This window comes from Stegodyphus dumicola, chromosome 6 (assembly GCF_044657685.1).
Source record: "Stegodyphus dumicola isolate Sdum_Otavi_A_Nest chromosome 6, ASM4465768v1".
Lineage (NCBI taxonomy): Eukaryota > Metazoa > Arthropoda > Arachnida > Araneae > Eresidae > Stegodyphus > Stegodyphus dumicola.
In genome coordinates, this window is record NC_140773.1 from 32,014,941 (window position 1) to 32,152,122 (window position 137,182).

General features: G+C 32.2%; 2 protein-coding genes and 1 long non-coding RNA gene across 7 annotated transcripts in view; 1 reads left to right on the top strand and 2 right to left on the bottom strand.

The window, feature by feature from the left end:
* LOC146996690 (uncharacterized) overlaps positions 1–6,470 on the top strand; it is an 8,824-nt gene extending 2,354 nt beyond the window's left edge. The window contains exon 2 of the long non-coding RNA XR_015041585.1: positions 3,083–6,470. This is a non-coding gene — a long non-coding RNA (uncharacterized LOC146996690). The remainder of the gene's footprint in view (positions 1–3,082) is intronic.
* A 41,800-nt stretch (positions 6,471–48,270) lies between these two features.
* LOC118188687 (adenosine receptor A2b-like) lies at positions 48,271–48,942 on the bottom strand. The gene has a single exon (XM_085819649.1). The coding sequence runs from the start codon at positions 48,940–48,942 to the stop codon at positions 48,271–48,273; it is 672 nt and encodes a 223-aa protein (XP_085675775.1).
* Positions 48,943–64,495: 15,553 nt separating this feature from the next.
* Positions 64,496–120,957, bottom strand: LOC118189512 (transmembrane protein 220-like). Of its 5 annotated transcripts, XR_004758285.2 has the most exons (9): positions 120,685–120,957; positions 90,782–90,914; positions 89,883–89,912; positions 89,600–89,660; positions 87,285–87,429; positions 77,938–78,003; positions 76,460–76,580; positions 70,273–70,339; positions 66,952–67,090 (listed from the first exon to the last, which is right to left on the bottom strand). XR_004758285.2 is itself a non-coding variant. In XM_035360135.2 (8 exons), exons 1-7 carry the CDS (start codon positions 120,741–120,743, stop codon positions 76,460–76,462), a joined length of 615 nt encoding a protein of 204 aa, XP_035216026.1. In that variant the 5' UTR covers positions 120,744–120,957; the 3' UTR covers positions 66,956–67,090. The 5 variants fall into 5 exon arrangements, 4 of the variants coding, with proteins under 4 accessions (XP_035216023.1, XP_035216025.1, XP_035216024.1 ...); XM_035360135.2 differs by lacking the exon at positions 70,273–70,339 and having other exon boundaries at positions 66,956–67,090; XM_035360132.2 differs by lacking the exons at positions 70,273–70,339; positions 76,460–76,580 and having other exon boundaries at positions 64,496–67,090.
* Between the last annotated feature and the right edge of the window lie 16,225 nt (positions 120,958–137,182).

Sequence of the window (137,182 nt, forward strand, 5' to 3'; positions counted from 1 at the left end):
TTGGAGAAATTGAGAATGCATTTTTTCATATTGATGTTTACTCTTCATTTTTAAAATTATTTTTTATTTAGCATGTAACTAATTTCTTTATATTTAAAATTATATCTGATATTTCTCAGAGTATATGTTGCAATGTGTTGTAAAATTTTGATTTTATTCTATAGCTTTGTAATTATAAAGATATTAAAACCTTTTTTTTTAGCTTAATATCCACTAAATAACTTTTTTTTCTTTAAATTGCATTGCAAGTGGATTGCATTGCAAGAAATATTTGTGTCACTAATAATATTGCATTATTAATTATTTTTGTAAAGCATAGCTACTGGGGAAAATTCAATGAATAGGGTTTAAATATTGCATGAAAGAGATTAAATGCTCGATTTGATTAGATACAATGTTCATTTTTATAACTCCTTGCATTTTTCTGATTGTAACAATAATTTTAAATGGATTAATTGCTCTACTGGTCAGATCTTTTTAAACTCTGAAAATGAAAGTTATATTCTAAGCAAGGTATTAAGGTAAATCTTAGCAGAGGAAATGTTTAATAAGAATTAACTGCTAAGAAGAAATTTTATTTTAACATTAAAAATTAATTGAAATAATGATGAGTTAATTTTTAAAAATTTCATTAAAGTAGGTATCTTAATATAAAAATTTTAATATTTTTTTTCTTATTTCTGAGGAAAATTATTAGAAAATAAGAAAAATCCAAAAGTTTAACATGTGAATGTTCATGCTTATTTTTTGTTAACTAATAGCAGATTCATGTAACATTTAACTGTTCTGTTAAGAACTCAAATTCTGTGTGTGAATTTTAAGTATTGCATTTCAATTTTTGTTTGATTAACAGTGAAGAAAACATATACATGGTTTTTCTCAGGAATTATCACTGCATTAAATGAAACATTATCATTAAGTTATTATGTTATCATTAAGTGAAACTCAATTAATTTAGTATAACCAACAAAAAACAAACAAACCAAAAATATATTGGATTGCAGTCATTCTATAAATGTAAGTCAAAATTGTTTGTATGCTTACTGGAATATTTAATTGTTAATTTATATTTCTAATTTAATTTAGATCATTATGTATTTATATAATAATTTGTATATTACTATGTTAATCAATCATATTTGAAAGATGTTACTTAGTAATTTAAATATTTAATTATTCATTTTGATTTTTAATTATATGTTTTTAGAATTTTGTCTGATATATTTGAAGTATTTATTACATGTTTTTTTCTTTTTTTTTTTTTTTTTCTGATTTATTTGAGAAATATTACATGTTATGTTTTATACTAAAATTTTCCTATGTAAATATCTTAATTATGTACGATTGAAGTTATAACTATTAATTAATATAATAAGCATAATGGTATAATGACAAGAATTTTCTATATTTCAGTCCTAGAAATAGAAATGAAAAATTATTTTAATTAATACTAAAACTCATTTTCAAAATAAAAACATTTTACAAGCTACCTATATAACAAGTGTTTATATTATAAATTATAGTTTAAAGTAATATCTTTTTATCTTTATCTTTGGTACTTTGCTTTGAAAAGCCATAGCAAACTTCGTATTTCAAAGTGTCTCTTCTGTTCCATTTTTATAGAAATTTATGTCTGTTGATTTACTGATTTATTATATTTTTCATATTTGTTTATATGTATTTTTTATTTATATTTTAGGTAGAATAATGTTTGAATATATTCTTAAAGAATTTGTGTTATAAAACTTATTGTTTTCATATTTTAATAATTTCCTTAATTTTTTTCTCTGAAGGTTTTTTTTTAAGCTAGTGATTTAATTCCTCAGAAAAGTATGCATAAATTACAATGTAGTTTAGTTATCATTTGTAAGTTTTGTTTTAAATTGTTGAATTATTCGGGCTTATATATCCTTCATGATAGCAGTCAATAACACTGAATAGGAAATATAAGTTAATCAAATAAAAAAATTCAGCTTTATAATATATGTGTATTATAAATGTTATTGCTGTTAGTTTCTATAAAATATTTGTGTTATAGAAAAATGGAAAACTTAAACTTTTTAGTATTGGAATCATAGAAAAATGAAAGTTTTCTTAATCTTAGATTTTAAAATATGCATACATTTCTTCTTAGGTTAAACGTCTTTTTAAGTTACGCTTTCTATTTTTATTAGTAATAAGTTAATGATACCTCAGACTTCACTTGCATCAAACATACTTTATTAAAAAAGGAATCCAGCTTCAATACTTTTTTATTCCTACTTTGCTACCTACTTTTGTATAGTTAATTTATTTTAATTTTATTTGAGCTTTATTTGTGTTAAATATTATACAATACTTTTATTTATCCAAAAACTTAAAATTAGTTTTATATGTTTACAAGTTAAGGAATCCAGCTTCAATATTTTTTTATACCTGCTTTGCTACCTACTTTTTTATAGTTAATTTATTTTTATTTTATTTGAGCTTTATTTGTGTTAAATATTATACAATACTTTATTTATCCAAAAACTTAAATTAGTTTTATATGTTTGCAAGTTATTTGTGTCATAACCTACTGCATCTATTTCCCACCTTCTATATGCTTCTATATGCTTATATTTATATTAAAGTAATCATTTTTGTTTTGAAATTAGTTTCTGATTTCTTAGCTCTTGAAAATATTTGAAATTTCGTTCTGATTGTTAAATTTCCTCATTCTTAAAAAAAATATCTTTTTTTTTTTTTAAATTTTGTATTTATGTTGTTTAATATTTTATACTGCACTCATTGATTTATTACAGTGTAAAGTATTTAATTAATTATAAAAGTAAGTGAATTTATTAATTTACTTATTCCTTGTCATCACTATGAAATTAAAAAATAATTAATTAAGTTTCGTAAATCACAGTGTCATAAAAAATAGGTTTAAAGGATTAGTTTTAATGTAAGAATTTATTTAAATAAGTAGTTATTTAATATATTTTAGTAATTTTTAATCTAATAAAATATATTTTGCTTCTGATCTAAGAATGTTGCTTTAAAATAATTGTTTTGCTGTTTATTAGATTACATTCAGATATTGATTGATAACATTTTGTAGGTGATCTTAATAAAGCTGTCAAAAATAAAGATGTGCTATTTTACCGTATATCAAATACTGGCTCGCAACATGGCTCTGTGTTTGTATGCAGTGTGTGTTCGTATAGTGCAGCAAATAGAGCTACCCTCAAGAGACATGTTAGAATTCATACTGGAGAAAGACCATTCATGTGCTATTTCTGTGGAAATACTTTTCGCCTGAAGCACCATCTCAAACAGCATATGATAGTTCATCAAAAATTGCTTTAATTGCTATATTTGATGCTAAATGATGCTTAAATTATTGTTAATTGTAAATTGTATATGGCAGTTTGATACAACAGCAGAAGTTGAAATCAGGCATTGTGAAATTGATGCCATTATAATAAAAATAGATTAAATTGATTGAATTAAAAATTTTTTATTCAGTAATATAATATGCAATGCAGTCTATGCAATAAAAATTAATCTATGCAAGTCTTTTAATTGAATATAAAATCAAAAAATATTTAAAAAATTCAGATTTTACGTTTTCTATGCATTAAATAAACTGTTAAATTACACCATTTATTTTATTTATTGAAAAGAAATTAACTTTAATAATTTTCCATATAGTGTACAAAAAATATAGTTTTTAGAATAGCCAAATTATTGCTGCATTCATTGCTGCATTTTGTGTTTTGATCATAAGACATTTTTTTCTACTTGGTTGATCATTAGGAAACTTTTAAAATACTGCTTACTAAAAATGAAATATTGTTGATTTTTTTTTTTTTTTTTTTTTTTTTTTTTTTTTTTTTCCTGTAGAGGTTGAATTGTTCCCCCTCACTTTTAGTGTTGCTTAAGCCAACACTTGCCCAACTGTCTCTGTTAAGCACTTTTAGTGTATTCAAGTTTTTGCCATATCAAATGAACATAAAAGAACATAAGTTGCATACACATAAGTTATAGTATGTAAATAATGCAGCTGAATTGAAATGTAAATGAAATACATATTTCAAATTCACAAACAATGTGTATTAAAAATTAGATTTTGAAAAACCGTTAAATAGATAAAATCATGTTGAATGAATAAATACGTTGAAAATAACAGGCTGAGTGAGCTTTTTGTTCATTGCATATCTTTTGAAATATTAGAATTAAATTGGACTTCATATCCTATTGCACATTTTTTTTCATGATGTTTGCTTTTTATTGGTACAATTGTTAGTAACCCAGTTGTATAACCACAAGATAGCTAAGATTTTTTCTGCATAGCAGTAAGTTCAGATGGTAAGTTAAATGTGTACAGACTTGCTGATGTTATCATCTAAAAAGTATTTTTTATGCTAGTTGATAAACTGTTAGGTGTTTTTCAAAAACAGTTGGTGATTTATACTTGTTCGTTAACTCTTTTTGTTTATCCTATGTGGCTATTAATTTCTCACAGTTTTACCTTTTAAAATTTTAATTATCCAAAGATTTAAAAAACATGAAATTACATACAGTTGTTAGTTTACTTATTGATGCATATACCATACAATCTACTACATAAAGTTTATATATCTAAGATATGATTTGATTAATTAATGTTTCTTGAATAAACTGCTAAGAATCATTTTGATAAAATGCTGGAATATTTCATAACAATCTGTTAAGTCCATTATGTCAGCATCAGTGCTATTAGTGCATAGTTTGGGAATAACTGGTTTAAGTGAATCTTAAATTTTTCCTTCTCATTTCTGTTTTAATAAACATATTGAATGAAACTTATTCTGCATGTATTTTATCACACAAAACTTAATTTTATGTAAATTTTATTTATAAAAATATTTTGACAGGCTTAATTTTTAATATACAGTGAGATCTCTCAAATGGTAGTTTATTTTTTGTTTCACCTCTCATGCAGATTTATATTTTGTCGATATTTATATTTGCAGTTTTTGCCAAATCTGTTTTCATCTACTAATGGCTGATTTTGTAAAATTGTTTGAAAATTATTGCACTTTTATTTTTATTTTTAAAAATACGATATGTATGTATTCATCATTTATGCTGGAATATTTTATTAAATGTTTTGAATTAGTAATGATAATAATGCTTTAAATAATTTTAATGCATATAAATAATTCTCTTGCTGTTCCCAGCACTTTGCTTTCAAAGTGTATTCTGTTGTCATTTTAAGAGTAAGATTTTGTTGAAGGATTCCTTGTTGTTTTTGATGAAAATTAACATTAAGAATTTTAAAATATAAACTATCATATGTATAGATTTTTTTAAAATTTATTATCTGAATATTCCATGTAATGGATCACTTTTATTTTTTAAGTATTCTCAGTGGCTCAGAAGAGTGCATTTATGTATATAAAAATAATAGGAATATTGCAATGAAAAAATTTAATTAAAATTTCCCTGTGCTGTGTAAAATGTTTGTACAGTTGTACTTTATCCTCTGAGGGAAAATTAAAAATTTTCCAAACTGATGCTTTGAATATTATTTAGGTATTAATTTTTTCTTTAAAAAGGACTTGGTGGAAGTATGGTTTTTACTTCACTGGCGTAGATTTTGTATACTTAAATTTGTCTTATTTTGCATTGTTTATGTTTTGATTTTCATTATTTATGTTACATTGCATTGTTACACTAGCTTCTCAATGAGCATTTTAAAGAAGTATGTTTTGTTTCAGTTATCTCAGGCAAATTTTGAAGTCATTTAAATTCTGATTATAATTTATATTTAATACATTGTACTTTAAAAAGCAGTCCTTTCTAAGATATTAATTTTCTTATATATCTCTTTAATTAAGCAATTATTCCCTTAATGTTTAAAACATGTACATATTTTGCATTTATAACTTGGCTTTCATTTACTTCTAATTTATGATTTTCAGTCATTTATTTACATGCATCTTAATGCATATGCATTTGTAACACGTGAAAAAGTTTTCGACAATATACAAAGGACTTTTGAATATAATGAGTATTTAAACTGAAGTTGTTAAATGCTCAGATACTGTAAAATTTGATTCATCTAATTGCCTACTGGAAGGCATTCATAATTCTTATTTTTGAAATATGATGTACATTGTTATTATTTCTGATAAGTAATGCAGGATCTAATATGCAGGATTGAGAATTTTAAGTTATTTATTTTCTATTTTGGGAATAAAATGCACTTCTGTCTGATGTGCAGTAAAATTCAGTTAAAAAAGGTTCTATATTAATGTGCAATACTGATTATTGTAATGCATTTTATTACCAATTTAAATAGATATTTGGAACTCTCCTATTATTTTAAAGTCATTAAAATATTTTCTCATATGTCTTTTACAAAGAAAATACTAAAAGAGAGGATGTTTCTAGTAATATACAAGCGATTTGTAGGTATTTATGTATGGTAAAAGATATGCAAATAAAAATTATAACTTTAATTTGCACTACTCCCTTAACTTCAAATTTTAATTGCATTATTTCCATTCTAAAAACAGAAACTGTTAATAATAAACCTGTTTAAAGTGTGTCATTTCAGTATTAATCCATCTCATATGACTTTTATATAATGCTTATTATACAGGCACTTTACATAATGCTTCAGCCAATAATGATTTTAAATAATTATTGGCCAAAACTTAGAATTACCCAATAGGGACAAATCTAAGCTAAAACTGAAACATTCTGATCTGAACTTTCATCTTGGATACATGGCATTCTTTTTCTCGCTTTGCTGCTACCAATTTGCTAATACTGCTGCTCTCTTTGTGTACAAATATATTTTTAAATACTGTAAGGAGCACAGGTATTCTTAAACAACAGGTGCATTTTTTTATGCCAAGTTTTATTTGAGACTGCATGTGTCAACAATAAAAAAACTGAAACTGTCTGCTTTCCTAACACACTGTGGCTATCTGCATCATGTACCTACTGTGCTTTTGTATATTATAGATCGCTAGTTTCATTGTACATGACTAGTTACAGACATTGTGCTTTGTGTAAAGTGCCATCAGGTGGCATTAATTCCATATGGCATAAATGTGCGAGTCAGCATCCTTCTCATTGGTGAAAGAAACAAAAAGTATATATGAATGTGAATCATTCTTCAGATGACAGTAATTTTTAATCAAGTGCGTAAAAATTGTAAGTTCTTAAATAATAATAAAGAATTGGAGTTTAAATGGGTGCCATTTTTAATTTAAGGCTTTTTAACAACTATCAAAGCAGCATTTAGATGGAAAGTTTCTGTAAATGGTACGGTGGTTAGCAAATGTTCGTTTTTAACATCATGTGCTTAGGTTTGAATCCCTGATTAGATATGTGCATTTCTGATTTCTTTTCTGTTTTATTAGATATCTATTGTCTTCTTTGGTTTATCTTAGGGAATTTTATTGGTTGTGAGACAACAAAATGAACTTCTTTTAAAAGCCACAACATGCTTAGCCACTAGAGAGGGTAAGAGTAAATAAAAGAAAGCTTTAAAATTAGGTAGCATTTAACCTTAAATTTACATATTTTTTATTATATGAATGTTCCAAAAAATTGTTTTCATAGAAATTGTGTATGCATTGTGAAGGAACTTTTAAAAATTGTATTATTAACTAATTTCTTAAATTTTTTATTTATTAATATTATTTTTAAATTATTATAAAAAATTCAAAACTTCATTATCATGTACTCTTGTTACACCTTTCATTTATATCTGGACTCGCATGTGCAATATACAGGCAATTTAGAAAGTGAAAGCAATCTAAAACAGGGATTGTTAAATAAAGAATGTAACTAATAAAAATAAGTGAATCATGCAAATAATATATAAATTATTGCATTAATTTATTTAAAAGTATTTTCTGTTTTATATAGTTTAGTTTTTCTTAAGTAGTTCCAATAAATTTTTAAAGAATCAAATTGCTTCAAGAACAGATAGTTTAGAAAATGTATCTGGCTCTTTAATATATATATTCAGTATACATTCATTGCTTTAATATACATATATTTTTCATATTTATATTTAGTATATTCCAGTATTTTTCGTCGTCATTTTCTAGTTTGAAAATTTGGAAAATTTTTTTAAATGGATATGAAAATTAAATTATATTTCTGAAAAATTTTATGAACTTACAATTTTGTTTCTTATAGTAATATTATTCTTTAAATTTCATATTATTAATTTTCAATTAATTTGTTATGATAGATCCTTAAATAGATAAAATATGTTCCTTAAAACAAAATTTAAATATAACCATGATTAAGTTTTAATATACAAGTAATCAAATTTTCTTCAAAAAGGTTTTGCTCACATATTTTCTCTTCTTTTGTCACTTATTTTATTGCTTGAAAATTGTTAAGGTAATATTATGTATGTGCCATTATTGAGAATATACATTAAAGAACAAATGTGGAAAATTAAAAAGCTCATATGCATAGGTATACTAATATTATTATATCATACATACTACTATTGTTTTCTGTACTATTTTTACTTCCATGCTGTGCATTGCTATCATTTCATACCTTGTATGCTACTACCAGAAGTCTGAAGTTTCTGAATCATGTGCTATGGTGAAGGATATGAAGTGAAATTAGCTAGAAAGAATTGAAAAATTGTGATAGAATTTGAGCTCATCCTTGAAGGAAAGACTCAGAAAAATCAGCATTCTTACTTTTTGCACAGCAGCATAGTCATGTAGGAGGTGAATTTTAAATCACATCAGAGGTAACCTGCATCCAATTTGAAAATATTTTGCAACTTGTTTATCGCTTTGGCTTTTTGAAATAATATTTGTAATCAACTTTGTATACTCTTTTGATATCTTTGCCGTTCAGTAAATTTATGATTGAAATAGGAAATTCATATGTAATTAATAAATTGGGCTAAACAAAAACCGTATTCTAAAAAATGTCATTTTCTTTTTATTGAAAAATCTCACTTTTCTAATGCTATAAATTTGTGCAGTTAATTATTTGCCAACAATAAAAAAGAATTCCAAATTCTCTCATTTTTAATAGATAAGTTAACTGTCTTTTTTCCCTTATATAATCATACATTAAAAAAAAAAATAAATAAATAAAAAATAAATAAATAAATAAATAAATAAAATGACTTGTAAAACAGTTGTGATTCAATCAGTTTTGAGGCTTACAGTGTTTCACAAAATTAAGTTGTTAAGAAGTATCTGAACGTATAAATTTAGCAAGAAGGCATTTTATCTAATCATCTGAGGTTCATCTGGATGGTTATCTATTACATACATGATATGAATAATAATACTGTTTAACAGTAGTCCCGTGCTATAATTTTGTACTGGTCTTTGTCAAATTCAAGAAAGTCACATTAGATTGATAACTAAATGGGTCCAATTATTATTTATTGATTGTCACTTTTAACTAAAAGATGTTTAGTAAATTCATATGATTGATAGCATGCTAATTTAATTTGATTTGTGGTATAATTATATACACAAGTCACCAAATCAAATCCATCACATTATTTGCTGCGGTATGTGAATATTTAATTTTCATCTCATTAATTCTTTAATTTTTCATTCTTGCATTATGTTATTTATAGTTTTGGTTTGCAGTACGTTGAAAAGTTTTTTTATTTAAAAGTATTTTTGTTAAATGAGTTAGCTTTTCAAACAGTTAAGAGAATTATTTTTTTGACAAAATAAACCTGAATATAGCTACTTAATTGTGTTTTTTAATGTGAGTATGGAGCTTATATTATTTCATTTTATACCAAAGTTGAATATAAGCAGTTATTAATAAATTACATTAATATTCATTTTAGCTTAATGAAAATTTAATTTTCCTGACAGTGAAAATCAGTAAAATCACATTTTTAATTCCTGAAATATGCCTCAGATTTTCTTTATGGAATCTTTATGCTATTTGTTATTTTAAATTCCAAAATATTTCCCCATTTTCTCTCTGTTTCTATTCCTGGAATGAAAATAATAATAATAACTAAAATAATATAAAATAAAATTTCAAATAAGACTGTTGTAGAAATTTATCTTTTAAATGAGAAAATTGTGTTGTTGAAATAACTAAAACTAAAATGGTTTTAGGTACTGTAATAATGCATTGTTTAGTCTTTAAAATTTGAATTTCTATTATAATTAAGCTAAAAGCCTATCAAGAATGAGAGCATTCTTGATAAGTAAAAATATTTAAACATATTTAGAAATAAGTGCAAAAATTGTTTCTTTATAATTTTCATTTGAATGTGAACTTAAAAAAAATAACTGCATATTTTTATGTCAAATCATATGTAATAGTAAATTGAGCTTGTGTGTGAGGAAATATATGATACATAAATATGTGTAAGAAATTAAACACCTTGAAATAAAACAGGGCATTTTTTTCATATTATTTAAATGAATACATGTTTAATGATATTAATCATGGGTAACTGCATAAAGGGAACAAAATTATATTTATTCTTCTTTCATATTTTTTAAATATTCAGTTTGCAAGTTATTATATATGAAAATGTTTTCTTTTGGAAGTTTAAACACTTTTCTTTTGGAAGCTAAATTAAAAGCTACATTTTTATGTAGCTTTTTATCTCTGCTAATAATTCATCTTGGAGTAAAGCATCATCATTTTTACCTGATTTCAAGGTCCAAAAGTCAGCCATTATCATTACTTAAAAGAATCTCTGAGCATTTATAATAGTATTAAAAATGTTTTTAAGGAATATGCAAAAAAATATTACTGTCCATGAAAACACATATCAGTGTGCACCATGTTAATACAATAATCATGACTTGGGAAAAAATAATGTGCTAGCATTAAATTCTATTTTGAGATTAAGTAACATTTAAAAATAATATATAAAGAGTAATATTTGTTATTTTGTTATATTTTTATATGTGTAGGCTGCCTTAGATAAATATTAAGTTAATAAATCTTGTTCTGTTGCAAAGGCTTTCGGTAAATTCACAAATTATGTAAAAAAAGATTTTATAGCTTTCAAATTAATGGTAATAAGATTGACATCTAAAAAATGCTATTTCTTTCACTGACTCCATTGATTTCCATTTTGGGAAAACGTCTTTAAAAATTCTGTACTAATTCAAAATGAAATGATGTATGCATGAAACAAGTTCTAATTTATTTTTTAATTTGTTTTATTGGAATAGTTTCGTATAACTTTTATTAATATTTCTTTAAAAACAGCTGTAATTAGGCATATGTTTAAGATGATTAAATCATTTCTAGCTATTTTAAAATTTTTTATGTATTTATTCATTTTTAATTATAAAAGTAGAATCTGCTTGTTTTGAATGCAGTTTTTCTTTTTCACAGTACTAATATTAAATTTTTGTTATTAATTCTCAATCATGTTTGTTAAGATATTGCATTATCTTTATATAACATATAAATTTTGAAAGCTGTTTTTCAAGATTTAAAACATTTTTCTAAAACATCTAAATCATCAGAAAATAATTCATCAGTGAAATATGGTTAGTTCTTATATATTTCTCCAAAATCATTACTAAAATAAATACATTTAAAAAAGTGCAAAGGAATTTTTTTTATTAATCATATGCCTTGTTTAGTCATTTTAAACTAATTTTACTTTTTGGTGTAAAATAGATAATATGTAAGAAACCTTTTTTATGTTACTGTTAGTTTTCTACTATTTCTTTTTACAACATGCATTTGAAAACATTTATTTATGTAAAAAATTTGATTGCCTGTTGTATCATGAAACCTATTACTTATTGAAATAAGACTTAACATATTTCCATTTTGATGAATTTACTCTAGAGTTGTATTTTTAACATTTATCTGTAACTATTGACAAATTGTAAGCATTTTTAATGAATTTTCTACATTCCTATGCAGCAAATATATTTTTTAAAGAAGAAAAAAGTGATATTTTTATTTGTTTTGTTAATGTTTACATGAGGTGTGTTCAAAGTTCCAGGAACTGAGCTCTAGTTCAATATAGGCAATGTTATTAGTCACAGAAAAGTCTTGGCATGTTTATGCAGCTGTCCCTTGCAGTATTATTTAGCCCGATTCAGAGTTGTTTGACTGATACAGGCACATTATTGTAGCACTGTTTTTGCAATCATAGCAATATTCTGTTCACACATTTTGAAAAACTTTTACAGGGTGTATTCAAGAGGCTCCAAAAAAGTTCTTTGAGGACAGCTAAAAAAAATTGGTTTTTCTATGGGATAAATGCATTCACTTAAATAGAGATTATGTATAAAAACTATATTGTAATATTAATGAAAATTGGCAAAATAAAAAAAATTGTGTTTTCTCAGTATAGCTAAAACATCTTAGAGCTAATAATTAAAAAAATGAAGCATAACAAACACCAATTTATTAATGAAGTAACACACATACACACAGTAATAAAAGTGAAGGTTTTTTAAGCTACATTGCTCATGTGAAGAGTGTTTCAGCCTGCCTGTTTCGCTCTGCTCGCTACTCGTAAGAAGCTTCTCCTCTAGGGTTGCCACACTTATCGGAGGGCACAAGGCGCGCTCCTTATCGCCATCACCACAAATCACATGACCTGTAAAAAGGAAATGAATTTTTATATTGCGTGAATCATGCATCACGTGTAGAAACGTGTCTGACAAAGAGTAGGTGCTCTATTTGAAGAATGACTCGCACCATCTGGTACAGTCTTCTTCTCAAGCTAAGTTGTCCCCAATTTACGGATTGCACTTGGTGGCTGCTTTCTGGTAAGGGCAGCTTGTTCATCAGATTCAGGGGCTTGGATGACCTCTTCCTCAAATCAGGAGTAAAGGATTGAGTCTTGCCCTTCGTATGGCCTAAGGGCAGATACATAAGAGTCACCTATGGAAGAAAAAGGATCATCAAAGCAGAGATTAATAAAATTGTTTCATGCACTTGACGGCACATTTTTCTACAATTAAGACCATTCTCTTTTCATTTCTCTTTGGTAGAGGTCCAAATACATCTATTGAAGAAGATTCATGTGATTGATTATAAATTGATGTTTGCAACAGTCTAAATGGCTTCTGGTTTCTGCATTTCTAACGATTAAATCATAGCAGTTCTTGATATAATCAGTAATATGTCTTCACATACTAATCCATTAGTACTGCCTTTCAATTTTGTCATATGTTCCTGTGATTTTGTAATGTTCAGCTGATGCCCATTTTGCCCATTTAGTACTCTTTCTCATTCATGAAACAGAACTACTAATTGGGCTTCCCCTCTATCTGCCTTGGCTGAATATCAGTATAAAAAAGCTTAGTTCATGAGATAACCTTGACCACTCCAATCAGCAAAATTCTGATCTCTATCAGTACTTTCCAGAAATCAAAATTTTTGTAATATTATCATCTTATAATTTCTGTTGTGAATTTCTCTTGTGCTTGGTGCAGATATATCGATAGTAACAGTGCAAATCTTGCACACTCTTCTTTATGTTGAATAAGCAGCGAGGACAACATATCTGCAGGAAAGCTAGCTTTGGGGCAGCCACGAGAAGTATGGCTTATTTTAAGACAGCCATAACATTTACGATCATCTTGTTCCCAATCTCTGAATATATGCAAATGTTTTTCACATATGTAACTCATTTTTATGTTCTTTTTGCAATCTTGGATAATGTGACTAATTCTTCCTCAGTTATAGCATTCGTTGGAATTCATGATCTTACCACTTCTTTCTTTGGTGGAGATATAAGATGCTTTGGAATTACGACAGGGGGCTTGCTACTCATGTTAATATAATGTTCAACTTTGGGAGTCGGTTTCTCCTTTTGTTGAAAGATATCTGAACTGAGCAGATATTTTTCTTCCTTTTCTGTTGACAGAAACATATTAAATTTCGCCTTATATTCTGAACACTCAGATGGTTTGCAAATGTCATTACTAAAACTAAATTTCTGTTTAGGTTTGTCGTGGAAATACAATCTATTATTTGGACAGTCTAAAACAATTCCAGCACTACATAAAAATTCAGTTCCTAAACACGTTCTGTTGTCTTTAGCTGTAGATAACAGCTATAAAGTTATTTTGTACGATCATCCAAACTTCTGTTTTCTTCTGGAGACCATTGGCAAGCGTAACATTTATACTGGTTTTTCCAAATTCTGTTTCTCTCAAAAGCGATAGAATTTTTCTCCTGCTATAGTGTGGCTGACTCCACTCTCGGAATGTACAATTTCGGTTAATCCATTTATTTTTACTTTCAAAGGAGTCATCTGGGGGTCCTCAATAGAGAATGTTTGAAGGTGTATAACACTGAAATCAGCTTCTGCTTGAGAGGAGGGGAGAAAGTAGGGCATGTAGCCTGAATAAAGCTTGACTTCCCACAAACATAGCAACTAACAGGTACTTGATCTCCATTTTTGGCATTATCTCTTGATAAGCGTTTTTAGTATGTTGTGGAATACCTCTAAAATTTTTTGGATTATCTTAATGTTGAAAATTAGGGATTTCCGTACTAACAGTTTTATTTTGTACATGTCTAAGTTCTTCATACGGATCTAATTTGTCAGCAGTCTAAAGTGAGTTGTTCCACTCACTTCAGTTATCGAAAAAATATTCTTTACAATCCAGAGGTCTTTTTTCTCCCTTAATCTAATCTGCCAGTATCAAATTCTTTAATTGCTCAAGCATCGTAACTCTTGATTCTTTAAGCCACTCATCAAAATAGTTTTTTAAGTCATAAATAAAAGTCTCTCCTGGTGTTTTCTGGATTTTTCTAAACAATTGTCGAAATTTCTCACCACTCAGTGTGAAGCACTTAAGTTAAGAGAATTCATTTAATTTTCTGGTAATCCTGAACATCATCAAAAAATTCTTATACAATTAGTTTTGCAACATTGGTTGGCAAAAGACTAACAAGATAGACTACCCATTTTGAAATTGGTACCTTCAGAAGAGTTAATTGCCTCTCAGACAAGTCCAGAAATAAACTTATATTGACTGTTTTCGGATCAAAATTAGGAATTCATTTGTTCAGTCCTAACTTATTCTTTTCTGCATACCATTGCAGACTTCACTCTATTAGCAATAATTCTAGCTTCAAATTTTAATTTCTCCAATTCAAACAACTGTTCATTTTATTTCTCTCACTCAGCACACTATCATTTTATTTCTCTCACTCTCACTCAGTTCTATTTCCATTTGTTTCCTATCATTTATGATGCAGTTCAAACATTCCTTCATAAACTCTACATTGTACGTGGAACTAGTGATTATAGCATTACTTATCTCAGGAATTCTAAAATTTCCCTCTGTCACTACTCCTAGTGTCTCCACTAATTCAATTAAATCTTTTTTTTTTTTTTTTTTTTTTTTGCTAAATAACCTATGTTTAAATGAAAGTTGTAAATTTTCTCAAAATGTATACCTAAAACATTTAGTATGCCAACATACATAAGGGTTTAAATATTTTGATGTGGATTAAGTACACATCAAACATAAATAATCAAAAGCAAAACATAAACAAAATAATATCTCATTTTGCATCACTTTCTTTTGATTTTCTGAAATAACATATAAAATACTGCTCTCTGACCATAAACTGTTATAGAATACATTCAGTAATTTGCATTAGTATAAAATATAGTAACTTGAGAATATATTTTTTATATTTTTTGTGTTCTATTTTCAAATCAAGAGTTCTTTTATTATGTTTTTATTATATTTGACATTTAATTTCACTACTTCATATCAAAACTTCCATAGAACAAAATACTTGAACTTTATGTGAAATATTCATTCAAATATTATTTTTTAAATTGCCAAAGTAGTGGTGCTACCACAAAATTCCTCATTTAAATTTTAGCAATATTTCAAAGTTTATCTTTCGGTACTAAAGCAACAGATCTCATGCAATATGATCAGGGTAATCACACTTCATATAAAAGAATTAAACTTCAACAGAACGTTTAACTGATTTGGATAAGTGAAAATGAAATTAGGTCAATGTGACCAAAATTCTTGTATTTGCTTGATTCTGACGATCAGCAAAAATGCAAATAGGTGAAGGCTACTAGAAATCTTAGCTTTTCCTGTATTTCCAAATTTATTAAACTGGGAATTATCAAACTTAAAGTTTACTGTGCATCTATGGGCTGTCTGTCATCATCACTTTTGGTTTTGACAATCCATATGGGAATTTTTGGCCCCATGTTGGGTGTTAGTTTATGTAGCATATTTCCTCAGTATAACTAAAACATCTCAGAGCTAATAATTAAGACAATGAAGTATGATAAACACCAATTTATCACTGAAGTAATGCATACAAGAAAATGAGAGATATTTAAGCTACATGGGCTCACTTGAAGAGTTCAAGTCCTAACAAAATTTCATTTAGTCACATGACCTATAAAAAGAAAAGGAATGTTTATATTTGGGTGAATAAAGCATTATGTGACCTAGAACAGGAGCTCTGTTTGATGAAGGACTCGCACCATCTATTACATACCTAAATTCTTAGAGCTTTGGAAACACTCCTTGTAATCAATATTGCTTAGTAAACTTTGTATGTAAATTATTGCACTACTGTTTTGTTTATTTTGGTACTTTTCGCATTTGTATGTAAAATGTTTTTTCTTCAGTGTATGTTTCCTGGTTCCCATAAATCACAACAACACAATGTATAATTTGTTATAATTTAGACTGATATCATATTTGATCAAAAATATTTTTGAAAAAATAAATATTTATGAAAATATGATAGATTTATTGTTTTTAATAGAGAATATTTAATATACCATCTAAATAATAAAATTTGATTATAAAACTTATCTGCCCCATACTTACTTTAATTTCTAATTTTTTAACTATGAATTGTATAATTTCTGGTTGAGAAAATTCATAAAAATTTAGTAACTAATTTGTTATCATATAAATGTTTTTAAGCATTTCTTTGTTAAGTAGTATAAATGACCTTAAAATAATATATTTACTAGTATTTATAGTCTTGCAATTTATGATTTAGTTATAAAATATAAAATTTATTTATTTTATGTTAATGCCCCAAAAGCATATTATTTCTTTATTTATTTCAGGCAAAATGTAGTTATGGTAGATTATCACTGCATTTTCCCAGCATACGTGATTCCCATCTCAAAATAGGAAAAATTAATTATATGCTTATTGTCTTTTCTATATTTAATTTATTGTACATATTGAAAAATGTGCTTCTTTAAAATATCTCAATCTCTGTTTCTAAAGGTAAAGTATAGAATGCCTATATAACCCAAAGGCGATGAAAATCAATAAATATGAAACAAAAAAGATAAGCACAATATGAAATCGATAAAATATAACAAAAACTTCATTTAATTTTATTGTGCTTGTATAAAGGAGATTGGATCGCATAAGTTGAAAATGGAGAGAAAGATATTATTGTTTGGATGCAAAATTCTCTTCTATAGAAATATCAGGTAACTTTATTTAGGAGACACCATCTTCTATTTTTTCTTTGTCTCTAAGTGCCAGTACATGATTTATATTATTGCTTAAGTTTATAATATGTTTTTTAATGAGACATGACACTGTCATTGAAAATGCTTATGCTGTAACTTGATGCTGCTTTCTCTGGGTGATATCATTACATGAAAACTTTGCATGGTACTCCATTTTGCACAAATTCTGAAGCTTGTAGAGCTAGATTTCACCCTCCTCTTCTTAAGTCATTTCTGCCACAATTGCCTGTTATAGCTGCTTCAGAACTTGTTGTGCTTCTTCCTTGAGCTGAGTTTACTGTCATCTTAGTAACTTTTGTATGTCTTCATTCTTAATTTCCTAATGTATAGTTTTTACAAACAAACAAAAGATTAAATGTTTAAGTGCTCAGATTCTATGCTTATAAGCCCAGTCTTTGGTCTTGTAAGTCACTTGCTGTTAGGCTTCATTAATGAGAGTTAAGCAATAGAAAATATTAAAATCATGTTTTCTGAAACTCCTGAATTTTAATTATATGACATTATTACTGAGGCTTTTTTGTTCAGGTAATTTGTTCATGAAGTGAGGCATTAGTGATCCAAAGTTAAACTGTAAATGAAATAACAATTAATTATATTAAAGTTCTGCAATAAACTGGATATGTGATAATTTTTTCCCCATTTTTAATGCTGTGTTTCACTACTGTATTACAAGAATATTTATGTACATTTCTGACTGATAATAAAAATTCTAAGCAGTACGGATTTGAAATATTCGAAACATTCTGCATCACTGTGAAAGAAACATATTAATTCGTTATTCCAAAAGTAAGCATCAAATCAGGTAAATTGCATGTATATATGTATTTGTGCTTGGTTATAAACTGTGTCAAAGTTGGTCATAAAATGCAGAGGTATAACAAAGTAAGCATAAGTCAATGACCATAATTTATATGTTGTTCTTATGCAGAATTAACCAACAGTGAATATTAAGGGTAATATGTAAGGAATATCTATGCTTATTTTCTGGTGCTGCTGGTAACTAATTTCTGATGATAATTTTTAATATCTTCATGAATTAATTTTTTTGTTAATTTTCTTCTTATATTAAAACATGCATTCTGATGTTAGACAGTGAAGTATTAAAACTCTACAGATGTATTGTCCCTTGTAACAGAAAGACTGTTCTTGAAAATATTTCTCTAGCACCATAATCATAATATTTGGATGATTTAGTTTCAAAACATTTTAGTGATTACAAACCTAAGATACAACTCTTTTCTTCTAAAAATGTTTGATAAAACTAGTGCACCTGAGAATTATTGCCTTCTTAGAATTGCAGATTTTTCCAAATTTTTAATTATTTAAAAATAATCCTTTTCCCCAAATAACTAATTTAGATAGGAATATTATTGTTATTAATAAATCAAAATAAGTTCCTAAAAGTTTTACAATTAGTATTTGACATTGGTAACTAAATTTTCGTAGAATTAATATTTTTCTCTTTTGGTGGTAGTAAAATTAAGGGGTGCATCTTAGAATTGAAAAAATACAGAACAAGGTGTAACTTTTATCTTTAAATTAAAATTAATCCAATTTTTTATTTTTAGCCTTTTCATTATTTAAAGAATTATTTTCCTGAAATAAAAACATCTTTTTGGAAAAAATGTGATTTGAATTATTACAGAATAACAGGCTGCTGTAGAATAACTACCTTACAATATATTAAAATTTTAATGCTTCTTAATGTGAAATATGTTTTATAAAGGTGAACATATGATTTAATTTTGGTGATTACCTTTCAAAATAGTATTTACTGAGACAAAATTTAATGCATAAATTTCAAATAATAATTTTCAAAATGTGATGCGATTCTTAAAAAGTTTTGATGTTTTTTTTTTTAATAGACAGTTGCAGTTTCTCATGCTCTGGCCAAATTGGGGATGTAAGCAATCTTGAATCTGAAACAGTCCTGAATACTGAAGAAATCTGGAATGAAACCCATAATATTCAGGAACACTATTTCCATGATTCCAGTGTATCCAAGCAATGCTTTTATAAGTGCCCATTGTGTTCCTACAGTACAACTAGAAAACAGAACATTAAAAGGCATAATCTCACACATACTGGTGCAAGACCTTTTCAGTGCAGCATGTGTGGCCAAAGATTCTCTATGAAACAGTCAGTTAAACGACATCTGATTATGGTTCATTCTAATGCCTTCCATACCTCACACTCTGTGCAAGACGATAAATTGTTGTGAAGTTTATTAGAAATTTGTTTATGAATTTTGTTATGTAAGATATTAGTTATTAAAATGTGGTATGTAATTTAGAAATATTCTGAAAATTAATATAAGTAAATGTAAACATTTTTTTCAGAATTTCTTGGAATTTTTTCTTAAAATAAAAGAATTTATTATGTATGTATATTTTCAAGAGAAAAATGAATTACTTAAACAAACATTATTTTAAAAAATTTCAAAGTATTGTTCAGTAATCCAAGTTTTAAAATAATAATTACATTTTTGGAAAACTGACTATTAATTAAACAATTTGTGATAATGATTTAATTTCTAGAATTTTGTATGTTTCTGAAAATTTTATACATTATCATTCAGTACTTATTCTTTTTTAATACGGAAGGTAGGGGCTAGTTGTAACAGGGTAAGTAGTAACATCCATGTTATGCAATGGATTTTAAAAATTTTTTATCAGAATTTTCACTAAATGTGGTTTTTATGACGGGCTATACTATGTAAGCACAGTCAATGCCTTACCAAAACTAGTAGCATGCACATGCTTCATCTTAGCTAGTTAATGGGGTGTGGGAAATATATTTGTAAATTTTGATTTAAAATAATTTATTTTTTAAATGGTTTTGTATGTTTATTTTGCCTATGTATTAAGTTTTAAAATGCTCCTTTAATATTTTTACTAATTGCAGGATTTTTGTATAAATCAACAAAAGTGTCCAAAACCATGTCATGGGGCAAGTTGTAACAAAATCTCATGCAAGTTATGACATTGTACAATTTGACCCAAGATTTTAATTCATATAGTTAAACTTTTGTATTTAAATTTTCACATGCTTATTACTTTTTTCTATTTAGTTTTCTTTCCCAGAACATAAAAACAAATTTTTCACCCTCAAAGATTAAACCTCTCCTAAGGCTTTTGCTTAGAAGCAGTCAAACAGAGGTTGCTGAAAAAGAAAATCTGCCATCCTAACTGACACACCTGAAAAAGAAGCATTGGTAAACAATATGAAAAGTTACTTAATGAGAAATGAAAAGAAGAGAAAGGAAAGGGAAAGGTCTGAAAAAAAAAAAAAAAAATGAAAATGAAGAAATAAAATGTGTGAAGAAAAGGATTTTGAACTCGAATACAGATTATGAAGCTGAAAAGTGATTTTACTTAATTTGTGAAGATGCTTACTGTAACTATGATGAAGTAGAATGGGTGCAATGTATAGTTTGCAAAATGTGGACACACATTAAATGTGTGAGAGGGAATAATCTATCATTTATATGTGTTAACTGAAGTGTTGTGAAGTCTGACTTTTATGGTGATTGACTAAATAATTTTAGCTTTGCTTTGCTGTAAACTACTTAATATCATTCAGTATCATTATATTGAGTAATAATAAATAATCACATTTTTTTTTAAATATGGGCACTTTGTTTTTATAATTTTTCCCCATGTCTATTTTAATTTGCCCTAAATCCTAGGCAAATTGTAATAGACAAATAGCTTTAGTAAAATATGTTTTATGCTAAATAAAATTGCCAAATGTTTGTTTTGGGAATATGGTAAAGGTATAGTTAGGCTATAAAAAACAGCAACTATAATAAAGGACTTCTAGATATGTATTTAAGATTTAAAAATGTAAAAACTTCTCAAAAGATTGTTACAGTTAACCCTTAGCTCCCCTACTAAAATACTAATGATGAAATGCACACTTATTTTAGACAAGCTAAAAAAAAAATCCACCTGTTTTTTTTAAATATGATATTGGATCAGTAGTTCTCATGTTAAATTAATGGGGAAGATGTAGTAGTATTACTTTAAGAAAATAATGTATAATATAATCGGATATCTGGCAAAGTTATTTACTTGATTTAGTATATAATGCATTTGCATTGTTGCCTTACTGTTCCTGCTCATAAACAGGCATTCCTGGCATTGCAAAAAAAGTGCAGAAAGATTTAACCTATCTGTTAATGAAAATAAAACTAAATATATGCCTTGTTTAAAATCTGACTTACCACTTAGTCATTTAGAAATCAGTCTATAGATTTGTAAATCTATAGCTACTGATGTACAGTAGTACTATAGTACTGATGATTACAGTATACATTTCACTTATCTGGGAGTGGAGATGGATTGTAAAAATGAGATAATGTCTGAAATACTTAAAAGGGTCTGTGCTACAAATAGATGCTTTCATGGCTTGAAGAGCTATTCAAAATCCAGCTTTCTCAAGCTAAGAACTAATTACTTCTTTACAAGAGTCTTATATAAGATCTGTCTTGACTTATGAGGATTGCATGAAGATCGGTGTTGTAGGAAAGTCTCTCTGACAAAGCCTAAGGAAACCAGATTTTGGGGTAGACCCCCCAGTGAGATAGATCGATCAAGGGAACCAGACCTTGGGGTAGACCCCCAGTGAGATGGATCGATTGTGTTGAAAATGACCTAAACATTCTTTAAGTCAAAAACTGGAAAACAGTTGTCAAAAGCAGAGATGTCTGGAGAAGGCCAGAACCCACCATGAGTTTTCAATCCAATGAAGAAGTATTTAATGCTGTTTATTCTATAATAAATAAGGGGAAGGGAAGGAATGTATTAATTTTTAAATTAAACATATTAAAAGCACAGTTATAGAATTTGTAAAAAAATAATGAAAAGAAAATTAATTTTAGTTTTGTTGGAATATCTAATCTAACTATGAAATTTATTCTTATTAATGCTCACCATTGTTTGGGTTTGTAAAAACTTTTCAGTGATGTTATTATTTTGGATTTAATTCCCATAAGGTGCATTGAACTGCATTATAAGTTTTTACTTTCTATAAGATTAATGGAAATCAGTGTCTCTAAAGACAGGATCTTTTTTTTTTTTTTTTTTTTTTTTTTTTTCCTTATGCCGAATTAGCTCTTGATTGTTTTGGTGTAATTGAGTATTATTTAATTTTGTGTTCTAAGTTACATGTTTCTTTTAATTTGGTAAAACAGTTTATCTTTAATTCATATTGTGAGTTGAAATACAAGTTTTTAAGAATCAGTATCAAAGTTTACTTAGTTTTTCATTAGTTTTAATTGAAATATTCTATGTTGCACTTCATATTTGCACCTTATTTTATGACTGATTATTCCACATTCAAGTTCACCTCAGAATGCACTGATATGAATGCATACTTTTATATTGACTTGTGTTTATTGAAAGTAAGGTCTGTTTTAATGAAATGTTTTGATGGTGATGTCTTAATTTAGATTTTAAGCAGTAATTAAGATTTATTAAGATTTTAAGAGAATGTCAGCATCATTTATTTATTTTAAATTTCATTAATTAAAATACTAGTAATGTAAAATATAATTTGAAATGTTGTTTGCATTTGGAGCTACATGTTGGTTTATGAATTATTTAATGCTGATTTTATTTTCCACTGTGTGGATGCTTTCTGTTTGATATTTAAGTTAAAAAAAAAAATTAAATAATGTCTGAATGAAAAAAGCTGTAAGTGTTTCTGTGAACTGGAATTAGATGTCTTGTATTCATAAGTTAACTAAATATATGCCTTGTTTAAAATTTGACTTAACACTTAGTAATTAATCCCCCTTTCCTGTATTGCATTTATTTGCTAAGATTTCAAGTAATTTAAAATAAATTTTAGGAAAGTAATAAGATAAATTTTACTTTTTTTTGTGTGTGTGCGTGTGTAAATATAGCATATTTTTTAATAAGTGTGTGAAGAAATAATTGCAGAGTAAATATAAATAAATTTTTAGAGCTAATTTAGAGGGTTATCTAATGAAAAGTGAGCATTGTTATTGATGTTCAGTAAATATGCTTTTTGGGTACTTGTGTATTAATTTAACTACTTAACACAGTTCGGTGATTTGTTCAGAAAAATGCTTTTCCGATTTTGTGATTTTGCTGCAAAATACTGTATTCCTGCAAAAAATTTGCAACTATTTCTTACATTGCAGACAATTTCTGTGAGTAAATTTTAAAATTAACTTTGAGCAAAAATATCATATTCGTCTCTAAAAAACCATTGGAACTTCAAATGCCACGAAAAGAACAAATAAGAAAATGATGACATTGCTGGCTAAAATTGAAGAATTATTATGTGTGTTCTTTTCAGCCTTTGGCAAATTCTGATAAGTGGCAGTTTTTGCATTAATATGTAAGTACTGCTTTTTATCATTAAATTAAATTGTCAGTAAAAGAAAAGAATGCTGGGCTTATTGTGTATTTCTTACAGAAATCTAAAACTTTAAAGTTAACCAGAAAGTACATGTTAAGTTTTAAACTGTTTATGTTGAATTATCATTGTTGTTCTTTAATTTCACTGTTCACATGATAAGCTTACATTTCATATTATTCAAATGAGGGTGCTCCTTAGATACTTGAAATCTGCATTTTATTATTTCATTTAATGTATATTAAATTATTCAGTGAATAAGGAGATATGTTAGTAAAAGTTTGGATGTATAAAAAAAGAAATTTTTTATTTTATAATTTGAAAGCAATAATACCAACATTAATTGTCATAAACAAAAGAAGAAGCTTGAAAGATCTGATTGTGTATCACATGTTTAAGTTTTATTAATATTTAATATAAGCAGTGAGTAAAAAGTAGCATTTTATTCTCATTTTAATTCTAGGTTAAAAATACATTTGTTAAACATTATTAATTATTTCAACAGAAATATCTTTCAGTATATCAAATGATTAATGTAATTTTCTAATATTATTATTTTTTTATTTTAATGTGAGAAAATGTAAAAAATATTTTGACAATTTATTTTACCTAAACTACATTTATAATTCTAGTGTTTATTCAGAAGCGTGTGACAGAATTAAATTTTTTATTTTGCTGCATTCTGAATAATTATGTATATTTAATTTGGAAGATATTCTGAAATATTATATAGCTATGTGAATCATTCTTAGTTCAATAAATCAAAATTTCTATCTTTAAAAAATCTTGTACTTTTCCAGGTTTAATGAAGTAATGACATATATTTCTGTGTGTCATAGTTGCCACCAGGCCAGTTTTCAACTGGACAAACTAGTTTTTAGATTCACAGCTCTGTGAAGTAATGACATATATTTCTGTGTGTCATAGTTGCCACCAGGCCAGTTTTCAACTGGGCAAACTAGTTTTTAGATTCATGGCTCAGATTAATTAAAAATTTTTCAGTTTTCATAGAAATTCTGAAATTATGATGAATTCAGATAAATTTGATAAAATATCTGTAAGTATTTTATTTTAATAGATAATAAATATAACTTCACCCCCACCCATACTCTGATCCCAACATCTAAAGTGAGAAAAAAATATAATTTTGAATTTGTAACCTGCAAATATTGGGTTGTTCGAAAAGCTGTACAGTTTTTCAAGTTGAAGTATGTTTTATTTTAATTATTTTGTTACTGCTTAGAAATAGGGACCTTTATTGAAGCAAATGTTTAAATACAATCTTTTCTGTGTGTTTACATTAGGTAATTCTAGCATGTATTGTAGCATTATTTTTTTCACTCTTGTGCTAAGAATGCAGAACCTAGAAGTTAATTTTTGTCATATGCTCTTTTATTTTAAAAAAAGGAAAACAAAAGTTAGGCAGACTGCTTATAAAATTTGTACTACAAATGACAAAGTGCTGTTTCTGATGACACAGTTCAAAGGTGGTTTGAGTAAGTTCAAATTCAAGAAAGTTTAAGTATGGAAATTTCAGCCTTGAAGATGGTGCCTGCTCTGGACCACCATGCAGTTCAGGAGTTATCAAACAGATTAAATATTTGTAAACAATATATAACATGCCCATTTGAAAAAGATTTGATGAGTAAATTGGTTCAGTGTATGTGTACCTCATATTTTAAAAGAACAGAATAGTCTTGCTCAAGTTTCGTCATGTGATTATTTGCTGCGGGGGAGTTATTTTTTGAAATAGGTCTTTACTGGAGATGAGAAATAAATACTATGTAATAATAGTACAGTACAAAGTCCGTAATCCGGATGTCCATTATCCGGAATAATCTATAATCCGGACCTCAAAGCCACAAACTTACGCATGCGCGTTTGATGCGCGTAAAGCCAGTAAAGCATTTACCCACGCGCGCTTCCGATAGTGAAGAAAGTTATATTGAAAGAAATGTTTAATAAAGTAAACAAATAAATATTACACTTTTTTGTGGTAAATTTTAATACTCTTTATTTCATAAATTACAGTTTCATATTTTTAATTGTAGAATTTCTGCATGCCATCTTACCAGATTTAAATTGATGATCTATAATCCGGAAAAAGCCCTAATCTAGAATGGCTGAGGTCCCGACGAGTCCGAATTACGGACTTTGTTCTGTACAAAGAAAAGGTCATGGGATAAGCCAAAAGAACCTCCTTTAGTAACATTGAGAGGGACATTTTGTATGGTTCAGACTACAAACCAATTTTATACTACGAATTGTTGTCACCAAATTAGACTATAAATTCTGTGAATTATTTTTCCCAAATGGCATTTTTTAAAAGCAGAAATTTAAGCAAAATGGTCAGAACTGCCCACTTGTTGAGGTGTCTTCCAATCATAACAATGCTTGGACTCACATTTCAATGAATGTGTGACAAAGACTTATTGAATATGACTGGGATGTTTTGTGTCACCCTCCCTCATATATTCGCTAGACCTTGTTCCCTTGCATTTTAATTTGTTCAGGTCACTTCAAAATCCTTTAAATTACCTGTAGTTGATTTCTTTATAGAGCAATCAGACTGCACTACCGTAACGTTTTTATGACTAAATTTAATGACTTTTTTAAAAGTTAGGAATATGTATATATATTATTTTATATACAATAAATATATATATTAAAGAAAACAAACAATTAAAGAGGTAAAATTCATACTTTTTGTCTTGTTGCTGTTTTAGTCTGTTTAACTGAGACAGTTGTAATTTTTCTAGTTGAAGTTTTTTTATAAATCAAAAGCCAAAAGCAGTGTATTTATTTTAAAATTAATTAATTCTATATTTTCAAAAGAAAATGAATAAATAAAATAATAAAAATATAATGCATAATAATAATTATAAGTAATAAATATATTAACAATATTTATTTTCTTCTCACTATAAATAAAACAACAATGAAAAAAGGTATTATTATTATTATAATTTATTTATTTTCCTGAACGTCTTAATTTTATAATGTCTGGGTCAAAAATTTTAAAAAGTGGCAACACTGATGTTCATATGTGTGTGTTATCAGGTGAAATATACCACATTTTATTATCTTTGTATTGTAAATTTAAAACAAATTTAATTACCTGTTTCTTTATATTTATAATTTCTTTATATCATAATGTTAGCGATAATCATAAACTGTTAGAAAAGGTATGGTAAATAAAAGTTTTACATATATATACAGTTATGCTTATTTTAAGATTTATGTACAAATCTTTTTATCTTTGCGCTAAAATATTTATGGTTTTTTTTTTTCCCTACATTCTGTGTCTCTATACATATAGGAAGCTAAATAAATATAGATGTATTATTTAGTTTATGTGATTAAATAAATATTTTATAGACTTTTGTGCACTTTCTATTACAGCTTTATTTATTTTGATCATTTGGAAGTAAATTTAAATTTCTAGTTAATTATGCAAGCGTGAGTAGATCATTTTTATTTTTCTATGTTTGATTTGTATCAATTCATTTAGTTGTTTAAAATTTTAGGAAGTAGGTGAAAGGTTTGTTTGAATTATGCATAGTGTTACTCTATTTTCTCTTATGTTTTAGTCTTACATGTAAATCTCTGAGAATAGTAATTATATGATTCATATTTTTGTTATATATTTTTCATTAGTTATGTTTTCAGTTTCCTTAACTTTATGTAATCTAAAATTATATTGGAAACCAATTTTTAATCTAGTTGCTTTCAACTCTGTTTGTAGAAGTCTTTAATTGTCAGTTGTAGCTTATATTTGGTAACTGATTTTGATTGAGAAGATACCAAAAATGTATCTATATTTTCAATCTGCATTATACACATCCTGTTATACAGTTAAATTAAGGATTTTATTCAGCAGCATGTAACATTTTTGACAATACTCTATCTTTTGGCTATTTCCAGTTTCATTGTATTACTGCTTTTACGTTTTTAACACAGATCAAATTTTTATTTTCAAAGTTCAAACTCAGTTAAGTTTATTTTGCATTTTACTTATGAAGAGGCATGAAAGCAGAAGCAGATTTTTGTATCATTTGGTTTTATTATTCATTTTTAATAAGTGCAAGTACTGATTGGAAATAGGTTTTATTTCATATGTTAGAATGTTAAAAATGTTCGTGAATTTCATTTATGGAGTACTTCTATTTCAATCTTTTACATCATTATGAAGAGTCTTCTAAAAGTAAAAAGATTTTAGGTATCATTTTATCCAAATGTAACTAAGAAATATGAAATTTGTAACGTTTACAAGAGGAGCGTATTTTCAGCATGAATATTGTGAATATTTGCTTTTGCTAAATGTATGATTTGCCATCTTAAAAATTTATTTTGTGTATGTAGTGAAACCTCAGTAAGGTACATTATCATACAAATGACTTGTATAAAAGTCATGTAATTATTAATTTATTAAGGAAAACAGGCATTTACAAAAATTGCTTCAAACAGATGAATTTTAATTTTGAAAGAATGGAATTGTAGTGGAGTAATTATGTCTTATAAAAATTTTATAGATTTTTTTTAACATCAAGTTATATAGTGAATCAGCAAATTCTGCATTAGAACTTGTTTGTGGTAAAGCTTATTATTTAATGTAATTAAAAAAGTCTTTAAGAATAGTTTCTTATATTGTTACAAATAAAGTACCTTTAGTAGTTCATAAGATTTTCAAAAAATTTCTTTACCATCTTGATAAAATGAACATATTTTATCCATTGATTTATAAATCATCTTTATGTGTCAGAATGTCAGTTCATCATCTGAGATGTCTATTACATGAGGAATGCTTATGCATCCAAGATACAGTATTAAATTTTAAATTTCTTCTTCGCCTCTAATAATAGCCAAGTCCTTGTTAATTGATTTATAGTACTCATATTCTAAACATACATTTTGTAAATTAATGCCAATCATTTCGACTTATTGAAAAGTATTGCCTAAAGGATATTTTATTTGAAGGAAAGCAAATTTATATTGATTAAGCAGAGAACCATGTTGTAGCATTGCATTAATAAAATTTTTATGCCTAGTGTAGTATATTAAATCAAATGTAGCCATTAAGAAAATCTAATTATTTGGAAAGACTTTATTAATACAAGCATGGTGTGGATTATTCATAATGTTTATATGAAGCTTAACTCGTGTCTTTTATATTTATGCCAATGTAGTAATGTGAAAGTTATTAAAAGCTTTAAGTTATTAAAAGTTATTGATAATGTAACATAATGCTCTTCTGAAATCCAAATAAATTATACTATCATGTAGAATTAAAAATTTTCTAGAATTATAAATTGCATTTATGTGTTTGTCTTGAAATTAGAAAAACCATAATGTTTGATGGAATAGGTTTTTAACTTATTGGTAAAATTTTCTTGTACTATTTTTAGATGCAGATTTTACGCTTGGGAATTCACGTGATATTACCTCGTTTCATAGCAAAAAACAGAAGAGGTATGCATGTACCATCTGTAATTATTCAACTAACTTCAAGGGCAGCCTGCAAAGACACAGCATGATTCATACAGGACAAAGACCTCATCTGTGCCATGTTTGCTTTAAAGGTTTCATTCAAAAAAGTGACCTGCAGATACATTTACTTCGACATGCAGGCCAAAGACCATTTGGATGCGATATCTGTCATAAGAATTATTCTTGCCGTTCAGATCTCAATAGACATTATCGTATGCATTTGTTTAGATAGTATCTTATTTTTAGTGATAATTTTCATGTTTGAATGAGAATGCATTGCAAATCGAAAATGAATATAAAGAAAAATACAAATATAAAGAAATTAATGATAAATAGTTATGTGAATAAAATTTTGTTATTGCTTTATTTAATTTTTTTCCCCAGATAATGAGATCTTGAATTAGCAACTATAAATATTGCTGCAACTGAAACATTATTATCAGTTTAGCTTACAAACAGTACAAAGGCAATACTGACTTTCTGTAATTCATAAAGTAACACTTTTTACAACTTTTTAAGATTCCACAATAAAATGTAATAAATATTTTTATAATCCCGAATAATACACATCTCCCAAAGATTGGGGGGAAAATTAACGTAATTCATTCATGAGCAGTTCATTGACACTGTAAACTGGAAATGTTTGCTATATCAGGATGTTTAAATCAACCATCATTCATATTTAATTGAGTATAATAGGAATGACATTTGCATCAAATTGAAGCCTTATTTTTTGCTTTGTATATATTACAAATCGGTTTTTATGTGTATTATACATAAACACTTAAATAAATGTATAGTTATTTGATAAAATAGATTATTTATTATAGATTGCATATTTTTAATTGGTTATAATAGAATAAATTTAATTTTGACAAATCTTTTTTGTGTTTAAATATATTTTATGTAAAGTGAGTGTATGTACTTGTAATTATTTTCAGAATCGGTGTATATGTATATCATTATGTTATTCTTAGGATATTTAAATATCAAAATGCAGTTTAAATTCTTTTACTGTACTGTCATATCTTTTCTGTTTGTTACTCTTTAAATAGGTAGCAGGGAGATGGGGTATATGGCTGTTAGTTTTGCTATGTTATTGATGCTAAAATTGTGATGATTAAAGTATAGGCTCCATAGATGAATGTACTGTAATTTTTAAAAAATGATTGTCAGATTTAATGTTTGATCTAATTTTTATCCCCCTGTTGTAGCTATTGCCACTTTTAAATTAATGGTCATATTTAAGCTTTGTTTAATTTAAATCCATTGTAGTAACTGTTGTGAAATAAGTAATCAGATTTGATGCTTGTTTTAATATTTTTCTCGTTTAATAATTTATAAAAGTACTTATATAAAAATAAATTTCCTTTGTAATTATGAAGAATGTACCAAAATACTGTACTGCTTGAAGGGGGTTGGTCCATAGCAAAATACTAGATTGACTAGATTGTTGTTTGACTTCTGAATTAGTAGATTGAAAAGTTTTGTTTAAAATGACGAATAGAGAAACTTTTAGTGTCATATTTTGTTTATATATATTTATGTCCACAGAAGTCCTTACCCAGCCTTTATTTTTGCAACTGTTTGATGCAGACATATATTTCATTTTACAAATTTGTGTTAGACGATATAGTAAGTATTCATGTTTTGGCATTTTAAAAGTTACAACATTAATTTCATAAAAAATAACAGAATTGAATTTTTTGTATGTTCCCCTGGTCCCTATATTTATAGTTAGAGAAATTTTGCACTCATTGTGAAAAGTAAAGCCAAAAAATGTAACCGCCCTAAAGATCATATCTAGGGGCCTTACACAAATTGAAGAGTGAAATATATGTATTTGTAGCATAACTAAAAATAAAGTATCGGTTTAAGAAAAAGGTTTCTGTATGTTAAGAGAATTAAATGACAAGCATTTCTATGCAGATTATTGTGAAAAATGTTGATCAATGTAATTTTTTTCATAATACAGTTCTCTTATTCACAGAATCTTATAAAATTTATATTCTAGAAAACGCTAGCAGCTTTAAGTATTGGCACACAGTCAACTCATAATATTATTTATTCATGAAATGAAAAATATTTTTACTTTAATAAATTTTTTGATTATGATTACCAAATTATAATTCTAAAGTAATAAAACTTCATAAGAATAGTAGTAGCATATGTGTAGAAGTATTCTGGAATTTTCTGTAGAAAGAAAACTTTTCTCAACATTGAAAATTTATAAATTACTTGTGTGAAAATTCTTTTGGCATACTACATATATATATATATATATATATATATATATAATTTAAAGACACCTGTAAATCACAAAAGAATGTCATTGAATCGCATTAAGGGAGATAAAATTATCCTCAAATAATTTTAAGTTATTAACCAATCCCTCAAAGCAAATTGAGAGTGACATCAGAATTTGCAGATTTTGAAATTAAATATCTCAATAAATATTTTTTTTACAGTTGTTAGTTTACGATCAGTTTTAACATGGGTTGCAAATTTAAACAGTTTTGACATTTTTTATTTTTTTTTAATTTTCATTATAAGAATTATTATTATTTTATTTTCATTATCATTTTATTATTTTCATTATATTTTATTTTCATTATATTATATTATTTATATTTTCATTTCATTTTTATTATATTATTTTATTATTTATATTATTTTATTTTCATTTCATATTAAGTCAAGAAAGCTCCTGAGGCTCAAAAAGTGATAAGTGAAGTTTGTGGTGTTCATTGCTTAACAGAACATGAGAGTCAGAATTGCCTTAAATTTTGTCCTGGAGATTTTTTCAGGTGACCATTGTTCTGGCTGACCTTCTGAAGTTAATGATGGCAAAATTAAAGCCATAATTGATTAGATTCGTCATATAACTGTGGAAGAGATTGCAAAATGTATCACACACAACAATTAAAAATCATATAGGATATCTTGATCTCTGTAAGAAGCGAAGTATTTAGGTTCTGCATGAGTTGAAAGAAGTTTACTTAACACATTGAATCAGTATTTCCAATACACATTTCAAACATAATGCAGTCGACCCTTTTTATGAAGTGAATTATCACTGGTGATGGAAAATAGATTGTTGAAAAAATTAATCAAAAACATGGTCCAAGCGTAATGGATGAGCACTAATCATATTGAAGGCTAAATTGCATTAGGAAAAGATCGTGCTGTCAATTTGGTGAGATTACTAAGGTGTTATGTATTTTCAGCTATTTCCAAGCAACCAAATGATCAACTCAGATGTTTACGGCCAGCAACTTATGAAATGAGGAATCAATCAAAGAGAAAAAGCCAGAATTGTCAAATCACAAAGGAATCGAGTTCCACCACCACAATGCGAGGCCTCATCTCTAACAACATGTATGAAATTATTGGAGCTTGATTTGGGAAGTGATGTCACATCCTCTGTATAGTCCCAAACTTGCACCATTAGATTATCATTTATTTTGAAGTATAAAAAACTTCTTAAATAGTAAAAGAGTTCATTAATAATGATGACCTCAAATTGCGCTTGGCTGATATTTTTGCTGATAAAGACCAGAAGTTTTATGAGCATGGAATCGCAAAGTTACCAGAAAGATGGCAAAAGGCCATCGAACAGAATGGAAAGCATTTGACTGATTAAAGTTAATATTTTATATAGAAAAAATTGTGTTTTATTTTACACTAAGAAACCGAAATTACTTTCTTGCTAATGTAATGTACATTTTTAACTTTTTAATGGTAAATTTTTCTTCAAAATGTTGAACTATAATCTGGAATTTTCTGATTGTAACTGCAGCTCTAGTATCTTCTTCAAAACTGAGAGTTTCTGTGGACATTTTTGTATTATTTAGGAAGATATGTGCATAGAGACAAATTTTGCTATCACTCATATATTATGTTTTAAAGACTTCTGCTGAAAGTGCCGTGATTTACTTTAGAAAAAATATTTTTATTTATTTTAAAATTTTTTAAAAATTAAAATTAAAAATGTTTTCTCAAGTTTTCTTAACTTAGTAATAAACAAAATAATAGTAAAAAAAAAGGGCATTTAAAAATGTTAGTTTACAAGGAGGATCTTATTTTACAATTTGTTGGATAGGGTGTTGAATCATCCATTCATTGATGTTGAACTTTCTTTCATGATTATGGCATTTAAAGTCGTTAGTTTACAAGGAGGATCTTATTTTACAATTTGTTGGATAGGGTGTTGAATCATGCATTCATTGATGTTGAACTTTCTTTCATGATTATATAGCTGTGTTAAGGTGATTCTGCATGAACTTTCATGATCGTATGGAATTCCTATGTGTATGTATGTATTATGGTGACTTTTCATGAACTTGCTTAAAAAAAAAATATTGTATTTTCTTTCAGCTTTTAATTTTTTTGTGCCATTTATCAGTATTGATCAATATCATGTATTGAATTTTTTTTAACGTCTCTGAAATATTTTTATACCATAACTGTGGTTTGTATCTTATTTTGCATAGCATTCTAAACAGGAATAAATATTTTCTTTTATCAAAATATATAATTACAGGGAAAGTAAGTATGAACTGTTTTTCATTTTCTGTTTCTTTTAATGTGTTTGAAACATTTTTGTACTTTAATTGTGATTTGCTTAGTGTTCTAAACTAAGTGAAATATCTTCTTTTATTGTCTTAAAAAGTATAATTATATTGAAAGTAAGTATATTTGTATCAGTCAAAATTTTGTTTGCTATTACTAATTAAAATTTCAATAGATCTCTATAGACATCTGGACCATAATGATGAATGGAATGAAAGCTGTATAGATAGAGAAGGAACTAATGTTTGTAAACAAAAGATGACTATGTTTTCATGCTCCATGTGTGCATATGTCACACCTCGGAAGCAAAGTATTCAAAGACATTTCCTAGCTCATACTGGAGAACGACCTCATCAGTGTCGACTCTGTGGGCAGAAGTTTTCCATGAAGCATTCTCTGAAACGTCATATAGTTGTTCTTCATCCTGAAGTCATGAAATAATATTTCTGCTAATAATATATCTGCTGAGAGAGATGAAGTACATAAAAACATATTATCCATTAATTTATGTCCATGCTTTTAAATGTGATTTTCTGAAAATCTATTATGTGTTTAAATTTAAAATATTCAGTTTTGAATATTTTTTTTCGAAATGTTTTTTGAAAAAGTTCAGTCTTTAATCCGGATTTTGCACTTTTTAATATTTTATGTAGTAGTATAACAAAGAACTTATTTCATATTTTTATGATAGATTTTTGGTATGATTATTTATCTAAAATTTAGAATTAAGTATTTGTCTCATGTATTGTTATATAATGCATGCAAGCATTTGTATATGAAAATCTTCCATAGTTATATAAAATAGAATTATGTATTATAAATGGCCTTAGTTTTGTAAGTTATATATAGCATTCCTAATTTTCGAATTTTAGTCATTTTACAAATTATTTTTAGAAGTATAATTAAGCTGATAGTTTTAGTACTTATTTAAGAAGAATAAGTAAAATCATGTATTCAGATATATGTTAGAAGTATATTTTCATATAGAATAAATTGTTTGTAGTGTTTATTAAGTATGGTTAAAGTTTGCTGAATTCCCCCCTCTATTGTATATGGATGTATTATGGTTACTTTTGTTCTCATGATTAGTACTGTTCAAAAATTTTCAGTTAAACTTGTAAAGATTTCTTTTATGTATCAATAATGAAAAGAATGAAATTTGTGGTAAAATTTCATTTTCATTTTTAGAATTTTTTTCATGCATATTTTATATATACCAACATAACTGAGTTTGAAATTGATGTCTTTATGTTGCAAAATTTTATACCAGTGCATCCAAAAAAGTTGTGTAATGTGGTTATCTTCTATATCTTTATGTATAAAAACTATGACTTAACTATCATTAGGGTAAAAATTCTCTCAATTAAACACTAATTTGAAATTTTTAATTGCAAAAGCAAATATTCACACAACTCAAAGCACTTATTTGCTCACATACTTTTGATATATGGAAAATGAAGCAAAAAGGGAATAGAAATATGTATGTATATTTCTTTATATTGGCTTGGAAAATTTTTAATTATAAATTTCATCCAAACATCCATCCATTTAACAAAAAACAATACTGCTGTATTCATTCCTTTTTATTTTTGAGGGAAGATAGAATCATTGAATGTCAATTATTAATCATTTCCAGGAGCATTCTTTCTGAATTTAACTTTTTCATTCTTGGCAAATTTAAGAGTTAAAGTTATTTTTCCTTTTAGAACTTTAAAATTTCAATTTCTGATATTAACAGATAATGTGATATATAAAATTCTTGTTGATGGAAATTGTTTATATTTTGATTATAATAATTTTTAATAAACTTTTTATCATTTTTTACTTCCTGGAATTTCCATATCAGTATTAAATTGCATAAATTTGCTATAAATTTAATTTCCTATAGAAGCATTCTAAATTATAATTCTTTTCACTAAATCACTAAAATTGTTTTTCCAAACTTTAAAATTGTATTAAAACATTATATAAGCTAAAACTGGAAAACAGATTAGGTAATTGAATACGTTATATGAGAAAGAATTATATTTACCTTAGAGCTTTGCTTTTTATAATAATTTTTTTTAATCTTAGGGAAATATACAGTATTAAAATAATGGCCATCTATAAAGTATACACATAAACAAGCATTTTCGTATTAAAATAAAGTTATTAAAATCACTAATTTATTTTACTCATATTATAAGATATTACTCTGAAATATCTTTATATTTGAGAATTTCATGTTTTTATATTTGAGACCTGATAAACTGTATAAAATATGGGAAGGTTTGGTTTTATATGACATTAAAAGTTGTAAATGTTATTTATTATGTAGTGACAAGTTTTACAATTTTCACAGTGTTTCGAAGGAATTATCCAATACGATTCTTCGATCGCAGATTCCAGTGTGACAGATGTCCCTATACAACTAATGTGAAGGGTAGTCTTCAGCGCCATATGTTGACTCATACTGGAAATCGGCCGCACCATTGCCCACTGTGTCGAAAAGGATTCATTCAAAAAAGTGATTTAAATATTCATTTGCGAAGGCATACTGGAGAAAAACCATTCAGATGTGATTTATGTTTTAAAACATATTCTCGGCGTTCTGAACTTACAAAACATCGTTTCGTTCATGCTTAACAGTTATTCACTGGAACCTTGTAAATAAATCAGCTTAATTTTTTCATAACTGCCTTATGTTTTGTGAAGTAATTTGTTTACTGAATTTATGTAAAACTTGTATACTTTTCAGTGATAATTTCATTTTGTATATTGCCTTTCTGATTAAAAAATGGGAAAAGTCTTAAAAACTGACTAGAATTTTCATTTAATAATAAATTTAATACTGCTACTAATTGTTGTAATTCAAATGGGTTGTAAATAAACTTTGCAATAAACATAATGATTTTTGTAACTTGCATTCAATTTTCAAACACTGATTTTCAATGTTGATTGATCAAGAATTATGTAACATTAAAAGTCTTATCGAAAATAAAATGCAAAACTGCAAATGAAATTAATACATGATTTTGTTTTAGTTTCGAAAATAGATGAATTGCAATAGTTATAATGCTCATTATCTAAACTAGTTGGTCAGACCTCCCATAACAAGTGATTTGCGTAACAAATGAAACAAAATGTAAACGGATGTTTCACAGAATGAGTGACGTGATGCCGTATGCAGGACCCTGCTTGCATCTTGACTGTCGCTCTAGGTTAACCTTCCAGCACACTCGCTTGGCAATTTTACATAAGCACTCGCGCATTGTATTTTTTATGATATTTGTTGTTTTACCGCTTTTGGCACCAAAACAAAAACTATATAAATGGGTGAATGTTCATAATCAGTTTGTTAAGAAATAAAATATTAACCTTATTATTGCAAAATACAAATGATGTCACATTCAAATGAAAGTAAATTATTTTTAAATACTTATATTAGTCAAGTGGAAAGACAGTTATGTATTTCATTTTACACAATTTTAAATTTATTCTTTAATAACTATATTTTAAACTCCAAGTTAATTTTAATATTCCTCTGTCCTGTATTGATGGTTTATCATCGAATCTAAGACACCTTGTCAGAAATACAAATCTCTTGTAGCTCATCACATCTCTTGTTATTTCAGTTCCAGTGCCATCACTTGAGAACAATTCTTTTACATTTACATTGTCTTTTGTTTACTTCCTTGTACGAAGTAAAAAGGAAGTATTGTGATCGCGAAAAGTTTCAGGCAGCATATTTCAACGAAAATATCCATTTTGACCACTATCGAATGCAATTTAACGATATTTTTGCGTGATATCTGTACGCAAGGACAGAATAAAAGACTCATTTTCTCCAAAATAATTATAAAACTGCTTTAAAATTAATTCTGAAGAGAATTTTTCATGGCGTGTGTACGAATGTTTGTACATACGTATCTCGCATAACTGAAAAACGAGTAGCCTCAAGAACGTTGAAATTTTGTATATAGGACTGCTATAACATGTAGATGTGCACCTCGTATTTTGGTTGCAATCGGCCGCACCAAACGTATATAAATATATTTATATATATATCCACTCTGTTACCCGGCTCAGTGATCTCAGTTTCTTTACTCTTATATGTTTGTAAATTGTACATTTTTTGCTTTAAAAATGATTGAACTATGTTGTTTTTATCTTTCGGTTAAGGTTTTAAAGCCTTTAGTAAATCTCTATGCAATATGTTAGAATTATCAACAATTTTAAAGTTGTTTAAGTGCTGCTAAGCCTTTTTTTTTTATGGCGGCCATTGATTGTTTACATTTGAAACAGCAGACTAGTGGATTTGTTGCCAATCTAGAGAAACTTAGCTTTGCAACAACAAAGATAACGATTCTGTCTGTATATCTTCTGTACAGGTCCAAAAACAAGGGTTGGCTGACGCATTTTTACAGATTAGATCAATGAACTATTTGATCCATCTGTAAAAAAAAATTGCATGAGATGAATTTGCCACTCCGTGTCAAGCATGTTGTGGACAATGCTCCTGCACATCCTCCAGGCCTAGAAGATAACCTTGAAGAATTTAAATTTATCAAGATCCCAGCACTACACCAGTTCTTGCCTCCCAACACCACTTCTTTACTCCAGCCCATGGACTAGCAGTCATTTCAAATCTTAAAATGCTGCATACTGAAAAGCTTTTTGAGTATGGTTTTCAAGTAACTGAAGGAAACAGTCTTATCCTCAGAGAGTTTTGGAAAGACCATTTTCGCATCTTTGCCTGCTTCAGATGATCGGCAAAGCATGGGAGGGAGTTACCAAGAAAACTCTTGATTTCTGCATGGAAGAAGCTTTGGCCGGATAATGTCGAACACGACTCTTGGGGGTTTAAGCAAGTGCCTGTGGAGTCTGTAATTGGCGAGATAGTGTGACTGGCCAAGATTATTTGGCTAGAAGTGGATGGCAACGACATCGATGAACTAGTGGAAGAGTGCCAGGAGCTGACCACCGAAGAGCTTATGGAGCTGCATTCTGTGTTAGGACGTGATAACAGCCTCAGTAAAGGGAAATCGTGGAGATGTTGAAAGCATGAGAAATTATTGCATCGTACATTGCTGAGTATCATCAGTGGTTTGGTTTGGTTTGGTTTAGTTGATTATGGCAAAGCACTGCTATCTATCTGCCTAAGAGAAGAAATGCCTTCGCGGGAGATTTTCTAAGGGAAACTGGCTTTTCGTACACGTGGGGAAAACCACAAAAACGCCCGTTCACCTGGAATCGAACCCATGTCGGAATTAGCAGTGTTCAGCGATTTTACCGCCGGGCCGCATCATCTACGAGACAGTAGCTATGCGCGCTTCAGGTTTATTTAATGATAACGCATTGTCTCAATTTCGCCAAATGTTGAGGCATAGGCAAAAACAGATGTCTTAAAAAACTGTCTTGTAACAAAGGATGCTGTGTAAATAGTAAATTACATTATTATAAATTTGATTAAGTCCCCCTACCCTGGAATGGAACACATTATCCTAGTTTACATTGATTTCCATGGAAAAAATTATTTATCATTACAAATAAGATTCTTTTTGTACCTTCTGAATAAAAGTTAGTTGAAGAACTTACACTAGCATAGATCCTAGTTATGCTTTCTGAAAGTACTACCGTATTTCTCCTAAAATAAGACCTAATCAACAAATAAGCCCTACCATGATTTTTCAGGTTACTCCAGACATAAGCCCTAGTTAAGATCGTCAGCCAAACTGTTGCCTTCTTGCGAAAGACCAAGTCTGTATACGAGCCAGTTTTTCTTAGAAAGACCTCCACGAAGGCATCCCTCCCCTTAGGCAGATAGCCCTCGAGGCTTTGCCATAATCACACACACGCCGAAAGACCAAGTGCAGACGCAAAACACAAGCACATTTGAAACAAACGGACGTGGTTGCGAAAAATTAGAATCTTCAGTATTCACTATGTCGCCTTAACAACGGACGTTTAACACTTGATTTAATAATAATTTAAAAGATAATAAATTTTTATGCTCAGATAAAGTGACTGCAAAAAGAAGGAAATATTACATCGAGTACAAAAAAGGAACTGTGATAAATTCCAGGAATAATAATCTTACAACTTTCTTCACATACTAGATGAAGTTGGATCTGCGAATGGTCCAAAAGTGGCCATCAGAGTGCAATAACTTCAGTCAACAAGTCGGTGAGGGAAATGCCAAGAAGCGTAGGTATGGATAGGGTCGATATGAATGGATTGCTGAAAAAAGAGTAACGTGTTTGGTTGTTTGTAGGGCTGATATTAAAGCATTTTCCCTTGCAATGAAACCGCAGCTAGACATACCGCCATATGAATTAATTGTATCACAACACTGAGTGGATGACTTCCTTCAGCGATATGAACTGTTTCTAAAAAGAACACAACACTATTCAAATTGGAAGATACTGGAGTGATTGAACGTACACTTGCATTGATGTGTTTCGATGATGATATCGACTTCTCTTACCAACTCTCGAACATGATTGCTATGGATGAAACTACAGTTCTCAAGGATCTCAAACTCTTCTACTAAAAACTACTTAAGGATCTTAATCTACCATTGATCAGAGGGATCTCTCCACGATATACATTCCTTCCGCTGGTTACTAGTTACATTACAATGTTCTGGAAGAAGACGACATGGCTGTATTAGAACAAACGATTTTGCTCATTTTTGCACGTTTCTTTAACGTGAATAAATGTATTTTTTGAACCTGAAGAAATGTGTTCCTTGAACTTGACCAAATGTGCATGGAAAATAATACCTCCCCTGAAAATAAGCTCTAGCGTGTCAACAATTAATACAAGACCGGGTCTTCTTATCGTGGAAACACGGTATCTAGAGCATCGCAATTGCAAATCGGTATCGTTCAACCTAAATTTTTTTTATTTATTTAAACATTTATCTTTGTTGTTATATCGTTTCCGTTTACGCATTTATGAATTATATATACACTCACTACCAATAAGTGTTTGGACACCTATGCAAATGACGATATCTGCGGTCCTAAGGTATGTCACGGACTACGCCGGTATATATCGTGTAGGAAACAGCATCGGCTTTAGTCGCATGCAAGATGCCTCGCAGTTCGGAGATCTCTGATTTCGAGAAAGGTATAATTATAGGGTATCACAAATGTGGCCGATCCTTAAGGGACATATCTAGCGATCTGAAGTACCCAAAATCGACAGTGGCCTATGTGATTAAGAAGTGGAAGGTGAACGGTGATTATCGGAATGTGCCCCGAGTCGGCAGACCAACGAAACTGGGAGATAGAGATCGACGAGTGCTGTCCAGAAAAATTCGGAAGAACCGCACCCAACCGAAGGCCCTCATCCGCAAGGAGTTTCAACAGGCATCCGGGAGTATTATTTCAATGAATACCATTCGTAAGGAAGCACGTCTGCTTGGTTTTCATGGTCGTGCTGCTGCCCATAAACTTTTGATCACAAAGTCCAACCGCGCTGCTCGGTTAATGTGGTGCAAAGCACATCGAAATTGGACCGTAGATCAGTGGAAACGGGTTCTTTTTTGTGACGAATCAAGGTTCACCCTTTACCCTTCGAATGGCAGGGTCTGGGTCTGGCGTCTACCTGGAGAACGTCTCCTGCCAGAATGCATTGTGCCAACAGTCAAGTTCGGCGGAGGTGGAATTATGGTCGGGGTGTTTCTCCTGGTATGGGTTGGGACTCTTGATCCCCATTCATGGTAAGCTCAACTCCGATGACTAATACACTGTTTCGGATGACAATGTACTTCCTACGTTGTGGCAGTTTTACGGCTTGGACCCCTGTTACTTTCAGGACGACAATGCCAGTTGTCATGTTTCGACGTTAACCAAGCCTTGGTGTGGAGCCAATGGAGTTCATCGAATGGACTGGCCTGCCCAGAGTCCAGACCTGAACCCTATCGAGAACCTCTGGGACGAGTTGCATCGCCGAATTCAGGGGTGCACTACCCGTGCAAAATCGGTGAAGGAGCTCCTATGTCTTCCCCAAGCCGAGTGGAAGAAAATACCACTAGCTGTCATACAAAGACTTGTGGAAAGTATGCCCCGGCGGGTCCACGCTGTAATTACCTCTCATGGAGGCTCTACCAACTATTGATTTTGAATAAAGTTAGTTTTTCTTTTCTATCACAGGTGTCCAAATACTTATTGGTAGTCAGTGTATAAATTTATAATTCAACTCCTATTTAGTTCGCTTCTATCGCTCTGTAAAGTAATGGACATGCGTTTTAAATAAAATAATAAATTGTACATTCGTTGGTGAAATGAAATTTCTGTTCGCAGTTAGCATGCTTTAAATGATTATAATCTACCGAGGGTGTTTACATAGTTTTAGAATGATTTCGGGGTTAATATTTCGGATATACATTCGTTTATGTATCTAATAAAATTTTGCGGTGAAATTTAGAGAGAACTGCTGTTAAACTGGTTATTATAAACTGGTGTTCCATTGTGTTCATTATTTGTTGAAAATCAAGATTTTAAAAGAAGAGAATTGAAGAGATTTTAAAAGATTAAGAATTAAGATTTTAAAATTCTTTTTTAAATAAAGATAGGGGTTTCAAATTTTTTTACATATTTATTGTTATATGTTTGATGAGACTTGAAATAGAATTAATATTAACATTAGAGTTATTTAAAAACATTATTTAAATTTAAGGTAACTAGGTAGAATATGTCGATTTTCGCTATGCATGACATCAAAAAGCTCTTTTTTATATCTAATAAAAGAAGCCTGAAAATTCCATGCCCAATTTTATGAAGCGAATTTATATTATTCTTTAATATATATATATATATATATATTTGTAATAATAAAATTCCATAGTCAAGAATACACTTAAAGTTCTAACTGTATGTGTTCTTTTCATTTTTAATGGCGACGTTCTCTTATTTGAAAGTACATGGAATTAAATCCACAGCCCCGTAGTCAAGTTGTTTTTACCGCCTTTTCTGCACGTACAGTTATAGAATGTTCTGGAAGTATTTAAAGTGAACTGGATTGGCTGACGAGGCTGACGTCATTTCTTGGAAGCTTCGCCTTTCCAGAGGCTATAAAAAGACTCGCAAAAGGAATATCGGGTCTTTTTCTTAAATGTCACGATGCAGTAAACTTCATACAAAAAGTTATTAGTAATTCTTTTTATTTACTCCGGATATCTGATTTTGTAACTGCTATTTCTCCTGAATAAATGGATCCTGTTGTTTTTCTTTTAAAACTTATCGTCTGATAATTTAAGCTACGATGATACATAAATGCTGGTACATCACATATATAATAATAATTAGAATAAAAATATTAAAATTTTTAAAGGAGTAATAAATTTAAAAAAAATTATATTTTAAAACAGCTTTAAATTTTACGTAAATAAGCTGATTAATAATACATTTTCAAGTTCTATTTGTAATTTATTGCTAAATTATAGTTAAGTGCACCTGTAATTGTAACTATAAAACTAAAAATGAAAAAAAAAAAAAAAAAATTGAAAGAGTAACTGACTTTTTCAGGTTAATAACGAAGAACATCAAAGTGTTATTGAATATACGTTATGTACATATATAATCATTTCCATAACTTTAAGGACAATTAGGAAATTCCCAATTAAAAAAAACAGTTTTGTTGACACGTTTGCCATTAAATCTGCTGAGGTAAATAAAGACGTGATGCAAAAGTTATGGAATGATATCATGTGATGTTAATCGCTGCTTCATGCTGTTGTTGTAGAAAAGCGTGAAGTAACAATTTTCGAAAGAAATTTATGTATTGTAAACGTTAGAAAACTCGAAATTGCCAATTTGCAAGAAAGAATGATACTTAACCAAATTAAGATCTCCAGTGAGATGTTATTGACCAATAAGTTTCACCAACTTATTCGGTATTCAGAAGTTTGAACGAAGAAATCAAGAGCAACGATGACTACTGATGATTTGCACAGGCGAGTAGAACAAGCACTTCGACGCAACTCTATTTCGTTTTTGCCGCTCTAAACTAACCATCGTGTCAGATTCTACTGCGCATAGAAGACTTTATGAAGAAGATCTTTTATTATACGGTGAGTAATATGCGCACTTTTTAGAGTTCGTCTCAGGGTAGAGTAGCTAGCCACGTGAACAGATCTGAAGATCGGTAAACTTCCTCACGCATTAGGTTCGAAAATTACAAGTTTTAGGAGAAAGAGGTATTTGTTATAATTCCAATCGTAATTCGAAAATATGTAAAGAAATGGCATTTGCTTGTGGTGGGATTCCATCAGGCAGACATAGAAAACTCTACATGCTGAGCAACGAGGCTGAATACTAATAGATGAAGTTGAGATAGAATCTTTGAACATCATGATTTTCATACAAGAGCGCTGATGATGCACTCATCTTACAAGATAACAAACGCTCATCTTCATTAATTGGAAAAGTAATACTCAGATAGGAAAGAAATATTGGAATGGTCAGAACAATCTTCTGACCTAGATCCCATGAAGCATGCAGAAGACTATCTGGGAAGAGTTATATCGATGCCAACTGCTAGCTATCTACTTAAAAATATAAATTTTCATAGTTCGGATAATCGCCCACAGACTTTATTATAAAAAATAACTTGCTTTCAAGCTTGTATTTCTGTCATGGTATGCATATGTTACCGTGAAAGACCGAAATTGGAGAATGTCGACTTTCACCGGAGAATGTCAACATTCACCAAATACGTCGGTGAAAGATCGAATATTTCTTTACATTCTTGTACATTCGGACACTCACCAGTGTATGTCGACAATCACAAATATGCTCTGGTGTAAGAGAGGAGTATATGTACACGCTGCCATTCCAAAAGGAAGTGTTTCACAAATAAATGCAGTTGTAAAAGCAAGGGCCTCTTGTGCAATTCAAAGTGTCATAATAGTTTAAGTTGTTGCAATAAATAAGATTTGAATCACATAATTTGGTAAGTTTATAACTTACCAAATTTATATTTTCCTTTCTCATTTTGAATGTACTGTGTGTTTTAAGTTCTTATGTTCTTAAGTTCTTATTCTGAGTCTCAAGTGCGTTTTTTTGCGAATGAATTACGGAGAAGGAAATATAATATTCTTATATGTTCAACATTCACCATTAGTACATGGTGAATGACGACATTCACTGGTGTAAGTCAGGAATAAGGGTATTTGGAAAATATTTCGGACATACACCAAGCGACTATGTGAATGTTGACATTCACCGGTGAAAGTCGACATTCTCCAGATTTCGGTGTTTCACCTTAACACCTTAACACCTCACAGTGATCCGTTGACCCTTTTGCGTTCAGGTAATTTTTATAAATTTTGGAAGCTTAAAGTTTTTATAAATTTCGGACAACTGAAGTATTTTATAGTTATCGAATTTTTCTAATTTGTTTTCAATTTGTAGGAACCCGCTATAATTTAATAATATATATTATATTATTCTATAACAACAAAAATAATGCCTTCATTTATTGTTGCGCTATAATTCGCAATAATAAATGAAGGCATTATTTTTGTTGTTGCGAAGCTTAGTCTCTCTAGATTGGCAACAAATCTACAATTCTGCTGTTTCAAATGTAAAAAAATATGTCCGCCATGTTATTTAAAACTTAACCGCACTTAAACAGCTTTTAAATTGTTGATAATTGTACAAATATTGCTTCCAGAATTACGAAAGGCATAAAAACCGGAAGATAAGAACCAGAAGATAAGAACAATATAATTCAATCATTTTTAAAGCAAAAAAATGTACAATTTACAAACATATAAGAGTAAAGAAACTGAGATCACTGTGCCTTTAACAGAGTGGATATATATATAAATATAGTATTTATATACGTTTGGTGCGGCCGATTGCAACCAAAATACGAGGTACACGTCTACATGTTATAGCAGTTCTATATACAAAATTTCAACGTTCTGAGGCTACTCGTTTTCGAGTTATGCGAGATACGTACGTACGCACGCACGTACGTACATACGTTCGTACAGACGCCACGAAAATTTCTCTTCAGAATTTATTTTAAAGCAGTTTTATAATTTTTTTGGAGGAAACGAGTCTTTTATTCTGTCCTTACGTACAGATATCACGCAAAAACATCGTTAAATTGCATTCGAAAGCGGTCAAAATGGATATTTTCGTTGATATTTGCTGGCTGAAACTTTTCGCGATCACAATACTTCCTTTTTACTTCGTACAAGGAAGTAAAAATGGGTGAATTTTATTTGGAATGAACTTAAATTTCGAAATGTGAAAGGAAGAATCAAATAAGTTTAATAAACAAAGAGAGATTAATAAATATATACCAAACTAAATGAACATTGAGGAGCTAATATTTTAAAAACTATTCGTGCGATTTTTACAAAACTTGGTAGTTTGGCGTAATTTTAGTCGTAGAATTGAAATATGGAAAAAACGTGGTACGTTATTTCAGAAAAAGTTCGATTTTGTGTCAAAATACCTATATTAGGAGAACAATGCTATATATAAATCTAATACATATCCTAAGTCGCGCTTTCGGGATATGAAAAACGCAAGTTGAATTTCGTCAATCGGCGCAGTAGGACGGGAGATATAGAACTGTTCCCCCCCCCCCCCGCAGTGTACTTAATTTGTTTCCTGGTGATACAGAGATAATATTCATGTTTCCGAGAAATTTATGCAAAAATTAAAAATTTCAAGAAAAGTTTATGGAAAACTAGAAAATTGGTTCAGTATCAGTATAAATAATTTCTAAATAAATTACATCAATATTTTCTATCAAATCCTTATTCCTAGTTATGTTATACAATCAAGTAATCATTTATAAACTATTCACTACATTATCTGAAAAAGAGCGCTGGACTTTTTTCTTACTTGTGGTAAATCAAAATCGAGTAAAAATGTATCTGTGCAAAACCTGGACACATAAGTAACTACAATATTGATATTTATAAGTGAAAAATGAAACATCATTTCTGCCATGTGTGCAGTAATAGTACCTCTCTATAATGGGACTTCATTCTGAAGTCTAATCGTTTTTAGTTCTGTATGATAGTAGGATCATAACAGCTTACATGACTAGGTAATTGGAAATCACAGCTTTTGGAGCAAAATCTCAACACACTGTTGATCAAGTCATTCTAAAAATCATTAAGCCATTGTTCAAATGGTTTCTCTTGCTCGAAAAAAATATTAAAGTATGACTCATTCTGATATACCTTCAAAATTGCACTATTGCAATTTGAAAGGTGCTTTGTACATGAACGTGGTCAGCCATGCATCGATCCGTCGATTTCCATGTACCACCATTTCATTTTTATTTATTCTTTTCGTTCTTCCATGAAAGAAAACAAAAACCTGCCTTTGTGATTGTAAACTAATTATTTTATACTTGTAGTGCTTTGAGCTTCGAGAAGTCGAACTGAATTTCGAAATCTAGAGTTGAAATAAAATAAATGAATGAAATGTAACTAATGTTAGCTAATTAAAGTAAAAGTTAGCATTAGCTAATTACATTCAAGTAATGAAATTAGCGTTAGCAATTCTCGATACGTTGAACTTTCGATTCTCAAAATTTTCTCTGCTCCTTTCAATTTCGTCGTTTAACTCATGTGTGACGTGTTACCCTCAGAAAGTCCTCCACGAAACCATCCCTCTCCTTAGGCAGATAGCCGTCGAGGCTTTGCCGTAATCACATAGACCAAACCAAACCACTTCAATTTCGAGTTACGAAACTGCAATGAGTCGATAATACAGTTTACACGTTAGAATGTAACGTATTTCAATAAAAATACTAATACGTTATTGCATTACTTAACAGGATAAAATTGCGAAAATGGGAAAATGGTTTCTGATGTCGTAATGCTGAATATGAGTGATAAAACTATTTTAACAACAAAATTAATGCATCCAGGCTTACGTCAAATTATCATTATTTGAAACTTCACAGTTTTTAAAATTTCTTGAAACTAAATTAATTTATCATTTTTTGACAAAAATTTGCTGGATATTTAATACAAAATTGATAACTCAGTTGCTTAACGAAAGGATACATGCACTTACTATATGTTAATAAAGTTAAGCAATATTTAAAATTTAGGCTGTATTATAAACAAAAAAAAAAAAAAAAAAAAAATAATGCGAATAAAATTCATTAAATAAATTAATTTAAAATGAATATAAGGCTTATGTAACATTATTTAAAATCTCTTCACATCATAAATTCTTGCTATGCTATCGAATTTCCCTTCATTTCTAGGATGGTCTTTTGTTCTGAATACAAAGTTACATTAAGCCGAAAGTAAATGATTCAATAATTTTTTCTATCTGTGCACTTTCATGATTTGTTATCAACTCATTAAAACTCTTCTAATCATGACTAGTAAACGTAGATGCTAAGGCCATAATTTCTGTAATCTCCGATCGCCTCCTTACAGACACGATCTTATTTCGCTTATACCTATGGAACATAGCTTTTAAAGATTTCTTAAAACTATCATTTCGCCAAGCAAATATAATAGGCGTGAACATAGGATTGATGAAACTTAACTCATAAGTAACTGAACACAACCATATGGAATTCATAACCACAACTTTGGTGATTATAAGTATCAAAGTGACTAAGAAAGGAACCAATGCGAAAACGCAGCTGAATATTATAATCGCTACTGTAACTGTTGTTTTTGAATCATTGACAAAACTGTGAACATCCTGGCTAGAATTTTGCAAAGTTGCTATTCGACGTAAGTTTTTATGCCTCAAGCAGCAGATTCTTAAATACACGTACAAGATAATTATATTTGTAAGGATGGCTGGAGGTATAATAAAGGACCATATGTAGAATTTTGGCACGACGTTTATGAAGAAGCAGGCAGCTCGAAGTTTCTTGTTCCACGTGATATTATTCCAAAAAACTGGAATGCAACCAGTCATAATTGACGTCAGCCAGATGACTAGGATTACTGCTCTCACTACATTAGGTTTTACAATTTGAGGATATCGCAGTGGATAGAAAACTGCAATATATCTGTCAATGGTCATAGCAGTTAAACTGTACAGAATACCCAGAGCAGGAATTATTATCACTGTGAAGTTCAGCGCACAGCAATAATTGCAGTTTAGTGTCATGCTAGGATATAATGTTATCACTGCACTAAAAGCAACAGAAAATCCATAAAGTAGATTCCCCGTGAACAGACTCAAAAGGAAATTATTAACCGAGCTTCGGATATTCTTATGTGATAACACAATAAGTATCGTCGATAAATTATTAGCCACTATTAAGATCATCCATAGTATTTCCAGGTATAGAAAAGTATTTTTCAGAACAGCCATATCTTCGATTAACGGTTTTTCAATGAAACTTTACTCCAACTCATTGAGGAATAAGTTGCCATAAAGAAAGCACTCTAGTGAGTAAACAGGGAACACATTTTGAAGATCGCTCTTCATTATGAAGTGCGCACATTTTCTCTTCGTCAGCCGTTTATTCACGTTAATCTGTAGTTCGAACAACGTAGTTTTCAAATTCATTCCAACACTGCTGTCAAGAAGGAATTATGATGGGATGTTTCCAGGGAAAAATACATTTTGAACATCATATCAAACAATATACTTGAAGCTGACAGGATAGAAATTAGCAGCTGCACTACAAAATCTATTATATAATAATCATTGGTTTCTTGAAAATTTTTAGAGTGTAAAACACTGAACAGTATATTCTGATAATATCTCACAGTCTGTGTAGCGGTTAGATTAACGTCAAAAATATTTTCTCGATTTTCCTCCTTTTATCGAAACCTCTTCATTTCCTCCTACGCATTAAGTGATAAGATAATTCTTGTTCCTCACCTCCTGTTATCTAGCAAAGTGTTACTAATTAACAAAATAACGTATGGATACAGAGTTTAAGAAGTTTTATTTGTTATTTGGAAAATTTTCATCTCACCCTAAGAATTAAATTCAAGTTATAAAAATCCTACTTCTCAAGAATCCTCACACACTCCTTTTTTGTCATATATCTCAAAATACTGAATTTAGAATAAATAAAATTGAAAATGTTCTGAGTTTTAAAATGTAAGTCTGTTAATTTCTTAAACGGACAGTTTCTGAAACTTATGTTCACGTAGCAGAATTTCTAAAGTATTTACATTTTAAATATATTTCTGAGCTATATACATGATAATGAATGTCCAACACTCTGTCCAACCTTCGCAAATAATTCAACAAATTATTCGTAATAGTTTGGAATCAGGACTTAACAGTACAGCAGCTTTCTGAATGTGCATTTTTTTAAGCTACTATAATGCGTTACCTTATTTATTGTCAATTTCGGATTAAGTGTGTATCTTCTTTCTAAACATTTTTTATTGCAAAACAATTAAAAAAAACTAACACAAACTATTAGTATAAAACAAAACTAGCGATTAAAAATGAAAGAAGGAAGAGAAAGGTACATGGGATAACAACAAAGATAGCAGAAAATACTGTAGAATGGGCAAGGACTATGTGCGTATTTTTTGGCTCCCAAGCTCAATGCTGCCCTTTGGCTCCATAAATGCGATAAGTTCCGACCAAACGATTAGTTCTATTTTTCAAATATATTTGCATTTTAAAACAGAAACCATGTAACGACACATTTCTTTATCGATCAGTAATTTACTTTCTTTAACTGCATTCAATTATGACCAGAATTGTGTAACATATTTCCTAATATCTATCTTGCGTAGTTGTCAGAGTAACAAAGAAAATGGCAAATAATTCCGTTTCTTCCAAGTAATCTCATGGCCATGTTACAAGTAATGACTATTGGGACAGCACAAAAGACAAATAAGAATATCATTAAAAGTGCACTTAAATACTTTTTCTTCAAGTTTTATGATACGTCAGGAAATTTTTAACTTATGATCCTTCTGTACAGTCCCTCGCCTTCTCAACAGTTGCAGTTCAATGTCTCGAAAAAAAAAAATGTACTAAACCTTTTAGAATATTTCTTTATTTAGTCCTTAGATAGCTTGGATGACAGTTTAAGGAACGTTTATAGAGGAAATGTTCGTCTAAGACTTTTATCAATTTGGAGAAGAATTTCAAATCTAGTGTATTCATGGAGAAATTTTATGATGGGGTAAGGTAAAACCTTCCACTCGTACTTGGTCAGCAGATCTGTGACAACTTTCCTGTGTATGGACGCTCATTAGAGTTGTAAGGATTATTTTAATTTTCTAATAGTTATTTTTAATTCTGGAACCTTTTCTTTTAAATTCTTGTTTTTCACTTACAACTTATTACCAGAATGAGTTTTTCAGTATTCCGTTTTATGTAAATGAAGTGGAACCAGTATTTAATGGAAAGTTCAGTCACTTCCGTAGAAGAGCTCAAAATCTTAGTGGAGCGTGTTCTGCCTTCGGACCACTTGATAGCTTTAACCTATCTTACTACGTTCGGCAATAGTCTTAGGTGCAGTTAGTATTCGCCCGTGAGGTTTAATTACAGGCAATTTGGTTAGTTATTTTTCTTCAGATTCGGCTAAAGTTGAGTTAGCCTGAGAGAGGCTGTTTATTAGTATTTCTCTGAGTGAATACAAGGGTATTTTAACCCGTCTTCGGACTTTATCCTTATAGTTGTAAGAAGACCGGCGAACAGTCGCTAGACTCTTCACTGAAGTTCTAGTTGCCAAGGGTTCGTAAATTAACTAGAGTTTTGTAGAATTAAAAATGAACTGTTCATCCTTGAACATGTCAAGTGGTTTTGTGTACAAGCCACTCATTAATATGCTGCAGTCATACGCTTTTAGCATGGAATTTTATCTTCAGTGGTGATTCCTTAGTAATCCTAAATAGAGGTAATTATTTACCTACGGTTATGCAGCTCGAAATTTTTGAAGGGATTAAGATCGATTTCAAATCTTGGTTTAAAGTCTGTAAATCATGTTTTCTCAATATCAAATACTTGAGACAGAAATATTTCACTTTTATTATCAAATCATTGAAAGATCTCTTTTCTTTTTTATCCCTCCACAATTTCACACTTCCTTCATCTATTGAAATTTTCTGGTCTTTGGTTTCCTTGTACCCATTGAAGATTTTAATGAAAGCAAGTAGCCCAGCGGGAAGACTGTAGATCCATTTAGCAGTTTCGCCACGTAAGCATTCAGTTTTAACGTGCGGTTTTTGATTTCCTATAGGCAGAGAACCCGAGATGCCTACAAATTCTACTTAAAATGCTCCTCATTTCATACTTTTAAATACTCAGATGCAAATAATGCAAATACTTACAGCCTGCTCCGCGGTTTAGGCTTATCAGCGATTAATGTAGGACTTCTAATAGAGAATGAGAATCATACCTATCAAGACTGATTGGAAGAACTATAACACTCTCATTAAATTTAAAACTTAGCGAAGTCGAAGCTTTTCAAAGCTAGAAACACGCAAACTCATCTGTCTTCCGACTGCTAACTGCGTTTGCTTCCAGTTGGGCACACGGTAAAAAAGGAAAAAAATTAGATTCTCTCCACTGAAAGAGTTACTAGGAAGACAGAACGCAATCGCCAAATCCAGGTAGTGAAGAATTATCATTTATTTCGGGCGCCACTTGTATAGAGTTACTTTTAATATTTTTTGGAAAAAAAGAGAAAAATCGACTGCGCCCTCACCGAAATTCGAACTCTACCTTCCGACTGTTATCCGGAGGTAAGCGGTAAGGAAGAAGAAACTTCCTTACCGTGGTCCAAAGTCAAACAGTTTTATATAGAAAGGTATTACATTACTTTTGATTATTACATAAGAGAAAACAAATAGAAATACAGGAAAAACGTTATATACAATAATATACGATGAAGATAATTCTTTATTTTTCAACTGATATATGACACTGATAAATGCACTATGTAACAACTAATATGGGATCTGTCAGGTACTTAATTACACTAGACATCTTTCTTCTGTAAGTTCATCTTTCTTCAGTTCTACTTATTCTGTAGTCCACATTTTAAAATTTCTTGGGATCATTTGTTATTATTAATGAAGGTCAATAATTTATCAATGCGCTTTGAAGCGGACTGGATTCCAGAATAATATACAGTGGATGGACAAAAATATGGAAACACCTTGTGAAATGCATGTTTGAAAAGAAAGATTGATTTTAATGAAATATGTAGGTGGCGCTGGCGTTTTTGACTACTGACGCCACCTATACAACTTCGTAAATGTGCTAAACAGTTCAGTTGTTGTCGGAGTACTGTTATGTGAGGTTGTCATTGCATTATGTCAGAGTTAACAGACTTCGAACGTGGGCAAATTGTTGGAGTACGTATGGTAGGTGCTTCCGTAAGCAAGGTAGCCGAGGTGTTTAGTGTTTCAAGAGGTACTGTATCGAAGATTTATTCCGCATATTTGAAAAGCGGAAAAACATCATCTGCTAACTCACAGCGCGGACGAAAGTGTGTCCTGAGTGATCGTGACAGACGATCATTAAGGGCAATTGTGACGAAAAATAAGACCACAGTTGCAAAAGTTACTGCTGAAATGAATGTTGTGTTACCGAACCCTGTGAGTACCAAAACAATTAGAAGGGAGCTTCATAAACAGGGAATTGCTGGGCAATTGAGAAGCCACTCATCAGTGATGCTAATGCCCGTAACAGGAAAAGGTGATGTTTAAGTCATAAAGCCTGGACTATAGAGCAGTGGAAGCGAGTAATATGATGTGACGAGTCTTCTTTCACATTGTTTCCCACTTCTTGCCGAGTTTACGTCTGGAGAACGCCATCTCAAGCCTATAATACAGACTGCTTGTTGCCAAGAGTGAAACATGGCGGGGATTCTGTTATGGTTTGGGCAGCCATATCGTGTTTCTCTGCTTGCCCCATGATAACTGTGTCAGGGCACATGACTGCCAAGACTTACGTGAACATTTTGGCCGATCAAGTTCATCCTATGGTACAAACTTTGTTCCCCGATGGTGATGGTGTCTTCCAAGACGACAAAGCCCCTGTTCACACAGCTCACATTGTCCAGGACTGGTTTTCTGAGCACGAGGATGAGTTGTCCCATCTCCCCTGGCCACCACAGTCACCAGACCTGAATATTATCGAACCTTTGTGGTCTACATTGGAACGGAAAGTGCGTTCTCGTTATCCACCGCCAACATCGTTATCTGAACTTGCCACCGTTTTGCAGGAAGAATGGTATAATATTCCCTTGGCAAACATACAGGAACTGTATTTATCCATTCCGAGAAGACTGCAAGCTGTTTTGGATGCCAACGGATTTCCTACACCATATTAAGCAAAGAAACATGTTTTTTTAAAGGTGTTTCCATATTTTAACATTGGTATCGAACCTATCACTTCGGCATGAGTAATATTTTATTTTAAATCTTCTGTGATAAATTGAAAAATGTCCGTGATTAGAAAAAGATAGCTGTCTTAAATAAAAATTGAAAAAAAGTTTGTGGGTTGAATAATATATGAACATTCCTTCACATTATCAGTGACAGGTCGTCGTTTTTACAGACGAGGGTTAAATATAAAGAAAAATCATAATCCTCTCTAAGACAAAAGCATTGGACCAGTGGTAGTGGTCAGAGATGAAATTCGCTGTTAGTGATTATTTATATTCTCAGAAAGGGTCGTCACTTTCAGAGGGAACCATCCTAGGAAGGTTGTCTTCAAGACCCAGTTTATTGCAGTTTGAATACAAAGATTAATGATATAATTTGAAGAATATTGAGTTCTTTATGGTTAATATGCTTTGATAAATTTATAAAATTGGATAAATAAGGGAAATCAGAATGATCATGAATAAATAATATTTTTAATCCGATGAATGTCATAAAAATTAGTTAAAAATATTTCATCTCAAAAGGCCACAAGACCAGCAAAACAGATTACTTCTTAGTTTGCATATCCTTAATAATGTTAAACATATAGCACAAAATAACAAAAGAAATCTGGGCAATAATCCCATTAAAGATACTTTTAGCATCAAAAGAATGAAATTTACATTCACATATCTCATGACATAGATGTTTATAATAGAGGTATCTTGTACAAATTTGAATTTTGTTAAGTATTGTTACCTATAAATCCTCAAGGGGTGTTATTTTTCTACAACACACTGAATACAAAGACGATTTAAAAAATAAACTCTAATTTTTTATCTAATTGCAATAAATGTTTTTATCGAAATTTGAAGTAAGTAGTCGAAAATATTGCTAAAGGTTTTTTCATTTTTATATCCTTAAACTTTTGTTTGCGTAATTAATATACCTCGAATGAGTAATTAATTTTTAAAATGAAAATAAAAAAGATCGGAAGAGTTTTTTCGCATATGAACTGGTATATCTGTTCTCTATTCTATTTATAAAAAATATGAGTTTGTTTAAATAGCACAGTTCATGACAAAGAAAAGGGGGGAGAGGGAGAAAATTGTTTCCTGATAATAAACGACCATTATAATAAAAAAGGCGATCGAAAAAACATCTTCATTTAATTAAATATAGAAAATTTTATTAATTTGTCCCCAAAGGGCTTTATTTCACTCATGTAAAAGTTTTAAATGCATACAACCAATTCCATTTATCCCATCTTCTCAGAAAAGCTATTTGCTCTATTATTATTGTTGTTATGCTAGTCTGCATTTTTAATTCCTTTATTGTTAGCCATTTGTTTTTTAATATGACACCCAATTATTTTAATGTATACGAAATTCACGCTGTATATTTTTCATTTAAATTATAATCTTGCTTGTTCTTAATCTAGGATTTCATACCTCAAATTCTGCTATTTTTTAACCTCCAAATAAATGCACGTATGCGCATCCAATTAAAATTAGATTATAAAATTAGATATTCCAAAAGGAGGAGAAGACTTGAAGAAAACACAATATTTTTCAAAGCCAGAGTGCAATATTTTTGTACGAAGTGATTCTTCCTGATCCCTTCGATTTCATTTCCTTTAATATATACAGTACCAAAGCTATTTTGATTTATTGGTTGAAGATATTTTGGTATCAAGAAATTTCTTCTTTCTCTTTATATTTGTTAGTTTACGTCTCACGCGAATTCTCAGATTTGAATTAGCATTAATTCGTGAAGGGTGTATAAGTTGATCGCATAAATAAGAAGACATCAGCACTTCGATGCTGATTGGAATGCTGGCGGACGAACTAGCTGCATGAGGGCTTGCATACTTTTCTCCATGTATTAGCCAGTTTACGTACAGTTCTCTACGAAGGCGACCCTTCTTTTAGATAACAGCTTTTGATCTGCTTACTATAATAAACCAAAGAAACATTTTTAGAGGGGAAAAAATCTTTAAAAAAAATTATTGAAAAAATTGATTTGTCTTGCTTAAGGGCAAATAGGCCATATTGTAATGCAGCTTCAGAGGAACTCAGGTTGAGATTTATAGATTAAATACGGCTTTATTATTTTTATAAATATATATATTTTATTTTGTAATGAAAGAACGTAACTGAACGTCTTTTCAGAAGACCGGAGAGAAAACAATATCGTCCATTCTCTCCCTTTCAAATTTATATTACCTTGTTTAACGCCCATTGTTCCGCCTGAGGAAGAGAGAAGAGATTTTTGATTTGTCTTTGGCAAACACAAATTTGTCAGCGATAGAAGAATTTATGATTTCTCAGTTGTTGAAACAAATATCATCATCTGTGTTCTACTCGAAAATATCATGATCTGTGTTCTACTCGAAAATATCATGGTTCCTACCAAGACAGTTCTTAGGAAGGAAATCCGTCTAAGTCGAGAAGTCGAGAATTTATATTTCCTTGAGCACACTTCGACAATTTTCACCGTAGAAAATCAAAACGTAACTTGTTCAGTTAGTAGCTGCACTCTAGTTACGTAAATCATCAACAACTTTCTCCAGACACGCGAAAAATGGCAAATGGCATTCTTGATGTTTCATCAAGAAAGTAATAGATAAAAAAAAAAAAAAAAATCATTTAAAAATCGTTAAATCCCATACGGATATGTGTGGCAGGATAGTGCCTGATATTATCACATTTAAAAGTGTTCAACAGAAAGTGAAAGTTCAACAAAAATCATACTTAAATGTCATTTCAGTAGAAACTCAAAATATACGGACAATTTAGAACAATACAGGTATTCAGAGAATTTGGCTGCTAAGTTATCTTTGTTATTGTATAGACTAAATATTTACTGTGATGTAAAATAAAACTTTTTATTTACTTATTTTTTTGTCTATGTTATTTTAATTAATTTTGATAAGGATTATTTAGTTAAAATCTAATAAACAATTTTTATTTCATAAGACAAAAACAAAATACACATTTCTCGACTAAATTAAACAAAGAATTTGTTTTTTATTTGCCCAAAGACATAGACCATTTTTATTCCAATGAAATTAAGGTAATTAAATATTTTTGCATAGATAAGTTGTGAAACTAACTAAAAAATAAAAACCTATAAGCAGCAGATGATTACTTTGCTGTTGATATTCACCGGACAGTTATTAAAAAATATTGTAGGTGAAGCTACTCGTCTATATTCACCTGAACTAACTAACAGCTTCCCAAAAATATCAAACTTTTTACTAGTTATCCTTTTATATTACAAGGTAACCAAAAAAGACATACAGCTCATGTTACTCAACGTTAGGTTTCGAAGTAAACTCCATCAGCAATCAGCATACTTTGCCAACGTAACTTGCAGTTGTTCATTAGCCTGGCTATAAAACTTGTAGATTTTGGATGCAAAAAGAAAATACGCAGGTCTGCCCCTTTGTTGAAGGATTTCTCAGGTAGGTGGCTGGTAGGGAATAGAAGAGGTGATGATTTGTGAGCGCCAGGTCCGGCACTCATAAGTATGGGTTTGGTTTATTTGATTATAGCACGGCACTAGATGGCTATTTGTCTAAGGGAAGAGATGCCTTCGTGAAGGCAAATTGGCTCGTATACACGTTACACACGGAGAAAAACAAGAAAAGCCTATAAAGCTAACCCGTTCGCCAAGCTTCGAGTCCTGGACCAAACTTTCATTGTTCAGTGACTTTACCCCCTCAGCCCAATGGTGTGGGTACTCAGCGAGCACAGTATCTTCCATCCAAATAAAAAAAAACATGTAAGAACTTATTTAAATTGCTTTTACTAAATTTAGCAAACTGCTTAATTTAAATCAACACAATAATTAAAAATTAAAATAAATTACTGACAACAAGATTGATATTATTTTAGATGAGAAACAACGAATATATCCAGAGGGTGGATTTCTGGATTATTATTAAAGATTTGTTGTACATACTATTTGGAATATTTGAAAACATTTTTGAAGTTAAAACACTTTTTCAAGAAACCAATGTACAATAACGATTCTAAATATAGCAAAGGGCGGAACACAAATAAAATAATTTACAACTTATAATTCACAATAACGATTCTAAATAAGACAAAGAACAAAACGCACGTAACACAGTTTATATATTTTTATTTTTTAATTCATACAACTATGAAACTTCCCGTCTGCTGCTTGAAGAAACTTAAAATGAATCGAAAAGAATGCTATTAATTTTATCAAAGATAGTGGCAACTTGTTATAATCGCATACCAAGAGCAAAATAGGAGTTATTACTCTTACACGAAAAGTACCGATAAGTAACAACAGTCTCTTCATATTTTTATAATTCATTAAAATTTTATTCTAATTATTCTTATTAATAATATTACGGGAAACGTATTTTGAAATGAACCAGCACTTACGTTAACAAATAAGATAATTAAATTTTCAAACGCATTTGATATTAGTTGCTCTGTTTGACTCTGCAAAAAAGTAAATATTTTCAATATGTACTGTAGTACAGAATAAAAAATAGAATATTTTTTTAATTTAATTTATTTATATAGCATGCACAAGAAACTGCATTTGCAAAATAATAAATATATAATCTAACTTCAGCTAATTCTAGTTAAATTGTTTTCCTAAGTTTAAAGTATGAGCTTCCGTTAAAAAAATTATGTTTAATGAGTTCCGCTAATCCTTCTTTAATTTAAACATGAGCAGACGATAATCTACTTTCACTTTTCAGCACTCATTATCCAGTTGCCTCTTTTCGAAGCTTAGGAAATTTACATGTTGTGAGGAGCTTTTGGTTACGTAAAGAGACTAATTGGTAAATAGATAATAAAAATAAATGTCTTTTGATAATATGAAATAAGTTAAAATAAATGCACAAGAAAAATCAATGGATCGTGTGATTAACGTTTCTATTAGATTGACTCCTTACGTCTTGGAATGATAAGTTAACATTACTGAGGTCCTTACAAGCGTCAGTAAAAAATAAATTTGGTAAAGGATGTAAAAAGTCTGTTCAGCTGATAATCAAGAGGGACAATATTAAGCAAAATTTCAAGATTTTTCAGATGTATCAGCAATGAAGAAGAAGCACTCTTACTACCAGCTTTTAAAAAGCATTGCTACTAGTAATTAAGATTGGATTTTCACAATGAAAGACCAAATTAAGAACATGTAGTTATATTGAGGAATTTATATAAAACTTTTTAAATAGTTTGAATTCTAAATATTTGAAAAAATAATTCAAATAATATTACGCTTGCTGTCTTAAAATCACAAATTTTAGAGTATCCACAAAATATCTACCATTGTCTTTCAACAATCACTCACAGGTCTGTAATCTATAATCAAAGAGAACAGCTGTCTTTGTTGCAATTTTTCAGGAGTCCTTAAATACCTATAAGAAGTTAAAATTCATAGCTTTTCGTAATTACGGTGTTTAGGACATTGAAAAAGAACTTCACCTTCCGTTTATAGGTTTTGAAGTTAATAATTCGAAAATTATTATATTATTCAAGTTTCAGATAAAAATCAAAACATAAAATGAATTTTCTTGATTCTGAAATTTTTTACTCTCATCTTTAGATCATATTTCTTTTAAACTATTAATTTTTTTATTTGCTTAAAAGCCAAAGATACATATATTAGAAATTTTTTATTTATCTTATAAACATTACCGTTTTTCTCTCAGCAGCAAACATACACACACACACACAAAAGCTATGCTTCCTCCAGGATTCGAACTAAGGACTTTTCGACTGCTAGTCTGACAGTTAACAGTTACACTACGAGTCCCACACACCAAAGAAGGCAATAATTCTTTACATTTCCCTTGCATAAATGGCAACAGAGTAAAAGAGAATGAGACTCAGCTGACGAAACTCAGGTGACGAATTATCGTCTACTACATTTTAGTCTGGCGCTAGTGCAGAAATATGAGAAATTTTGGAGCGAGAAATTTGAGAAATAAACTTTACTTCATGGAATTCGAACACCGGATCTTCAAGCTGATAGTCGGACGTGCTTCAGTTACATCCCCGACAGCGCGCACTGAGGAAAATAATAATTCTTTACATTCTTCTCCTTAATGAAAGGGGACTGCGAAGAGGGGAAAGTTGGCTCCAAATGCACGTGGTGACGAATTATTATTGACTACACTTTCAGTCGAGTGCCATTGCAGAATTCATTGATTTTTTGGGGCAAAGGACGGAAGAATTCATCTTTTACCTCACGAAGATTTTAACCCTGTATCTTCCGACCGTAAACAAATGTGTTACCAGTTACACTAGGACAGCAAGCGGGGAGAACTCTCTTTATCTTCTTATAATCGCTCTGCCATCTTAGATATTCATTCGAAGAATTTTGATTGTTAAAATCACTACAAAATGATTAACGGATTTAGCTATGGAAAACTGATTAAGGTTTTCAAATCACATTAAATGAAAAATAATTGCAAATAAAAATTTTGTGAGCTTTAAGGGCGGACGAAGCCAGTCAGAGATTAACAGTAGTAAAATTTACGGGTGCCTCTGAGAAAATGTGCGCAGATTTATATGCTAAACGCCTCAAGTGTAATAAAAAATTAAAATGCATAAATACTTTATAGTATTAATATTTCAATAAAACAATGATTTAAAGGAAGAAATAAGAAAATCGGGTTCTTTTATTTTTAAAAATTAAGAAATAAATTAAATGCATTTTATGTACAAAATGTAACAAAGGTATTTAAAAAAAATTATTCAATAATTTACTTTTCTAAGAAAAACATGTAGTACAGTCATATATCTTGATATATGTTGGATTTTCTTTCAACTATTTTCTTCTCTGAATTCTTAATCCTCTTTTTTCCCAGAGTTGAATAGAGAAATCTTAAACACATAGTCTTTAGTTTCATATTTCAAAAGGAAACCCGAATCTTCTTTCTTTCTTGTCCTCCCCCTAAGTCTCTGGATCAAAAGGAGTGTCTGAGATTCTAGCTGCTGCTGATACTGAACATATTACTTACTTCATTATCATAAAATTGTATTCGGGAAAACAATATCGATTGATACAAGAGTCCACCAGCGGCCGAACGGTAAAGTTGCTGAATACTGGTATTTTGACGTACGGTTCGATTCCAAATAAAGGGGCTAGCACAATGGGCGTTTTCGAGATTTTCCTTAGAAATTCCGCCATAAAGGCTCCTCTCCTGTTAGGCAGATAGCACTCTCGCGCTTTGCCATAATCAAGCAAAGTAAATCATTGGTAGATGCATAATCTAGTGAAAACAAAGAAGTCTGGAAAAAATGCCTTCTTCGACAATATCTTTTTTATAATAACTAGTAGAATGCATTCTATTGCACTTTGCAAAAATTTAATACTCTTGTACAATTGCTAATAATGTTTGGTATCATTTTATTCCTTAATGTTTAAATGAAAATCATCATTTCCAAAACGATAAATTCAAATATCATGATTAATATATTTTGTTTTCGACTTGATCAATATCCATGTGGCCAAATTCTCTACATTTCATTATAAATTACCTAAATTTCCCCTAGCCAAAGTTCCATGCATTATTTCTATTTTTATGTAGCCTGACGAGACAAAATAAACATTTCCACCATTATGTTTAAAGAAAAGATAATTCTTTAAAAAATTCCACATAATTCAAAATAAAAAAATATATAAATGCTTAACAATTATTTAAATCAGAATAAAATATTAAATAAATGGAGTTCACTGCTTTAACTTTTTTTAATCGCGCTTTTTTAGAAAAACCCAATGAGTGTTTGGAATTGGGAAAATCGTTAAATCTAAACATTCGGTAAATTTAAATATTTGGGTGTGACGTTTGACCACAAACTAACATGGAAACAATATGTAGAGGACTTGTCCAACTGTGCTACGAAGAGCCTCAGTGTCCTTAAACGCCTTGCTGGGACTGCACTAGACAAATCCTGCTTCAAACTTATCATTCGTTTACCTCCCCCTTCTGACTTACTGCTGTGAACCACTTGTTGTGGCCGCGGAAAATGTACTCCTGAAAAAATCCAAAATCAGTGCTTAAGTATTGTGTCTTGAGCCGTGAAGACCACCCCGATGGGCTTTCTACAGAGAGTTTTTCAGTTAAAAAACTCACTTGGTTTAATTGTATGAACCAAAATTACTTATTTCACTACAAAATCCAATAAATTTGCAATCTTTCATGATTAATCTTGATCTGGATCAAAAAGTAACCAAAAGTAATACGGATTCCTCGCTATCGAAGCATTAAAAATTTTTTACCCTGAACCAGAGTGGCTTCGGGTCTTTACTGATGGATCTCTCCTGTCTGATGGCCCTAATGCAGGTGCCGGAGTTTTCTCCGAAATTTTCTCTTTCTACATTCCTGTGAGCCGAGGTTCTGCGTTTGACGGTGAAATTACTGCGATTTGCACAACTCTGTACCAGCTGCCATGTCACATGGAAAATTCCCAAGAGCTGTTATCCTCAGTGATTCCCGAGCTGTCCTGTTGGCTATTCTTTCAGATAAAATCCCATATCACAGGACATATTGGATTGTCGACATTATCTAAAAAACTTGGCCTCACCTGCCCACTGTGGGGTTCCAGGTAACGAGAAAGCCGACTTCCTGGCAAAAAGTGTGCTTTAATCACGCAGAATATTTCTCGTCCTTTGCCTTTCCATACTGTTAGGGATTTTATTAAAAGATCTTTTAAAGTACGTGCTCAGGAAGATCTGTATCATCGTGTTTCTCATAAGTCGTGGAAGAATGCTATCCCGAATTTGTGTAATGGCCCAAGGCATAAGAGCGGTCGCTGAATTCCGCCTTGCCACCGGACATTGACTGCCTACGATATCATCCCCATAGATTCAAAATTGTTCCTTCTATATCATGCACTCTGTACAGTTCTGGAGAGGAGATGGACGCCGCGCATCTACTCCACTGTCCTGCTCTGCACAGGACTTTTCTCGCCGAGCGTTACTGGGAGACATGTTAGATTAATGGACTCTTATAGCTTTTTTTATATTGTATTACTGTATTCTAAGTTCTTTTTTTTCCCTGTAACTTTTCATAATCTGCCATTGGAAATAAAAAAAATAAACATTCGGTAGATATACAAATTTCAAGAGTGTTTGTGAAAAATCCTTTGAGCAGGTCTCTTTAAGTTGTATACCTCGACAAAAATAGCCTAAAACAAAGGCTTCTGAACTGGAGCCCGTGAACAGTTTTTAAATTTTTTAGTATCAAAATATATGTAGGCGGTATAAAAGAGTATATATAACTCAGTAATTACCTCTCTCCCACAAATGCATTACGAATAATATATACATTTAAATTTGTTGTACACATATTTTTTAAGCTGGCTTATTAAAAAATATTTCAACCATTTTTCAAGTAATAAATTCCATATACAGGTTTCCGTCGCATACGAAAATTTGATATCCTCTGCCTATGTTATAAATTAGCCTATATTATAAAATATAATGGCTAAGTAATTTACAAAAGATTTGCATGTTTTACGCAAAAACGTACTGAAGTATCTATCGCAATTATCTTAAAATATGAATGTCAATGAACAGTGACTTTGTTGTTTTTAATAGTCTTACGTACCTTATGTTTATTTTGAATGAATGCATAAAGTATAGAAAATATTTTTATTTATTTTTAGATACTACAGCTGAATGTGAATTTCGTCAAATGATATAAAAACTCGATATTCGCATAAAAGGTTTTTAGAATTGAAACAAATAAGATAATTATAGTTATACTTATGGATAATTATAGGCTACATTGTCATGGGTTGTTTTGAAGGTTCACGATTCTATATACCTCTAAGCATGGCTTCAATTATACTTATAGTTTTAATGTGTTATCGATTGTGCAGTTTTAGTGTCCTTATATATGGAAATATAATTTCAGATAATTGAATCAAATCATATTCATAATTAAAAGTATTTCTGCGAGATTAATTCAATTGTATATATATGAACGCCACTTGAATATGATTATTGATTATTTCAAATTACACATTAGAAAACCAATATTTCATTCCAATTCGAGATATTCCAAAACAATAAATTTTATTTAATGGATCTTAAATCCAACTTTTTAAATCTTCTCCCACGTTTGAAAAACAACTTTTTTTATGCTTATTATTTCAAATTCTGTTTTCAATAATTATTTTTTATTATTGCCATATAAATAAAAACATTTACCAAATACAATTCTCTTTTAATGTACGAGTATGTTAAAGCAATAAGTGAAAAACACATTCATTTTGAAACTGTTTTATTTCACATTTAATGACAGGTGGACATACATAATGCTTACAAGAAATTTATATTCCATTGAAATTCCACTGATGAATATTCAGATTTAAATTTTTATTGCAATTAAATATTCTGTTAAAATTTTGCGTTAAATTTTATTTTTTGGAAAATATTAAAAAATTTTAAGTTTATTTAAAACATAGTTAACTATAACGGAGAATTTGAATATAACTTGAAGTGTGCATGATTGAAGATAGACTAAATAGAAAATAATAAATAGGAATATAACTGGAAAACAGTTTACGTATTTTTGTGGCTTTGAGAATTCTTCAACATCTTTTGTTCATAAATTTCTTTATTTATATTTTATAAATTCTTCCCAAAATATAATTAAAAATTCCGAGTTTTCTTTCAAAATATCAGATAGAATGTAATTACTTGCTTATGCAACTTACGTTTGAGATTATTGTAAACAATTATTAAAATTCAATAAATCGTTAGAACTTTATTTCGAAATTTCAAAAAGATAAAAATATATCGAATCATAAAAATTTAAAATTTATAAGCCATTAATAATTTAATATGCCTAATTTGAAAGAACTTAAAGATACTAATAATTAGCACCAACTGTTGGCCTGAAAGCAAAAGGTAATATAAGGAAAGCAGATTCTTTTTGGGCTTTGTAGTTTAGAACACATAAATGTTAGCTAGGTTTCGTCATCAGGATCGGTGTAGTGAAACACCTCATATCTAGTGCTTTACATCTATTGGTTTGAGAAGGATAAGGATTAATTTCTCAAAATACATTTTCTTTTAATTTGGGGTCCGAAGTACGTGAAATTGATAAGTTTTAAATTTCTGCCATTTTCGACGTTTGATTATGAAACAATGTCCTTTTAATGAAAAGGTTTCCTATCTATCCTATATACCCTATCTATAAAAGTACTATTTTTTTGCTATTACTAAGCAATGAATACTAAATATAGGATAATGAATATCAATATAACATTTTGAAGTATTGATACACAGAAATAAAGAGAAATATTTGAAGAAGTAAAAATTTATAAAGTCTAGATATTTTAATTTAAACAACTGCAAGAAGAGAAATGTTTAATACACGTGAAATTCTTAGTTAATTTTCTGTATGTTTATCTTAAAAAAGTAATCTTAATTTATAAAATTCATATCGTATTCGAAAAATTTAGAAAATATGATATCATACTTCTTAAAGGTTAAGTTTCGAAATTTGAAAACTCCATGTAGATAAGTTTCTGGTAATTATTCAGTTCGGCATCTAATTCTACACGTACTAATAAATTGCAGTTTAATAAGAAACTTCGGGTGACTTCTAGAATTTATTGAGTAACTTTGAATTTGATTATTAGAAGTGCTAGCAGTATCTTCAAATTTCTCACATAAATGAATTTAATTGTCATCTCATCTCACATATGCTTATAAAAGAAACTACCTTCAGCACTTCACTCATACTGAGCATGATGACGAAACGCATTCAAGTATGAGTAACAGTTAACATTCATGTTAATGTCAGATTAGGTTTTCTAGAAAACTGAATCTCAATTTTTTTCTGGTTCTATAATACAGGGTGATTCATTGAAATCATTTTTCATTCTCTGCTTATTTGAACGATAATAAACCTAGCAGCACTTTTTCATATTGTTACGAAATGTCAAGGCGCGGTGAGATAGCTTCCCCGCAAAGCAGTTTTAGGGTTGCCATAAAATGGCAAAGGAAGGCAGAGTTGTCACATTTAGCGAGAAATCGCTCATTTGGCGACATGCCATGGACTGATGGAGAATCTTCCGGAACGAATTCTTGCCGGTTTAGCCCAGAATGTTTTCGAACAATCCATGGCATATCGCCAATTTTGTCGCCAAATGAGTGATTTATCGCCAAATGTGACAACCCTACCTTTTCTTGCCATTTTATGGCAACCCTAAAACTGTTTTGCGGGGAAGCTATCTCACCGCGCCTTGACATATCGTAAAACTATTAAATATAAATGGGAAATTAACTATTTTTAATGCCTAAAATGTCCCCTTTTCTCTTAACAGTCGCAGCTTAATATGTCTCTGTGATCGTTCTATGCTCTGTCATCTATAATCTTGTTTTTCATTGGAGCATTGCCCCATTAGTACAGTTAGTTTCGTTTATAATGTTCTGTTTCAAATTATCGACCCGTTTCTTAAAGCGTGTAGTATAAAATTTGAAGCAGAATATTGACAACGAAACCATTTGTATTAACATGGATGTATTTAACCAAGAACTAGAAATATGGAACGTTGCGTTCAGCTGTGAATCATCCTATATCTTCTGTTCAACACTGAAAAGTTTTTGATTTAAGCTATCGACTCTTCATTAAATTTCAAGCCTCTTTAAGAATCTTATTTTCTTTCACATTTTTATGGGACTATCTTCAAAAGGAAAATTCATCAACATAAAAGTCACTGCATACAGAAAAATAAGTTGCATTTAACACATTGGAGTAGCATAAAGCCCACAATAACAACGGAAGGAAACTGAAGATGACAATGAAGATTGTAATCGTGCTTTGTCCTTTCTTCTTTCTTGTGGAGGAATCAGATCTGAAAATGAGGTTAATTATTTTTCTCATGATTAGCAACAATAACTACAGTTATGAAATTGTATTCACTTCTATAATCAAAATACTATTTACTGCCATCAAAATTACTTTCTGAAATTAAGTAAATTATCAGTTTGAAGAGAGGAAGGAAAGCATAAATGAAGTTTATTAGCAATGCAATTATGAAGCATATATCTCGTAGATTAGTTTGACAATTAAATATAACAAATTTCTTTTTTATATAACAAAAAAATTCTCTATAAAAATTTATAAATTTAATACTGAGTGAGACATTTTCCTTTGAATCAGACATTTTATAATTAAATTTTTCATAATGGATGCATTTGTTTATTACAGAACCCAAAAATGTTCTTACATCAAAAGAGTTGAGGTAATTTAATAGTGCAGAAATTAATGCTTACATTTTCAATAAAAATTACTTTCTATCAGAACTGACTATTTCAATCCAGCTCACTTACAAAACAAACATTTGCAGTGTACCCGTGTACAAAATTAAAAGAAATTCCGAATTATGTCTATTTTTAGGAAACGTATCGTACCAAAGTTATTAATTATGCCGTTGAAGAGTGCAGCTCAGTGTAATGTCCAGTGTCGTTTCCAGTTTGTGCAAACAGTTTCAGAACACTATATCCATATGAAAAAGATATGGATAAAGTCGACCAAGATCCACAACGATGAATGACGATCGTTATTTGGCTCTTTATCATGGCGAAACAGGACAACTACAACTTCATAGCTCTCATGTGCGCTGTATGCTGCCACTGGAACCCGAGTTTCACGGTCTACAGTTGTCTGAAAGCTTCATGAGATACAGCTGTGTGCCAGAAGACGCAATGTTTCCGTCTTGCTCACTGCAGCACACGAGAAAGCACGTCTAGCATGATGTAGACAAGTTAGCACCACACTAAACGAGTATCTGCAGAGAACCTGGAACACGATACCATCCCTCCCTTATCAAGAAAAAGGATCATTTCAGTAGTGGAGTATAATGGTATGGGTAAGTATTATGTTGAACTGCCGCACACTCCTGCATGCGTTTGACAAAGACTCCTTAACTGCTATGAGGTATAAAGAGGATATCTCAGAGTTTTATGTTCGACTTTTCAAGAGCGCAGTTAGTCCTGGGTTCCTATTAATGAACGACAAAGCTCGTTCACGTAGTGCTTACCCAGTCAATCATTACCTGCAAAATGAAAGTATTTAACGCATTGAATGGCCAGCTAAATCTCTTTAACCCTCTAAAGCAGCGGTTCTTAACCTTTTGACTTAGGCGTACCATCTAAACAAAAGCTTAAAACCTTTAGTACCACCACTACAAAGTACTACTACCACCACCACCCCTCTTGAAAAAAGCTCAGATCGCATAAATTTACGAATGTTAGAGAAAAAACTCAATCAGGATGATGGGATTATAATTTTTGAATTTAACAGTTAAAAATACTTTGCTTCTTTGCGTACCACCTGTTTTTCTCTTGCGTACCACCAATGATACGCGTACCACCGGTTGAGAACCCTTGCTCTAAAGCATGTCTGGGATAGTATTGGGAGAGCATTTCATCTCACCATTCGCCGCCAAGAAACACACTGGATTCGAAACTGCCTTGGGTCAGAAGCGGGATCGACTACCACAGAGATTCCTCAGCTGCCTTCTGCCCAGTACGCTGGCACGCTAGACACCTGTCTGGCTGTGTGAGGAGACCATACCCCATATTTGATTCATTTTCAGTTCATCATCACAACATGGATTTTGTGAGTCTCTGCACTATAAGCTTTGCCGATAATCATGCGTACATAAAATGACTTTTGAATGGTACATGTCTTTCTCGGTTATAAATGCAGTCATACTAAATTACATTAAAATCTATCCATTAGCTTTTCAGAAATTCTTCATAGAGAGCAAATTTTCTTAATTGTACACACGAATTTATTTATTCCCTTATAGTATGGTTTTCAACATTAATTAATCCAGCGTATATCTTCTACTTTCGAATTATTTGTAGTAATATCCATCGTTGACATAAAATCGTCAACAAGCAATTTTGAGAAACAAATTAATAATAAGAAACTTAATTTTAATATGATCATTAATTAGAATTAAACCTTAGTCTGTCGAATTATATTTACGGACTATTTTAAATAACATAGAGAAACTAATTGTAGTATCTTCTGATTGAATATATTTGAATTCAATATATAATTAGAATTTTTTTATCTTGCAAGACACTTTTACTGACAAGTATTTATTAAATTTTATACTATTGTACATAAATTTGTATGTGCATGAAGGAAGAAAATTCTAAAATGCAAATGCATAAAACCTTCTGCTGTATTTATCTCGGGGTATATCTTTCTCCATGGTTTAATAGGAGACAAGCAAAGATATTGGGATTCCTATATGGTCTTTAGATTTTCTTTAGCATCAGTATTTTTCTGCTAAAGAAACATTCTTATTTTCGACTGTTGATAGCATTAAACTGTTAACTGATCTTAGTTGATCTGCTGATCCTGAAATAATTCACTCAAGGAGTCATGAAAGTACTTTCTTTGAGTATACTATGCTTATAGTATTGAATTTCCATGTATGTGAATCTTAGCACATTTTTAACATAACTTTAAGTAACAAGATTTGCTTTACATCCTGTCCTAATAAATAGAAAAGAAAATTATCTTTATTTTTTTAGCGATGAGTATTTCTTTCGTAACATAGCTTTATGTAACTTAAAAAGCTTTCTAATGCCGAGACGATAATATTTTTAATATTTTTATGATAACTCTTCTATTTATGATTCTAAATATTTAGTTCAGATAGTTTTTGGTGATAATTTGTAGGAAATACTTCTTAACAATTTAAGGTCCACCAGAAGCCGAGAGGATGAGAAAGCTGAAAACTGGTAGTTCAAATCCCGACGAACTTCCTAACTGCGTAAAAAGTTTTGTGATTTTTCTTTGTTTAAGGTGAATGTGAACCACAAAGCCCGTTACGAAGACATCCCTCCATTTAGGCAGATAGCCCTAGTGTGCTTTGCATAGGTAGAATGCATAGAATAAATTCGATATTCAACGATTTAAGTATACTGTCTTCCATACATTGCAAAGAAAATTTAAAATACTCCTAAAAATGCTAAACAAACTTTGCAGTACTTCTAAAAGTGCTTATCTTACCAGTTAGATCGAATCCATAGCTTTGCACAAACAATCTGAACATACATTTTAATGTCGAATAGCCTAGCTGAAATAAAAATGGTAACGTAAGATAACGAAATTGCAGCTTCGAAATTAAAAGTAGTGATTCGTTCTGAGTGACAAATAAAAATCTAAATATTAGGAAAAATGAAGAACATGTATAAAGTTTTTATAGGGTTATACCCAGGCAAGACAAGGGATATTTATAGAATGACGACACATTTTTCATATTCTTTTATATTAGACTCTGATGGTCGTATTTAAAAGAATACGACATATTCTTTTAAATTAAGGAAGAGACAAATCAAAATTTTCAAAATTAGGCTTTATTGTGCGTAGCAGTGAGGAAAGTTAAAGTGGAAACCATTTCCATTGCTGAAAAAATACTTAAAAAAAAACCCATTAACAAACTATTAAAACTCACAAATCAAAATAAAAAAATCTGTGATTAAAAAAATTGCTGTTAATGCAATAATATAAAAGATATTTTGCAATAAACTCCGCATTTGTTACGCAAATAATACCTTACATACGTACGTATTAGCGCAGCCACCTCAGCGAACTTTATGATATTTCAAAGAAGAAAAGAAGAGTTGTGGCTTTAATTGAAAAATAAATTATTTATTACGCACTCCTTTTACTTCCTTGTAAGAAGTATATATATATATATCCACTCTGTTACTCGGCTCAATGACCTCAATTATTTTTGTTCTTATATGTGAGTAAATTGTGCATTTTTTACTTTAAAAGTGATTCAATTATGTTGCTATTATGTTCCATATAAGGTTTTTATGCCTTTATTTAATCTGCATGCAAGAGCTGTGGAATAATCCACAATTTAAAAGCTGTTTAAGTGCGACAAAGCCCAGCAGAGCAGCCATTTGTTTACATTTGAAACTTAGCAGAATAGTGAATTAAGTCGGTTTCTGCCTTTTCAGTGTCTTTTTGCCGAGTAGGACCAAAAGTAAACTTTCAATTTTGTGCACCGAGAAATCTGCCTTCTTGCCCGCTGACCGAATTGCTTATTTTTGCGTAGAAACTCTAATTTTAATTCTAAAACCTGTTTATTAAACTGTGTTGACTGTATTCGGTGTTTTATGTTTAGGAAATAAGTTTAAATGAAATGCAGCAAAAATGTGTATAATTTAACAAGTACAAGGAAGTCATGGGGTGTCCACATCAATTTTTTTTATTTTTGAATTAGTGCATCAATTAATAAATCTATTTACACGAGGCTATTCGTTTCTTTTGTTCAGGTGAAAATTTCATGGCGATCGCTTAGTGAATAGATTCAAAGTACTGATTTCTTCAGCGATTTCGTGGCAAAATATGACTTCCTGGAAAAAAAATTCTGCGCTATGACTTCTACTGCTATAAATCCCATAAGGGCAAATTTAAAAATTCAGTTTAAAGCAAAAACTATCACAATTATATATACATAATCATTTGAATTTGGAATTAAAAAAAAAAAAAAAGAACGCATATGAAAATGGTGACGTTGCTTTTTAAAAGCTGAAGAACTCTCATTCGCATGGTTGCCAGATATGGGCGTTTTTTGAAAATTTGATGACTTCTGTTAAGGTGGTTGCGTTAATACATAATTACCCTGTCATTTTCAGTTGGTTAGCTGATTTACGTTCTAAATTTTCAATTAACTCTAATTTAAAAACTTTTTATCTCTCTTGTGAGTTGATACCATTTTATCATCCCAAGACTATTTTTCTCATTCAATAACAATCGAAAATGGCGAGAAAAAACAAACCTAGTCGTCCAAGCATAAGAAGAAAAGTTTTGAAAAAGGAGCATTTTCGGTATCACATTAAAAATATTAATACCTCCCTCATTTAAAGAAACTGGGATAAAATAGATTTTAATATTGAGAGAAGTTGAATAAAAACTTGGAAACACAGAGTGCTCGGCCATTTTTGAACGTTTTTTTAACATTAAGAAAACAATTAATTATGAATCTTATATTTTTAAGTGCTGTCTCTGATGGTCTTTCTTTTAATTACCATTATATGTCTTAAGTTCCATGACAAAAGACATTTATTAATTTTATCATCATTTTTTCCCATTCGTTTTGTGCTGCTTTCCATAGTCCATCAACTGTATTTGGTTCGAAGAGTAGAGAGTGCCTTTTTTAGCAGTGCAAAGTTTGGATAACTATTGATGCTACTTCAAGAGATTTGATTACATGAAAAACAGGGTGCATTTTACATAGATTTAGTTTCCGTTTTTTCTAGGAAATTTGTACTAAATGTTAAATTGTAATTCTTGGCTTTGGTTTTGGAATTCAAATTTTTATGCTTTGTTTTGTGCAAATAAAAAACTGACACAAGCTTCCGATTTTGAGATACCTACTTCGATGAAGTTTACAGATTATTCATGTCCAAGAGAAAAAGAGCGGTTGTCGTTAGGCAAGACCTTGGACTTCGTAAAAATAAAAGTACGATTTTGAGCTCTATCTAAATTTTGATGGAGAACGCTCCGAAGGACGAATCCAAAGTCATCTACTCCTCCTCTACAACAGTGTTTCGAGAGGTCTTTTGGATCGATAGCGATTTAAGTGTTCCCATGCTGTAAAGACAGTACATATTTAGAAACATCCACGTTTTGTACGGGGTTTTGGACCCAGACCCAACGATCTGGCAGTAGGCATTACTAGCCAGCACACCACTCCGGAAAACAGCATTCTTTCAAATGTGAGAATCAAAAAACTGACTGTTACGTAATACATATTTAATACGTAGAACTTATTTTTTAATTCCTTTTGACACTTATTTTATAGGTTTCCACTGCATGGAAAATCCTCTGCTGTCACAAGTCCTTTATTGACAATTTTTCTATAAGTTTTAAAATCTATCTCTCCTTTGTTGTCATAGCAAATTATCTGCTTTTTGTTACACATTTTTAAATCAAGTCCTTTTAATCTATAATCGCAACAAATTTCTATTTTTTAAAAGGTGAATAATTTTTGTGCAGGATTCTACCTCTGATTTTATGCTGCGTTATATGCCTCGGAAGAATGCTAGCATAGTATTTTTGCCTTTTACAAACTTCAGTCTTTCTTTATGACTTTATTCTCAGCAAATATAAGTATTTAAGAACTAATGATATTGCTTGTTGTGTCGTTAAATCATTTTTGAAAGTGTTCGCTTTAATTTTTGAAATATGTAGCGCTTTAGAATGAGCACGAACATTTTATTTTCTATAGAAAGTGATTAACAGTTTGTTTCCGATTATAAAACATTATTGTTCATTGAGCCCTTAGGTCCTTGATTTCAAGATTTATACATAGTTTCTACGCTGAAACTTAACCTACTGAGAATTCTTCTTCGAGAAGTAAAAAAAGAATCTGGGTTTCCATCCGAAATTTATTTGCACGAACCATTTTCGAATTATGAAAATTTTGGCTATAGTAGAAAACAATTTATTCTTCAGTTATTGATAACTGTTTCTTTATATCTGTTAATTTAAATCACTTTCTTTATCCAAATCTCTCAACAAGTGTGCGAAAAACTTGTATATATTCATGCCCATCAAAGAACTCATAGTTAACAAATAATACCTTAATACAAAAGCTTAACTAATATGTTTCTTATTAACTAATTTAGATCTTTTCTTCTCTAAGTAAATTTATCTTTGAAAACTTGTTTAAATATTGAATACCATTGCAACGACGGTCTTTTGAATTTGGATCAAAGTTTAACATTCATGAAGAAACTATTAATATTGCTTTTTCCTTCAGATTTCATTATTTTAAGTCTGCTAAAAGTCATGTTCTGAATTTTTTTTTTTTTTGTTATATTCTTTAGCTATTTATTTCAATGCCGTCTTAGAATTCGTTGCAACATAAAAGATACTGAATTTAAAAGGAAACATTTCTGTGAAGAAAGTAATATATTTCATATACCATTAATATTGGGTTGCAAAAAAAGGTAATCTCGTTTTTTTTTTTTTTAAGCGAGATATAAAACACAATTTTTTCTGTCAAAAAAAAAAATGAACTTTAAACAGCCAAATATTTTACATTCTGTTCAATGACTTCTTTCTGGTAATTTCATAATTCAGCGCTCACAGAACTTCTGGATTTTATCGGCAAGAAATAAAGAAAACGAAAATCAACCAATTCCAATTTGAGGTTAATTTACTTGCCATTTAAGTTGGTACTTTGTTATAAGCGGCTCCCGAGACTGAATCGCCAATCAACTGAGATATCTCGCCAAAATCTGGCTGCGTGCTCTTATACCTCACCACGCGATAGTATATTAGCAGCGGCTACGTGTTCTTATACTTCGCCACATAATCTCGCCCTGTGCAGTGTTGGATTGAGACTTGATGAGGCCCTAAGATTTTTGAGATATGGAGTCCTTAATAAGTCTGTTATACTTTATTTTAATACTATATTTATACTATATTTAAAATTTTTGTCTATTTCAAGCTATAGCTTAAGGCCACAAGAAAGTGGGGGCCCTAAGTCATAACTTGTGTTGCTTATACGTAAATCCTGTACTGGCCCTGTGTGTGAATATGACGTTAACGATCTTTAATTAACTAGAAATGAGGTGGATGCCATATTATTTTTTCATGAAAGAAGTCTTTTACCTGACAAACGAGTATGCAAAAGTGGCCACAACGTGAAACTTTATGTTAACGACAAAATCGTTTGGAGGTGCAATGTTAAAAATCGCAAATTGAAAAAGGGCCTTCGTGTTGGAAATTAGTTCAGCTGTTCCGGAATATCTTTCGTCACTGCCATTAGGTTTATGTATTCTTGAGCAGAGGAGTTGATGTCCATGAAATTGTGTAATTGATTGGAACAACTACATGTGATAAAATAATAATAAAGATAAACTATATTCTTAAGAAACGACATGTACTATTGCTATTATTATATATTGTGCTGTTCATTTTTATATTCGCGCTTCAAGAGCTTGGCGAATAAATTCATTCACTAACTAAAAAAAATGTAAGAAATTATAGCTAATTAAATCTAAAATTGCAAAATTAAATCTAAAATATGGTTCAAGACCGTTATATCGAAGAAGCACCAAGAAGTTTTGCAAACTTCGAAATAAATGACAATCCGATGGTGCATGTTGGGAGCTAAATGGGATATGCGACGTCACTTTCCAGACAAGCTCCAATAATTTCGTACGTGTTGCTAAAGATGTGAAACCTCGCATTGTCGTGGTGGAACACGATTCGTTTATTGGCAGTAAATATCTGAGTTAATTTGGTTGTTTGGAAGCAGCTCAAAATGCAGAATACACTCATAATCCCACCATGGCAGCATAATCTTTATCTGATGCAATTTAGCTTTCGATATAATTTTCTCTGATTCCTCACGCTTGGACCATGATCTTTTTCGAGAAAAGTTATTATAGAGACAATCCACTTTTCATCACCAGTGATAATTCGTTTCAAAACTTGGTCGACTGCATTACGTTTGAAATGCTTATCGCAAATGTTGATTCGTTGGGTTAAGCGATTTTTTTGTAATTCATTAGCAGCCCAAATACCGAGCTTCTTAACGAGTTCAAGACATCTTAAGTGATTTTCAATTGTTGTGTATGATATATTTTTCCTGCACATTTTGATTCGATTTAATTTTGTCATCATTAACTTCAAAAGGTCGGCCAGAACTTTGGTCATCTTCAAATGAAAAATCTCCAGAATGAAATTTTTTAAACTATTTCTGACCCGTACGTTCTGTTAAGCAATCAACACCATAATCTACATATATGTCGTGTTGAGCCTCAGCCGCATTCTTTTTGTCTTTCTGAAAATAAAAATTTTAAATCTATCGAAAGTGTTTATATTTGCACCCCATGTGAAAACTGACCACAAACTAACAGTTGTAAACAACAAACACACAGAATTGGTTTCTATAGCAACCTAAAGTTGTCGGCTGCCCAATCTCAAAAGGAAAAAAAATATGTTACTTTTGATATTCTTCTATCAGTCTCATAACACTATCTTATTTGGGACAACCGAAATTACTTTCTTTCCAACCCAATAACTTTAATTGATAGTAACAGAAACATTGAGTTTAAAGGTTACATTTTTAATTATTTTTATTTGGCACTCAAATAGAAAAGTTTAAATTTATATCAAGAATGTTCAGCAAGAGAAGCATGCTTAAAAGAAAAATAATTCATCCCACCTAAATTTCAGAGGCAGAAGACAGCAAAGAGGATTGGCCCATTTCCATGTAAACAGTAGGAGCATTTGACAGGTTCGGTGGTTTCGATTTGCAACAAATACACCAACGAGGAAATATACACCTATAATTTATAAATTCTACTTTCAGTTTACTTTCACAGAAATCAATATAAAAAAAAACCTGTAAATTTTAGACATCACTCTAGCTTATTAAAGATCTACAGCACCATTTAAATACAGGTTAGGTCATTTGAATATGGCAAAGTCCACAATGGTTATCTGCCTAAGAATGGAGATGTTTTAATGATTTCTTTAGAAAATTCATTATTGTTAATTTGCAACTCATAAGCCGCAAATTATACAAATGTGTAATTTAATAAGTGACCAGTTGGGAATAAATTATAACAAAATATACATTCATTTGTTTGCCAAAGGGGATTAAGCCCTTATGGGAAAAATCTTCGACCGAAGGTATTGAAATTAATTTGCATTTCTATCACCATGAAAGAAAGCACGGATTCACACACGTAGCCAACCATTTTTACCATCTGTATTTGTAGACACTAAAATTACTAAACAGCATTTTTGTATGACTATAAGATGTAAAATTTAAAAAAGGTAGTTGAAGGACACACTGGAGACAGGAAAATTAATGAAAATAATGATATCCATTCTTTTCATATTTAAAATTTCAGCTAATATTGAACTATAATATTAACAATCATAAATAATAAAGTTAGGTAGTTACGGTATTATCTCATCAATCGGCCAAATAGCCGTATTCAACACCAACTATGGATGACCGTGTCCTTTAGAATTCCGCAGTAACGACTAACGACCATTGCCGGAATTTCCGCCAACGGTCCACGGTTAATGCGTAAGTACTTAAAGTTAGTTAATAATAATGCTTACATATTAATTATAAATAATTGTTAAACAAGCATTTTATGATTTGTAAAATTCAGTCTTTATGTGCTTCAAATGGATTGGATTGGATTATTCAGTTATGGAAAAGCACACGAGGGCTATCTGCCTAAGGGGAGGGATGCCTTCGTGGAGGACTTTCTAAGGAAAACTGGCTCGTATACACGTTACACATGAGGAAAACCACGAAAACGCCCATGCAGCCAGCCCGTTCGCGGGATTCGAACCTCGGACCGAACTACCAGTGTTCAGCGTCTTTACCGCTCGGCCGCTGGTGGGCTGTGCTTCAAATGAGATAGCTTTATTATTTCGAAAGGCATCGTTTGTGCAAAAAACCGCGATTTTCATCTTCAAAACCACATTATTCTTTCTTTCGAGGAACAGAAACCACATCTTATCTCTATAACTTATTCATTCAAAACGTAAAATATTAGGAAGTGAAGTTTTAAATATTTTTCATTTCCAGCATTTCAAATAACTACCTAACTTTGAAGGAGGAAATAAATCTTTTATCAAAATTATTGTATTGAACTAAGCAAATCCAATGAAACTTACTTGATCGTAGGGGACTGCTTGCACGTGAAAAGCCATATGGTTGTAATCAGAACTCCAGCCATTTCCCTGAAAATAGAAATGAAATTGTAAATAACGTAATTATGGGGCAGGTTTTAAAATGCTTTTAGGAATGTGATTAAGGAATTACAAGAAAACTCATAAGAGCAATGTTAAAGCATCTGGAAATCAAGACATTCACGTTTTCTTATCTCTTGAAAAAAAAAAAAACTTAATAATGGCAGTCACTGGAATCAAAATCTTTCGAGGAGGGGTCAAGTCTCTCTAATGTTTCACAGTGGTAGAAACACAATAACATAAATTTGAAGGCGAAAGTATAATCGTAGTCGAAGTTTCGATGTTGCAATGGTAAAATACTAAATTGCAGTATAATCTACAAATGTTCAAAAACACAAGATCATCCAAAAAACAGGACCTTGATTTTAAAGAGTTTTATTTAATAAAGGGTACTTACGTATTATCCCGTCGACTGCGAAATTGTCAAAAAGCAGGGCGAGTTGTGCCAGTTATGTAAGCGTAACGTAACAAAATAACTCACAACATCTGAGTATTCGTCTGATGTTACCCCGACTGATCCTCATTAAACCAGTTTTTGTTTTCATGAATAAGAACATAAAATAACTACTCTTGCTTTATTTTTCTTGCATACTAAAAAATAAATGATTAAAATTTAGGACCTGAATTCTACAAAATAGTAAACAGTCGATTATTTTCAAAGTTGTGAGGCCTTACCATTAAAAAAAAAGTGTGCAGTAATAGACACCATGTAGTCAGCTGAATACGGAGGAAAAACAATCATAGATTGAAACAATCATTTGCTGAAAGTTTGTATTAATGGGCGTTAAACAGAGATTCTGGTGAAATCGGAGGGTCTGAAAAAATAGTAGAAACCGAAACATGCCTTTTTATTAAGAGCAAAAACGAAGCATGTCGAATACAGATTCTTATTAAATAAAGAGGCGTCAGTTCTTTCTGAATTCCACAGGAAAGACTGGTGCAAGTTTGGCTCAGGATCTCAGCTAATTTTCATAGTTCGATGGTAAGCAACATTCACGATTAAACGGATAATACGTCCACTAGCGGTCGAGTTGTAAAAGCCCTGAACACTAGTAGTTCGGTCCGGTGTTCCAGTTCCGGCTAATGGGGCTGGCTGCAAGGGCATTTTCGTGGTTTTCTCCGGGTGTAACGTGGATGCGAGTCAGCCTCCCTTAAAAAAAAATCTCCGCGGGGATCCCTCCTTCCGCGTAGTGTTGGATTGGATTGGATTATTGTAATTTGGCACAAAACCTGTCAAGGTTATCTGCGCTAGACAAATGGTAACAATGCAATTAGTCATTTGTAAAAACTTCCAGCTTAGGTAAAAAGAGACAGATTACAATCTATGATAAAAGCTGATATCTTTTAAAAAACAGGTTTAAAGTCTATTATAAAAGCCAATATCTTTTAAAAACAGAAACAAATTAAGATGATGTGTTTTTCCAATTAAATTTCCTAAGTCCAGTTCTGAACAATTAAAATGTTTTTGGCGAAAATAATTAAAACTCTGGCATTCCACCAAGATGTGATGGACTGTCAGATTTGCATTGCAGTTTGGGCAACTGGAATTCTCTTCTCCCTTCAGAAGATACTCATGGGTCAGACGACAATGGCCAATTCTCAGTCGAGTCAAGAGGACATCCTCCCTTCTATTAGCCATACATGGCCAGTATTCAATGGTGGGTTTTACATTTCTCAGCTTGTTATATACTTTGTCATCCCATTGCTTCTGCCATTTGCTGAGAATTTTGCTTTTGACAAACCCTTTGATGTCTGCCAGTGGAATCCGAAGATTGTACATTGTGGTTGCAGTTTTAGCTGCAATATCTGCCAATTCATTCCCCTTAATGGCAACGTGTCAAGGGATCCACGAATAAAGAATCTGGTATCCCCGAATTTTTAACGAATGATTCAGCTTCAGGATTCTGGTTGCAACTGGGTGAGTACATTAAGCGTGATTTTACAATGACATTAAGGCACTCATGGAATCTGTGTAGATAATAAACTTTATGTACTTTTGTTTTGAAAGGTAAGTCAAAGCCAGATGGATTGCAGTAAGCTCAGAAGTAAGCACAGAGCAAACTGTATGTAATCGAACCCCTGTGACGAAAGCGGCACCAACATGATCCTGGGATTTTGATCCGTCTGTATATAGAGGGATATATTTCCTATATTTGTTTCTATGTTAAAAAAAAAAATATGCTTGTAGATGATTTCGTTAGTTTGTGATTTACTCCAGTGTCGAAATGTATCCAGAGAATGGATTCTCCAATCCTCCCAAGGAGGAATCCAAAAAAATCCTCCACCTGTATATCTATATTAGACAAATTATACTCCTCCACCAAAGCACTCATCCGCAAGCCGAAAGATGGGACACATGATGGTCGTGCCTGATATAAACGGGAGTATTGGTCAGTAAGCAATTTTGACCGCGTAGAATTTTCGGTTTGTGATAAGACTTTGAAATAATGCTTAAAACAAAGATTTTCACGTCTTAACCGCAGGGAGGTCTCGTTACTTTCCACATATAAGCTTTCCACTGGAGAAGTTCTAAAGGCGCCAGTGCATATCCAAAGTGCTTGGTGATGTATCGGATCAAGTTTGGCTAATACTGAAGGCCTTGACGACCCATAAATGATTGATCCATAATCTAGTTTCGAACGAATGAGAGCTCTATAATATAAGAAGCATTGAGCCTCGATCAGCACCCCAAGAAGTATTTGATAGTACTTTCAGAATATTCATAGCTTTTAAACATTTCTTTTTTAGATAGGTAATATGGGGAAGGAACGTAAGCTTATGGTCAAATATCATTCCTAGGAATTTTATTTCCTTTTCTACAGGAATCAGCACATCTTGCAGATAAAGTTCGGGGTCTATGTGAGGAATTTTCTTTCGACAGAAAAGGACACACACAGTCTTTTGAGTAAAGAATCTAAAACCATTTTCCTGCGACCATTTAACAATTCTATTGAGAGATGTCTGCAGTTTACACTCAATGTCTTTCAGGTCTTCTCCTTGGCAACTGACTTGCAGTTCATCGACGTAGAGCATACCCTGGACTGCTGGAGGCAGTTGTTTTATAATAGAGTTAATTTTTATGCTAAATAATGTAACACTTAATACACTTCCTTGCGGAACGCCCTCTTCTTGATGGAACATGTCAGAAAGTGTATCGCCTATCTTCACATGAAACTTCCGATCCTGTAGGAAATGTTTGATGAATATCGGCATGTTTCCTCGTAAACCATTACTATATAGGTCACGAAGGATACCGTATCTCCAGGTGGTATCATAGGCTTTCTCTATATCAAAGAAAATGGAAACATAATGATTTCTTCTAACGAACGCTCTACGGATACCTGTTTTTAAGAGTAGGATATTATCGACAGTTGCTCTTCCTTTTCTAAAACCGTTCTGATAAGGGGAGATACAATTATTTGTCTCTAAATAATAGACCAGACAAGTGTTGACCATCTTTTCAAAGAGTTTGCAGAGGCAGCTAGTTAGGGCGATGGGACGGTAATTCGACAGATTAGTAGGGTCTTTTCCCGGTTTAACAATGGGGATGACAAAAGCTGTTTTCCAGGCATTTGGAAAGTCTTGTTCCTTCCATACTCTATTAAAAAGAAAGAGGATGGCTGCCAATGACTTGGAAGGAAGATGTTTCAGCATAGGATAGGCAATATCATTTGGACCAGGACATGAATTTTTTGTCTGCAACAGAGCTCTTTTCAGTTCAAGCACAGTAAAATCCTTATTATATGGTTCAGTATTGGGAGATTTGAAATTAATTAGTTGCTTTTCAATGCATTTTTTTTTTTTTTTTTTTTTTTTTTTTTTTTTTTTTTTTTGCGGAAAGAAATTCAAGAGGGTAGTTACTACTGTGTGAGACGGCTGAGAAACTCTGTCCAATAGCGTTGGCAATTCTTTCCCTACTAGAAACTGCTTCACCACTTGTCTTTAAAATGGAAAGTGTGTGCTCTTTGTAGATACCGAACGCTTTCCGGACTCTCTCCCAGACCTTCTTACTCGAAGTTGAAGAGCTAATCGAAGATACATACGAGATCTCCAAGAATTCTTCTGACTTTTCCTTCGCACCTGCCGAGCTTTTGCTTTAGCCCTTTTGAATATTATGAGATTTGATTCTGAAGGATATCGCCGAAAAATGCTCCAAGCTTTCCTTTGTTTTGTGATGTCATCCTGGCATTCAGGATTCCACCAGGGCTTTGGGTATTTTGGCTGTTTTACCGACGTTTTTGGTATACATATATCAGCTGCTTGAATAATGTTATCTATAATGATCTTCACAGCCTGATCAATGGGCACATTCTTTACTTTTTTCTTCAGTAAAAAGAGCATAATGTAAGAAAGAGTCCCAGTCGGCTTTGTCCAACAAAAAGCGTGGTGTTCTAGGTATAAAAACACTCCTATTTCCTGTAATGCTTATGATAATAGGAAAATGATCGCTATTATATAGATAATTCTCGACATTAAAGAAACAAAATGGCAAAAGCTGTGAAGAAACAATAGCAAGGTCAATGAATGGAAGGTCCTTGTTGGCTGATGAAAACAAGTGCTTTCTGCGTTGTTAAGGATACAGAGACAGTGGTCGTGGAGTAGCTGTTCAATTTGCTTCCCTCGTGGGTTTGTGTCTTTACTACCCCACCAGGGATTGTGTCCATTGAAATCACCGACTAGAATAAACGGAGCTGGTAGTTGGGCAATTAGATCCTCTAAATCTCTTAAATTAATGTTCTCATTAGGCGGGATGTAAATACTGCAAACAGTAGTCAGTGTTCGAATGCTCAACTGTACTGCAACTGCTTGGAGAGGAGTATCCAAAGGGAGAGCACTCGAAGGGCAATTAATTGAGGTAAGTAGACAAACACCACCACTTGCGCGTTCAACTGAATGTCTTATCCTTTCTTATCATCGAGTATTTACGTAGCTTTGCAAAATTACCAGGTTTGAGGAATGTCTCTTGCATCGCTATACAAATAGGTCGCTATTTATTAATAAGTTGCTTAATGCCATCAATACGCTGATAGAAGCCCTGGCAGTTTCACGAAATGAGAGTAGCCATTAGGAATGTTTATTGCTTCAATGCTGTTTCTTTATTTTGTGAGGTAGAACATTTTTCGAGAGATCTCTGCCTCCATCTGTTTCCATTTCAGATTCGATATAGTCTGAAAAGATCCCTTCAATAGAGCTTCGGCTTGAGCTTCTCTTTTCTGAGCTTTTGATTTTCTTTTTTGAACTCTCTGTTTCTTGTGTTTTTATTTCTCGACTGTCTATTGTATGTTTGGGAGGAGGTAGAGGAAAACCTTTTTCTTTGTAATTTGTTTTTGGTTCAGGTGTCTTCTTCTGTGTGCTATGCGATGTTTGTGTACTTATTGACCGATATGATTTAGTGGCTTGTGCATAGGAGACATTTGCTTTTGACTGACCCGTGCTAAAAAGTTTCTTAGCTTCAGGATAGGATATTTTTCTTGTAGTCTTAATATGCTGTATTTCTTTCTCTTCTTTCCACTTAGGGCAGTTTCGTGAGTATGCTGGATGATCGGCATGACAGTTTGCACATTTTGGATCAGTTACACATTCCTGACTCTCGTGACCACCTGCAGAACAGCGAGCACATGCCAGGTTTGTCCGGCATGCGGCCTTCGCATGGCCAAACCGTTGACACTTGAAGCAGCGCAGTGGGTTCGGCACGTAAGGTCTGATGGGGAAATTCAGGTAACCTGCCTTAATGGCTTTCGGTAGCTCTGGAGATGAAAAAGTCAGAATAAGATGTTTTGTGTTAACGAGTTGCCCGCCTCTACGGACTTTTATTCGGCGGACCCCACATACATTTTGCTCGGCGAGTTCTTTTGAAAGTTCATCCTCAGACACTGATATCAAGTCTATTTCCGAAATGACACCTCTTGACGTGTTCAAAGACTTATGTGGGGATACAGTAATAGAATGTTCCTCCATTTTGGTCATTTTTAGGAGAGAGGAAGATTGTGCGTCAGATGTAGTCTCGATGAGCAGAGATCCTGAACGGAACTTTTTTATGCGTTTTGGCTCGCCTGCTGAGGCCACAATATGCTTATGGATGAAGAATGGTGATAAATTTTCTAGCTGACCAGTAATAACTAAGCACTTTGGACATTTGCTTGTGCTAACTAAGGTCGAAGTGAAAATTCTTTTAGCAGCTCCAGAATTTTTCGTATCCATATGGTTAGGAGAAGAAGTTAAAGTTTTCATATTGAAAAGAGAGAAAGTTTCGGGCCCGACCGCCCCACCCACCATGGAGCCCAACAAGGGAACACAGATCCCTGTGTTAGGGCTAGCCTGGCCTACACGCAAACTGAAGCCCCATAGTCGGCTTTCCCGAAAGCGGAGACTTCCGAGAGTTTATCCCCTAGCCACTGACCAATAGGACTAGTGACCAGACGATTGACACTAGCGGGGACAGCTAAGTGCCTCCCGTTTTAAGTAGAAGCAGAGGCCAAACGCAGTGTGTTGGGGACAGTATCTCGCCCCTCAACTACCAGGATCCTTCTTTCCCACCCTACGGGTCACCATGCACGGCAAACGCATAGGCGGTATTCTCATTATGGTGAAACAGAAACCAGAGTAGTAGCTGCATCTCACAGTGAGCCCCAACCTCCAGTAGAGACCCAACCTCCAGTCCACAAGGGAGAGAAATAGGAGAGAAAGAGCTAGACAAGAGGAGAGGAAAGAAAGAGGAGGAAAGGTCACTGGGGCCCCGGGAGTGTGACACCCGATCACCAAGACGGCAATCCCTTGAGGGTTCTTCACCTGCTATGCTTTAGTTGGGCATCCGCGTAGTGTTAAATGGCTGAGTACATAATAAAATAATAGCGGGATAATATGAAAGTACCAAAAAATATTTGAGACAGTATGAGAATTCCTCATAAGTTTGGCCATATGCGTATTAACGTAAACCTGATGTGGGCATTTCCATAAATCCTAGGTGCGTTGTATAGGACAGAATCCTATTTACGGCAGGAACAAATAAGCAGATATAATTCTCATAACTTTAATAGCGTAACGTTTCGTCTGGCTTGCAGCATAACATACTTAAGCCTTCTTCATAGTATCCTCTTGTGATGTTTCTTCCGACTCGGTGTAGCAGAGCAGAGAGGCAAATGGGAGCGCTAGATAAAGCTAAAGTGCGCATACGTGGCGTTTACCATATCATGACAGGTATCATAACAATTTTTATCGTAAAGTAAACAAAAAAATCCCATTTTAATTTTTATAATTAGTCTAAAGGGGCTTTGTCCCTGAAGGACTATTGTTTTCGTTTCGCGATTTCGCGTTAGTTCACTTTAAATGTCCGTTTCACTTTTCAAACTATTGCCACCAAATGTTAGAGACAGCAATGTATCTGAAGAAATTAAATAATGAAAAATCTGCATAAATGTATGTATATTTGTGACAAAACAACGGTACATAGAGTCATCGAATTTTGAATGACGTAATCCTATTGCAAATATGGGTATGTGGAAGCCCAAATTTGAAATTTGGAATTTGTTTTATGATCGATTTCCTATTTTGTAAAACTTTAACGAATTTTTGATTAACAAACTCAACGATTTCAAAGCGAGCACAGAAAAAGTACTTTTATCTTCAGCGCGTGAGACTGAGTATCGGAAATTCTAAAGATAGTATGCTCAATTTAAAACTATTTTGCGATATTGCTCTTGAATTGAATTTTATGGTTTAAGTGCGAAGAACGTGATATTTAATAAATAAAGGTAACAGACACAATGTTAAAAAAACACCCCTTTGGACATAATTTAAAAAATTTAAAATCTGAAATCTTTCAGATTTTTTTATTTATTTATTTTTGCCATATAATTAATAAATTTCGGTGTGAGTTCCTCTTGTTCCTTTGCAGGTATCAAACCGATGTTCTGTTTCCTTCCACGTCATATTTCTGTTGATTGAGGCAAAGAAAGCAACAATCATTTTTCAACAGATGGCTGTATCTCAAGAGTTTCCCAGAAGCTGCTCTGAGAAATTTTAAATTCTGTTCAGTGTTTTAACCTGTGTAATAGCCTGTACTGTTTAAAAAAGACGCCGATATGCAAGTAGAGTTTAGTTTAATGCAAAGCAAATGGTTGAAAATATTGCGTATATAATCTTCCAGTTTATGAGAAAAATTTGTATTTTATATATTTTGTCTCCAGGACTCACACTGGCATTTCTGTCCCTGCATCGCTACACGAAGCAATCAAATGAAGATAGCCGGTATACAGCTTGCAGATTTGCAAGCTAGACGCGGGGGGGGGAACTGCAAACAGCACAGAAGTAGAGTTTAGTGTGTGAAAGAGTTACGTTTGGGTTTGGTTTACTTGATTATGGCAAAGCACACTAGGGCTATCTGCCTAAGGGGATGTATGCCTTCATGGAGGATTTCCGAAGGAAAACTAGGTAGTGTTCACGTCACAAATGGGAAAGACGCCCATGCAGTCAGTCTGCTCGTCTGGAAACGAACCCAAGTCGAAACCATCACAGTTCAGCAATTTTTACCCTCGGCGGTTGGTGAGTCAGTGCGTGAGAGAGAGAGAGCAGCAGTGAGTAATGGTAATATATTTTCTACTTCCCAGCACACGACTCATACATTTAGTATAGTCATACCATAATTCTAAACATGTCATACTTTTCACGGATTGCTTTCTTTAGTATAAGAGGCACAAATTTCGTTTTTTACGTTTACAACTTCAATTTTTCTTTACATATTTTGAATAAAAGTTTGTTTGATGGCACTCTCATTGTTTTTTCAAAATAACCTTTTTAGTTTTGGAAAATGCACCTCTTTTATACATATACTACCTCATAATAACATTTTTTTCTTATTTTACGTAAGTAGCATTAGTTTTTTTTTATAGAATGTCAATTTCTATAGAATATTAGAATACCTAGAACTATGAAGATTGATTTTCTATGAAACACAATACAAGGATTTAAAACTAAGTATGCTTATTTTTCGAAAATGTTTTGCGACACAAAATACTACTAGGGGTACAAGAAGGAAGAATTCTGCGCAGCAACTACTAGCACGATCTAATCATATAAAAGTAATTGTCTATTATTCCAAATCTAACTATTTTATAAGCAATAATAAATGATTAATCAAGAAAAGAAATTTATCAACGCGTATTTTTATTCAGATTTCAGAAAAATAAAAATTATTCTTTATTTCTTTCTAGTACAAAAATTTTGCATTATTATGAAGGAGAATAGGATTTAGCATGAAAACTGTTTTAACTGACCTTCCTTCCTCATAAGTGAGAGGATTGAGTGAACCATCAGATTCCGGGTTTACTGCAGCTATCACCAGTTCCACAAAAGCATAGCAGAACATGCCTAAGCAAAACACGGCATGCAACCAGTACAGAAAACGCCACCGTTTATGACCTAATTTTACGCACAATCAAAATAATAATTTACATAAATTACACTCTGTAAATTAAATAATTACAAACAAATTACACGTAAATGTTTAAAGCACAGGTAGTGTTGTTAATTTAAATAAAAAGTAGCATAAGCAATCATTATATATTAAGCATATAAGACATAAATAATGAAGTAAATAATATATTTATTCGAAAATCAGACACCTATATTTGCTATATTTTTGTTCTATAATTAGTAATGTCCGATTATCGGCTATTTTGACAAATAAAATTGCAGAAAGAGGGATGGAATTCAGTTATCACCCTATACAAAATAATTACAGTATTTAAATACTAAATAACTCGCACAGGTTAATTACTGTATATATAAACGGCATAACTATCACTAATTACAGTAGCTACGTCTAGTTAAGAGATTTCATTTTAAGCCTGCATCCACTATACTGGTTGTTGGTATGCTTGAAAACAAATGGGTAACAAATGCATTATTAGTTTTTCCTTATTTGTTTTCTGTATCATAGTAATATATTGTATTTAATTATGTACTTTGTCTTTCACTCTAATCAGAAACATATGAAGGTACTTGCGTATTAACGACACCGCAGCTGCAGATTTGGCGGTTTTTAAGTGCCGCCTATCTACACCTAATGTTTTTGCGACAAATCATAAATTAAAATACTTTATTTAAAATCAAAATACTTTCAAAAATCAAATTAGTCAATCGAATTTCTGTGGAAAATGGGCCGATATAGAGTTTAACATAGATTCAAAATAGTCTCTATTTTCTTTGACCTGATGCTATCGCCATATGAACTCTGCTAAATAAGATTCTAAATGATGTCTCGCTGTCCCCCTATGTCTCTTGTTCCTCCATTTAGCACTGCTCCACATTCTCTCAACGGTTTGTGTATGAACTCCTGTATTAGGATCAATCAAATTGTATTTATGATTAACTTTAGCATGTTGGAATCCTTCTTTTTCTATTCTATTTGCTTGGTAACCTTTTCAACTGTCAGAATAAATTCTGCTACCATCTGCAATGTTTTCAATAATTTTATTAAGAAGGGTAGAGCCAATTCTATTAGGGACAAAAACAACAAACGAATCTTTTATTTCTCTACATATACCACCAAACACCCACTGTTCGGATAATACTCGACCAAAATTATTTTTATGCTTAGTAAACAAACTTTTATCAATTTCCACAATGCAGTCTGGTCCACCTATCTTGTTGTTTGGTTTATTCTCCGTAGCCAAGACACATAATTCACGCATGTAATTGTTCCAATCTATAACAGTTTTATCCAATCAATAAATCAAGTTGCTTTTCACAAAATTTAATCGACGTCAACACCTCGCACCAGCAGTATATGAATCTCAAAGCTAAACAAAATGGAATTCTGCTTTCTTCAAACCAGTTGTCTTTTCTAAATCCCACTTGCTGATCACACTGTCTCAAATTACATTTCCAAAACGTACGTTTACCAAAATAAAGTTTCATATCATGGCAGTTGGTACATTTTCGTTTTTTTTTTTTTTTTTTTTTTTTTTTTTGGTAAAATATTTTGCTCCCGAAAAAATAAAATTGAATCTTCTTCTGTGTTTGGCAAATCCCAAAGACGCATTTTCGTAGCACTAAAAAATGGTGTCAAAAATCAGCAAACAACAAGGCAAAAACGAATCCAAAAGATAACTGCGTGCGAACAACAAGATTGTTCTTATTGTATTGGATGGTATTGGCGCATCCGCGCAACTTCTGCTGCGGTGGCATTAATACGTAAGTACCCATATGAATCATAAATAGAACTATGTGCTAATCAAATATTCAACTACATTTAATTTCTTAAAATTTATCCTAAATTGTAAGAAAAGTTTTATTCTTGAGTAAATTCGGTAAATGAAATTGAATATTATGCAACTAAGCTGAAGGATAATGAGTTAATTGAGTTCGTACAATAATACGTTTAATCTTTAACAACTTCTGAATAAGCATAAGTTTCTAACGCCAAGCTACAATATGCAGCTCATAAGTAAAAAAAATGCGTAACACGTACTTCCTTTGAGAATATGTCTACTTAAAACATAGATCTGATTCCAGTAAATTTATTTTCCCTACGTGTTTATTTCCCGGAAAAGTACATAATTAAAAAGATATTAATAGATCATCTTACCACTAAGATTAGGTCTGATAGCTATACAAGCCGTCAAGATGGCTGCCGTTCCATATAGAGGCTGTTAAATACAAAATTACTTGAAAAGCTTTAATAAATATGTACAAATCGAAAAAATATTTTAGTTTACGGAACTTTTAAATTCATTTTAGAAATTTATTGTGTGAAACGGATTATTTATCATTTAAAATAATAAATTTACTATTCTTTTAGACTATAAAGATTAATTTTAAAACATTCTTTCTTATAGTTTTATCGAATTTTTTGAAATAATTTTACTTACCACCCACAAAAATGGATCTGGATCGTTGAACTGAAAAGAAATAATATATACGCTCATATACAGTACGAAGTCAATAAAGTTAGACAAAATATTGAAAAACCTTTCCTTTAAAATGGAAAAAACTCAATTTTTAAAATAAATTCTTTATGAGATTTTACGAAATGTTAAGATTAGAAGTGGAAAATTCCAGTAAATCTGTTTATATTATAAATGCTCAGGAGATACACTTCGCCCAAATAATAATAATAATAAAAAAGGACAGTTCTATATCTCCCATTCTACTGGGCCGATTGACAAAATTCAGCTTGCGTTTTTCATGTCTCGAAAGCGCGATTTAGGATATATATTAGATTTATATACAGCATTATTCTAATATAGGTATTTTGACGCAATATCGGACTTTTTCTGAAATGTCATGCCAATTTTTTTCCATATTTCGATTCCACGACTCACATTATGCATAAATATTAAATTTTGTAAAATTTAGTGCGAAATTTATGAAGAAATTAAAAAAATATATCTTGGCGCATTTTCTTCTGCTTGCGCCAAGAATAATTCACTTGGCGAACTTCTTAATATATGGCAACCTATTTTTCCTTTCTAATTTGTAAACTATCTTGCAAGAAAAATTTATTATCTTTTTAAGTATTTTAAGCGTAAAAAGTTACCTAATGTTATTTTATAATTAAGAGATTAATAATAAACGTTTTCAAAGAGGATGCCGCATTTATTGAGCTTCGTTTATATGTTCGTGTAACAGAAAAGGTTATGGCAGTACTTTCTGTGGCTCAGAATTAATTAACTTTATCAGGCAGAATACAAATTTGATATTTTAATGATAAATGTAACACAGAAATATTTGTCGGTCTTCAATAAGTAAAAGAATTCCTAAAGCCTACCTGTACTCCAGATGCCATTATGAAAAATAATGTCATCATGGAGTTCGCGCCTCTCCAAATAATTTTACCACCACTTTCGGATGCCTTTTGTTTTTCTGATTTCTTTGTTACCTCATCCTCCGCTTCTGTATCTCTGAAACGAAAAATAATAATATTAATAATAATACTGTTATTCATAAATGATATAGCAACCTCACTCAGAGCCAGCACTAGAGCAGGTGCAATTGGTGCGCTTGGCTATGCGACAAAATTAGGGACACATCGAGTGGTAGAATTTAGGAACTGCAAACGGACAAAGGAAAACTGCCAGGCCTAGTCTTAGTTTTTAATTATGTACATACTTTATACAGGGTGTTCGGGATAAATTTGACAGTTTCGTAAGGAAACAACAACAACAATATTGGCTTCCCTGCCCCGTGTAACTCAATCACATAACAGGTCCACTTCCCCTTTGGGCACGTCGTGGAGGTTCAACCTCCACTATTACCCTCCAAGGGAGCAGCGCACCACCTGGATAAGACACCAGGCAGCACCGGTCGTCTAATGCTCCTACCAGTCGCTTGGGCGAACCCGTCACAGCGGGACATTACCCAGCGAACCCGGGGGAAAACCCCCGGGCTACTAGTACCACGCCGCGCTAGGACGTGCCAGACTCCGAGGCCGGCCAATAAGTGACCTTTCCCAGAGCCTTCAGAACCACCAAGTTCATGAATTTTATACCCCCGTGGCCGAGACTGCCTAGGTACAGATCCTAGCCAGTAGCTTCGCAGAGTTCTCTATGTCGACCCCCGGGGGGGGGGAAAGAAAATCCGCTTGCATGAGTAGTAGCGAAGGTCTTCATTGGGTGCAAGCTTCATAGTAGAGGCTGCAACATTCATTTCACGTGACAAAGCCCGAATTCCAATGCCAGGGTTCTTCAACACCTGTTCTTGCAGATTTGCGAGGAATTCTGCTGTACGAAAGCAATCAGATCGTCTGCTAGGGATCTTTCGTCTTGCTACATCCTCGTAGTCACAATTGCAAGTCTCTAGTTCATACCTGATTGTTTTTACTGTGTTCAGGGAGCATTGGGTAGCAGTCATAATATCCTTATTTTGATGGCCGGCACGAATCATCATGATGCAACTTATTCTCTTCCGTGATTTAGGTGGGTTCCAGTCATCCATTCTTTCTTACATCTTGTATATGAATGAAGAAGGGTCCAAACTTTTAAATGACGAGTAGTGTGTGTCAATACTCCAACCTACGGGAAAATATAGTCAATTATAAATATGTCAAATTTATTCTGAAAACCCTGTATATTATACCTCATGATTTAAAAAAAATCTGATGAGTACACCACATGACTCCTTGTACGAAATATTAAATTATACACATTTTTCCTGTATTTCATTTAAACTTACTGAATTGAATTAAATCTGCTTCGTCGATAGCGCATAAACCACAATAGAATAAATGCACTCTTTAAAATTCACTATATTTATTTCCCATAGCGACACTCTGGCACTAGGCTCACTTAACAGCTTTACATCTCATTCATTTTATAATTCGGAATGCACAAAAATTATATCATCTGAAGAATTATCTAATCGTTGCCACAGGTTCTATTCAAATACTACAGGTTCAGGTGGAAGTGTAGTGGGACACCCAATGTTTACTATAAGTAATGTAGGTATGTCCCACTACACTTTGGTTTATTTTTAAAATTATTTAAAATAGTACATAATAATATATTGACATTATGATTGATATCATAGCTATTAGATATAATTATAATAGGTATAATAATAGTAGGCCAACAGTCATAATTATAATAGTTCCTTGAGATAAAGTTTATTATATGAATCCGTACCGTCTTCGTTTTCTTTCCCCTTTTTTACTATATCATTATTATTGCATGGATTTGTTTTTAAGATAATTATGTAATTTTGGATGAGTTCCAGCTTCAAAAATGAATTTTGACATTAATTACGTTAGTGCTCAAATAAATTTTTGCCTGTTGAAAATAGATATTTGATTGCATTTTCTATTTTATTTTTTAAATGTTTGTTGTTAATTGCAAAACGAAGGAAGGCATTGCTATTTGAATTAGGCAATTTAATATGAGCTGACTTTGTTAATGGACATTGGGTAACATAATGGGGCTAATCTTTGGAATATGATAACAGGTAGTTTGGAGACATTTTGGTAAGGCGATAAAGGTTACTAGTTAGGAGTTTAGTAGTGTACATGAATAAAGTCAAGAGTGGGCGCAATGCCATTTTTGTGCAATTCTGAGATGTTTTTTTTAAGTGAAAATAGGTCGACTTGTACATGGATGATACCGTGTATGTGCAATTCTTAAAAACGCGGCAAGCAGTTTGCGATTCTGCGCTTTCTCCCAATTTCGCACCTAATCTTCGTCATGATTAAGCACTTTTGTTCCATAAAAGTTCTAGCATAAGCGTAATTCGGCTAGCAGATTGTTGGAAAAAAATGTTGAGTAAAAAAAAAAAAAAAAAAAAAAAACCTTTACTTCGTGAAAACAAAATGGCGTCAAAGCAAAAACTAGCAGGTTGCTGTAGCAGGGTTGGTCGCCAAATTTTCGCCAAAAAATCTTCAAGTTACCATAATTCAAAGATTAACCCATAATGGATTAGATCACCTTTATTCCCACCTACACATTGCTCAGAGTTTGAGATGTTTATTCTGAAGAAGTATGTGGGAAATGGCCCATGTTCAGTTAAAAAGCGGTTTATATAACGACCATTGTACGTGTATCATTTACATGAGGTGCTATTTGATGTAATTGTTTTCCTGTATTTATCGTTGTCCATTCTTCTTCCCACATTTGGAAGCTGATTTTTATGTAGATATTTCTTGAGATATGATTTCGGCGAAGAGATTTTTCTTGAAGGGATATTATTGTTGGTAGTAGCTGATTTGGTTGCTGAATCGGCTTCTTCGTTACCAAGAGCTCCGACGTGAGCCTTTATCCAATAAATGTTTAGTGATATTTGAGGATATTGGATAATTTTATTAAAAATATCTTGAATTATTTCAGATGTATGTTTGGGATTTTGTAGAGCTAATATTACTGATTGACTATCTGAGAAAATATTGATTTTTTGTAAATTGTTATTCGATTGCCATTCGAATTATTTGCCATTCGAATTGCGTGTAGTTCTGCTTGGAAGATACTATTTTCCTTGGCGAGTCGATTTTGAAGAGTTATTTTCTGGATTTGATCTATTTGTATTATACATGCACAGCCAACTCCTAAGTCCATTTTCGATCCATCTGTATATATTATTGGTGGAGATATATGACTGGCTGGAGGTTTTATTGTGCTATATATTTTAGCATTAGAGGCAGGATGTCTTCTGTAGGGGTTGATTGAAGTTTCAAAATTGTTTGGATTAAATATTTTATCATGTAATATGCAGGATTTTTTTAATTTGAGGACCGTGGCTTTTGCATGTTCAGTTACCGCTAATATATGAAGAGGTGCTATTCCTGAAAGTACGCATAGGGCAGCATTTGCTGTTGTTTTATTACATTTTGTAATCCTGAGTAGGAAGTGACGTTGTATTTCTTGCAGTTGTTTTTGTTTCCGAACAGTCATAGGTTGCGACCAAATTTCTGCACCATATAAGACTATTTTTGTTATTACTGTATCGAACAAATATTTTTTGAGTATGAAGATTTAGTCTCCAATTTAGTCCTTGGACATAACGTAAGTTGTTTGCTATTTTGTGTTTTAATTCTGATATATTTGAGATGCTCAATCCAGTTGAGGTTTTTGTCAATGATTATGCCTAGGAATTTAAGTTTTGGAACTACTTTTAATCTGTTATTTTCTATTGAAAGTTTTAGTAGACAAGTGGGTACTTTTCCTTTTCGCCGGCGCAAATCTCGCCAAGCAGACTTTATTGGCGAAAACACATAGTATACACATAAAAAGTGTTGACAAATGTCAGTTCTAAGAATTTTTTATTTTGAAGGTATAAACATTTTAATGTCGTTTAAAATTTTGTAAAAAAGCCAATAAATAAAAGCAATAAATTTGTAAAAAGACATTAATTTAAGAATTTACTATGCTTTCATGGTTCAACGTCCTGATTCGCCGGTTCGTATCACGTGACCCCAAGTGATCTCATCTCACGTAAACTACGCTACAAAACTCGAATTCTCTCAGTAATTATCTACATTAATTTCAAGTTAAATCTTAATTTGGAATACAAGTTTAAATGCAAGAATTATTTAGCTTACTCAGAAATTATGTAAAACCGCAGTGCTTTATTTCGCTAGTGCATTCTCATTAGAATTGATGAATTCAACCCTTGACTTTTCCTTTTCTATATTTTCGGCATCGGGTGAGCGGTGTGATTGCATCCTAATTGACTTAATTACCGCCCGCGAATGGCCTTTGGGCATAAAATTGAACTATCTTGTAAAAATTCTATGTAATTGTATGCCAGTATTGAAAGAAACAATCAATCTGATAAGAAATGGCTGCGACTTGTTTTGAAAATGTAAAAGTTAAAGTAAAAGGTTACCAGCGAGGATATTTCGTTTGGCATCGGTTGTACCATGACTGGCGACTTTATCTCTTGCGCCGGCAAAGCGGAAAAGTACCGACGAGGGATTTTTTTATGGAAAATTATAGTTTTGATTTTTCTTCACTTATTCTCGGTTTCAATTTATTGCATTCAATTTAAAAAAAATGAGTTTCATTTACATTATTTTCCAGAATATTTCTTGTTCTACCAGTGATCAGAAAAGCTGCGTGGCCAGCAAAAACAACACTTTGTGTATGGTTTGGCCATTTGAAATATGTTATTCAGTTAAAAGTAAGGTTCCAAAGGTCAGCACTAAGGCAGGAACTCCGTGGACAACCTCTTTGTTGAGTATATTCTATTATCTTGTAAGGATTTATATTTATTTTAACTAATAATTTAAATTTTTATTTGAAACTTTCCTATAAGCCTTCGTTTCCTTAATTTTCAGTGCCAGAATAGTTAAATGTTGTAGAGCGTGAACGAATGTAAATCTTCTATGTTGAAGGAAGTACAGTAAGACCCCGCTTAACGCTGTTTCGTTTAGCGCTGTTTCGGTTTAGCGCTCTTTTATTTCAACCCGGGGATTCTCCGAAATTGTGCGCAGCGCTAGGTTTCCAAATAACATATCCGAAACAGTGTAGTTGTGTTTCTTGCTTTTTATTATTTGAAACAACATTTGTTGACATTATTGTAAATTTGATATATAATACTATAACGATTAATAATACAGTGACAAATAGTATGTATGATCTTTAGTTTTTATCATGGGTGATAATACGAGTAAAACACAAGAAAAGAAAGCAACCAGAAAAAGCATTTCACTGGAAACTCAAATGCAAGTGATTAGAAGATTAGATTCTGGTCAACGTCAATCTCAAATTAGTGCTGCATTTGATTTTGGCAACTTCAACAATAAGGACAATTCTTAAGAATAAAGAAAAAATACTGTCATCGGCAACTGCAACTACGTCAAGCTCTGCAACTAGAATTACCCGTTCTAGAAATAACATTATAGAGGAAATGGAAAAACGACTGTCTATATGGATTGACGACGAAATTGAACGCAATATGCCATTAAGCCAATCTATCATAATGCCTTCTTGACAAAAAGGCAGAAAATTGGAAACCCAGAATAGACTGAATGATCTGACTGAGAATTTTATTTGTTTTTAAAAGTATATGCGTTTATATTGTTTTTATTTTTGTAAGAAATAAATGTTTGATTTTATTTTTATTAAAAAAACATTATTAAATTTAATGCCTAACCATTTTTTATCCGTCTTCCCCTAACCCCATTATTTACATGTTAAGATAGCCTCGCTTAGCGCTGTTTCGCATTACGCTCTACTTCGAAGGAACGTATCCCCCGCGTTAAGCGGGGTCTTACTGTAGTTAAAAGCTGAGTTTCGGTAGGGGAAAGAGAGAGTTGGGCTCTTACTGCCGTCTCTGCCTTAGGTACGCTTACTTAATGCTGATTCAAGTGGCTTAATTGCATTGCTTTGCTTCCACTAACTTAGAAGGGGCTTGAAGTTTGTAGGCTAGTTTATCACTTGTTAAGCATTTCAACTTTTAATTTCAATTATTTGACTTTCACTTACCGCCCAAGTAGAGGCGAAGTTATTAGCGTCGAGTTGAAGCATTGTAAATTTTAAAGAGTTAATTAAAGGGTTTGAACCCTTCTTCTGTGTAGTTTCCTGCTACTCCAGTATACAGATAGAAGTTAGCCCACCTGGACTCTACAATCTTATTGTTGTATATTACAAAACTTTTTCTTTCACATAAATAATCTCGTAGTAAGTTAAATATATTTTTATATTTTATTTATTTATTTATTTATTTTAGTTTCAAATACTACAATAAATCTAAAACGATGTATAAAAGAAATTAGACAAATAAAAAAGAAACAGTTTCTTACAGACAATTCAGCGCCGCTTACCTAATGCGCATGCGCTACTCGTAAACATTCTCCGCTGTCCGAGACAGACTGGTGGCAATATTTGATGCTAATAACGAAACACTTATTTCCTCGAATTTCGCTAGAGATATATTCCTCATTCAATTAATTCTCTTCTCAGTTCGCGACAAGGTAAAAATACATAAAACCTCAAAATATCATCACTAAAAATTGAAAAATAAAAAAAAACCACCAAGTACAGTTAAAACAATTAAAAAAACAATTTTTGAAATTAAAATTAGAGTTTCTACGTAAAAACAAGCAATTCGGCCAGCAGGCAACAAGGCAGATTTTTTTGGTCCACAAAAATGAGTTTGATGTTGGTCCCACTCGGCAAAACGACACTTTAAGTGCATCACTATAATACTAAGTTTCAAGTGTAAACAAATATGGCTGCTATGGTACCAAAAATTAGGCTCAGCCGCACTTAAACAACTTAAATTATTGATAATTCTACAACTACCGCATACAGATTAACTAAAGGCATAAAAGCCTAAACCGAAAAATAAGAACCTTAACCGGAAGATAATTCAATCATTTTTAAAGCAAAAAATGCGCAATTTACCCACATATAATAATAATAATAATAATAATAATAATAATAATAAAACTGAGCTCGAGGAGCCGGATAATAGAGTGGGTATATATATATATATACTTTTGGTGCGGCCGACTGCAACCAAAAACGGAGACGCACAACTGCATGTTATAACAGTCCTATATGCAAAATTTCAACCTTCTGAGGCTACTTGTTTTTGAGTTATGCGAGATGCACACATACATGCGTACGTACGTACGTATAGACGCCACAAAAAGATCTCTTCTGAATCCATATTAAATCAGTTTTATAATTCCTCTGCGGAAAAAAGAGTCCTATATTCTGTCCTTACGTACAGATGTCACCCAAAAACATCGTTAAATTGCATTCAATAGCCGTCAAAATGGATATTTGAATCCGTTGAAATATAATATCTGGAATTTTTTGTGATTACAGTACTTCGTTTACTTTGTACAAGGAAGTAAAAAAGGAAATATAGTAAATAGAACATATTTTTTTTTAATTTTCCAAGATATTTAATATTATATTTGTAATATTAAATATCTTGAAATCAGAAATGGGCAGCCAAAAAAGAAGTTATATAATAACTTCTTTTTTGGCTGCCCATTTTAGCTTCTTAAATTATTAAGACCTCAGTTGCATTTTAGGAGATCATAACATGGCTTGAAAATAACTTACTGAGTACAGGCATAAGCACATTAATACGTAGGTAAGTCTGAAATTTTTGAGACAGGAGCAGTCAATGTGTGCTAAAAGAAAATTGCTTGTTACACGTGTAAATATGAATTCTTTTATTCCGCAGACGATAATTTGTGGTAATAACTGCAATTTATTTACCATAGAATAAATTTTGAAAGAAGCTCACGCTAGAGAATTATCGCGATATTATTTCCCATGATTTTTAAGTGGGGCTAAATCAAGAAGGATGCTCTAAGCATCTACAGTTAAATATGTGAAAATGAAGCTTCATCTCATCCCAAGGTATTCGGGTAGTTTAAAGAGTTCGTAGACGTCGAAAGATTTCCTGGATGGATAACACACACACGAAGGTCTTTAGTCAGTTGTAGTTCCAAAAGTGTGTTCGCCATATGCAAAATGTTAATCAATGATAGCCGCTCTACTTATCAAATTTAACAGAAGTAATTTAACATTTTATCTGCAGCTGCACATAAAATTATTTTTGTAGAACTTCATATGAAAAAATTAGTTTATTGTTGAGTCCCCTATAAATTAAGAGAACATCAAAATAGAGAGCATGTCAAAATCAGTAAAGAAACCTTAAAAATACCTAATGACGGTGGACACAGCTTTATTTTCTAAAATCTTTGTTAGGGATGGAAACGTGCATACTTTTTTTAGTCCAAAGGGATTTGAGTTCCGAAGGACAATTGCTTTCGTTTTGGCATTTTGCGTCGGACTCATAAATGTCGGTTCACTTTTCAAACTGTTGCCACAAAATGTTAGAGTCCTGCATTATATTTGAAGAAATTAAATAATGAAAAATCTGCATAAATGTATGTATATTTCTCGTATTGTGATAAAACAACGGTACATAGAACAATCGAATTTTGAATAACATAATCCTCCAACGAATATGAGCATGTGGAAGACCAAATTTGAAATTTGGAATTTGTTTTATGATCGATTTCCTATTTTTTAAAACTTTGACGAATTTTTGATTAACAAACTCAAGGATTTCAAAGCGAGCAATGGCAACGTTGTGCAGAAAAAACATTTATATCTCCAGCGCGTGAGTCTCTGTATCGGAAATTCTAAAGATATGCTCGTTTTAAAACTATTTTGCGATATTGCTGTTGCACTGGATCTTATGGTTTAAGTGCGAGGAACATGATATTTAATAAAGAAAGGTAACACACAAAATGTTAAAAAACGCCCCTTTGGACGTAATTTAAAATCTGAAACATTTCAGATTTTATTTTATTTTATTTTTATTTTTTATTTATTTATTAATTTTTTTGGGCGTTCCTATACCTCAAGAAAGAAAAGTATGGGTCTTTGAAGATAATCCCAAGTCAACAAATCATGTAAAGACAACGAGCAATGAAAATAGTAATTTAGTCATGTTCTTCAAGTCTTTCTTTCAAGGGCTCAGAAGCGGTCGATGGTAAAGTCGCTGAACTCTGGTAGTCCGACTTGGGATCGAATCCCGGGGAATGGGATGGCTGCTTGGTTGTTTTTTTGTGGTTTTCACCATGTGTAAAGTGGATACGAGCCAGTTTCCCTTAAACAGTCCTCCACGACGATATCTCTCCCTATAGGCAAATAGCCCTCGTGTTACTTTGCTTTAATCAAATAACCTAACCTAGCTTAATAACTTTTCTTTTTATGGAAGAAATTTTATGGCACTGAGTATACGTAATTGTCAGCTGTCCTACCAGCGATAGGGACAATTGAACATTAGAAGGAACGGAAACGAGAAGGACAAATAAAAATTTTGAAAACTTTCAGATTTTACATTACATCCAAAAGGGCGTTTTTTTAACGTTTTCTGTGTTAACTTTATTTATTAAATATCATGTTCTTCGCACTTAAACCATAAAATTCAATTCAACAGCAATATTACAAAATAATTTTAAAATTAGCATATCCTTAGAATTTACGATACACAGCCTCGCTCGCTAGAGATTTATTTATTTATTTTTATTTTTTTTTTTTTTTCGTACAGTGTTGCCATTGCTCGCTTTGAAATTTTTAATTTTCTTAATCAGAAACTCATAAATGCTTTACAAAATATGAAATAGATAAATAAAACAAATTCTAAATTTTGGCTTCCAGATGCCCATATTCGATGGACATTTACGTTATTCAAAATTTGATTGCTCTAGATACCGTTGTTTTATCACAGTGCGAGAAACATACATACATTTATGCAGATTCTTCATTATTTAATTTCCTTAAATATAACACAGGGCGATAATATTTGGTGGCAATAGTTTGAAAAGTGAATCGACTCAAAATGCTAAAACGAAATTAATAGCCCTTCTGAGCTAACGCTCCTTTGGGTTAAAGAAAAAACAAAACCTGAAAGCTTTCAGATTTTACATTACGCCCAAAATGGCGTTTTTTTAATGTTTTGAGGGTTACCTTTATTTATTAAATATGCAGATATGTTCTTCACACTTAAACCATAAAATTCTGTTCAACAGTAAATCGCACTTAAACAATAAAATTCTGTTCAACAGCAATATCGCAAAATAATTTTAAAATGATCATATCTTGAGAATTTCCGATACGCAGTCTCACGCCTAGAGATATAGTTTTTTTTCCCGTACATTGTTGCCATTGCTCGCTTTGAAATCGTTGACGTTGTTAATCAAAAATTGGTTAAAGTTTTAAAAAATAGATAATAAAACAAATTCCAAATTTGGGCTTCCAGATGCCCATATTCGGGTGGAGACGTACGTTATTCAAAATTTGATGGCTTTAGATACCGCCGTTTTATCACAATGCGAGAAACATACATACATTTACGCAGATTCTTCATTATTTAATTTCTTTAAATATAATACAGGGCTCTTATTTGGTGGCAACAGCTTGAAAAGTGAAGAGGTATTTAAAATTTTCAGCGCAAAATGCAAAAACGAAATTAATAGCCCTCCTGGGATAACGCTCTTTGGCCTAAAAAAAAAAAAAAAAAATGTTATACCAACCCTGAACGCTGCAGCGAGAATTCTAAACGTATAACTGCTATTATTCTTTTTAAATTTTTCTTATTTAGCTGTTTTATTGTATACGGCGTAAGGAAAATGATGCTTAATAATAAAGCTAAACAGACAAAAAACAAGGTAAGTAGGAATGCGTGTAACAGCAGACTAATAGACTGCGAGCCGAGCTCAGCGAGAGCGTAAAAACCTTAGCAAATACTTTTAGGCAACCGTTAAAATCTGAAACCTTTCAGATTTTTCTTTTTGTTATTCATTGGCGTTTTCAAAAATTCCTTTAAGATATACCTTTCAGATTCAGACTGAGGAATTTATTTCTAACTCTTTATTGATTTATCTGTCATTCAACAAAAGGGTATGAGATCAACAAAAGATCAATTTTAAGGAATGCTTTGAGGCTATGGGCTGACGATATTATACTTAGAAAGCCTTAGAATAATCAGAACTATTTACTTTAAGATCTTAGTTACAGTAAATTGAAAAGCCATTTGTTAAAGCGCTAGAGCATTTGTTAGCTGTTAAAGCAGGGTTATTTTAAGATCATAGTTTTTCGAATCAACAGTTTCGCAGATAGAATAGTAACAGAAATTTAATACAAGCTTACATGCATAGCAAATTGAAAAGGCCATTGTGAATATATTTTTCAAATTATTTATGTTCTTAATTTTTAAAGCTTTATATATGCTATATTTATTTATATAAAAAAACTGTGGGCATTCATGAGAGAGGAACATGTTCACCAACGCCGGTTTTCAACCATACGGTGTTAGTGGGAAAAAGTATGAAAATATGCATGCATTTCCCCACTATCGATAAAAACAGTAATGATATTTTTTTTAATTTTAAAAGAAGACCTCATATTCATCACTGCTTCATATAAAATACGGAACTCTATATACAGCTGCATACAAAGCAATGTTCTTGTCTATGAAGTTTATAAATAGTGCTTTTTTTTTACTTTTTATTTTTCATTAGTCCAAAGGGATTTGAATCCCGAAGGACTATTAGTTTCGTTTTGGCATTTTGCGTCGGACTCATAAATGTCGGTTCACTTTTCAAACTGTTGCCACAAAATGTTAGAGTCCTGCATTATATTTGAAGAAATTAAATAATGAAAAATCTGCATAAATGTATGTATATTTCTCGTATTGTGATAAAACAACGGTACGTAGAGTCATCGAATTTTGAATAACGTAATCCTCCAACGAATATGAGCATGTGGAAGACCAAATTTGAAATTTGAAATTTGTTTTATGATCGATTTCCTATTTTTTAAAACTTTGACGAATTTTTGATTAACAAACTCAAGGATTTCAAAGCGAGCAATGGCAACGTTGTGCAGAAAAAACATTTTTATCTCCAGCGCGTGAGTCTCTGTATCGGAAATTCTAAAGATATGCTCGTTTTAAAACTATTTTGCGATATTGCTGTTGCACTGGATCTTATGGTTTAAGTGCGAGGAACATGATATTTAATAAAGAAAGGTAACACACAAAATGTTAAAAAACGCCCCTTTGGACGTAATTTAAAATCTGAAACATTTCAGATTTTTTTTTTTTATTATTATTATTAATATTTTTCAGATTCAGTTACAGTTTCTGCGTTCTAAGCCATACGGTTTCATTTTCCAATGCTAAAACTAATGACAGATTTTTTTTCGTACTACGAAAACTGATTATTATTTATGTAATTCTATGTTCTTTATTTTAAGATTTTGGTTTGTTGCAACAAAATAATAAAAAATCTGAATAGACAAACTTGCTCAAGGTCATAGGAAAGGAAGTCATACGAAGGTTCTTTATGCAATTTACACTTCGAGAATAAAGAACGTACTATGTGACATGAATCGATGTGACATATCGATGACTCTAGTAACAGCGGCGAAACTCAATAGAAAAAGATTTAGCTCTCTGTATTCATATAATTTGTAGGTAGATCTTATCTTAAAAAATGAAGTAGGCAAAATAAAAGGTACAAAAACTAAACTCTTTTCCTTTTTAGCGCGATCTGAACAGAAATTTAGTTTTGATAAACCTAAAATCGAATGCTTCTAAATTTTTTCACAAATAAAATAACTATTTTCAGAAAGTTTTCATATATTATGTGATATTATGGTTTATAATTATAGTCTCATACATCAGTCTGAAGGTCATCCCACAAATTATTTATCGCTGTTCCGAAAGAAAATAACTGCAATTAAGTAATTTTTGGAGAAATGCAATAAAACCCTCCAAAACTGCGCATAGTTAGAACTAAGAAATGAAACACAGTTGGCGGAATGTGGAGCAAGATCGGTAGTTAACATGTTTATTTTCTTTTAAATTTTATAGTTAGTTCACAAAGGGGGTATAAAATTCATCCCTAATTTTTTTCCCTTTTGTTGCTCCGAAACAGAGAAATACCATTTTTTTAAAAACCATTTATTGGTGACTTCAAAGAAGTTTAATGATACCTGGATATAAATTTGTAAAGAGAATTTCCACTTTTAAGAAACAAATTCATATGTATAAATAATTAACTATGCAAATATAAAAAAAAATATTTTATTTATTCTGTTCTCTTACATAGTTTATGAATATTTTGCAGTTTGTAGCAATTATTTTTGAAATTATGGAATACCTCGATTTTAAATATTAACTTGTTAATTTATACTTAATAAAAGTAAAATAAATCTATTATGTTACTGCAAAGGTACAAGTAGTTTTAATTTTGTCTCCGAGAAGGAAGATTCCCCATGATTATCCGCGCTGACAACTTCAAAAACTCAAGGAAAGTCAAGGTAGCAAAATTACTTTTGATTAATAAAAAATTAAAAAGAATTTACGTAATCCTGCTTAGAGAGGGTTAGTGGTAACACAAAGTCCAAAATTCTTAACATTTATACACGTAAGCAAATTTCTCATTCATTTTTAACAGCTATTTTATTTATTTATTTACTTTGGAGAACTTTTATTTTAATAAAACATCACCGTATAAAATAATAATTTTAAAAGAAGAAGTGAATTAAAAATATAATTATTCGAAGTTTATTTGCAAATACTGAAAGAAAACGTTATAGTCAATGGTGAAAAAATTGAAATCAATGACTCAATATTACCTTAAGAGAAAAACAAACGATTAAAAATATTCCAAAAGGAAAAGATAATTTTTATTAAAAAAAAATCAGAGTATCTAACCTATCCATAATAACTTAAAATAAGAATTATTAGTAACTTAGAAAAATCAACGAAGAGATATTAATAATATAATAAAAACATAACTAGTTAAAAATCTTTTTAGAATAATCCAATGAAAACTATTAATTCCTTTTTCCAAAAAAAAAAAAAAAGTTTAGAACTTACTCGCCACTTCCAAATTTGTAATTCATATTTAAAATAAAATTTAAGTTTTGAATTCCAACTCTTATTGGCTAAATTAACGCAGCGAATCGTCTTTGTGCTAGAATTGAATGTTTTAAATTCTTTCGTGACAGAGTTAGTTGCTCTTTCCTTTGGCATAATTTCTTGCTACTCCATAAAATTTGGCGACCGAAACTCAACATTGATTCAAATCTGACGCCAAATGTGTTTCGAATTCATACAACTTACTCCAATATTTCATCAGAAACAAGTTATATTTTCTTTAATGTGAATGTAATTAAATAAAGTCACTGCATGAATTCATTTTCGGTTGGGCGAAAAATAAGCTGCATGAAGATTTTATATTTAAGCTGATAATTTTTTTTCTACTGTTCTTAAAGCGTAAGTAAATAAATAGATTTTCGAATTATGCAATTAAAATGATATGGTAAAAATATATTTCTGAGAATGCTTCTGAAGTTAAATCCATAAAAAATCTTAGATTCATAAAAACGTTTAATTTGAAATTCTCAGAGTTAAATTAATGGATGTATCTTGAGCTCTTTTCAAGTAATAATGCATTAAAAAATCACATTAAGCAAAACAAAGCAGAGCTTTCATTTTTGCTTGTAATACTGTTTTCTAGCTTCCTCAACTGAAATGTTATGGTTTGAACTGTTTTCAGCTTTTTAATGTGTAAAAAATCATGCAATGTTTTTCTTGGAATTTCTAAGAAAAACAGAGCTGTGTCAATAAGCTTAGACAGCCGTATGCGGTATGTAAAGCCTACACATTCGAAATAACCCGAAACTTGTTTAGATTTTTAAATTAAAAATAAGGAACAAGTATATCAAATGCATTTATTAGTCCTGCAGAAGAAAGAGTACATGTTTAAAAAAAACCCTAAATTTAACTGTTACTTATTTGTCATTAATATGTTAAAACAAAATCATTTCAAGTTTGTTTGCTTGTTTATTTAAGTCCGGCAAAGCACTTGAGGGCTATATGCCTGCATTTCTAAACAAATAAAAGAACAAAAATTTAATAGCATATGTTTATTTTCAGATTAAACAAAACAAAGCAGAGAATTAATTGTTTACTTTTTTACATAATGAACTGAATTTAGATATGATTTATAAATGTATTTATAAAAATAATGAATATTTTTTTCAATAATTTAGAGTTTCATAGAATTGCAAATGTTAAAATAATCTCAATGCCACGAAATTTTCGAGGAAGTATTTCGAGCTCAAATTTTTATATTCAAAATGCAAATACTGCATACTTTTATCCGCTACTTACTTAGAGTAAATATTAAGTGGCCGCCCTCACTTCACCTTCAAATCAGATTTTTCCTCTGGCCAGTAAGTATGATGTCTTATGAAGAAAATTACCGCACTGAAACTTTCCCGCGTAAGGGTTGAACGTTCAGACAAAGAAAGGATTATTTGAATTATGGAAAAATACCCGAAATCTATTTGCCTGATTGAAGGGGTGCCTTTGGATTACAGAGGAAACTTGCCACGTTATCCACGTGGAGAAAACCGTGAAACTTCGATGCAGCCAGCCCATTCACCGAGACTTGAGCCTAAGTCGAATTACCAGTGCTCAGCGCTCTTATCATTCGGTCGCTAATGTGTTCGCAAAGTGTAAAATCAGACTGTACGAAAGTTTCCTACAGCAAATGACTGTAAGAAAAGAAGAGTACGAGACCCTGTACATACTACCGACACCTCTTCCCTATATGATCTGAAATGATATTGAGCAGCTATCATATTACCACTCTGACTCAAGATAAAAAGCACCCATTATCCTACTCATGGTTCTTCAGAGACTTCTTGAGTGCAAACACCAGTAATAATCAGTTCATGTATCTGTTCCATATCGAATTCCCCCACCGGTTTCCGTTTAAGTGAACTGCTAAAGCTCTCTAATTAACATAGCTTATCTTGGATTCAATTTCACAGGAAATTGAGATTCTTTGTATGGGATTAATTTATTTGACTATGCACACGGGGTCTATCTGGATAAGGTAGGGATGCTTTTGTAGATTTTCAATTATTCTAAGCAGAGCTGCTAGTTCCAATTTATACTGGCCCATCAGCAGTCGAGTTATTAAAATAGTCGAAATTCCGTATTCTGTTTTTGGGATTTCACACAGTGACCTGAATAACACTGAAGTTACAGGAAGCTTTTGTCGTATTCTCACAAAATGTGTAAATGCTAGTTTATGGATAATAATTACGATCGTGGTAGTAGTTTATGATGTGGATAACTACATTAATACTGATTCAGAAGTCAAACAACAAAAATCAGCGTTAATTCACAAAATTTTCACAGGACTAGTTTCGATGGTTTTACCGAACCATCATCTTCAGCTGCAAAACCGCAAATGAACAAGATAGGAAATAATGTTTAGATAAGATAAGAAAGCCTGGACAAGAATAAGCAAGTGGCGCCATCTGTTGGCGAAACCAGAACTAAAACATAATTTCTCTAAAAGCCGAAGGCAAATTTGGATTGGAATTAGGATCGTTAACTAGAACAGAAAGATTTTTATGAATGTGAAATGCCTCTAGAAAATCCAGTTCTCCAATGGAAGATGTTTTTTGAATAATTTTGGCAGCAGAAAAATTGAAAGTGTGATTTTCGGACCAACAATGTTGAGCAACAGAAGACTTCTGTGTTTCCTTTTTTCTAACATATGCCTCATGTTCTTTGACGCGAAATTTTAAGGCTCTCTTAGTTTGGCCAATGTAAATTAAACCGCACTGGCAAGGAATCCTATAAATACCCCAGGAATTCATATCCGGAATGGGGTCCTTGAGTATAGAAGTTGGAATTTTATTGATGGGAGAGTAAACAACCCGAAAGTTAAATTTCTGCAAAATATGTGCAACTTTATAGCTAATTGATGGAAAGAAGGGAATGACAACAGAATTTTTATAATCTCCTAAAATAAGAGTGTGGCTTTTAGTGTGTTGAGATGAGAATTTTTTAACTGCTTGATTAATAATGTTGGGTGAAAAGCCCCTGTCAATAGCTATTGCTTTTAAATAATTTAGTTCTTCATCAAGGGCTAGTTTGGAGGAGCAAACTTGAAGAGCACGGAAAACATAGGAATAAAATGAAGCTAACTTTTGTTTAGTCGGATGACATGATTTAAAGTGTGGTGGAAGGCAAACCGATGAAGGTTTACGGTAAACTGTAGTACTGAAGTTGGATGTGTTACGTGTGACCAGAATGTCGAGAAACGGAAGAGAATTGCAAGTCTCAAGTTCAAAAGTGAACTGAATAGCAGGATCAATAGAATTCATTGTTGAAAGAACTCTATTTAAATCATCTTTATTACCTTCAAACAGGGTAAAAGTATCGTCTACGTAGCGGAACCATGCCGGGAAGTTTAAAGTTTCAAACAATTTTGATTCATAATAATGCATGTAGATATCAGCCAGGATGGGACTGAGGGGACTTCCCATGGCTAATCCCTCAGTTTGCTTGTAATATTTATTTTGGAAAACAAAATGTGTTTGTTTCAAACAGAGTTGAGTGAGAGAAATTAGCTCATCAATTTCGATGCAAGAGAAATGAAATTCGCGAAGTCTGGTTTCTAGACATCTTAATACACCCTCCACTGGGACATTGGTGAATAATGATTTTACATCAAAAGAAACCATGAGTAAATTACGAGGAGAAATGTTTTTAACCTTTTTTACAAACTCTATTGAATTTTTTATGGTGTAAATGTTATTGTCTAATAGAGTGGAAAATCTAGAAACTAAATATTTAGCTAATGGATACGAGGCAGTACCTAAATTTGATACAATAGGGCGGAAAGGAATACCACTTTTATGAATTTTGGGAAGAGCATATAATCTGGCACAATTCGCAACAGATGGGATAAGCGAATGTTTTAAGTTGCTTGAAATGATTTGCGAAGATTTGATCGCAGTTTTTATTTTGGATAAGTCCGAAGGTGAAGGATCTTTGATCGGATCCTTCACCTTCGGACTTATCCAAAATAAAAACTGCGATCAAATCTTCGCAAATCATTTCAAGCAACTTAAAACATTCGCTTATCCCATCTGTTGCGAATTGTGCCAGATTATATGCTCTTCCCAAAATTCATAAAAGTGGTATTCCTTTCCGCCCTATTGTATCAAATTTAGGTACTGCCTCGTATCCATTAGCTAAATATTTAGTTTCTAGATTTTCCACTCTATTAGACAATAACATTTACACCATAAAAAATTCAATAGAGTTTGTAAAAAAGGTTAAAAACATTTCTCCTCGTAATTTACTCATGGTTTCTTTTGATGTAAAATCATTATTCACCAATGTCCCAGTGGAGGGTGTATTAAGATGTCTAGAAACCAGACTTCGCGAATTTCATTTCTCTTGCATCGAAATTGATGAGCTAATTTCTCTCACTCAACTCTGTTTGAAACAAACACATTTTGTTTTCCAAAATAAATATTACAAGCAAACTGAGGGATTAGCCATGGGAAGTCCCCTCAGTCCCATCCTGGCTGATATCTACATGCATTATTATGAATCAAAATTGTTTGAAACTTTAAACTTCCCGGCATGGTTCCGCTACGTAGACGATACTTTTACCCTGTTTGAAGGTAATAAAGATGATTTAAATAGAGTTCTTTCAACAATGAATTCTATTGATCCTGCTATTCAGTTCACTTTTGAACTTGAGACTTGCAATTCTCTTCCGTTTCTCGACATTCTGGTCACACGTAACACATCCAACTTCAGTACTACAGTTTACCGTAAACCTTCATCGGTTTGCCTTCCACCACACTTTAAATCATGTCATCCGACTAAACAAAAGTTAGCTTCATTTTATTCCTATGTTTTCCGTGCTCTTCAAGTTTGCTCCTCCAAACTAGCCCTTGATGAAGAACTAAATTATTTAAAAGCAATAGCTATTGACAGGGGCTTTTCACCCAACATTATTAATCAAGCAGTTAAAAAATTCTCATCTCAACACACTAAAAGCCACACTCTTATTTTAGGAGATTATAAAAATTCTGTTGTCATTCCCTTCTTTCCATCAATTAGCTATAAAGTTGCACATATTTTGCAGAAATTTAACTTTCGGGTTGTTTACTCTCCCATCAATAAAATTCCAACTTCTATACTCAAGGACCCCATTCCGGATATGAATTCCTGGGGTATTTATAGGATTCCTTGCCAGTGCGGTTTAATTTACATTGGCCAAACTAAGAGAGCCTTAAAATTTCGCGTCAAAGAACATGAGGCATATGTTAGAAAAAAGGAAACACAGAAGTCTTCTGTTGCTCAACATTGTTGGTCCGAAAATCACACTTTCAATTTTTCTGCTGCCAAAATTATTCAAAAAACATCTTCCATTGGAGAACTGGATTTTCTAGAGGCATTTCACATTCATAAAAATCTTTCTGTTCTAGTTAACGATCCTAATTCCAATCCAAATTTGCCTTCGGCTTTTAGAGAAATTATGTTTTAGTTCTGGTTTCGCCAACAGATGGCGCCACTTGCTTATTCTTGTCCAGGCTTTCTTATCTTATCTAAACATTATTTCCTATCTTGTTCATTTGCGGTTTTGCAGCTGAAGATGATGGTTCGGTAAAACCATCGAAACTAGTCCTGTGAAAATTTTGTGAATTAACGCTGATTTTTGTTGTTTGACTTCTGAATCAGTATTTATTCGGCGTGTTATTGTGTCTTAACTACATTAATGTATAGCTGTATTCATAGCTATCTGTTACATGAACAGGAACTTATTACCTTTACAAGCCCTCCTGAAAAGTACCTCTCTCTATAGAAGCACATCGCTTTCAATCTTTAGACGCAGTTAATTAATTAAACATACCAATGCATGCCGTTGAAAGGAAAAGTAAAGCAGCTTATGAAGTAGTTTGGGTTTGGTTTATTAGATTACGGCAAAGCACTCGAGGGCTATCTGCCTTAAGGGAGAGATGCCTTCATGGAGGACTTTTTTCTGGGAAACTGGCTCGTATACACATTACGCATGGGGAAAACCACGAAAACACCCATGCAGCCAGCCCGTTCGCTGGATTTGGACCGAACTACCAGTGTTCAGCGACGTTACCGCTCGGCCGCTGGTGGGCCGCTTATGAAGTAGAGGCTTAATTCAAATTCAAGTCCAAAACTTCATTAAATTAAACACGCGAATTATTGCTTTGTCCGAAACATTACAACAAAGCTTTAAGAAGGTTTTAAATAAACCTTTTATGTAAATCTTGGAATGAATAGAAAGCACAACTTTTACAGTAAACTCCGCCCTTTGCGGGTATTTAAAATAATAAAGTTCAAGCTCAATTTAAAAGTATTGTAATCGGAGACTTACCCAAATTTGGCTTACCAATCTGATTCAAAACTTTAATGAGGCGTTTTGATGTCCGCTAGCAAAATGCCGAAGAACATAATCTTAATGGATAGAGCTGGACGACAGAAGGTAAAGGTACTTACGTATTATTGCAACCAGGTTGACGCTATTATTCGTAAGTTTTGACGCTATTTGTAAGTTTGAGTAAAAATGTATGAATAGAAAGAAAATGTACATTTATTAATTACAGATAATTTTTAATACAGTTTTTTATATTATTTTCTTTTAAAATATAAAATAGCAATTAAACCCTTTCGGTTTCGAATTTGAATAAGTTGCAGAATTATTTTTTCGGCGGAAATCTTTTGGCTATTGCTTTTAGCACTGACTAAAAACCGTATTCGCCATAACCATGTACACGTCGACTTATTTTTACTTAAAAAAAATCCCAGAATTGCACAAAAATGGCATTGCGCACACCCTTCACTTTATCCATGTACACTGCTATTTTCTCATAAATTACAAAAATTTGCACGAAAATGCAGGAAAATTTTGTGAATCTCCACATGCTCTTTTTACAAAACTACGTATAATACGTAGGGTTGCCAAATTTCGCAATTTATGCGAATTTTGACCTGGTTGCGATAATACATAAGTACCAAAGTAAATTGCAGGCGTCGCTGTCAAAATCTCGGTTTAATCCTAGTATCCGGTGCACACGGGATTTGGCTACTTTTGGCGACTTTTATGATGAGCAGTAAAAACGGGACATATACGATGAGTAGCAAACGGGTATTCAAAGAATATATATAGTTATACGTAGTATATAGTGTATAGTATACTATCACTATATATACATAGATGTTCTTTTGGTAATTTTTGGATGTTGGCGAAAATTTTCAAAATCGCGCCAAGGCTGCACCGTATACTAGGATTTTACCAAAATCTCTATATATCTAAGGAATTCAAAACCCTCGATTTAAATACTCTTCCATCTAATTTGTATCATGGTGAGATCTACGGAAAGGATATGTTATAGTGAAGATTGAAATCGTAATAATTGGTTAATTAACATAAAATAATTTATAATTCTACATGTAGTATCAATAGCCGTTCTCTTTAAAAAATAACAAAAAATTAAATATATTTCAACTACAGTCAAAGACCGTATAATCTTTATTAAATTTAGTACGTAGATGAATTCTCATCCAGGAAACAAAATGCATTTGAAAAGGGAATTTGTTTTAAATTTAAGTAAACTAGTATGAAAGACACATAACATTACATACTGTTTGCGCCTGCATCGTCTTCAGGTTTTAGTACACGTTGCTGTTTTCATAATATCATAACCAAATTCCAGACAGCTACATGAATATCGTTCTAATAAGCCTTTGATCACATGGGGATGATCCTTTTATTACATTTAAGAGCGACATTTACGTTATAAGGTGAGCAGTTGTCAATAAAAAGAAGGGTATTATTCTTCAGTTTCTTATGCCATTTCAAAAGCTATTCATTAAAAATTACATATTCCCGACCTTGAATTCTAGTCCACCGATAAACTCTTCATTTCTTTAAAACATCATGGATTCTTTCTTTTTCTGCTTACTAACAGTTTTCGGTTAATCTTTGGATTATGGTAACTTGGCGATTTTTTGGCGAAAATTTGGCGACCAACCCTGCTACAGCAACTTGCTAGTTTTTGTTTGGACGCCATTTTGTTTTCACGAAGTAAAGGCATGCTTTTTTTTTTTTTTTTTTTTTTTACTCAACATTTTATTTTCCAACAATCTGTTAGCTGAATTAAGCTTATGCTAGAACTTTTACGGAACAAAAGTGCTTAATCATGACGAAGATTAGGTGCGAAATTGGGAGAAAGTGCAGAATCGCCCACTGCTTGCGGCGTTTTTAAGAATTGAACATACGCGGTATCATCCATGTACACGTCGACATATTTTCACTTAAAAAAAATCCCAGAATTGCACAAAAATGGCATTGCGCACACTCTTTACTTTATCCATGTGCACTGCTAAAGTCCTAGCTAGTAACCTTTATCGCCTTACCAAAATGTCGCCAAACTACCTGTTACCATATTCCAAAGATTAGCTCAGGTTTCTTTTTTACGACACGTATTGACGCAGAATAAAATGGACACAAGATCTTTGGGCATTTTACACCCTTTTGAATTTTCAGTTTTGATTTAATATGCATGTTGAGGCAATACACCCCTGTTTCCTTAGGATTACCTAATGAACCACCTGTACAGACCTGTTTCATTAGGATTATGAATGTTTTAAAGACAGAAATTCACAGTTGGGCCAGGCGTCGCAATATCTTTTGGTTGCGGTCAAAACCAACCAAAATGTGAATATTAAGGGATTCCGAAACGGTGCAGTCATTTTAGAACGGTGTTTCTGTGTGAATAATAAGATAAATTCTATTGAGAAAATAATTATAATGCGCTTTCCCTTTCGACCTGATTTTTGCATGATTAAAATTTAACTATGAAAAGTAGTTTAATTTAATGTTGACATACTAAAAGAAGTGTAATATGAGTTTAAAGTTTTTAACTTTTCCCCTTCCTGGAAATCTCCTGGGACAGTATGCCCCAGTCGTATTGTGAACTGGGACTATTTGTCCCAATCGTCTAGGATATTGTGACAATAACCTTACACTGCATGTGAATAACTAATAAATGAAATGTACCGAATATTTTATTCTTTTGTTTTTCCAATGGCAGATAGTGAACAATTACAAATGTAACCCAGTCCATTAATCTATACAAGGCGGGAAGTGGTGGTCTCTTTATTATGGGGGCACCTACTAGGTGGGCCACCATCGCCTTACCTATGAAGGGACGGACAGTTACAACCATGCCTTTTCCAGGATTCGAACCCAGGCCCTTCGGCATCGCAGTCAGCTTCCCTAACTACCATACCGAATGGGCGGCATATTTTATTCTTACAGTACAAGCTAGGTATGATATGGCGAAAAGCAATCTTTACAAAGTGAAACCTGACGCATTTGGGAAATAGGCTAGATTTCTTTAGTCATCTATTTGTTCCCTCATTCCTTAGAAACACTACAAACGTAAAACCCCATTTAAAAGTGGGTTTTATTTACCCAATAAGGAATGAAATCTAATCTCTGGGACATATGGCCCATTAGGATCGAAAGGGTTAGGCTTTAAACATAGTAATTAAAATTCTAATTATAGTATTATAAAAACAGACATAACTGAATGAAATTTATTTTACTTTTCAATATCAATGGCTCCCCTGATGCTTAACTTGTGAGGTTAATTTACTCAAGTCGTCTGTGAAAATTCATTTTGAAAAAAAATATTTGCTTCTATTTATAAGTTAAATCGAATGCGGTCAAAGCCAGAATTTTGTAATTATGGATAATGGATTGGCATTGCCAAGCGTAACGATTTCTTTTTGAAAAAAAATAATTAATCACAGTTTTTATTTTTTAAATTACAAATGCATGCTCGTAAATGCAACTTTGTAATAAAAAATGTTGCTGTTATTATTTATTCTCCATTTATTTTTTTATTTATTCTTCAAGTGCTCATTCGATATTTAGGTTTTATAATTTGTTTTCGTATATTATATTTTCAGAAATCAAGTGGATCACTTGAAATTATGGATTGGATTATTGCAATTTGGCACAAAACCTGTCAAGGTTATCTGCGTCAGACAAATGGTAACACACGTGAAATTATGAAATGTGTTACTCGATAACCTTACGTTGCTGAATCTTGATTTAGGCTATTCGTTTTGCTACCAATATTTCTGCAGTAGGTAAATTATCCCCTTTTGCTTCACCATAAAAGTGCAATTGTAAATCATAGTTTCTTTTTAAGGTACTTACGTGTAGTCGTAGCCATCTTAGTAGAAGTTGCCAAACTCTAGCAACCATGCGAATAACGGTTCTTTAGGTAACTAAATCTAAGCTTTACCTAAATAAACTTTAGGTAAAGCTTTAGGTAAGTTGTAATCCGAAAATTCACCGAATCGCCTTTATTTCTGTAAAAAATCGCCAAACTGCGCCAAGAAGATTGCGCTAATACGTAAAAAACCTTTTTTTTTTTCCTGCCATCGGTTAAACCAGTCATCTATTACTCTAAAATAATTTTTCCCAACATTTATTGGCTCACCAGCGGCCGAGCGGTAAAGTCGCTGAACACTGGTAGTTCTGTTCGAGGTTCGAATCCCGCGAACGGGCTGGCTGCATGGGAGTTTTCGTGGTTTTCCCTATGTGTAACGTGTATACGAGCCAGTTTCCCTTAGAAAGTCCTCCACGAAGGCATCCCTCCCCTTAGGCAGATAGCCCTCGAGGCTTTGCCATAATCACACACCCACACACACACCCAACATTTATTACTAATTGTTCAGCTTTCTGTCGCATCAATAAACAAATAAGTGCCACTTCTTTTTCACAACATTTGTAAAACAAATCCTCATTGCTTTCTCAACACTGTGAGCTTCTCTGCTTCGCATTCGCTTCATGTTTTAATCTCGATTTTGCTTTGTTTTCAAAATATATCGTAATGATTCTTGAAAATCCTGCATGAGGAAGGGTTGAGGAAAATATTGAATTTAAGAGCAGAATTCTATTGCCTCATTTTTGGGAGTTGATCATAACGCTTTAGCAAGTCAACTTGATTCCTCAGACTCAGATCATTACGTCTTTTGCTGGACGCCATCATGAAAATTACTATATAAAATTAAATAACAACCTTTAACAAACAGAATATCCATAAAATAGTAAAGCTCAAAACAAGTGAAGATATATTTAGGCGGGAAAAACCAAGGTCAACGAGAATTCCGTTCCGTTAAACAGTTTCGTCCAAGTTGATCTTTCTGAGATTTGGAAAACGGGAGTCTATACATATTTGCCTTAAATCAAAACCCAGCTGCTTCACGGTTTAATTCCTCACTTATGTGTCCTTTGACTATATCTATTCTCTGTTTTGTTCATATTTGGTGATTTTATCTTATGTTTGACCATTTACGATATGCATTGCGTAAATAGACAAGACTGCGCCAGTCGCTGGCTAGAGTCTTGAGCATCATACAGGGGATAGTGCAACTTTGCTCCGTTCTGCCCCCAATTTTGAAGAAGAGCATCCCGGAGAGACGGGTCCTAGGTTCTCCCACTTCTCTTCCCCTATCATCAAACTCTCAAGAGGATTTGCGGCTCGCCGCATATTTAGAGTGCCCTTATGCCGCGCGGACACTCTGCATTTACAAACATCCATGCCTTCTCCGGTATTCAAACCCGGGCTTTTCAGTACGGCAGTCAGCATCGCTAAACACTATCCTGGTTGGGCGGCCCATAATGATTTGACATTAACCAGATTGTTGATCATAATAAGCGACGATATATTTCCAATGATTTATTATTAAAATAGGAGAGGTTTCAGCAATTCCATAGCAAAATGATAACAATAATCGCGTTCACATTAAGTGGCTCCTGTAAATTTGTCTTGTGAAAATCATCGTACATAAATAAGAGTTTCAGTTACAGCAAATTCCTCCCAACCGGTATAGCTGTTAGCGTCGCTCACTCCCGTGCGGAAGGGCACGGGCTCGAATCCCGGAGAAGGCAAGGATGTTTATAAATATATAGTTTCGGATGCGGCATGGCTGCATTCACTCTAAATATGCAGCGAAAGGAAAGTCCTTTCGTATGGTTTGGTGGAAGGAGAGAGAAGTGGAAGGCCCTCGAACCCATCCCTCCCTGGGTGCTTTCCATCAAAATTGAGGGGGGGGGACTGAGCTAAATCGCACTGTCACCTGAATGGTGCTCAAGGGTGTTGCCAACAGCAGGCGTAATCTAGCGCTCCTTGCTATGAGGAATTTCACCGGCTTGGGATGATTACGTCAGACAAGTGAGCATAAGCAACAAAAACAACGTTGCAGCAAATAATTCAGAAAGCTTCCTATTGCTAGCATTAGGATTTTGCCTATCGTACCAACTGCAAGGTCTACCCTTCGGTTTGGATACCATGAAATAATTCTGATCCATTGATTTAACATGCTGTAATACGTCCAGTTTGATGTATGTCTTGTTTGGACGCGAAAAGTTTTCGGCTAATCTTTGGCATATGGTAACAGGTAGTTTGGCGACATTTTGGTAAGGAGATAAAGGTTACAAGCTAGGACTTTAGCAGTGTACATGGATAAAGTCAAGAGTGTGCGCAATGCCATTTTTGTGCAATTCTGGGATGTTTCTTTAAGTGAAAATAGGTCGACTTGTACATGGATGATACCGTGTATGTGCAATTCTTAAAAACGCGGCAAGCAGTTTGCGATTCTGCGCTTTCTCCCAATTTCGCACCTAATCTTCGTTATGATTAAGCATTTTTGTTTCATAAAAGTTCTAGCATAAGCGTTCCATAAAAGTTCTAGCATAGCAGATTGTTGGAAAAAAATGTTGAGCAAAAGAAAAAAAAAAAAAAAAAAAAAAACACGTCCTTACTTCGTGAAAACAAAATGGCGTCCAAACAAAAAGTAGCAGGTTGCTGTAGCAGGGTTGGTCGCCAAATTTTCATCCAAAAATTGCCAAGTTACCATAATCCAAAGATTAACCAATTTTTGTTTGGAATGTGAGGTAAGCTAGATGAGTCATAACTGCTCGCACTACACTTGTTTACCTCTTTCGAGATACTAATGTTATGACTGCCCATGATGGCTGTTGCTGTCAATACGCCTGCCGCAGTAAAGAACCAGCGCTACAACTTTTAACTTTCAAGTGATTTTCTGTTTTTTGCGCATAATTGTTTTGTAAATTCATTAACACCGAGTTTTAGGGAATTTAATAAGAAGATGGTGTACTTAATTATAGGAAAGCACACGAGGGCTATCTGCCTAAGGGGAGGGATGCCTTCGTGGAGGACTTTCTAAGGGAAACTGGCTCGCATACACGTTACACATGGGGAAAACCCCGAAAACGCCCATGCAGCCAGCCCGTTCGCTTTAATAAGAAGAGTCAAACAAAGAAACGTATGGTTAGGATCATCATGCAGGTGAAATAAAGATATTGTTGAAATGTATGAAGATGGTATGAGCATCAGGATATGGCTATTGCATACCGTAAAAATGTGGGGTACGATAATGTTTAGGTTTACCAAAAACAAAGGCGCTATTAAATCGGCTGACGTTGTGAAGGGGATGAAATCGATTACCAAACAATGCTCAGAGAATTAGAGTTTGTTGAAAAATTGCTTGGATTAGATTTGAATAGCAAGAAAATATTTATTACAATATTTCATTCATATGCAGTATATATTTTATCCACTGCATTTGTATTTTAGTGTTAAACGGTGATATAAATAATAACAATAGGATTTTATTAGTGTGTGTATAAACGTGTATAGTGCTATTAAAGACTACAAACTTTTCGCAATCAATTCCCTCATTCATAAAAAAAACCCACAGCTTTTAAATTGCAGTTATATAAAAACGCAAAAGCACTTGCACAAAGCTTATTTTTGGTGTATTTAGTGTATTCGAGCATAAGTGTACTATTAATTGTTGCACAAGCAATTATTATTACTAACCCAAAGAAGCGTTAGCCCCAAAGGGCTATTAGTCTCAAAACTGTGTTTTTCGTCCTTTTACTTTCTGCACTGATACACTTTTCAAATTGTTGCCACCAAATAGTATCGCCATGTATTATATTTAAAGAAATTAAATAATGAAGAATCTGTAAGAACTCATGTTTCTCGCATTGTGAAAAAACAACGGTACCTAGAGCCATCAAATTTTGAATAATGTAATCCTCCAACCGAACATAAGCAATTGGAAGCCAGAATTCTGAATTTGTTTTATTATCCATTTCAAAATTTGTAAAAATTTAATATTCTTTCATCAATATGTAATATTCTTTCATGTGTATAAACATTAAACACGAATTTTTGATTAACAAACTCAACGATTCCAAAGCGAGTAATGGCAACACTGGACGAAAAAAAAAAAAATTTTATCTCCAACGCACGAGACTGTGTATCGGAAATTTTAAAGATATGCTATTTTACTGTTTCTAAATATTTTGCGATATTGCTGTTGAATTTAATTTTATGTGGTTTAAGTGCGAAGAACATGGCATTTAATAAATAAAGGTAGCACACAAAAAGTTAAGAAAAAGGCCCTTCTAACCGTAATATAAAATCTGGTGGTATGGTGTATTTAATTATGGCAAAGCACACTAGGGCTATCTGCCAAAGGGAAGGGATGCCTTCGTGGAGGACCTTTCTAAGGGAAACTGGCTCGTATACACATTACACATGGGGAAAACTACGAAAACACCCATACAGCCAGCCCGTATAAAATCTGAAAGCAGATATTTATTTATTTTTTTTTTTTTTTTTTAAATTTTGTAGTGCTTTATCAGTTATGCTCATTTTCGAATAACGTATTAATTTATAGCCCAAATAGGCGTTGTTGGTCTCGAAACGGCATTTTGCGTCGAATCACTATAAACGGTTGTATGATTCTTCAGATTGTTGCCACCAAATATTATCGCCGTGTATTATATTAAAAGAAACTAAAAAAAATTAAGAATACACATTAGAATCATCAGATTTTGAATAACGTAGTCTTCCGCCCTAATTTTCCCAGATTTGAAATTTAGAATTTGTTTTATTGTTTATGTCATATTTTGTAAAACTTTAACGGTTTTTTTTTTTTTTTTTTTTTTTTTTTTTGATTAAAAAACTCAACAATTTCAAAGCGAGCAGTAGTAACGCTTGTAGGGAATAAAACATTTTTGTCTCCAGAGCGCGAGACTGTCTATCGGAAATTCTATAGCTACGCTGTTTTTAAATACTTTTAGCCCAGTGTAGGGTTAGCCTAAATGCTCTTGAAACGTGTGTGCGTCTGTAAATGAAAAAAACGCCTGTTTGGGCGTAATATAATTTTTTTAAAATTATTGAAAAAAAAAAGGATCTGTTTTTTTTGGATTTGAAATTACCAAAAACGTTATTACAACATTCAGTACTTGAAGTAGATGCAACAAAAAATACATATTAAATATAGCAGTTCATTGCTATCTTGCATTTTGTACAACATACAAAATTTGCAAGAATGCTGTTTACCTTCACGGCATTTTTGTATAAGTTACATGAACCAACCATAAATGTTTTATTACTTGAATGTATCTGCATAGTTTATGGATCTTAAATTGAAAGAATATTTCTGTACCATCATTTGGATTAAGTGTAAGGAAGATAGTGTGTAATCAAGCAGAATTTGCAAGTTCATCGATGTGTTAGACAAAATTTATACATGCAGTAATAAAAAACATTTCGCTAATAAAACCTTATAATCTAACCCTAACGCGCTGAAATGCATTTATGGTATATTTGATCATTTTACTTAAATTTCTTTCCATATTCACCTGATCCTAATTTACTAAACAACTCCGCGTGTATAATTTGGGCATAATTTTAATTTTATATAAAATTTATTACTCACTTCACTCTTTGAAGGGGTTCTTTTAGTTCTATTACTTCTTCCATAGCGACCGATGTCATAAAAAGGCGGGTTCACATATACGTGCCCATCACATTTTCTGGAATATCAATCATGTGTTATTCCTTTCAGCGGTAATTACAGAAGTGTGATACTTCAAGATTTTGCAGTAGCCATCTGTCACTCTAAAAAACACATGTTTCAGATGTGTGCATTAGATTTCGCCATTAAAAAGAGCAAGCTGTTGCTGTTTTGATTTCCAGCTCCTTCACGTGTTTGCTTATCAGATAAGTGCAGTATCTCTCTTTAACTCGCGATAAATTTAGGGACTGAACAAGTATTACAAAACCGCTTTCTTAAATAAGAGAAGATCTTACCATCACGTAATGACATTGTAAAAATGTTTCAAGGCCAGGCAAAGATGGAGCCAAATAATTACACAAAAAAATTTGGTATTTTGTTATTAAATCCGCTACCGCTAAAATTGGCATACTTAATTTCCCAATCTGTAACATGCAAATTTGAATTATCACGAAAAGCAGATGCAGGAGCCGTTTTAATAAAAAGTTTCATATACTTTAATCTGATTGTTTAATTTAGGCGGAGTTCACAAGTAGATTATAGAAGACAGTATTGCATCAATAGAAAAAACACATATACTATTACGTGCACCATTTTTCATTAGATTCTGAAGGGGGCAACATGTACCTTCTACGGTTTCCCATGCTCTTTGCCGTTATAAATAATTTTGATATTTTTGCATTCAGTGTAAATAATATGTGCATAAATGTTGTGAATTAAATTTATAAGGCAGTAAAAAAGGTGGGTCAAAGCTTTATTTACTTAAATAAAAATTTTAGGTACGTATTTAAAATACGGCAAAGAATTTGATGAAATTAGTTTTAGCGCTGGAGACAGAAGAATTAGAGACTGCGGATATAAAATATATAGCCTTTTAATACCATTCCTTATAATAGAAAGCCTAATTAATAAAAAAAATATTCTTATTTCATAAATTAAACACTAAAAGTTTAAGAACTTTTCCGTGCAAAATTAGTGCACATATTAATAATTGCAATTTCATGGAATCAGCCACAAAATTAAGTTCATTTTTTTTCTTGTGCAAGATAATTAATCGCCAAAAGACGATTGGCTTCTATTCTATAGCTTTTGTCCCTAAATTTAATAGAATGTTTCCTATTTCTCTTTGTAACAGACTTTAAAAGCCCACTAGTGGCCGATTGGTTAAGACCGCTTAATACCCTGGTTCGATACCAGGCTAGTTGCATGGTTGGTTTTAGAGGTTTTCCCCACGTGTAACGCAAATATGAGCGAATTTCCTTTAGAAAATCCTTCCCGGAGACATCCCCCCCCCTTTAGCTAGTTAGGCCTTGAGTCATATTCGAATAATCTAAGCTAACAGAATTTGAAAAATGATCTAATCTCGGCTTCTCAAATATTTCCATTTGGAGACTCATTTTTCCAGTAGAAATATTTGCTAGTCTGGATATGAAGGCGGAAATATAAATAAACCAGAAATACGAATTTAAACATTTGATAATAAATCATTAAAAATATTTATTCAAAACAGCTCTTTGGTATAAGTACAATAATTTTACCGTGTATTATGCCCACCAGCGGCCGAGCGGTAAAGTCGCTGAACACTGGTAGTTCGGTTCGAATCCCGCGAACGGGCTGGCTGCATGGGTGTTTTCGTGGTTTTTCCCATGTGTAACGAGTATACGAGCCAGTTTCCCTTAGAAAGTCATCCCCGAAGGCATCCCTCAGGCAGATAGCCCTAGTGTGCTTTGCCGTATTCTCAATACACACACACCAACACCTTATTTGAATATTTTATGTTAGAGTACACAGAGCTTCTTCAATATTTTGCAATTAGCCGATTTTTTAATTTTGTAAATTTAAATGTTTAAAATGACGCTTTCCATAAATATATAGTAAATAACATTCGAAACATAATTGGCGTCATTTCAGAAAATGTTGTAGTTCTGCTGTATGTTCAGCATAAACTCATTTAACAATTTTTTGATTTGATTTGGTTTATTTGAATATGGCAAAGCACTCTACGGCTAAGTGGAAGGATGCCTCTGTGGAGGACTTCCTAACGGAAACTAGCTCGTATACATGTTACATATAAGAAAAAACACGAAAAAGCCCATGCAGCCAGCTCGTTCAGACGGATTCGAGCCTCGAACCGAACTACTAGTGTTCAGCAGCTTTACCTCTTGGCCGCTGGCAGTAATACTATTTCTTGGAAAACTAAAGTTTCGAACAGCATTCCCTCGATAACTTAAGCGATTTCTTCTTGGACGTTCAATGGTAAATGACTGAAATCTTTTCTATTGATTATGGTTTATGAACACAATTTTCATTTCCAACTTCAAAATTGGAAGGAAATTATTTTTGATATTGTGTCTCCAGACACTTAAGCAACTCCGTAAATTTCAGAATTAATTCTTTTGGAAAAGTAATTTTCAATTATAAAAGCATCTATAGTTGTAAGCATTTCGAAAGATACACTTTGAGCTTTATTTTCCTGTAAGTTCATATTTTTTAACATAAACATTTTTAAATTTTATGTTAAATTTTATGTTTTAACGTAAATATGTTAAAATTATTTTCTAGAACTGACACATTTAAATCTTTCAGTTTTTCAGAAATATCTGTCAAAACTAATTTTAAGAGGCATAATTTATTGTGGAAAATCCAAGAAAAATCTATTTCTACTAAGTTAAAAATATAACATCTTTTAATGACAATAAACTTTGTCCTCTTATGATAGGTTAGGTTTTTTTAGACAGCCTTTCAATTCGTCTTCGATCCCAGGTAATCGTATTGTCGTCGTCGTTTCCCTCATGTGCAACGTGAATACGAGCCAATTAAATCATAATGAACAACTTACTAATTAGAGATTTTAGTGTAGCAGGATACTATAAAAATGTATATCTATTTTATGTTTACATCACCTATCCTGTTCACTAAACATTTGAGAGACTGTTTTTATAAGAGTCTCTACTAAATTATTTAGAAATTTCAATTAGATTTTATGTTTATTAACAACAGTAAATCTCAAACCATATTTTGTCAAACATCATGTACTATTTGATAATGTGCGGAAGCGATTAATGTAAAGTATTTGCAAATAATATCTTTAAGAGTTACAGTAAAACATGTGCTTTTCAGCATTAATTGCACCAATAATTTAGTGCGTAGATTTATTGTGTATAAGTAAAATCATTCTTAGTCTAGTATCATTTGTCCATGTCCCCTCTTCTGACAACTGTAGACAAGTTCAAATAGTTGAAATACCGGTGAATCTTTACATTATGGTAACTTGGCGATGTTTTGGTGAAAATTTGGCAACCATTTCTGCTACAGCAACCTGCTAGTTTTGTTTTGGACGCCATTTTGTTTTCACGAAGTAAAGGCATGTTCTTTTTTTTTTACTCAACATTTTTTCCAACAATCTGCTAGCCGAATTACGCTTATACTAGAACTTTTATTGAACAAAAATACTTAATCATGACGAAGATTAGGTGCGAAATTGGGAGAAAGTGCAGAATCGCAAACTGCTTCCCGCTTTTTTAAGAATTGCACATACACGGCATCCATGTACACGTCCACCTAGTTTCACTTAGAAAAACATCCCAGAATTGCACAAAAATGGCATTGCGCACACTCTTGATTTTATCTATGTACACATCGACCTATTTTTACTTAAAAAGTCAAAGAAAATTGACAAAAATCCAATTCTTCTTACTCTTGTAAAAAGCACCAAACAAATAAGTGGGCGATTATGCACTTTAACAACGAAATTGTTTCTAAGTGCTTATTTGCTAAAATCACGATCGGAATTTTCCGGAAAATGTCACACGACATGTCTCATGATCTCTCATTTCTCTGAGACAAAATAATCTGTGATTCGAACTGTGTACTTCTCAGATTATTGCTAAAGTCCTAACTAGTAACCTTTATCGCCTTACCAAAATGTCGCCAAATTACCTGTTACCATATTCTAAAGATTAGGCGAAATACCTTAAATTTTAGATCAATGTAATATATTACCGCTTTAGTATGTTTTGATATTTTTTATCCTATTGTATTATTTACTATTTAGCATTAGGGTACCTCGCATTGTCAGACCAAAAAATGAAGTTCTAGGGAGCTTTGTAACAAAAGAGATCATTCAGAAGCAGATATCTTTCCTTCTGTGATACCAGGAAACAAGACGTCCAGTGGTCTGGGATAAGACATCGCAGGATCACAAACACTTGCGGGATACTGTCAGCCGGAATTTCTACCCATCAGCCACACTATCATACACAGGTAGTTTTAAAACTGTTTTCTTCTAACATTTAATATTTGAAAATACCGTCGACTATCTTAGTGTTGCAATAGATGGTGAACTGATGATTGACACTCTTCGACGCAATACCAAAAAATAAATGTATTTAAATGACAAGGAAAAAAATATTTTTGCATAATAACATGCATTTTTATGTCAAGCGCATATCGTCTGAATCATTCATTTTTTCTGTCGAGAGTTGAAAATCTAGGTTTTAAGAAGCGGTTCTTCACTGTTTAAATCTCTAGCATCTGAAATATAAATTATATGTAAGAATATAAGGAATAAACATTATTCTTTTGTGAGGTGCTTGCAATATTTTACTTCTATTATCTCTTAAGGGGACATGCGACATGTCGACTGGCAAAATGCAACTATTTCGGGACAAAAGTTATTAAGGTATAACTTTTCTCAAAATAAACTTATACACTTGATTCTTTTTTTCATTTAAAATGCATAGATTACAAATTACAAAAAACACATAAAATATGTATTAAATGCCTAATATTTTAAAAAACCAGTTGTTTAATTTCACTTACCTTTGACGAATCTCTTCTGACAATGTGCTAGTTCGGTACAGTTTTCTTAAAAAGTACTGCACCAATCGTCCTCAAATCGTGCATGGTAGTTAAAAACATATCATTTAAGAATAATAAGCAGTATTTTACATTTTACTTAAAAAGAAAAAATATTAAAAATAAATTAGTAAAATTCTTTCAAAAATCACAAAAAAATTAGTATTAAATTACTAATATATCCAATACTAATGCTCGTAAATTTTATATCCTGCATAGTTTCAAAGAAATAGTAATGATAAACAACTATGGAAAATTGGAACCTTTCAGGTCGAATAGTTTTCAAGAAAGATGTACCGAAAGTTAAGAAAAACTCATTTTGAGAAAAACGAAAAAAAACATTTAAACACTAATAATTTATAAAAAATATCATTTTAATATTTTCCTGCACCATAATCATCTTGAATTGACATTTCTACATCAAACTGTTTTTGTTTTATAAATTTATTTTTCTTTCTGGCCATTTTAGAAAGCTTTTGGTAAGCGAGCTGGGCCTCACGAATTCTAAGACAATCTATTGTTCTCAGACTCTTTACCATATAAAACCCTGGTTGCATTCCTAATAATTCCATTACTTTACTCCGGCTTTGTACACCATCATTAAAACATATTACGGCATCGAACAAACCCAATTTTAAGGTGATAATACTCACAAAAACAGTTTTTGGTATGCGTATCCAGATGCAATTATTAAAACTTTCTTTGGGGTTTTGAGTTCGTCCGTGTAAGCACTTTGACAGCAGTTTTTTGTCAGACAGACTTTTAAACACATTTTTAATGACTAATAAGACAGGTTCTGGCAAGGAAGTAATAAAAACTGCTAAAACATCCGTATGTGCAAGTGATAATAAACAACGATAAAACATCTGTCCCTTTAAACTTGTGGGCGTGCCAGTGCTTGTTTACATTATAAATGAGAGATTTCGCCCTTTTAAAATTTCGAAACATGCATAAATTATATATTTTTGGAATCGTCTGAGTCTACTTTATTTTTCTAGCCCAAAATTGAAAATTCTAAAATTTTTATGTCGTATGTTTAAGTTTAGGATTCTACTAATCAACAATTCGGACAAATGCGGATAAAAAAAATTTGTTTAGCAATACATGCTTTTAGACTCAACTGCCTAAAGACAACCTTAAAGGTTGTTTAACCTAATCTTTACAAATTCTGTTCAAAATTAAATAATAAAAATAATAACATTTGCTTATTGAATCAATTATGACAAATTAAATCAAAATAAATGTCTAAGGGGGAAATGCTTTCATACAGGAATTTTTAAGAAACTATTTCACATAAACATTGCACATAGGAAATCCACGAATGTACCTAAACAGCCAGTAAGTTCTCAACACTTCGAGCCCAGATCGAACTGTCAGTTTACTTAGCGAATTACCCACTTGATCACTGATTGACACGAATATAGAAATGGAGGTCTTAATTTGATATATAACACAGATTTAATATTTTCAAAGAAGTGAGTATGACCAATTTAATGAGCCGTAGCATCTCTTAAACTACTTGCCAGTTATTTAAGTTGATAAACAAGGATATTTAACTGAATATTTTGAACCGACGTACAATTAAAAAAAATTGCTCACTTTAAATTATAAATATATATAAATTATAAATAAAAGTAAAAATTAATAATAACTTTTTCAAATTTATTTAATGTGATTACAGTAACTTATATTGTTTAGAAATCAGTAACCGCCGCTTAATGTGATTCCGATTAGTGTTATTATTTGGATACTGTTACGAATTGCCGCCCATTTGCATAGGAAACATGGAAAATGTATCGGTTATTGTGATCAATCAGTCAGTTAATGTTATCGAGATATTATAGAATGAATTCTATAAATTACAGTAATGTCGCCAACTAAAACATAAAATCGACAAATAAGGTGAAAATAGAATAAAGTTAATAGAATAGAGAAATTGCTATTGCGTCAAGCAGCTTGATTTTTATTTAAAGTAACCATGTATCATCGAGTGCAAAGAAGGTGAAACTCGTATTACTTTTCCCAAAAATGGTTCAGTTTTTGTCGCATTTCTTATAGAGGGCGCTGCAGTCATTACTCGTTCACGTTAGCGTAGTGTTTTACATAGGCAATAATAGCGGAAAATATTGATTTGATGTCAATTTTCATTATGAATAACGGATATAATCGAACCTTTCTCGTTCCTGGATGCAACAGAGGTACTTATAGAACTGTAAGGATGAAGAATAAAAACTTGGGAATAAAGAATCCAAGTATATTTAGAGCTCCAGAGATGAACAACATTTATATCCTGCCTGATCACAATCAGACGAATTTATATAACTTTTTAGAACCGCTGGATTGTTGACGCCACATTTTGTAGGAAGATTAAACAAGACGGGGGACAAAGGATTCCGCGACAAAACAAATTAGTTCCAAAAGCTAGGGGAATATTTGGCGTTGTGTAATAGAAAATAGAGTGTTAACAAATGCAAATTAATACGGAATAAAATTACCTTTTATTATGCACATTTTCTGATTTAGTTCAAGTGCAATATGGCAAGACTTTTAAAAAAGCGTAAAATCTACATAAACACCGATAAAGTCTCGTGATCTGCAATATCACGTACGCTGAGCAGAAGCAGAAGTTCTTTATTCAAATTTCACGTTACATCCATTCGCACAGTGCCAGCTGCTTGGGTTTTAAAAGGCAATGTGTTACGTTTCGAATCAATCGGATTGAAATTTTTGTGCAATGTCTCCTTCTTTAGTCGAGCGTGCGTTACTGGTCAAATTCTTTTACCTCAACCAGTGCAACGCGTCAGCCGCTCTTCGTGCTTTTAGAACGCACAAAAAAATACGTAAAGGTAACGGTCTTGTGTCAGTTAATAGGCTAAGAGCAATGGTTGCGACGTTTGAGAAAACAGGTTCTCTGAAGGTTCAGTAAGGCAGAGGACGAAAACCTGTACCACAGGATACAATCGAAGCAGTTGCCACGGCGATTGCCGACAGAGGACCAGACAATATTGCTGCCCTCTCTAGCGCTGGTGGAGTAGCTCGGAATGTGGATATGCCTTACAGTACGGTATGGAAAATCTTACGAAAGATTATCAACTTCTATCCGTACAAGATCAGCCGTGTACAGGAGTTACTGTACCCCGACCATGATAAGCGATTGACTTTTACTCTCACCTTTCTTGCCAGAATGGACGTGGATGATGCTTGGCCGTGGAAAATCTTATGGGGAGACGAGGCCCACTTTTACCTGAATGGAACTGTGAATACCCAAAACTGCCGAATTTGGGATGATAAACCACCACATGCAGTCACAGCAATTCCCTTACATTCACCAAAGGTAACTGTTGGTGTGGGTTCACAGGGGAATTTATCGTAGGTCCATTCTTCTATGAGAACATTACCCCGACAGGACCGGAAACCTGTTCTGTTACCGGAGAGAAATATCGCCCCATGTTGAACAGCTTTGTCATTCCGGAATTTCAGCAAAGACAATGCCTGGGGGAAATCATTTTCATGTAAGATGGAGCCCCTTCACACGTGGCTGTACGGGTGCAACAGATGCTACGACAGAAATTCACAACAGAAAGAGTCATTAGCCGCTACTTTCCAACTGCATGGCCACCTCGATCGCCTGACCTTACCCCATGCGTTTTCTGGCTATGGGTTTACCTTAAGTCCAAGGTCTATGAGAGTGGTCCAGGACCTGGCTACGTTGAAGGATAACATATCACGGAATGTACGGGAGATTCCTGCAGACATGTTACTTTCTGCTGTTGTGCATACTGTCCACAGAATGCAATATGTGGTCCACAACAACGGCAGCCACACTGAACCTCATTTGAATGCAAAATAAAAGGTAATTTCCGTATTGATTTGCATTTGTTAACACTCTATTTTCTATTACACAGCGCCAAATATTCTCCTAGCGGTGACTTTTGGAACTAATTTGTTTTTTCGCGGAATCCTTCGTCCCCCGTCTTGTTTAATCTTCCTACAAAATGTGGCGTCATTCTCGCAAATAGATCGCGCTACAGAACATTGTGAGCACTGTCAGTTTAATTATGGCCACCCTGGTATATGCAGAACAACAGCTACCACTTCTATTTTATGGAAATGAATACTTAAACAGGAGTTGGAAAAAATGTAAAAATTTTCATTTTTGTTCACGAGTGTTAATCTTCAGTTGATATTACATTTTCGTGGACAGTATCCAGGAGAGTTTGTCAGTATTCAGGAGAAGTCGTTTTCCCGATTCGTTGAGGTGGCGAGGGATCGGATGGATGGAAATGCGGATTCACAAGCTGATGCTGCTAGGCGTCTCAATGTCTCTCGTAGTGTGGTCCACCGACTATGGAATCAGTTTCAATCCCAGGATTCCGCGTTCAGACGATATATTCCAGACACACCTCCAGAACGTTATTTAGCTCTTTCGGACCGAAGGAGGAGTAACATTACTGTGCCTCAGCTGATAGCAGTTAATTTTGTGGCAACAGAAATAAGAATTTCAGCTACTATAGTGCGCAGACGCCTGCACAATACAAGTCTGTATGCAAGACGATCATTTGTTCTGTACCCCTGACCTGAGGACACACAGGTGCCCGTTTATGTTGGGCAAGAGAACACGTCTCCTGGACCAGTCAAAAATGGTCTTCACAGACGTCTTCACAGACAGGTCTGTTTCTTCACAGACGAGTCCAGGTTCACAATGGAGAGTGATTCAAGTCGTCAGTTGATCTGGAGGGAACAACGCACCAGAAACAACCAATCACACATTATGGAAAGACACAGTTACAGTGATGGTGGAATAATGGTTTGGGATGGGATCCCTCTCGGTGGTCACACTGACATGTGTTCCATGTAGGAACTCTGACCGGTGTGAGATATCGAGACGAAATCCTTGATCAATATGTCCGCCCATATGCCGCTGCTGTTGAGCCTGGATTCCTTCTGATGGACGACAATGCGCGATCGTACTGAGCTTGGGTTGCTGAAGAATATCTTGAGGTTCACTGTGTGGAGCGGATGGAATGATCAGCTCAATCCCCAGACCTGAATCCGATAGAGCATCTTTAGGTCTATCTTGCGAGACATATTGCTAGGTCGTTAGATGAGCTTTAAAAAGGATTACTCCGGGTTTGGTCGCTGCTTCCCATTTCTCTGCCCGACAAGTTAATTGATAGCATAGAACGTCGCTGCCGCCAATGTATTTCAGCTCGAGGTGAACACATTCCTTATTAGAACCCATTTATGTAATGCTACTACCCCATTTCTCTTTGAAAAACGGTGATATACTGTTTCTCCAAGACTGGATTTCTCTGCCAAGAATGCAATTTTTTGTTGTAATTCATGTTTGTGTAGAACTTTAGAAACATTCTATGTAGCATTCATTAAAAAACTGTTTAGTGAACATATTCGGTAAATTTCTTGTTTTTATGTTGCTTCATTCTCAAATTACACACAAAAAACATACTGTTCCTTAACTTTTAGAGGGCAGTGTACTACCAGTAACTTTAGTTACGATACAAAGAATCACAGTGAAAAACACAACAAATTAAATACTACTTTTAAAGAGGAAAGGAAAAAAAAAAAAAAACAATAACATTTTATCTGAATTTCACATACAACACAATATAATTGTATAGGAATAATGAAGTGCACCAAAATATAGAAAACATTAGTCTTTCTTTAAATCTAACAGTTTTTTTTTTTTATTTCCCTACTGTGCCGAGTAGTAGGTTTGATGTTAGGTACAGTATCAGTATTTTGTCAGTAAAAATCTCAACGGTTTTTTTTTATTTATAGTTACTGTTTCTGGTATTTTGTTCAAAACTAACAAATAAGTCGGTTTTACTCTGTCGACTGAGATGTTAACTTGTCTATCCTTAATTAAGACTGAGAAATACTTATCATAGTTCTCCACCAAAATAAAATGGTGTGGTGCCTTATACGGTGGTTCAAGTGCCTTTTTCACACGATCAGTTCTCATAAACACATGAGAACATGATTTCAAGTTTTTATGCAGAAATATTTTTTGTTTGTTAGTTGTTGATAATATTTAACTGGTTTAAGCTGATCCATAAAAGTTTGTAAATTTGTTACAAATAATTTAGGTTCAATTTTAATGATAGTTTGGTCAAAAAACTCACCTGATAAACTTATATGCGTACCATATACCATCTGAGAACCACAGTGATTAGTTTGATTTGCTTTATTGGATTAGCACTCGAGGGCTATTTGCCTAAGGGTAGGGAAGCCTTCTTGAAGAACTTTCTAGGTGAGGCTGGCTCGTATACACGTTACACATGGGGAAAACCACGAAAATGCGCATGCAGCCAGCCAGTTCGGGGGGGATTCGAACCTCGGACCGAACTACCAGTCTTCAGCGATTTTACTACTCGGCTACTATTAAGCCAGAGTGAATAGTAGCAGGACGCATTGTTGGCGCAGTTATGCCGCACTAACCGCCCGCCGAATCTGGAGACGTTTTATCGGTTGATCTTTACAATATGGTAACTGGTAGTTTGGCGACATTTTGGAGGCGATAAAGGTTACTACCTGGGACTTTGGTAATAATGTGAGCAGTACTCAGTTCGAATTACGCATTATTTTGTGGGAGGGAAATGAGAGATCATGGGATATGTCATGTGATATTAATGGACGAATTACGGTTCTTTAATCGGAAAAGGGGAGAAATCGGGAAAAAATCTGGAAATTTTGTATTTGGCTTTATTCTGTGTTGTGTGAAACAGTGTTCGTGAATTTTTGGATCCCATGGCCGTACTTAAAGTGAATTCGAAATGGGTATTTATGTATGTGTTAATTTAATGTATGTGCTCATTTATATTTTAAGTAGTGTTTTTGAATTTAATTATATTTTAATTAAATGATAGTTATTTTGTGAATTTTATGTTTGTAGGAATTTGGTATACGTTTTAGTTGAAGTGAACGTGCATGGAAATAATTTAAATATCTGACACTAAGTATTTGTAATGGTTGCGGTATGAATTCGTTGGTGACGTGTATAATGTAATAGATGATTTAGAGGTAAAAGTTTTTGGATATTTTATTTATTTTATATGTGGAAATGTTCATATTTGGAAAGGGTAAATACTTTTTCGCGATCAGGTAATTTCATATATGTTCTTTTTACCGGGTTTAAAGATTGAGAAAATTGTCATGTATTTTCGTGAAATTTTTCTAATTTATGAGAAAAAAGCAGTGTACATGGATATAGTGAAGAGTGTGCGCAATGCCATTTTTGTGCAATTCTGGGATGTTTTTTTAAGTAAAAGTAAGTCGGCGTGTACATGGTTTATGTGTATGTGTTATTTTGAAAAACGCGTAAGAAGTATGGTATTGTGCACTTTTCCCAATTTTGCAGTGAATATTTGTCATGATTAAGCAGTTTTGTTAGATAAAATTTCTAGCATAAGTGTAATTCGGCTAGTAGATTGTTGGAAGAAGTGTTCAGTAGATAAAAAGAAAAGAAACATATCTTTACTTCGTGAAGACAAAATGGCGGCGGGAAAAAAAAATAGAGGGTTGCTGTAGGAGAGTTGGTCGCCAAATTTTCGCCAAAAAATCGCCAAGTTACCATAATGTAAAGATCAACCGTTTTATCTTGCATGTTAACCATGAGATCTTAGCGAGATTTTATTTCGTATGGCAACCCATTTAACTAATTTAGGTAGTTTCTGTATGTAAGCAATTTTTTTATTTAATTTCATCTTTCACAAGGATTTTATTTGCTGGATCATTCGTGGACGTTATCTAAATGTATTTGCGCCATTTAAATTGTTTGTATTTTTTCTTATTAGTTATGACTGGTAAGTCGATGAAAGATGTTTAAAGATATCAAACGAATATTTTGGATGACATTAGGTCTCGATTTTCTAAATCGCTTGTGTTATTAATGATGCATCTGTGCATGGTTTTTACATGCGGATAGATTTTTTTTTCCAGTTTTTTGTGGCATTTCAGGTTTTTGAAATCGGACTTAGAGGTGTGAATCTGAAGCGAAACTTGAGAAAAATAATGTTTCGGATAAATATGTTGCGAGTCTGTAGAAAAATTTTGAATGGGCCATTTATTTTGCCTACTATTTTAAATTGGATTTTTCTTTGCTATATTTTGGTATGTTGATAATGTTTCCCACTTATGATAAATGTCGATAGTTTGACGATCTTTAAAGAGTCGCGAAAATTGCAAACTTGCATCCGATAGGTAAATTTTGCATCATTATTTTAATACATAGTGTTTACTATTGTAATCACATTATATTTTATATCACGCTTATTATTATTGCATTTTCAATTAAAAAAATTGCGTAGTATTCCAAATTTATGGGTTTTATTAAAGAGAAATTAGATTTTTTCTAATTTTTTCTAATTATTGATGTATGGAATATTAATATGCGCGAAGAAAGTATAATATTCTTTAGGAATCTGAAAAATAGGAAAATCAAAGCTATGCATTATGTTCATTTGGCGTAAAGAATTCTTTTTTTTTTTTTCACATTTCCCTTTTTTTAATTAATCCAGTCATTTCTTAAAAATTTTATAAGATAATTAATATTGTCTACTTAATAGTATATAAGGGATTACTAAGTTATGTAGCAATAAAATCATTTGTGAAAAATGGTAGAATTAAAGGGCTCAAAGCGACGTAAATTTAAATTTAAAAAAAAAATGTGTTCTAATTTGTATTATGCCGGATAAAAATTTTTTGAAAATATTGAAGTTGTGTAAAATACAAATATCCGAGACAAAGATGTTGTCTAAAGTTTCAATAAATATTGTGATTAAATTATTCTGTCATGGTAATTTAAAATAAACAATTTATTATACCTATCTTCAGTAAAACCAAAACTTAATTATTATAAATATAAAGAACTCAATATTAATTTGCAATAATAAGCAAAAGATTGTTGTTTTCTTCAGTGGAAAATACTAAATTATATGCAATATAAAATTTAAGAATACATTGCGATGTCATAACTTTAGTCCCACCTATTTATGACGTCACTAAACTCCGCCGTCTCAGTTTTGTTTACATTTCTCACTTTAAGCCTAGCATGCCTGCGAAAATGCGGTTTTCTGGCCAAAACCTTTTGGCGATAACTTTTCGCGAACCCGGTGCATCTGGCACCATCTGTTCCCGTATTGCAGCTCTTAATCCTAGAAGAATAATTCGTAGAATTTCTAACTATCTGATGTTGCTATGAACTTTTATTGCAGTTTCTTAAGTTCCATAGAAATTTAAACCGCTCTACTTTCCCATTGCATTTTGGGTGGTATGTAAAACTTTGTTTTTAACTTTGTTAAAAAAGTTTACATAGTTTTGCAAGGCTTCTGGAAAGCTGCGATTCACATGGTTTTCCTTGATCCGAGATTATGGAACCAGGCATATCAAATCTGCTAATCCAATGTTAATAAAACGTTTTGGCTATCATTTCTGCTGTGATGTCTGGTAAAGGAACTACTTCTGCCCAACAGGAAAAACGGTCAGTACATGTCAGGCAAAACGTCTTATCATCGGATGGTGGTAAGGGCCCAATCAGGTCAACATGCACAACACTGAATCAAGCATCTCATGCTCGGAACTCAGCTATTTTAGAATTTGTATGTCTGTTGATTTTGTTCCTTTGACAATAAATACTAGTCCACTCATGAATGTCTTTTTTCATATTTGGATATGAGCAAAATCACGAATTTGATGAAACATCTGTTGTCTGAATTGCTTTGAAATAAAAGGTCTAATACTGGTTGTTGAGCTGTCAGACCATAATGTTTTCCGAGATGGCAATGTGCATGATTTAAATTTCAGGAAAGTACTTCCTGTCATTAAAAGTGGCAATTCATTGTTGAGAATAATCAATCATCTGCATCATAATCAATGACTGAGACTGTTTCCATAATTACTGCATCATAATCAATGACTGAGACTATTTCCATCCTTCACAGGGCACCCGCAGGCTAATCTTTGGAATATGGTAACAGATAGTTTGGTGAAATTTTGGTAAGGTGATAAAGGTTACTAGCTAGGACTTTAGCAGTGTACATGGATAAAGTAATGCCATTTTTGTGCAATTCTGGGAGGTTTTTTTAAGTGAAAATGGGTCGACGTGTACATGGATGATATCGTGTATGTGCAATTCTTAAAAACGCGGCAAGCAGTGGGCGATTCTGCACTTTCTCCCAATTTCGCTCCTAATCTTCGTCATGATTAAGCACTTTTGTTCCATAAAAGTTCTAGCATAAGCGTTATTCGGCTAGCAGATTGTTGGAAAAAAATGTTGAGTAAAAAAAAAAATGTCTTTACTTCGTGAAAACAAAATGGCGTCCAAACAAAAACTAGCAGGTTGCTGTAGCAGGATTGGTCGCCAAATTTTCGCCAAAAAATTGCGAAGTTACCATAATCCAAAGATTAACCCACCCGCAACTATATTTTCTTTGCCTTCAATATGCCGAATACCAGTTGAAAATTCCGATATATACTGAAGTTAGCGTTGTTGTCTGAGCGATACCTTCTCATTCTTTTGTTTGTATGTGTAGGTCAGTGGCTTTTGATCAGTAAGTGCGATGGACTCGGGTCCTTCCAATGGATTGTTTAAATGCTTGAAATTTTCTGTCATAGGTACGATAAGCCTTTTGTGCATCATTTTATTTTTTGGAATAGAACACGAAAGGTTTCCACTCTTGATTTTCCAATTGTTGCAATACTGATCCCATAGCAAAGTTACACAAAGGTAAGGGTAATCCGGTTTGGGGAGGCAATTAAAGAGCAGGATGTCTAAATCACATTTGGTCTTCTCAAATTAGCGAATTACTTCGTCTGTCCATGGAACTTTACGATGATCCTTTTTAGCACCCTTCAACATTTCGTGTAGGACTGCTTGAGTTTCAGCAACATTTTTTAAATAGCTGTGGTAAAAATTTATCATGCCCAAAAATGTACAAATCTCATAAATCGTTGTAATTTATAATTGCAGATTACTTCAATCTTTTCTGGAAGTGGACGGGAACTTTCTGCCGTTATGTTATGAGATAACCCAGATATTCTACCTGAGCAACTCCCATTTCCGACTTGGCTATATCAATGCGAAGTCCATACTGCTGTAATCGATCAAACCCTAATCTGAGTGGCAACTTATGCTCTTCCTCTAATGAAAAAGCAATTAAAATATCATCAAGTTATGGGAATGCAAAATCAAATCCACGTAACACCTTTGTAATGAAGCGTTGAGGGGTTGACGCAGCATTACGAAGACCAAGACTCATGACTTCCGGGTCGCATATTTTCAAACCTATAAAGGCTTCTCAGAATATCTTTAGCAGCTCTAGCTTAGGTGAAACTAATCGATATTTCCGTGCCGTCAAAAATTCGAAAAGTGAGGTAGGGTTCGGAAATATGCGTCCGGGTCACCAGTTATTAGAAGTCTCCGTCTTGTTAATCTTTTTTTTTTGTTTTGTTTTTATTTATTTATTTTTTTTTTTTATTGTTTAGGTTGCATGTTGATGTGATACTCAAGGAAACGTATTTCAAGAATTTTCATATCTGGCTCACA

Coding starts and splice junctions, on each gene's coding strand:
- LOC118188687 (XM_085819649.1), bottom strand. CDS start 48,942: ATGACCATTGACAGATATATTGCAGTTTTCTATCCACTGCGATATCCT.
- LOC118189512 (XM_035360132.2), bottom strand. CDS start 120,743: ATGACATCGGTCGCTATGGAAGAAGTAATAGAACTAAAAGAACCCCTT. Junction 90,915..120,684: donor GAACCCCTTCAAAGAGTGAA/GTGAGTAATAAA, acceptor TTTTCGTTTCAG/AGATACAGAAGCGGAGGATG. Junction 87,430..89,599: donor TATCAGACCTAATCTTAGTG/GTAAGATGATCT, acceptor GCGTAAAATTAG/GTCATAAACGGTGGCGTTTT.